Below are 144179 nucleotides of genomic sequence, written 5' to 3' on the forward strand. Positions count from 1 at the left end.
ATGATTTATTTTGATTTACTTTAAAATGTAATTCATCATATAATGAGAACATGTAGAAAATGAAATAAATGGTCAAAAATTCAAACAAGAGATCGTGCTCCGTTTGATGATAGGCCATACACGACTGATATACGGACTGTCCCGCTTGTAGAGTTTTCTCAGTGTTTCTCACATAGTAGAGGAGTGCAAGACATTGTCTCTTAAAGGTAGCTAGTAGCCATGGAATCCGATATAAATGCAGTCCTTGGGCATGAGTGTATGTTATGGGTCCCCTGTCCCGATTGTTAAGGAAAATGTGTTTCCCAACTTTAGTGTGTAAATATTGTAAATAATGTATTGTATGTAATGTGAATGTGTATGTAGTGTGTGAATGAGAAAGTCAGTATTTAAAAACAAAATATTAATTTTTTATAAATAAAAATACTTAAAAACAAAATTAAATAATAATAAATTAATGTTTGTTCTCTTGGGACCTTTTAAGAAAGATATTTTATGAATTGTATGGTTAAGCAATGTTGAAATACATGTTTTATAATGGAAGAAAACTCTCGCTTTATTCGCCTCAAATAAAACATGTCATTTGCATAAAAGTCTTACATGAATATTTATTTATTTTTTTAAAACATCGGGAACCTTTATTTAAATAAAATTTTTAAGTCTCTTCGTAATTATTCAGCATTGTTATTGCCCTTTTGCCCAAAGTGAAACACTATTAGTATAGCAAAATGTAAATCGATATGAAAGATTAAAAAAAAAATGCAAGAAACATATTAAATAATACATATGTTAGAAATTATTAGGGTTATAAAAAGTTAAGAAAAGGCGTTTTTTAGACAAATCGTTCCTTCTCGTTCATTCAAACTGTCATCCTGCTATATAAATTCTTCCTCTTTATGGTCCGCTTCTGTTGGAACCATCACCTGGTTTCTATGCGGTTGAACATTATACACGCCACATTGTCTTTTTATGTCACATACTGAATATATGACAAAAGTCTTTTATAACAATGTAAATGCACACTCTGTGTTGGTTTTTTTTGTTGAGAAATTTGATTTTTTTTTCATTTTTATGTTAGCTAAGAGGACGTTGTGGGCGTTTTGGGCAGAATTTGTTTCTATTTTCTTCATATGTTGTCTCCTTAATTTTATTTTTTAAGTTTACTGACAGCTTTCAGTATATCCTTTTAAAATTACAATTATTTTAAGTAAGTAGGTTAATTTAAGTTTTAAAAATGACAACGATTGTTATGATGAATGATTGTAGCAAATATGTCGTGCTGTTGATGGTCCTTGATTTTTTTTACATTTCTCGAAGGGCCTCGTAGCACTGAATTAAGGGAAAACCGGAAAATTTTTGTTTTAAGGTAAGAAAAGTTTTTAATCCTTGATTCAGTGAAGTTTCTTCTTAGACTGACTTATAAGAAGATATTATATTAACAAGGTATCACCTGAGTTTTCTTTAAAAGTTTTCAACAAGAAATCACGAGAGCGTTCAAGCCAAATGCTTCCACATTAGCACGTTTTCTTGTAAAAAAGAGTGATTCAGTTTTAGGATTCTGTTTGGATTCCGTTGGTAGATTAAGAAAAAAAATCTCGTCGTGGATGAACAGATTTTGGAGTGTTCTTCTACCAGTGACACTAAGTGTTGTATATTGAGATAGCTAAGTGTATATTTTTTAATAAGTCTTGAAGGATTCGGAACCATTGGTATACAAATTGTAACAAAACTACTCATTTTAGAGGATCAACTTTTTTTCTCAAGATTACACCAGAATATTTTAGGATTACCCTGATATTATATCAAAGATAAGGAAGGGAAAGTTTCCTTGTTAATTAGTAAAGACAAAGAAATAGCAGAGACCGAAAGTCTTTTGCAGTCAAAAATTCTGGATAATATATTTTGTAATGTCACCAGAAAATAATAAAATACGGATTAAACTAAAACAAAAGGGTCTTTTCATTTGAGGATGAGCGAATCTTAAATTTTTTGTAAAAGCATCCTTTTACTTTACCCCGTAGTCGTACTTAAAGAGAGGACTACATATGTCACATATTTTCATCTGAGGATTGTCTCTAAGGGGTTCTCTTAGTTGAATGAGCAAAGAAACCTCTTCAACGGGAGGAAATCGATTCAGAAATGTGTCAAATCTCATCAGTACATGTCTGAAAATGCGAGCCCTTGCTGATGCTGGAGGTCTTCCAGCGAGGTGACCGTCTCTGTCACGATGAGCGGCGCCTGCGGACAACCGGCATTGCCGCCTCCTTCTTGGCGCATCAGGTTCCTCCTCCACTTCGCCCTCGCGTTCTGGAACCAGACCTGGAACAGGGAAAAATTCTTAAGGGACGTAATAATTCGGTTATTCGCCCTGAACCCTTACCATTCGTTAATACCACCCCCGTGGATGGTCGAGAGCGATATTACCTGAACCCATATCAACACAATAAATACCCAACATTACAAAGTTTTTTTTTTTTTTTGCCTTATGATCTATGCATATTAACCATGGTGACAAATTCTTGTATGCGTATTCATATTGGGGGGGGGGGTTTCGTGAAGGGCCAGAGGCGACGGTGGGAATCGAACCCACGACCGCGGCGTCTATGAGCCGAGAGTCTCTCACGTTAACCACTCGGCTACCGCGGTCCCCCATTACAAAGTTCTAATTTCGAATAAACGACAGGAAATAATTTCTCTGTATGAGAGATAAACTTCGCCCTTTCTGTCTTTATTAGTAACAATTATAAGAATAAAACTTTACAAAACTTAATACTCAAGAAAAATTTTAAGCAATTCGGAAATTGGAAAAAATACTCCCGCTTTCTTCCACCCTTTTTTATATTTGCTCCAATTCTTTGCACTTTGCATTCATTAAACAATACAGAGCTTTTTTAATTAAAAAAAATCTAGTTTACCTCCTACTGCAGTCGAAGCTAATGCATTGGTTTGAACCTCCGGGCCGGATCGAAACATTAGCCAGACATTTTTTCCAATAAACAATCAGCACAGTATAATTAAATACATTTAGCTGTATAAAAAGCTTACATAAATATCTGCATACGATAACAAATCTTCAGTTCATTATATTATCCTGTACAGGATAAAAAAAATCGATTTCAAAGTTGATTGAATAAAAATAACTTCAATATAGGTCAAATTTATAAAAGTGATTTCATAATATTCGTTTTCAGTTTGAAGGATTTCTTGATTTAGATAATCATTTTGTTAAACGGATGTTTAGCATACACAGGAAAGGTTACTTATACGAGTTGGTCGTTTCACGACTTGTAGGTGCTCAAGATTTAGAAAAAAAAATGAAAAAATGAAAAAAAAAGTAATTATGCGTTTATATATTTACATTAGACTCCATTGAATAATGGCTACGGGCTGGTTTCATAATAATTGAAATGATATTTCAGATTAACGCGTCAGCCCTTCGATTCGGTACGATTTAATTTGATTCGAAATGAATAATGGATTAGTTGTCGTTGTTTGTTCAAAGTCTGTCATACGGATTTATGCGTGTTCGAAGGGCTTTGTGAAATTTACGAATCATTAGATGCTTTTCAAAATAGGGAGAATGGAAAACAAGAATTGGTAAGGATATTTTTAAACTATCCAAAGAAATGATCAGGGACAAAATCTATATATNGTTGGCAATTGAGCACTGCCTGAGAAATCATAAAGTTGTTTATTACCTTCAAAAACAGATGCCATGCCAAAAATAACAGCCAGGCAGAACTAAAGCCAATCCGATAGGCAGTAAAGACCATAGTTGTTTGGGATTGCATAAAGGCCCTGTCAGACATTGAGGAAAATACGAAAAAAATTGGGTATAATTGAGGGGCGACGAATTGCGGGACAAATTGGTCGAAAGCAGTTCAATAAAAAGAAACCTATCGGCCCTGATAATTTCGCATACTAAATTTCCAAAAAAGGTGTATTCATCATCCAATGGATTAAAAATACGACCCGGTTCAATAGGAATGTATTCCAGCCTAGAGGTATGTACAAAAGTCAATTGAAGGACCATCGCAAAAATTAACGTCAAAATTGCTAAAGCATGTAGAAATAATTGGCAGACTCTAGAGGCATATGTGTTATATATATATATATATATATATATATATATATACGAAGTTGATGTACTTCAACTTACTACAAAGTGACAAAATTCAGCATACGTCTGGTAGTTATTAGACATGGAGTATTTTAGTGGTTGATTTCAAGCTCAAAACAAAATTAGTACACTCAAATCTTATTCATGGTACGGGTTCATCCCGGCAAAAACATTCATCGTTTGAAATATCTGTTCAAACTGGAACGAGCAGTGAAGGAGCTGAGCTTTTAATGAACCACCTCAGTTTATTGAACAAGAAAGACAAGGCATCCGTACAATTGGAATCGCCTGAATAATTCATGCTTTTGGAAACGAGGAGGCCGATGGAAATTAGAATTACATACGCAATTAAGAGGCTTGGCTTATTAAGAGACGCGATTCTCTCGACTACACGCGACAAATAACGCCATCTGATAAAGGCATGAAGACTTTTATCGCTCGATGAAATTCCTCAGAGAGCCAAGACGCTCTAATTGAATTTTTGTCTTTAATTGCCGAAGAATTCGACGTCTTCATCGGGCCAAATTCTATCCCCATTCTCATCCGTGAAACATTGATGAAATATATTTACAATTGTTAAATGAAGGGCGTAAAGGGGTGTAATGCTTCCTACCTCTGGAATTTAAATTCCTATAAATAATCAACATTCAACGGTGATGTTGGGATATATCCGAAATGAGGTTATTTTGGTCAATTTTTGGCTTCCTTTTGTATATATATATGTTTATAGTAATTGGCTACCTACTCTGCTACTTTCCATTAACGGAGGCTTAAATAGGTTGAAAAGACGTCTTCTTCTTATTATATGATGTAAATATTAAACATGCCAATAATGAAAATTAGCCTTCTTGCTGTTAAACGGTTTTTTTCTTCAATGGTGTGTAGCGTAATTTATAACAGGTCGAGCTACAAGTTCTACCCTAATTTGGGATGCTGTAAATATCCGGCCATGATTCTAAACCATTTCCGGTCGTATGACATATTCTTTAAAAATAATTAAAGTATGTATTCCTTCATTTTAAACTGTGACTCCTTTTTTGCTCTGTTTTCAGCAGGACGAGTTAAGCCAATGAAATTTCATGTATCCCGTCTTGATGAATAATTCAATTTTACGAAAAAATTTGATTTATTCATATTAAATTTTAATTACAATAACAACATATTAAAAACATACTGACCTGAAGAACTCTTTTTGAAAGGCCGGTTTTCTGAGCTAGTTGTTTGAGGTCTTTGGCGTCGGGATTTTGGTTGATTGCGAAGTAGGACTTCATCGTACGGAGCTGGTGGTGTTTAAAAGAGGTCCTCATTCTCTTCGTCCTTTGCTGCGGGATGCTGGGCGAAGTCGCAGAACTGTCGTAAGAGAGTGATTCCATCGAAGATGACAGATCCCCGGCGTGGATTACTTCTGGAATATTACACAAATTTTTAAAAAATAAAGATATGGAGTAAATCGATATTCAATAAAATTAAGCTAATATGATAAACACAACCTGATAATTAAGACGATAAACATTTATTTTAATCATTTTTAATTTTCAAATATCTCTTAATCAAATGAGTAGCGACCGTTTTTCGAACAAATTTAAAATTTATAACATTATTAACAAATTTAAAAAAATTTTATTTGTTAAAATACAAACTTTTTTTGTACAAAATAAAAATAGTTCCATGAGATTCTGAGGTTTAAACGTAATTCAAACAATTTTTGAAGTTTGCAAATCAGTCATTTTCTTGTATCTTGTTTTGATGAATTTGGCGTGTACAGTTTTTTACAATGTGTACAGTTTTTATGACGTGAATTGGGCGGTAAGAGGAAAAATTCAAGCTCGATCCGAAAATCGTGTCTCCTGAAAACTTGTATTTTTCACATCTCAGTACTTTTTTCTCTAAAACTATACGTAACATTAAGATAATTAAATTTTTCGTTATTGAACTTTAAAGTGTTTACAATCGTAGCTAGTTTTTAAAATCATCCTTAACCAGATAAATAATTCTTCATACAGCAAAAAAGTTGTACTATTTTGCCTAAAGTGTAGGTTGTTGTCAAAAATTAGCGATTCAATTTTTCGTAAATTCTCCATCTATGTATGCGTAGTATATTATGAAAAATAAAATAAAAATATCAGTTTTAATAGACCAAATAATTTTTTTTAACACTACTGAAAAATGGATACTTTTTCATTTAATTGAACAGCTAAATAACCGTGAAAATTTGCTTACAAATTGTAAAATTCTTTCTTCAAGTTCTTTCAAATGGTGTAATTGAATTTGTTGTAGTCTCAACATTTTGGAAGTTGTAAGCGTTTTTATATGGTAAGGTAGTGAAAAGTTGAAAAATTGACGAATGTCTTCAAAATAGAGAACTTTCCGAAAATTTTGTCCTGAGCATTTTTTGCTCCAAACGAAGAGTAGAATCAATTACCTGAGTTTCGTTAGAACGAACTGGGACACCCTGTATATATATATTCTGTTTTCTAGAACGGATTGTTCTTAATTTGAAAAAAAAAAACTTAGAAAAATGATAGATCTTTGACAAGAGTTTAGATAATTTTAACATAAATAAATTGTGAGAAAAATACAACAGCGGATGTCAGCGGACTTTAAAAGCGCTAGCTTTCTCATGGATAACTAACGATATGTATAATAGTTACTAGAGTGAACAATTAAACCCATTATTTCATAAGGAAATATTCGAATTTGATTCATACTATAATTAGAATCAGAGATCTGTTGGTACATCCAATTTTTTAAAAGTTATTATTTATTATAATTTCGAGTTTTTAATTGCTTTATCTAAACTAAATTTAAATCAACTTAAAATATAGAAAATAAGGGATCAGGAAAGAAAGAAGTAGGAAAGATGAAAGAAGAAAGAATCAAGAAATATGTGATCAGGAAACTCATTGATCAAAAACATCATTGAAGAAAGGATTGAACATTAGTTTTTCTTTATAGTTTTCCAACAGTAACAAATCGATGGCCTAGAGATGAGATTTATTGAAAGATTGATAATTGATTTTGGTCACTGCATGAATTTACATATTTAATTGTATTTAGGGGGGGGTTGGCAATTGAGCACTGCCTGAGAAATCATAAAGTTGTTTATTACCTTCAAAAACAGATGCCATGCCAAAAATTGGGTAGAATTGAGGGGCGACGAATTGCGGGACAAATTGGTCGAAAGCAGTTCAATAAAAAGAAACCTATCGGCCCTGACAATTTCGCATACTAAATTTCCAAAAAAGGTGTATTCATCATCCAATGGATTAAAAATACGACCCGGTTCAATAGGAATGTATTCCAGCATAGAGGTATGTACAAAAGTCCATTGAAGGACCATCGCAAAAATTAACGTCAAAATTGCTAAAGCATGTAGAAATAATTGGCAGACTCTAGAGGCATATGTACAGACTCGGAGGAGCAGAAACAAGCCTGTCCAGGGAAAAGAAGATACAGGGGGACATGATTGATATTGATGCAGGATGAGATTCTTACTCCAAAGCGAGAAGTAAACACTCAGGGGTCTTTCAGCTCTAGACGGTGATGGAAATTGCAAAAAAGGTGAATGGTCGCGATACACAATATCATACAGACGCAGTTTACCTTTAAGGTGTTCATATTAATCAATGAATAGGTTGGTCCCCTGTTGAAATTCTGGTAGTACTGTCGTAAATCTCGTTCCAGGCTTTATAGTCAAAATAGAGTATTTTTATTAGGTCCAAGACACAAGTTGTTCAACAGATCTTGATTATATTGATTGAATCATTTATTATAGGCTATTTGAGAAAAAAATATAATTATTAAAATTAATTAAGGTTTTCAGTTGAGATAAAAAAGTCAATGGCACGAGCGGGATTCGAACCCACGATCTTCGGCTTGATACGCCGCTGCTCTATCACTTGAGCTATCGTGACTTCGATCTACTCGGGCACCAACTCCCCATCCCAACCTACAACCTTTCCAATTTTCCCTTCTTTTAGCCATTTTCAAATGTCGAGTAATCAGGAAAGGTTGTAGGTTGAGATGGGGAGTTGGTGTGCGAGTGGATCGAAGTCACGATAGGTCAAGTGGTACAGCAGCGGCTTATTTAGCCGAAGGTCGTTGGTTCGAATCCCGGTCGTGACACTGACTGTTTCATTACAACCAAAACCTTATATAAAAAGATTAATTAATTTAAAAAAGTAATTTGGTCAATAGACCACTAAATATAATGGAATTAATATTATTTTTACGGGCGTTTTACGGCTAAAGTCTTTTCACCTCGTAATATTTAAACCTTCTATCTTAGATTAGCACCTTCCCTTTTGGGTTCTATAAAGCTCTGACTCAAAACATTCATTCATAAACTAATTTATCCTATTTCCATCAAAAGCATTAATTTATCCTTTTAAAATACTTGATTTGGAATGCCTAATGTATGCAAAAAGCCCATTTTAAATTATAAAATGTATTCCTATTCTTTAATTGTAATTTTCAAATTTTGTTCCATAATTTAATCATTTCGCATAGGCTTGTATGGCAAATAATAATAATAATAATGGAGTCAGACAACAAGAGCCTCAACATGAGGCTCAACGTTATCCTTTTATTCTTCCTTTCAAATACTGTAAATAAACTAATGCTGTTTAACAATAATAAAAACCAAAACACAACACTTTTTGGACGGAGCTATCTTTTCTTATTTAAATTGAAATTTTGGGCATTGTCGTTTATTACCCTGCAATTTGTATTTTCTTTTATTTCATTTTTCGCTCCGGCATGCTCAAAAATAATTGAAAAAATAAAGAAATCTTGCTCGCAGAACTGTCATCAACACTAGCAGACAAACATTCAAAGGTATTTTGGGAAAAGGCTTAAATCTCATTATAAATTCCAATAAATTTAACAAAGGTGAAAATGCTCTTTGAAATAAATACTGAGGACTTAGTAACTCCTTTAAATACTCGAAAGGTTGAGCCTTTGCCTAAAGGGTTGCAAAGTTGAACAGTCGACAAAAATAAGTTTTACATCAAAATGATACGTTTTCCACTTTGCATATTTCGAGGACAAGTTGGAAAGTTGTTGCCTATCAAAAGCCTTTTATGGATTAGTCTGATGTGACCTATTCGCAATCGAGAGAAAACCACAAGTTCTTTTCTCTCAAGTTCCTCAGTTGGCCATTGATGGACAACTGGCTTAATTTGTTTGATTCAATCTCTGTAGACTTTCCATCTTGCCGCCCAATTTCGTTCGATAATTATTTAAACATAAACGATTACATCGATTGGGCAGAGAGGAAAGTTATTATTATTTTTATTAAGGCTGAAAACCTAGATTACGATATAATACTGGGCTCTATTTGCAGCACGGGGACCGCGGTGGTTAGGCTGCCCGACTCTTATTTGCTACGCTGCGGTCCTGGGTTCGAATCCCAGCGTAGCCCATGGTTTTTTAAACGAAAATAGTATGAAAGATGTATTGCAAATTTGTTTGACGTCTCGTCCGTGACACGCAAAGGGTAGTTACACAAAACAGGAATTGCTTTACTTTACTAGTTGCAACATTCTGATTGATCGTCATATCAGGAAGTGTGATTTGGAATCGATGGTCAAATTTGAATTTGAAAATCGGAACGTTTCTTCATAAAAAAGACGAACAACGGCTAAATTAGGAACGCCCAAGAGGTAAGATTAAAAATTCCAAAAATCAGCTACTGCCTTCTCGATCTTCCGGTTTTCTTTATTTGTTCTTATTCGTGACGGTCGCCCTCAGTAAATCATCCGACGAAGGCAATTTATCAGCAGGGCGTGGACATTTTTCACAGTGGAAGGCCTTCCCTCGACGTGCCCCCGGGGTCCCAGGCGCATTGACCTTTCGTTTCTACCACTGGCAACTTCATTCATCCATCCCTAAGATCCCGAGCATCTATTTTCATTTCCACGGATAAGCGCTGGCCTCTCAATTAATCTCGGATCGTGAGCCGGGCGTGAATTCTGGATTAAGCCGCTTTACGTGACTTCACGGAGCCGTAAATTGTTGTTGGGAAGCGTTCGCCTCCTTTCGCAAAACCTGCTGGGCAAATAATTCGAAAAGAAATTATACTAACAGTTGGGTGTATTTCTTTTATACTTTCAAGCTCGTAAAAATATTAAACATAGTATTTTTCATGTGAATTCCAAATTCTTTTTATTTCAGTTATTTTGTCTAGTTAAGTTTATCGTTCCGTGCAATCTTTAGTGCCCTGCGTGTGGATGTAACGATTTTTAAAAAGTAACTTAAATAAGGAAAAACTCTATAAATCATAAAACCTATTACAATTTACTGATTGTATCTAAAGTAAGTAAAATTATTAAGACGAAAGTCAAAAATAGAAGAAATGGCATTAATCCATAGAACAAATTGCCAACAAAATAAACGAATTGTACCTTGAGGACATTAAAATAACAAGCTTCCATTTAAATGGGAAAAAATGTATTTAATTAAATTGACCACTACAATTTTATTTTCTATAAAGTCTTAACTCAGGACAACTTTAAACGCACAACGTTGAAGAAAATTTAAATCCAAATCTAAATTTTATCTCTTTCTACCAACTTAAAAACAGCGAAAATAAAGCGGAAACGATAACCAATAAACTAATAAAAGTTAACTTAACTTTTAAATTTAAACACATGAACTTATGTAGCATTGATTTGGTTTTGCGGTTGTGAATTTTTTTTGTTGATATTTTTCTTGTTCATAACCTAAAGTATACAGAATTCATTTAATTCTCGCTATCAAGAGCACAATCAGTAGGTGTCACCCCCAGTGAGGCTAAACCAGATAAGAACGATCATCGTAACCAGAAATGAGAATTGGCCATACGTGGTTGACTTAACCTTATTTTTGGGCGGATGTGTCCGACATGCAGCCAAATGCCCACGTAATTGAAGCGTATCATTCCTCTGCTCCCTATAGAGAGCGAGTTGGAATACGACAATTGGGGTCGAGTACGGCAGTACGAATCTTTGGATATTTTCTACATCAAGCATTTGTTTTGCAGTTAATCAGATTATTATATAAATAGTTTGACGATAAATGTATTCTGTTTTCAATCTTTCGTAAGAATGCATTTATTAGCGTGAATGTCGGGTTGTATACAAGAGCGTCGATGGGGGATATAAGGGGTATTCACGAAGTTTGTAAAATGTAAATTCGTGTTAACTCGAATAGAGTTAGTCCAGTAAGATCGTGAACGCCCTCTTCTTTTCTTAGCACGTAAACGTTAATTTTTCCGCAATGCTGCAGAACCAAAAATAAACCTACAACAGTCCTTGAAGGCTTGTTGTTGTTTGTTCTGGTTTTCTTTTGTGTTAAGTTGTATGATGCCAGAAGTTAATAAAAAAAAATTAATCAATTCTTTCATACAAAATGCTATGAACTCGAAAAGTATTAACAAATGATACGCTTCAATTCGTGCCGACATACCTAACTTGTAACCTAACGTCTAACAGCCAACAACTTTATAGGATAGGGGATGTACCTTTTATGAATGACCGGTTATATAAGGACAGGTCAGAAATTAACAAAAGAAGTGTTTTTGACATTAGTTCTGACTTAATTAATCCGTATTTGAGAATAAAAATACGCGTAAACAAAAAACAGCTGTTAAATTTATGGCTGCCATGTTAGTTACATACGCCCTAACGGATAGCAATGAGACTACATTTTCGACTTAACATCTAACATTGGCCCTGGCCTGTTAGATCGAAGAAATACAAGTCTACCTCATAATTTTTCTCGATCTAACTGGACCTAACCGAGTTAACAGGGTTAGCACAAAGACCGTTAATACCTCTATACCCGGGTAAATGTATTTGTTACTTTTCAATAATCAAAAAATCTTTGAATGATAACTATCAACAATTATAATATTTTAATGAAAGGTCATAACATAATTATGTATATTGTAATTAGTGTAGTTGACGAAACCTAAGCGGTAATCCTTCCTCTTTCTTAAAATTTTGTTTTTTTAAATAACCCTTTTAAAACGTGGTTTACAGTGTTTTTGTATGGATCGATGGACTTAAACTTGTGGTAGCCATGTTGAAGCCATTGTGTTCTACATTCCAGGGAGGATCGGGTCTCCAATCCAAGGGGTCTTATCGACCCCCTCTACAAACTGGATTTATTACATCCTGCTCGGATGAGCCACCGAAACCTTTAATTGAGGGCCACCCAGCCTCGGCGTCAGTAAATAAAATAGAAAATGTCTTTTTTTGGGGAGCGCTTCTTCTTGGCTCGGGGTTTTTTCCGTTTTTGAATTGGTTCACAGGTGTCCCGCGCTCGGTGATTCGGTCGATTGATAAGGATCGGAATGAAATCCAATTCACAGTTTTGACGTTAACACGCCGAAAAGTAGCCCTCGGGAAGGAAGAAATAGGGCGTCCTTAAGTGGGTTCAGTCTTTGACTGTTATTGTCGCATCAGCATATCTAATCGGCCCAACTCCAACTCGTATGGATTTTACGATGAGGGATAAATCGGAAAATTATGAAAATTTCACATTACATCAAGAACTATTTGCTCGTTTTCATAAAAACGGTAGTTCTAGATTAACCTCCCCCCGATTATCTTTTATCTCAACCAACACTTAATCGTTATATCAATCTATGAAACTTATACCTAAGTTCCTTCCACTTGAGGTTATCGTTAATAGTCAAACCGCTTTAATTATCTTAAAATAAGAAATACGCTAGATTAATATGATTTTCTAGCCAGCTAACTCGAATTAAATGCTGAACAAGTACTACCGGAATTACCTAGATGAAATTACGGTACTGATTTTACAGTTACTGACACATACATTTTTTAAAGAAAGCACATAGATTGGACAAAAACAAAATCTCTTCACAAGAAAAAAAAAATTTTCCAACACTTTATACATTTACTCACAAAATGCTGGGACAGTTAATGATAGTTTGGTAGATACAACATTAGCGGGTAGAGATAGGATAATTCAGAACCTTGAGATTATAGGAAGGGTGAGAGAGTAATTGAGAAAGACATAGACTGAAAGGAAGATAGATAGACAAACACAAAGAAAGAAAGCAAGATAGATATATAATAGATAGATAAATAAGAAAGAGAGAAAGAGAGAGAGAGAGAGTGTGAGAGAGTGAAAGTGAGAAAGAGTGATGAGATACTGAAATAGAAATTTAGTGAAATTGACTCTTATGAATAACCATGGTGTACAAAGTAGTTAAATAGTAAGACAGTTAGTGATAGTCAGAAAGAGCGATGGAAACATAGAGAGAGTTAAAAGAAAGAAAGAGAGCAAGAAAGAGAGAAAGAGAGAGAGAGAGATAGAAGGAAAGAGAGAGAGATAAAAGGAAAGAGAGAGAGAGTGAGAGAGAGAGAGAGCGAAGGAAAGGGAGAGAGAGAGAGAGAGAGAGAGCGAAGGAGAGAGAAATAGAAATATATTGGTAGGAAGGAAGATATAGAAGCGGGCAAGAGAAGAAACAGATTAGTGTTTGTCAGAAAGAGCGATAGAAACATAGAGAGAGTAGAAAATAAAGAGAGAGTGAAGGTGAAAGAAAGTGGGAGAAAGAAAGAGAGAGAAAAAATGAGAAAGAGAAATAAGGAGTATGATTATCTTTCAAATTTATTTTATTGTGTATTTTGCTTTGAGTGAGAGAGAAAGAGGAGAGAGAGGGAGAGAGAGAGAGAGAGAGAGAGAGAGAGAGAGAGAAAGAGAGAGAGAGACAGACAGACAGACAGACAGACAGAAGTAGGAGATTGAGTTGAGTGAGCGAGAGACATAGAGACAAGCAGAAAACCAAGCAAAGATAAATATTAAATTAAAATATAAATGTTTATCATTCGAGGGAAAGATTGATTGGTTGTGTGAGTGAGAGAAAAGTTTTGCAAACATATGTTTATAAGAATCCGATTTAAAATATCAAATTAAAAATATTTTAATTTTCCTATTTAGGTCCAGGTTGGGTCATATAACTTTTTTTTTAAATCCTGAACAGCTTGTTTTCTCTCTCAAAACCTATGATGGTTGTTTTCTAAATTGCATAACGTTTTTCTGGAACCCATCCGCCTCGAAATATTTCAGCTCGGATATTCTACAGATTAACAACGAGGTCGTCCTTGAGAAAAGTGAAGAATTTTGAGTACAAGACAAGGAAAGATGCTTTAATCAATTCTTTTCAAGAAAAATTTTCAAAATTACCATTCGATTATGGGTTAATTTTTAATTGACAAAAAGAAGTCCTTCCGTCTGACAGACTAAATTATCGGAAACGAAGAAACTAAACTTTATTTAATGCTTATATTGTCGTAATCAGTATTCTTAAAATTACAGATAATTTATAAACTATTTACTTTTTAACAACAATTTTTTAAATAATATTCAATTAGTAATTAAAATTAGATTATTTATATTTCATAGCGATTTGATTGATATTTTCTATGTACTTAAAATTTACATGTTAGTTATTTGGAAAAATTTAATGGATATAAGTCAGACAAATAATAAATTGTTACGTAAGTAGCCAGCAGTCAAAAAATAAATTGTCAATTTCTGAAATAGTTTTAAACTTTGGACTTGCTAATGAAATGCTTAATCGAAGGACTTTGTTTTACTATTTTAAATGCAGTGTGTTTCTGTTTTATTTCAAGCTGAGGAGGCGAAAGAGGAGGCCCGTTGGATTTAGTACGAAATGACGGAAGGAGAGGAGTGAATGGAGATCCTGCGAGACCCGCCACGCCCACGCACACGCACAATGGCTACCCTTCACGACAAACTCGCGTTGAAAGTTGTACTCGCCCAAAATACATTTTCTAATTGTTAAAGATATTATTTTTATGTATTTAATTTTATATATATATTTCTTTATTTGTTTAATTAATTTTCTTGTTCTTCCTAGAAATGCCTTGAAAGTGTCCTTTGAACAAATAAACCAGAACCAAACGTCTATGAGAGAAACTAACAAGTTCCAAAAATAAACATATATTATAATTGTTTTTCTTATAACATATTATTGTAAGATAATCAATGGATGATTGTCTAAGATATAATTAAAAATATTGGCCACTTTTGCCTCTCAGTGTATAAATGCTAAAAGAAAGTTATAGAAGATGATCTCAATAAAGATCGAAACGTTGGCACGATAAAGAAAATGTTTTTCTGAAACCTAGATCACACCAGACCGCATCTCACGATTTTTGAATAGTTATATTTATTGAGAAAGTAAAAGATTTGCCTAATCTCTGACAGTTTCTTAATATGAAATTATAGCATTGACTGCTTATCAATAATTGTTACTACTACTATTTGAATGTCGGGTCTGCCGCTGAATTCGAACCCTGTGCCTATATCTTTAGCTTCTTTATTAAAAGGTTATAGGTTGGGTAGATAAATAGAAAAATTACCGGGGAGAGGGATAAAAACACAGAACATTGAGATTATAGAAAGTGGGATGATGATGATAAACGCTTTATTGATCAATCACACAAGATTTGGTCTCAAGGACCATTTTTACTGTGAAATACAATGGTTACTAATTTTACTGTACTTCTAATTTATTACACATTAATTACTTCGAATAACCTTATTTTTGTGGTCAATATGTTGCATCTATTCCTTTTACATTGAACTACGTATGTATTGACTTCAAATTTCCTATTGAAATAAATATTCTAATGTACAGTATAACTGAGTAATTAAAAAGAAAATTACTAAATAAATTAAGCGAACAAAAATTCTTTTTTAATACAATTCAGTATAAATTATGAGTTCTAAATTTCTAATATAAATCTAGAAATAAAACTTCGAGTCACTTATTAGTAATATAAAAAACTAAAAAAACAACAACAAAAGTTAAATATATGGCAGTGAATTTTTAGCGTCAATCATAATTTGATAAGAGGTGATTTTTAAGACCATTCTGGAGATTTTTGATATTTTTACATAGTTTTATGCGTATAGGGATTCTCGAAAAAGAGTTATAGAGAAGAGAGTGAGAAAAGAAAAGAGAAAGAGAGAGGGATAGAGAAAGGGAGAGAAAGAGAAAGAGAGAATAAGAGAGGGAGAGAGAGAGAGAGAGAGAGCGAGAGAGAGAGAGAGAGCGAGAGAGAGATTTATTGATTGAGGGTTTACAGAATTTTGACAATTTTGAGAATTCTTACACACAACAACTGAACAGAAAGAGCAAGCTTACGAGAGACACAGAGAGAGAGAGAGAGAGAGAGAGAGAGAGAGAGAGAGAGATAGATAGATAGATAGAGAGAGAGAGAGAGAGAGAGAGAGAGAGAGAGAGAGTGAGAGAAGGAGACAGACAGACAGGGAGAAAGAGAGAGAAATTTATTGATTGAGGTTTTGCAGAATTTAAACAATTTTGAGAACTCTTACACACATCAACTGAACAGAAAACGCGAGCTTACGAGAGAGAGAGGGGGGGAAGAGAGCTAGATAGAAAGTGAGAGAGATAGAAAGAGAAATATATAGGTAGGGAGGATGAAAGAGACAGTTGGTTGATAAATAAATAGAGTTAGAGAGTGGTAAATAGAAAAAGAGAAAAAGAAGATGAGAGAGAGTTAGATAGATAAAGAGAAATAGAAAGAGCTAGTGGGAGAGAGTGAAAGAGAGAGAGAGAGAGAGAGAGAGAGAGAGATAAACAGAAATAGAAAGAGCTAGAGTGAGGAAGGGAGAGATGGAGAGGAAGAGCGAGTAAATTACTAAATAAATTAAGTGAACAAAAATACTTTTTTAATACAATTCAGTACAAATCATGAATAATAAATTCTCAATACAAATCGAGAAATACAACTTCAAGTCCCTAAATAGTGGTATAAAAAAACTAAAACACTGAAAGAACTTTAAAGCATTGAATTTTTAGCATAAATCATAACTTGATAAGAAGTGATTTTTAAGACTATTCTGGAAATCTCTGATATTTTTACATCGTTTTATTTGTGTAGAGATTCACCAAAATGTTATTGCATCGTTTACTGAGTATGACCTATTAAAAGTGTTGATTTTATCCTTAACGACTCGCAGACGGTAGTAGCTCTTTCATGAATCTAAGGTATGTACTTAAATTTCACAAATAGATATTTTGGTTTTTGAACTTTGAAAATTTTAAAAACTTTACATGAGAGATTGAAATCACGTTCAGAATATATCTGATAAACCTGACTTATAATTTTTTTATTTGTGTACGGTTTAAATCACAAAGTACTCCTAGACCATAAGTAATGTGTTGAAAGAGTAGAGTTTATACGAGTTTTTTTTTAAATATTTACATAGCATTTTGCAAAACATAATAATTTATTAAATCTATGTAAGGTTTGATTGTTAATTTTTAACATATGTATATCCCATGATAGATTCTTGGTAAGCGTTAAACGCAAACATTTTTACATTTTTCTCATGTTTTCAAAATATGTTATCAATTTTTATTTTATTTACTCCGTCAAGGTTCAATTTTTTAAATAATTTACTTTGGCCAAAAATTATTGCTTTGTATTTAGTCCGGTTTAACGCTAACATATGGTATTACTCCAGTCTGCCAGTCTTACAAGGTCTGCATTTATTTTGTCAATTTGGTCGATAATATTATTAACTTTTGCATCGATATAATCACTTAGATCATCTGCACGTAACTTAACTTTACAACAATGGAAAGCTTGATATATTCTATTAATATGTCGAGAACAACAACGCTGACAAAGTAGACCCTTGTGGAGGAGACCTGTGAGTAAAGAATATTTCTTCAGAAACTTTTCCAACCTGTGTTTTTTATCATCTGACTTACGTTTGTTAAATAAGTGTGAAACCAGTTAATTACATTATCGGATAAATTTATTGATTTCAGGATTGCTATTAAAATTTTGTGATTTATACTGTTAAAATCATGTCTACAGTCAACTCGAGTCATGATGATCATTTTACTGTTATCTGTGTTTTCTCTTATTTCATCAGACATCACAATAAAATCAGTTTTCTTGCTATGTGCTGATCTATAGATATGGATTGATATGGATAAATTATATATTTAGATTCAAGATATTAAGTTGTAAAAACACTATTTTGTCTATAATTTTTCCTAACGTACAGATAATATTTATGGATCTGTAAGAGGCACAATTACAAGAGAGAGGGAGAGGGAGAGAGCGAGAGAGAGAGAAAAAAAGGGAGAGAGATAGAGAGAGTGAGCGGGAGAAAGTGAGAAAGAGTGATAAGTGATACAGAACTATAAATACATCCGTGATTTTAATTTAAAAGACATTATATTCTAATTCTACATTGCATAAAAATGTTAAATATATTATTGTACATGTTTATTAAAAATCAAGTTTTATGCTCGTTTTTCCCATCATATTTTTTTAAATAATAATTAATCGCAGAATGCCATATTCCCAATCCCAACAATTGTATAAATTAAATTCTACGGTTCCATTACATTATGTTGCAGGAATTTACTTTTAAACAGTGGTGAATCGATAAAAACGTTATAAAAATAAAATAAATGGTTCATAGCTTTATTCCTGTTTTTGGTACCAATTATTTTTGTTAATCCTTGGATTTCTAATTTTTATCGATAAACCGTAAAAATTTTTTATGACTTTCTTTACTTTTTATGGCTCAAGTCCCATTAATTCATTAGGGAGGCGTTCTATCTAGCCCTTTTCGAAAAGCCGCTTTGGGGAGTCGGTCAGGCCAAATGAAGATATTTTTCAGGTGATAACTCCAAAATTTACATTAGCGCCCCTAGCAATCGGACCAATCCGGCTTTTACGACCCCCTTTTTTCTCTCTCTCGAAATTTTATTACCCGTTTGACATCCGAATTTGCCGGTTGGCTTCCACACATAGTTAATAATTACGACAATTAAGTTTGATGAGCGTAAATGGAACGTTGGACAGCTGTTTCTCAGTCTCGTATGCGTTTAACGGCTCGGAATTAATTTCAAGATGGAACCCTGTCATAATTTGTGATAAGACTATCTCAGACAAATTATTGGCCGATTTTGTTCACTAATAATACTTTACTTACGAGAATTTGATCAGGGAAGAGGTTTCTAACTAATGTTTGCCTCGTATCCCTTTTTATCGCTAAAATCTCATATAATAAAATATTTCATTTAAACTTTATTGAAATTCATTTTATTTCATTGAAAAATTTTCATAAGCTACCTCATTTTAGAATTCTATGTACTAGATTGTTTCTTCCTAACCTCAACCTCGAAGATCCATTCTCTCTTATTTGGTGTTCCTCAAGGGAAGATCCTAGGTCCCTTACTTTCGGGCATGTTCACAGGACTTCCCTCAACACTCGTTCATACTCATCCAAGCATACCTTGGCTAACGATACAGCTATTCTCTCTGCAAAACTCGATCTTATCGTAGCAGTTCAATCTCTCTCTCTCTCTCTCTCTCTCTCACTCTCTCTCTCTCTCTCTGTCTGTCCTCTTTCTCTCACCCTTTCTCTCAATCTCAATCTCATTTAATATGCAAATAATCAAAGTCATGTCAGAATCAAAATAAAAGTTCCGTCACACAAGTTTCAATGGCTTTTTCTTTTCGCCAACTTTTATGACCAACGGTTTGAGCTGGTTTAGTATTTCTTAGCGCCTTGATTTCATTTGAAATATAATTATCGGGCACGTATCGCCTCCACACGATATTACTATTCCATACGTGCAATTTGGTGAATTTATTTCTTTGGACTATATATATATATTACACAGGGCGGGCGACCAGGACCCGAGGGGTTAAAAGCCTGAGTAGGCCCGTACCCCATCCCTAAAAGGTCCGGGACCTGTTCGGCTCACGAGTCCTGCATAAACCTATTGGACCTATTCACAAACCCCAGGATTGTGGACCATTTTATCCTGGGGAGTGTTTTGGTTATGTCCTCTCCTTCGAAAGTATTAAATCTTTCCCTAGCATACCTATCGCATTCTGCGAGGTAGTGTCGGGCCGTTTCTTCTTTTGTTTCGCAGAAGCGGCAGAAGGGGTCTGGTAGAGTACCCGTTATGAAGAGGTGTCTTCTCAAGGGGCAATGGCCCGTTAGGGTACCTATCAGCCTCCTTATTCCCCTCCTAGAGTTAGAGAATGGCCATTTCGATTCTTTAGGTTTGATTTCCTTCAGAAACTCCTTCGATTGCCTGCATCCTGGGGACATATTCCATTCCTTAAGGAATTGTTTCATGCCCCAGCTACCTATACTCTCTTTTGCTGTGCTTAAAGAGTGGGGTAATACAGGTTGTGGTCCGACGAACTCAGTATTTGATCCTTCCTTGGCCAGGCTGTCCGCCTCCTCATTGCCATAGTGCCCCTTATGAGCAGGTATCCATATGAGGGTTACCCTATTCTCATACCTGGTGATAGTCCTATTAATGAGTTCAACGGTTTCCTCTACCAGTCTAGATGTTGATAGTTCCTTTTGTAATGATTTTAGACTGGCCTGACTGTCGGAAAAAATTTTAATATCTTTTCCCTTAATCTTGTTATCCATCAGTGTTCTACAGCAAACATTAATGGCCCAGACCTCAGCCTGAAAGACCGAGGTGTTATTACCAAGAGGATAGGAGATGCTGATCCCTAATTTAGGTATGTGTATTCCAGCACCACTTCCCTTATCCTTAATGAGTGAGCCATCGGTGAAGCAATCTAGACTACGATGGTCATCATCAGACCTATAGTTATAGTCACAGGGAGTAACTACCTGAAAGTACTTTTTCCCTAAAGGTGTTTTCACCTTTTTATCGCTTACACCCAGTAGTTGGTTGTTGACCTTACTCAATAAATGTAAAATTTTCGAGTGTCCTATATTATTTCCCTTATGGTTCCAGCTGCCTTCACTAATTAATCTATAGCAGCTGGTTAGTGCTTTAACCTTGACCTCAATGTGTAGAGGTGTAGTGTTTGTTATCACTTCCAAAGCTAGGGTTGGTGTAGTGGGAAAAGCTCCCGTCATCATCATACAACCTAGTCTTTGGAATGACCTTAGCTTGTTAATAGCCCCTTTGTTTTCTAGCCCATTCCACCAAACTAGGGCTGCAAATAGAAATCTTGGTAGTATGATCGCGGTGTATATCCATTTGGCCACCCATGGTTTAATACCCCATGTTCTACCAACGATTCTCCTACACTGCACCATGGATATAGTGCCTTTCCTATGTATATTTTTAATGTGGCCTTTCCAATCAAGTTTCCTATCTAGCGTTATCCCTAGGAACTTGATTGTATCCTTTAATTTTAATTCAATACCCTGACATTTTGGGTTTTTAAAATTACCTATTGATCTTCTCCTGCTGAACATTATCAGTTCCAGAGTTTTGGACTATAATCGTTGTGATACTTGATATACATAAGGTAGAGTGAAAATTAACAAAAGCTTGTGACGAAACGATTCAGAAATTCATCTTTTCGGAACAAAATAATACGGCGAACCGATAAACACCGCTTCATTACAATACGTCAATATATAGTTGAGTACAGTATCGGCCTTCATGATAAATATTGAAATAAAGTGATCGTGGATGAAGCCAAGTAGGTAACATCTGTCCTGAACTAACTGTTTGGTATGTCCATAATATACCCTACCAAAGTCCTTGCAAGGCAATTTGCGGACATTACCATAGTTCAGTAGGTACTGGAGACTTCAGCGTTGATAAATCTTTGTAACCAAAGAAAATTACTTTAGGACAATTTGGAAGCCATTGACATCACTGTTGTTTGAGATGGATAGCATGTTGTTGTCTCTCCTGGTGGACTGGGTTGAGTTATTCGGTCCCTTCTATTTGGACCACATATCCGAACTGAATGTTATGTTTTTTAAATAATTTTTCAAGTAAGTTGTTGATTTATCATTATAATTTTATATATGTTCTCTGTAACGAAACACTGATTTAATTAGAGTCCTGAGGAAGGCGTCAAATACAGCCGAAAGCTCGACAGTAGAAAAACAAGTTGGTTTTTCTTCACCTACATGGTTACATGGCTACGGCTTCATACCCGATCACTTTACTTCAATACGTCTTTATTTTCAATTAAAAATCCACGGGTTTTTCCGGGATTCGAACCCAGGACCGCTAGGACCGCGTGACAAATACGAGTCGTTCGCTCTAACCTTCTCGGCCTCCGCGGTCCCCTTACACATATCTCACACCCACCAGAAAAGTGTCACAATTCGAAAAATTATAAAAAACGGATAATTTAGTTTTTAAAGTATTCGAGTACAGCTATAGGTAGCTTAGCTGCCAAGTAGCACTATTTGTCACTTTTGAATTAACTGGGACTTACTGTCACTATTCACGAAAAGTGTCGTATCTTGGTTCGGTGTCGAACTTTAAAGCATTGGTGTGACTATTTATCAGAGCAGTGGCACATTTCGAGTAACGTCAGTTTTTTCGGGTTTAGTGAAGGATTTTATGCTCCACCGTAAACACATTTTCACATTATGAAAACAGTTGTTAAATCAATTGTACAAATACGTTTTTCGAAATGTGAAATTAATATATGATGATGACCTAAAAATAGGTTAAAAGCTTGGCACTAATATCTGAATTTGATTTTATCTTCACGATTATATCTGGTTGTTGAGTGTTCGTGAATCATTTTAGATTCATTTCTTTTATTTTAATAACATTCTTAATTATAGTATTGTTTTTATAATTTTTTAGCAATGTTTCTTTTAATTTTTACATTACCTTATAGTTTCAACGATTTTTTAAAGTTTTAATTATAATATTTTTAATAATCAATAAAACCTTTATTTCAATACTTATGCTGAATTTTAAAGAACTAACGATTAAACTTGACACCAGGAGGAAAGCATATTTCGCTCAAAAATGATCTTAGTAAAACTTAACTACGTGGATAATTATGCTCATTTGTTAAGTTTGTATGCTGTCTGTTATTATCACAAAAACATCCTTACAGCCATTCATTGACCACCATTATCGTTAGAGCAAACAAGCTAACTTAAATGACTGTGAGCCCATATATGCAAGAAAATTGTCACAATCAAAAAGGGGTAGTTTTTTAGGGGTTCAGTTGGATTTTTTAAATTTTGTGTTTTCGCTTGTCATGGAGAAACGATGATAATATTGATTGATCATTAGAGTATTTTATTTCCAACAACCGTAATGTTGTCAAAAATAGAAAGTCAAAAAATAGAAAACTTCCATTTGTCTCTCCTGTATAATTTTTTTCTGTTAAGTTGAATCACTTTTCTTATGGGTGTGAGATATTATCACACTAATAAGTACATTCAATCTCAATATGCACAGAATAAGAAACACAAAAAGAGATTTTAATACATAAACAACATGTAATATATAAACAAAACATCCCTGCTTCCTTCACAAATAGAAAAATAATCGCTGCCTTTTTGAGCCATCTAATATATGGCAGCATTTCTACATGCTCTCCATATAGAGCCAAGAAAAGACACTCTTCGATTATGTAGGATACATACGTGGGATTTGAAAGTAAATGTTTTTTTTTGTCATCCTAGCATATATATACTGTAGTATGATCCTTCCTTTACCCAAACAACCCCTAATTTTTCGAGTCGATCAAATTCCGAATATCCCTCTAACAAGAGCCCGAATAGAGTGTACACGGAATACCTATCAACCTTTAAACCTGTTCGAAAATAAAATCAAACATTGTTTTTGTTTATTGCCGAGTCCTTAACAATTTGGATTGCGTTCTGATGCCTCGTCATTGTATTATTAAAAACGTCTTAAAAAACATACCTTGGTCCACAGAGTTCATGTGTGAAATGTGGTCGAATCTTCAAATAATGAAAATTATTCACAGGGCAGAAAAAAGCTGAGTTGAAAGGACTCAAATAAACTAAAAACCTCTAGCAATCTTGGTTTTGATTATTCCTAGTGTAATTTTTCATGTCAGGACTTTTCTGGGTAACATTGAAAATTATATCCATTAGATTTCGCAGTCTGATTGAACAAATAACTTCTTTCAATTAATTAATCTTTATGTAAGGCATTGATTGAGATAAAAAAAGTCAGTGTCACGATTGGGATTCGACCAATACCTTACCCAAAGATAAATTAATTGATTGAAAATTATGTTGTATCAGCGAAATTAAATTTCTACAAAAATAACTCATGTTAATTTAAAGTGCGATCTTACGCTATTCCTAAGTTTTGAGCCATGATGGAAGGTTTTAATGAATAAAATTTGACTTTCTAGACGTTGTAATGAGTATTCACTCATGATAATTAGAACCTGCATCGTGTGCAGAAGCTTGTACCCCGGCCAGAATTACCATGTAAATGGTCGATTACACCATCGGAAATCGATAAACAAATCGTGATCGATCCATTCTGGCCATTAAAGCCCGGACATGTACGTTTTGTCCATTAGGCGTTAACTCTAAATCGGACAGGACGAAACCTCCAGTCATTTCCTCCCGAATTACACCTGCTCCTGTACATCTGTAATTCTCTCGCGGGGGGTCATTTATGGGTAGCGGCCGTTGTGTTTTTGTTTACCTTCCAAGTGTCCGGATTGGAAGTGGGCGTATGCTGATTGACGTGGCCACTGCACAGATGTTGCCGACCTACAAAACAGCTCTCGATAAACACGAGTGGCCCATTCAGAGCTTGTTTCTGTTTTTTTAAAAGGGTCCTTTTTTTACGGTTTCATTGTTTTATTGCCGACAACAATGCTGGATTTGCACGTTGGAGCTTTTGTCTCTCTGGCCCTGCAACCGACTGAATACGGACTGAACTGAATAAAAGCCCCCTTAGCTTCTGCTACTATAAGGTAGATTATTCTTTCTTTCTTTTCCATTGAAACATGCCAAAGTCTGGAATGCGTTCTGATGTTTTCGTTATCGTACAATTAAGTTGTAGCAAAGGTCATTTGGCCACGTTGTTCCCAATTTTGCTAACCTGCCATTTATCAACATAATTCTGAATTAAATTAATTAAGGTTTTAAGTTGAGATAAAAAAAGTCAGTGTCACGAGCGGGATTTGAAGTCACGATAGGTCAAGTGGTAGAGTAGCGGCGTATCAAGCCGAAGGTCGTGGGTTCGAATCCGCTCGTGACACTAACTTTTCTTCTCAACTTAAAACCTTAATTAATTGAATGATATTAATTGGTCAAGCGGACCACGAAAAATAGTGAATTTAATAATTTTGACTAATCATGATGAATTCTCCGTTTATGAACATGTATGTTTATACACTATGATTTGTCCAAGTAATACTTTAAGTTTTTTAAAGTAATATATTCCATAGATAAGAATAGAACCGAATCCGTTTATCTGAGCCATCATAATATCTTTCAACTTAAAGACTTAAAACAAAATATTCCATATGTTTTGAATTAGAACATGATAAGGTAAAGTTCCAAAATAGTCGGAGAAAAACGACCCAAACCTGGGAAAAGACACTAATTGGGTGCCAGGGTGCAAAGGAATTTTTGGCAGTCTGTCTAGAGGAGGAAGTGCAACATAAATTATTAGCGGAGAATCAACAATTGGAATAAAAAGTTCAAGCAAACCTCCTCCAACTAAGTATGGGTTCACAAAAAACAATGAAAACTAAATAAAATCTAGAGGTGTCAGAAAGTAAACTCAATGGTAAAGAACTCGCTACTGGCAACCACATTGATACAGTTACATAAATAGGTAAAATTCAAGTAGGTAGATGATAAATCGATTTGATTTAATAAACGATTTATTTTTACAAATCTCTCAGTTTGAGCAACTCAACGAGAGACGAACATATTACAATTTGAACTTACATACATGCGCTNAAAATCTAGAGGTGTCAGAAAGTAAACTCAATGGTAAAGAACTCGCTACTGGCAACCACATTGATACAGTTACATAAATAGGTAAAATTCAAGTATGTAGATGATAAATCGATTTGATTTGATAAACGATTTATTTTTACAAATCTCGCAGTGTTAGGTCAATTTGAGCAACTCAACGAGAGACGAACATATTACAATTTGAACTTACATACATGCGCTTCAAGATGATCATAATAATAATAATAATATATAAAAAAAATAAAATGAAAAATTTAAGCTGAATGATGAAAAGTAATAATAACTAAACAAAAATTTACATTAATTTAACTGTAACAAATCAATAAAGAAAGAGAATTATATAATTACTCAGAAATCGTGAGTCTGGTTTGATGTAGGTTTCAGAAAAAAAAAACCATTTTCTTTATCGTGCCAACGGATGTGGAAAAAAGTTAATTTATACAATGCAAAATATATTTTTTATATTCAATCAAAGTATTTCTACTCAGAGAGAAAGTGAGGGTGAGGGAGAGTGGGATTGGGAGAAAGAAAGACAGAGAGAAAAAAAGAGAAAGAGAAATAAAGAGAATGAATATCATTTTATTTGGCGAATCGTGTAAATTTAATTCATTTTTTATTTTAATTTGAGATATATANTTATCTTTTTATTTGACAAATCTTGCAAATTTATTTTATTTTAATTTGACAGAAAGAGAGTGTGAGTGAGAGAGAGTGAGAAAGGGTAAGACGCTGAATGTGTGTTTTAGTAATAGAGATACTGGGAACTGGACTACAAAGGAAGATTTTCTTTTTGCCCAGTTATTATTTTTCAAATCTACAGAAAAATTATTACTACCACAAAAAATATTCTCCCAAGAACAATGTTCGGTTCAAACTGGAACGTGCAGTTCTGAGTAAGCTGAGCTTTTATTGAACGACCTCAATTTATTGAACAACAAAGACGAGGCATCGTAAAATTAGAATCTAGAGGAAAGGTATGATACATTTTACATTTACTTATGTATCTAGATATACATGTGAATAACTATTCATAGGCACGAATTTGAAATATAATATTAAAACAAAATTAGTAAATCTTGATGTTTAAATTTGTATCATTTTCCTATATCGTTTATGTTTCCAAAACATATAAAATTATTGATACGTTCATTATAAGTTATTTTTCGACATTTAATAATAGTCAATGGGCAAAGATTAAAATTCGTTTTCAACTATCAACGTTTTGTTTATAATGTGGATGTATGAAAACATAAAAATTAAAATGCACACATAAAGCATTTTTTTTATAACAGGATACAGCCGAATTTTTCTTAAGAGAATAATTTTCAGGATAATAAACAAGTCAAGGTAGAGAACAAAATCCTGCCAATCTGTCCATTTTTCCTCTTCCGGTTATAATGTTCTACGTCTGACGAAATAACGACATCCGCAATTAGATTTACGATCCGAATAAACCATGCGTAGAAGATATTCAAAAAATTTCGTTCAGTATTTGTTCAATAATAATTATACCACGATTTTAGCCCTAAAAACATCATTAAAAAGAATCCTTACGCATTTAAATCTCTTGTGAAACACAAAAACGTTCAAAATCCATGGTAAAAAAAGGTACATGAATATAACAAAAATAAATTATACGTCATAAGAATCATCTTGAGATATAAAATTTCCTTATAAGTACATTATTTGCAGAAATAAACGATTCTTTAAATTGCTATGTTTGTGTTCTCCAAACCAAACAAAACTGACAAAACATGACTGTAGGTAACCAAATATTTAAAATAATTCCAATCAATTATTATTTTTATCTAAGGTTTTTGGAACGAAATGAAAACTTAGTGTCACGAGCATGATTCGAACTCACGTCCTTTGGGTCAATTCTCTTGCTCGCTGTAACCAAACTTATAGAGTTCAACAGTGACTTCAAAAAGAATAATTATTTGAAATAATTAATATTTTTAATTATGATAATTAAGAAAATATGGATTAATTCAAAATAATATAACTATTCTAAACATTCACTTGTGGTTAATAAGATTAACATGACTTTTACATCGATTGAAGTCTTACTTGCACCTTGCATTCGAATTGAAAGAAAATAACTGAGCAGACGTATAAACTTCAAGTAGACGTATAAAGTTTAAATTGGGTCTTTCGCAAGGCAGTATCCTTGGTACCATTATGGTCCACCGTACAGTGAACTCCTGACATACGTACATGTAGGATTGGCCTCCAGAAACCTTCAGAACCACATCTCCTGTTTGGAAGAATGATTCAAGAAATAGCGAATTCGTCTCAACGAAACAAAATCCAAGAATAAAACCTTCACCTTCCGCCTTATAACCTTCCTTCCCGTTTAATATAAGTATGTTTGTCTCCCAGACGTCCAATATTCGAGCTTTAGTTCCATTACTTTGAACCTCCATATTTTGTCTTCTAAAATAACAGATCTAAACAGAAGATATAGTGCGATGTCGACTCGACAATAGATCCAAGTTCTTATTTCAAGACAAACACCACATTTATACTACAAATAATCCGGACGTACGGATTTGATCGAATAGTTCCAACCTCCGAAGAATCCAGTCACTCTAGTCCAAACCATTCGATGCGTAATTTCCCTACATCGGCAATCTGTCTATCAACCATCCACACAGACATTCAGATCCCTTTTGTAATCGAAGAGCAAGAAGTCGACAAAGACGCACATAAAAGCTGGACCGTCATCCCCAACTTCTAGCACAACCCCTTTCATAACGAACCCTTCCAGGAATCTAAGACGCCTGAAAAAGCAATGGCATCGCAATTTCCTCCCTGGTAAAAAATTTAAGTGATGTAAGAGATAGATAGATAGATAGAGAAAGAGAGAGAGAGAGAGAGAGAGAGAGAGAGAGAGAGAGAGAGAGAGAGAGAGACCTGAATTTGATTTGATTATCAATCATGATATCAATGATTGCCAACTTCCAAAACATGTACAGTTTTTACCATCAAAGCAGATGTGAAATGCCTCCACGCTAATAAAATCTGTGAACACCTGTGGATGCTGAGTAATCTTGGGCAGGTGCCGGGGTGAATTTCTGGCGAGGGTGGTTCTCGGCCCATCACTTATCCGGGATCATCCAAGTCAGTAAGCAGTAGCCAATTGGTACATTCTCAGGTGGCCGTTTGCGATAATCCTTCTCGATCCTTTGGGCAAATACCGCGCACCCCCGGTTAATACGGGCTTTGAATTTTTAATTTTCTCCCCCGTTGACATACACAACCGTTTACACACGAGTGTTGGGCGGGAGGAGAGAAAGTTTGCCCTCTGGTACAAATATTTCGCTCGGTTGGCATTGGTTTTATTGAGATACATTTATTTGTATTTATTCAGAAATCGTGAGATGCGGTCTGGTGTGATGTAGGTTTCAGGAAAACATTTTCTTTATCGTGCCAACGTTTCAATCTTTATTGAGATCATCTTCAGGGCCTGGGATTTACAAACATTGTTTAAATTTAACAAATACATGTAAGATGTGGAATAAAGTGAATTTATACAATGAAAAACATTATATTTTTTATATTCAATCAAAGTATTTCTACTAACTCAAAGTGTTTGTTTTCTGCGATACACATCTCACGATTTCCGAATAATTATCGACTAACGGTCACTAATCACCACACATTTATTTGTACTATTCAGAAGGATTCATACAAAAATAATATATCTATCTATGTTTTAAATATCTTAATTTAACTCTCTTTTGGCTGGGTCCAATGGCACAAAGGACAAAAGTTTAAGGAAGAGGCTGATACGCTGTCCAGGAAAGATTCCCCATCAGCAACAGAGGGACCAGGAATCTTTTCTAAAGTTCGAACTGCCATATAAATAAAAAAACCATACTTGGAGGAGCAATATAGCTCCCCTGAAATGGTTTCATTCTTAGTTACCCAAAACTATTTTTTCCTCTGTCGAGTTCTTGGTCCATTTTTTGATTTTGCTTTTTATAAAAGATATTATCTCTTTTTTGCATCATATTCATTTTCCACTCATTGCTAAAGATTTCAAAAACCTTCTAGTCCATTATTTACCAAATATTATACAGAAAGAAGCCTAGAAAAGTTCTATGATGACACCAATCTGCTTGAACCCTTTTGCGGCATTCCAAATTGCCAAAAAGTAGATCTCTTAAATAATGGGTTAAGAAAAAGTACAACAACATCGAAAAAACAAACGGCAGAACTACTAATTCTCTGATGTATTCGCATTTAAATGATAGTAGAACATTGCATACTCCAGAGGAAAACGTAGCTCGAAGGAGGATAAACAAGCAAGTGCAGATATCGGAAGGAAGAAGCAGCGGAACATGTCCTCTGTTGGTGCGAAAGCTTATAATGTGAGTTTCCTACACCTGGAACAAGAAAAGCCTTTGTATCTGGTAAAAACCTTATGGAAGTGAAGACTCCGATATTGGCTGCGGTGCGATTGCAAAGAGGCCGACACTTTTATTCTTAACCGTAATCAAGTTGTCGATAGATTTGTTACCACCTAATGCAAACCTTTCTTAATTAACCATTTGGAGCTATTAAGTAATTTTATTCATAAAGCAACTCTTGGTCACTCCTCCGAGTTGGGCGAGTGATTAGGGCGTCCGACTGGGATGCTTTATTTTATGTAGTACATGTTAAACGTCTCGTTTTGTGTTTCCTTTTTTTGTGTATATTGAGATTGAATGTATTTATTAATGTGAGTGTATGGTGTGAGAGGGCCTATTGCAGGACTATTAAGTACTCCTCAAGTAGATTAGTTCAATAATATGTGTGACGGGACCGCGGAGGCACGGCGATTATGGCGTACTCGTCGTATCTGCCATCGTAGCGGTCCTGGGTCCAAACCCGGTAGAGACTATGTCTTTGTAATTCGTAATAATTTGGAAAAAAAATTGTAAAATGGTTTGAAGAGTTGATCAGCGAAACACAACGGAAAGTTGGACGTTAAGCTCTCCTGTAAGACAGGAATTTCTCTTCGTCAGAGAAATATTTCGTTCCCTATGTCGCAAGTTTGTCTCCTTCAACATTGCCTTCAATACATTTAAATCCAGGGTTAATCAATGTTAGTTTGTTACTTTATCCCTACAAGAATATGGTGTTGAAATAGGACCAAACATGTTTAGATCGTATTTCATAAAAGGCAATGACCTTTAATGTCGCCTGGCTATCAGACAAAATCTTGGCACTATTTAAGGATTTCAGATTGAAAAATAGTATCTGTTTGCTATCCCAGGTCTATTGATATAGAGTTTGGTGTTTTTACAGTAAGATTTGTTTTTTCTAAAAATTATTGTTGGGAGAGAAGTAGAATACCAAGGGGAAGTGGAACTTTACATATCTGAAGTTGGGAACCTGTAATTTTGCTATTTCCATACATTTTAATCTGCCTATTTAGGCTGTTTAGGTTTAGTGACATGCGATACCAGAAAATATTCGATACTACTCAAGTATCAACAGAAATTATTCGATACTAACGAGTACATACTCATATGTGTTCTTTGTCGTTTATTTAAAAATTATGCAATTGGAGAGGGCCAAACTCGAGGAGTGGTAGGACTACTAACCGTCACTGGCATCTGAGAAACCATTTACACAACATGGGTATATAGAACGATGATCCCATTTTGCAGATTATGTGATGAGGAGGAGGAAACAGCCGCTCATATCATGTTAGAATGCGAAGCAACAGCTCAATGGAGATTTAACCTAACGTACGAAAAAACTTACGGAATCAAATTGCAGCAGCGACAGTCAATGAGCTGAAACTTCTAAGGAGAAGGATTGAGTCTATTGCACTGAACTAAGGTACTAGGAAGGTACAATAAGCCAGAAGGCTGCAGTGCCTGGGGAATACAAACCCCGCTTCCTAGTATCCTTTTCCACCATACCCTACCATACCATCGACAGAAATTATTCGATACTAACGAGTACATAATTGTGTTCTTTGTCGTTTATTTAAAAATGATCAATTTACTCACTAACGATTTGTGGGAAAATACGTTAAAATAAACATATGTGCATGCGTTAAAATAAACAAAAATCTGCAGTTTGTTCATATTTTAAGAATTTTTTCTTATAGTTGATACGTAGGTAAGAACAAGGCAAAGCTGTCAACGCATTTCAAGAAAATTGATATTTCAGTTTTATCGTTATGAGTTTTGAGAAAAATTATCAACGGGTGTTTTCTTTTCAAATGTTTGAAAAATTAGACGTATTCCCGCACAGTTTACTAGATGCCGACGATTCATTGTTTTTAGTAAAATAACCTCATGCTTTATTTTTAGGAAGAGACATCATTAGGTATCTACCTATGAGAAGGAAAAAGAACACATTTTAGGTACTTGAAGAGAAAAACATTTCATAAAAAATAACAGAAATTAAAAATCCGAGGTGCGACGCGGAAAAAAATTGAGTTATTAGAATTATTAGCAGATTTACCAACCACCAATTCGAAATCTCGATTAACTTTGCTGACACACTGCGCTCCTACAGTAACTAGTCAATTCTCAGCTTGATGAAAGGTGAGTTGCGAACGGAAAATAACAATTCAATATTACTTGAACAATCGATGAAAAAATCTATTTTAATATTTTTACGGATACTTGAAACAGTACTCGACAGTACTTGTATCGAATGACAATATTCGATGCCAAAAGCAGTCGATATCAAAAGAAAATATTCGATACTTTACTCATATCGATTGGTATCGAACGTCACTATTTAGGTTTGGCAGATGTATTTCAGCATTTAGTCATTTTCTGTGTTTGATTTATTTGTCAAACTAAAATGATAGGAAACGACCTAGCTACAAAAAAGTGATTGTTGTTAATAGCTCACTTACCTAGGGATGGATGTGTTAGTCTGAGTTGGTCCTGTGGCTCGGGCGAAGACAGCTTTCTTTTCCTCGGCCTGCCCTTGGACGCCCATGCCGGCGAAAGAGGAGCCTCGACGTCCTGAGAGCACGGTAGCAGCTCGTAGTGCGGACGGCAGTACACGGAACCCTCTCTCATTCCGAATGTGTCACCTTTTGTCAGCAAGACGCCGCAGCTGGAGCAGGCGAAGCAGTGGACGTGGAAAACCTCACCCTTCGCCCGCATAACAAGTTCGGAAGAGGAGATTCCAGCCCCGCAGCGGCTGCAACGCCTAACGCCGAACAACCTAGATAAAAATGATGTTCACTAATTGTTCTTCCTTAGCAAAATGCACTATTCACCAAGGTATAATGTTCGTTGATCGACCTGCAGATAATCTACGTAGGGTTGCAATCTTAGTACGGGGTTATTTTCACCCGTCTAATGACCTCTACGAAGATCGGAACCCTACGTGTATTCACCAAGAATTTGTCATTTTGAGTTGTCAAACGTGTATGGTACCTACTGATCAGTCGATCAATATAAACCAGAACATTATTATGAAACATTTACGACACGAGTGAATCGATTCGGCCTATTTTAAGAGAACGCCGGTTCGGATTATCGAGAGAAAGACAAACATTGACTCAACAAGCTGACACCTGTAGTTACACACAGGTTGATTGTACATAAATGAAAAAAGGGCGGCGTGTTGACGACTTACTTAATGGCTGTTTGAATGTTTGCTTTTCCGGCTTCACGAGGGCTGTGTCAATAGCGGCGAACCACCTTTGGCTAACGGCTTGATATATTTACCCCACACCCTGTGGCACAATGCGCCCTTTCCCCACAAACCAAATACAGAACTAAATGATCCGTAACGTTAGCCCTCTGGCCTTGGTTACGATCACGGTAGAAGCAAAGGTCCCAAATGCATTGAAATGTTTAACTGATAGCCTTATATTTGGATATTCTTACCATAGAACACGAATTAAGCTATTTCTCTCTCTTGTTATATAACATTCTCTCCTTCTTCTCACTTTCCATCTATTTAGAATAGATCAATACACATTACTTTATAGTAATGTATGGTGTTTAGTGAGCGTTAATCAAGATTATTCGGATATCGTGAGATGCAGTCTGATATGATGTAGGTTTTAGAAAAACATTAGAAAAACACACACAGTCTTATGTTTTATCATAAAACATCATTATCTCACTGGAACTCTCATCACGACACACAAGAATGACACGTCTACACGGAAAACAAACACATTGAGCCCTGAAGATGATCTCAATGAAGATCGAAACGTTGGCACGACAAATAAAATGTTTCTTTAAAACCTACGCCACACCAGACCGCATCTCACGATCTCCGATTAATTAATTACTTTATAGTTTTATCCGAAAGTTAAATATACACCAATTATCTAACAATGTATGCTAGGAAGGTGAGATCACAGAATGTAGTGAAACTTTAATGCAAACAATTAATGTATATAATCCAAAGTGTAAACACCAAACGGTTCTAAATCTTTCCAACCACTGGATTGTGCTAGCTTTAAGCTTGTTGTTATTTTCACCGAGGTTTGTAGCGATTTGCGGTGAACCGAAGTATATTTACGCCGAAAGGATTGTTTCCTTACTCAATGCTGTTTACGAAAAGTCGACTTGAATCTTCCACAAGAAAATTCGCCAAGATTGTAGAAATTCGCTGTCTCATAAACAAAAGAGCTTAAGGCACAATGTTTTGAGGACTGTTTTGAATGTAGATTAAAAATTCAAGAAGTCCAGATTGACTTATTAATAACCAGCAACTAAGTTTTGTTTTTGTTATCAATGCACATAAATATTATATATGTATATTTTTTTTTAAATATTTTGTTTATTATTGGACGGTAACCACTGAGTCGATCAAAATTAAAAAAAAAGTTTAATAAATTCATTCGAAATTTCCTTAAGTTTTATATTTTTGTATTATTATTAATCGTTCCACTTTACCAATCTGTCAACCACGGTTTTTTCCGTTCCCTCAAAAAATTCCTCAAAATTTAAAAAAAAAAATAAAACAACGAAAAAGAAAATCAAAGGAAGAACGTTTCCGAAAATTAACGGGCCCCAAGGTTGGAAAAAAGAAGTTAAAAACAACAAAAGAAAGTTTTCAAACTAAAATTTTTTTCAAAGTTCTCGCTACTAAAAACGTTTATTTCACAAACGTTTACAAGTTTAGTATTGATGACATATTATTTATCTTTAAACCTTTTAATTTTGGAATTATCATTGTTTATTTGAAGCAAGGCCGTGAAATTTTAAAAAATCAGAAAAAGTGAAATAACTCCGAAACTGTTGAGATTAGGACCATAGCTAATTAGGAGTTTTTGGTTCCTTTTTGAATGTAGAATCTACTGGCAAAGTTTGTTACCCGAGCCGAACACCCTGTATATGACCGCTTGGATGGATTTGTCAAAGTTGAGTTTTTCTCACATTTTGTCAGGTACCGTTATAGCCATCTCATTTATTTTAATTCTACACTAAAATTGGTATATATTATTATCACTAAGTTTTAGTTCGCTTGAATCATTTATGACACTCAAGGCTTTATTCTTGCATAAACATCTTAACAACAAGATGGATAGTTCACCCCTGAGTTAGTTCAAGTAATAAATTCACTCTTCTCCACTCCTTCATAGAAATAGATAGATAGGTCTGAAAAGAGATTTTATAGTATGAATATATAAAAAATGAGAGAATAAGAAGGAGGCAGAGAGAGATAGAAAGGGAGCAAGGCAAAGAGGTGAGAAGGAGAGGGTGAGAGAGAAAAGGAGAAAGAGAGAGTGAGAGCGTGTGAGGGGCAGAAATAAAGAAGGAGTCTGAAAATGAAGAAGAGAGAGACGGTGAGGACTACTTTTTACTAGAATTCATTCACTAAATTTAATTGGTTTCGGCGACGTGTCGATGCATCTGTAATTCAGTTAAAGGACTGTCTCCTGTCCACAAGAAGCAAGCTTTTACCTCCTTCAATTGTCCTCATTATAAAGATTGCTCGGCACAGATAGAACCTGAATATGTAGATATTCAGATACCAAAAGGAAATATTCACCGTTTCTTCTTTTATTCAAAAAGACTTACAGACACAATTACAGTACATTAACGCATTCAGTTAATTGTTTCGGTGTAGCATAGCTTACTTAATTCATCCCGGCGTTCTACTTTTATTCTATAATAATAATAATAATACGCTGTATATTAAGCCGTATAATATAACAGCAGGGTTTCTACTGAAATTGCGTCAGTTTTTAAAGGTAAGTCTTACTACAAAGGTTGTACCAATTTTCAGCTCATAAATAAACATTGCAGTACACGGATATAGCGGTGGGATGTTGTGGCTCAGCTTTAATACTCTGTTTAGGAGGTTGATGTTGATCAATTTAATGTGGCCTGATATCATCAACCTCCTAAACAGAGACAGTTCCTACTCACAGTAAGTATATATAGAAAAAAATGTATGTATAGAAAACCCACAACTACAGACACTATGATACTAGCGGATTCTTCTCACCCATGGACCCAAAAGGCTGGTGGTTTCATTTGACTCATGATCGTATGTTAAAACCTCCATTAACATCTGTTAACTATAAAAAAAATTATAAACTATTAAAAGCCTAGCAAAAAACAATGGATATCTAGAAATATTTATTGATAGGTTGCTAGTTAAAAGAATAAAAAACTTACTTTAAAAGAAGGAACAATAGGACTCAGCCACCCCACCATAAATAAATCATTAGGTTTCCGTTGGTTGCCATACATTGGTGAACTATCAGAAAAAGTTAGTAAAATTCATAAACAAGAAGGTTTTAAAATAGCTTTTGGAAGTACGTGTTCACGCTTCATTGTACATCAAAACAAAGATATACCAGTTTCTACTCAAGTCAAATACTTGGGACATATCTCGACAGCAGACTGACGTGTAAACTTAAGTCCAACTTAACTTGTTAAGTAACTTAACAAGACTTTAAAAATAAAAACAAATTAATACAAGACTTGGACTACTACGAAGACTTCTAAGACAGAAATCGACCTTGACAATTAAAACAAAGCTAATATGGACATAGGGAGTGAAACTGTGGGGTAGTGCCAAACCTTACAATATCCAGCGCATCCAGTCCTTCCAATCGACAATTAGACAAATTATCAAAGCACCTTATTTCACTAACCTCACTATCCAAAAAGACCTCAACATTCCTTTTGTCAACGAACTAACTAATCCGGTCCAGATTCCAAATCTTCCACACCAGCCACATCCTAACCATGCGAGCAATTGCTGGCTTCTCAAAGCATGTGTTCAACCGGTGCAGTGCTGGCATTAGTGCTAGTGTTGTGCTGTGTGATATATTAATCATGTATACATATTTGTATAGAATACTATCATGTAAAGGTAACAAATAAATAAAATAAAAAATATTCGGTAGGATTCTGTGTTCTACGAGCTGGAAGGTCAGTAAATGAACTTGCACTCGTTACGAAAATGTCCATTAGTATTGTATTTTATGATCAGTCATGAGTAATCCAGGTTATTCACCCAATCGCTAATCATGTAAAGTTGGCTAAAGTTTAATCTTTGTGATCCAAGTGTTCTATGTTGGTAATAATAGCACTAGAAAACACCTAGATCTGCTAATCAAAACTGATATTGTGCCATTCCGTCAGTTCTTTTCAAGTTAGGCTTTGGTTTACTTTCACTTATTTTTATAATGGTTATTCAGTTAGAAGATGACGATGACAAATTACATAACCTTTTTATACATAAAGTGTCAATTAATATTGCATAATAATTCTTTTTTTCTTCTTCTAGAGATACACAGTTATTCAATAGAAAGAGCTTATTGTTTTGATAATTAAAAATATATATTTTTACATTTTCATGGCAATTTTTTTGTAATTTTAATTGTGCTTATATAAGATGTAATGTCATTAATTTGTGAAAAATACTTTTTAGTACCCACGATCTTCGGCTTCATCAAATTGATTACACGACATTTGAAAAATGCCAAAAAGGAGGGAAAATTCAAAAGGTGTGGTTGATATGGGAAGTTGGTGTCCGAGCGGATCGAGGTCACGATAGCTCAAGTGGTAGAGCAGCGGCGTATCAAGCCGATGATCGTGGGTTCGAATCCCGCTCGTGCCATTGACTTATTTATCTCAACTAAAAACCTTAATTAATTGTAGTGTATTATATCAAATGTGCACAATGTCCCACTGTATATTACGGCCAAACGAAACAGTATTTATCTGAACACGTGCGGCACCATAAGTATGATTGCAGTAATGAAGAAAGGCCGGGAATAGCACTATCCAAGCATAAACATGCTACGAAACATAATTTTGACTTCGACGGAGTCAAAATTATGCCTTCAGAACAAAATAGAATTGTACATTTTTAAAAGAAAAAAAAAATAGACATGTATTCATCAAAATAACATGGTATGTAATTTAAAAACGGATTTGAATAATTTGAGTGTGATATATAGTGGAGTTTAGAAACAGACAAGCCCCCCCCCCTCTGAGAATCGTAGCAATACATACATATTTATTTATTATAACAGGCTGTGATAACATTAATTATACACTAGAAATTAAGTTCTTGTTGCTTTCTAAAAATTGTATAAATGTTTATTATCAATAGGTGACAGTGTTGGAGAACCTCACCTGATAACGTGATAAGCACACATTTTCTTGTCAAACACCTATGATACATATGTACCTGAACAGTTTATTAATTTTAAGAAATGTTATTGTTATGGATTATATAGAAAAAAGCTAGTGAAAACGAGGTTTTTATGTATATATATGACGAATTTGTATAATATGTTTAAGTGTCTGTAAGTAGCAACAAATTGACAAAATAATTTATAACTACCCACCTAACTATGTTCCTACGTCTATGCAGATCCCCTGAAGAAGACAATAAAACTTGTCGAAAGCTTGGGCATTGATATAATAACATTGTATGTTTAAAAACCACAACCCGAATCCTAATCAACTCTTTCATTCAAAATGCTATGCATGCACTCAAAAGTACTAACGAATGACACGCCTCAATTCGTGCCGACATACCTAACTTGTATCCTAAGGTCTAACAGACTACACTTTATAGGATAGGGGATGGATCTACTACGAATGAGAATTTAAGGACAGGTCAGAAATTAACAAAATAAAGTTATTGGTCTGATTTAATTAATGCGTATTTTAAAAATATGTGTAAACAAAGAACAGCTGTTGAATTCATAGCTACCATGTTGGTTACCTACGCCCTAACGGATAGCAATGTGACTACATTTTCGACGTAACAACTAACGTTGGCTCTGACCTGTTAGATCGAGCCATGTTAACTAGCCTATTCCTACAAGTATAGGTCATCATTTTTTTCGATCTAACACCACCTAACAGCGTTAACAATGTTAACACAAAGATCGTGAATACCCAAATAAAATGAAGCCTAAGAACTATTTTTCGCTTAGAATTTCAAGAAAGAAAAAACCTTATTTCTTTCAACCTAAACTACTGAAAAATGAATTGGGATATTGCCAATTTTGTAGTATTTGCTTTCCCTAGCATTTTTAATTTATTTTTATTATAAATTACATTAAAGTTTATTAGAAGTTATTAGGTTTTTATTGAAGGAAGGACACTACCAACCGAACAAAATGATAAATACAATTTTTTGCTATTAAAACCGGATAAAGATACCCCAATACTTTTGTAGCCTAAAATCCACAGTGATTTTTAGGGTGTTAGATGATTTTGATGAAGATATTTCAAATTCCGGTCGCTATTTTGATATATTGAAAAATCGTATGAGAATAAAATATAAGAGTACTTTTTTAATTACTAAACTAAAACAAAAATAATTGTTGGCAGAACCTGTTTATAAGGGTGTATTTGGAGGAAGGCAACCGCATAAATGACCGCGATCAAATCCCGGATAACATTCGCCGTCTCATCCCTTCATTCTCCGCATTCACCGAGCCGAACGTGGAAACTGGGGTCGGCCTAGATCCGATCCCCGATCCAGTTATGAATAGGTGCGTTGGCCCGTGGATCAGGTAGAGGAGTACACCTGATAGGGATCGTGAGACACCCGAGTTATCAGAGCTTAAGCCCATTGACCAGGCCCTCGTTAGCCTAATCAGCGACACGTGGCCCCACCCCACGTGAACCGTGCACAGTTCGACCCCCCTTTTACATCCTCATTCAGGCCTTATTTGCGAACATCCCCCGGATCTGGTGACTCCCTGGACGTCATCCGCCGGTTCAAGGACTCTTTCATAACCAATTTCACGCCCCGGGGATCCCCCAAATTAATTACCCCCTTTTTATTAATGATCCGAGTCTGGAACCAAACGTTTATGCTGTCATTTAGGGTGGAAATGGTTTTTAAATTTAAAGTGTAAAGTGTAAAAAGTGGAACTTTTTCAATATATATAATTAGTTAATGTGGAAATATTAAACAACCGCAGATGACAAAATTGTACAAACATTTATGTGAGTATTAACAAAATGAAAGAGTACGACGCAATTACACATTCTTAAGCAGTCTGTTTCACATTGATCCTTTTATTCTCGTATGTCAGACGCCGCTTTTGACCGACATAAAAGGATTCATTAACCTCATTTCTTAATAGCAAAATAAATTATCGAAATAGTGAAATGAAGTGATCAGGGATGAAGCCATGTAGGTGAAAAAAATCACTTCTTTTTCAACTGTCGAGCTTTCGGCTGTATTTAACGCCTTCCTCAGGGCACTATTTCATAAATCAACAACTTACTTGAAAAATTATTTAAAAAACTTAACAATGAATTCGGACATAAAGTCCAAATAGAAAAATAAATTATCGTTTCTTAAATTAACATCCTCGCTGGTTTTGCCATCCTCATTGTTTATTCTGCCCCAAAATGATCAGAATTACAGGTCTATCACCACTCAGACTACATTTGAGTATTTAAGATTTAACAAAATATTTTGTAGTTATTAATAAATATTATATTTAAATTTAATTATATGTAATACGTATATTTTATAAATTTATTATTACAATTACTGATTTTCTTTAGTTTAAATTTTTAATTTTTTTAAAAATAAGTTATATTTTTTGTAAATAAAACCCCATTATATATTTTTTTTTTTGTTTTAATCTTTCTCTTTCTCTTTTTCCTTTTTTTCATTTTCCTTTTATCAACTTTTCAACCTGCTATGATTATATAGTACACGAACGAATGTCCGTGTTGAATGTTTAAAAAAAATTAAGTTATATTTTTTCTGTAAATAAAACCGTGTTATATATTTACTTTATTTTTTCGTTTTCATTTTTCTCTTTTTCCTTTTTTTTCATTTTCCTTTTATCCGCCTATCAACCTGCTATCATTATACAGAAGACGAACGAATGTCCGTGTTGAATGTTTAAAAAAAATTAAGTTATATTTTTTCTATAAATAAAACCATGTTATATATTTACTTTATTTTTTCGTTTTCATTTTTCTCTTTTTCCTTTTCCTTTTATCCGCCTATCAACCTGCTATGATTATGTATTTAGAAGACGAACGAATGTCCGTGTTGAATGTTTAAAAAAAATTAAGTTATATTTTTTCTNGTCTCTCTCTCTCTCTCTCTCTCTCTCTCTCTCTCTCTCTCTCTCTCATCTATATTACAGGATTGTGAATTGCTGTAGAATTGTTGTATACTTCTGTTTTATTTAGTATTGCCGAAATAAGACATAACATGTATCTAATTAAACAAAACAGCCAAACAAGCAAAACAACGATTAAAGAACCATTAGAAAGTTTGCCAAGCTCCAATTCCAAACAACTGGGCTTTTTTTTTCTGCACTCCACATTACCGTTTACTTCGAACGTGGTTTGAATTCGAGGACGCCAAGTGTAAATAATTCATCGGCGCCGTCTTGACATTTGGTTAAAAAGGTTAGTGTGCAACTTAGACCAAAATGCCAGCCGACAGGGCAGAAGTGTTGTGTAATTGTGTGACACACGTCAAAAATAAGGGCCGGAATAATCTCCCAATAATTATACCCTCCAGGTCGACCGACAGCCTTTTTACTCTCTCCATGGGTTCTGAACAAGACAGCTGGAATTTGGAAATATTGGGCATTTAACTGTTACAAACGGGGACGCCCTGATTTTCGCGACCACACTACATTCCAGTATAGTGCATTTATATATTTGAGCATTAAGTAGCTAAGTGCCGAAAGCTCCATGGTGTCACAGTTATCATAAAATAATATGAGACACACACGTCATAGGTCTTAGATGGGAAAAAGGTTATTTCATTTTCTACGGGACTGTTGTAAAACAGAAAAAAAAATTAATAATTGGACTCGTTAATTTAGATATGTTTAATGGGCGTTTCTTTTATTATTTTTTTATTTATAACGTATTTTGAGTTGTGACTCGGAACTCGTAAAACCATGGTACTGGCCGCATATATAAATATTATTCAAATATTCTCTAGAACGCGTTTTGAATTTCCTAACATGGCTAATTATTTTTTATTAGAAAAACGTACGGTACTATTTTTATTTTAAACGAGGTGAACTTTCAACATAAATGTTTACTTTAATTAACCATTCTTTTTATGTAAGATCTTGTTTGGGATGAACAAGTTAGTGTCACTTTCGGGATTCGAACCCACGTCCTTCGGAGGACTTGTTCGAATCCCGCTCATGACACTACTTTTTCATCTAAACTAAGACCTTACGTACAAAAATAATTAATTTAAATAAGTAATTCGATCAATTAGATCTCTAAAAATAAATGGATTGTTAATCAAGTTTACGTTAACATGGATATCTTGCTGCCACTTTTTTAAAAATGTTTTTGTTAATATTAGGGGTTTGCTTATGCTAATGCACTTTTTTCAATGGGTAGTGAGTTAATTTCCGAGTTTCTCTCTATAATTGTACACATTTAGAAAAATATTTTTCTTGTCGTGCCGACGTTTCGATCTTTGTTGAGATCATCTTCAGGGTTTGGGATTTATTATTATTTGTATAATTTAAACACTGTTTATAAATGTGACCATTAGGTAATTTAGTTAGTTTGGAGATCGTGAGATGCGGTCTGGTGTGACGTAGGTTTTAGAAAAACATTTTCTTCATCGTGGCAACGTTTCGATCTTTATTGAGATCATCTTCAGGACCTGGCATTTATAAACACTTCAATAAATTAAATATACACTTTTTCACATCCTACATGTATTTGTATAATTTAAACAATGTTTATAAATTCCAGGCCCTGAAGATGATCTTAATAAAGATCGAAACATTGACACGATAAAGAAAATGTTTTTCTAAACCTACGTCATACCAGACTGCATCTCACAATCTCGAAATAATCACTGTCTATAAATCCCAGGCCATGAAGATGATCTCAATGAAGATCGAAACGTTAGCACGATAAAGAAAATGTTTTTCTAAACCTACATCATATCAGATGGCATCTCAGGATTTCCAAATAATCGTTACATAATTATCAGTAAATATACACATTATAAAATTGATTTTAACCCTTTTCTTTTTCGTTTTTAAAAAACGCGTGCATAGCCAAAAACTCCCCTGTTGAAAGTACCTGTAGTAGTCGTGCTTGCAGTAAATGTTGCCGTGCCTCGAATAGCAGGTGACTTCCGTGTCGAGGCTTAGCTTGCATTCGGAACACTGGAGGCAGCCTAGGTGCCACTGCCGATCTACCGCGAGCAGGTAGAAACGGTCGGTTATCCGGGTACGGCAGCCTGCGCAGCACGATTCCTCATCCAACACTTCCTTCAGCATGCCGCAACTGCATCTCTCAACGCATCTGCAACAGCGGACGGGACGCTTTAAACACAGATGACAAAAAAATCGCGTGTCTGAAAACAGTAATGGGACAGAGCATCCCTTTCGTGACGGACCCACCGCGGCCAACCTTACCTGAATAGGTGGCAAGGGTGGAATTAGCATAGTAATGCAGGGTTACACACAGCTGCTGGAGGTTATAAAAAGGTGTTGTCATTTCCTCTCTTTCGAGTCAACCGAGAAGACCTGATACAGTAACCAAAAGTCCCTACAATTGACATTATTTATTTATGTACAATTTAATACAATTCGCTCGTTCGTCGGCATCTTTAAAATTACGTTGTAATTGAATTTTTCTTACGACTGAGACTTAAATCTTTGTCACTTAAATAAACTAATTCATATACAACTTAATATAAACTAGATAATAACTAAGTATAAATATAAATATAAACTGTGAAATTATATTTTGCAACAAACTTGTCTTGTGATTTGAGAGAAAGAGAGAGCTAGAGATATAGATAGAGATAGATACATAGCTAGATAGATAGAGAAAGAGAGAGAGAGAGAAAGAAAGAGAGAGAGAGTGAGAGAGAGAGAGGGAGTGAGAAAGTGAGGGTTATGGGAGAGTGGGAGTGGGAGAAAGAAAGAGAAAGAGAAAAAGAGAAAGGGAAACAAGGAGAATTAGTATCTTTTTATTTGGCGAATCGTGTAAATTTAGTTCATTTTTTATTTTAATTTGAGAGAGAGAGGGTGAGAGAGAGAGTGAGCGAGCGGGAGAGAGAGAGAGAGTGGAAGGAAGAAAAAGAGAGAAAATAAGGAAAATGAATATCTTTTTATTTGACAAATCTTGCAAATTTATTTTATTTTAATTTGACAGAGAGAGAGAGAGAGAGAGAGAGAGAGAGAGAGTGAGAGAGTGAGAGAGAGAGAGTGAGCGAGCGAGAGAGAGAGTGGAAGGAAGAAAAAGAGAGAAAATAAGGAAAATGAATATTTTTTTATTTGACAAATCTTGCAAATTTATTTTATTTTAATTTGACAGAGAGAGAGAGAGAGAGAGTGAGAGAGTGAGAGAGAGAGAGAGTGAGTGAGAGAGAGTGAGAAAGGGTAAGACGCTGAATGTGTGTTTTAGTAATAGAGATACTGGGAACTGGACTACGATGGAAGATTTTCTGTTTGCCCAGTTATTATTTTTCAAATCTACAGAAAAATTATTACTGCCACAAAAAATATTCTCCCAAGAACAATCTTCGGTTCAAACTGGAACGTGCAGTTCTGAGTAAGCTGAGCTTTTATTGAACGACCTCAATTTATTGAACAACAAAGACGAGGCATCGTAAAATTAGAATCTCGCAAGCAGAGGAAAGGTGTGATATATTTTACATTTACTTATGTATCTAGATATACATGTAAATAAGTATTCATAGGCACGAAATTGAAATATAATATTAAAACAAAATTAGTATAATTATATTTTGCAACAAACTTGTTTTTTTTATATCTAGAGATAGAAATAGATCGATAGATAGATAGATAGATAGATAGATAGATAGATAGATAGATAGATATAGATGGATAGATAGATAGATTAGATAGATATATAGATAGATAAATAGATAGAGATAGATAGATAGAGAGAGAGAGAGCGAGAGAGCGAGAGAGAGAGAACGAGAAGGAGAGAGACAGAGACAGACAGACAGACAGAAAGAGAGAGAGAGAGAAAGAGAGAGAGAGAGTGAAAGAGAGAGAGATTGATTGATTGATTGATTAAACGTTTTATTACAATGCAAGGTTGGACCTTTCTTTCACTTAACTTGAAATATGTTGTACATTATACATACAATTTATGTAGACTCCTTTGGTCTTTGCCCTCCCTATTTCTATCTATCTTTCTACTTCCTCTATTTCTGTCAATTTTTACAAATAGAATACAAGAAAAAAGTTTAACTAATTTTTTATTAAACACTTCACGTTACAATTTTTTAATTTATTTATGTAAAAAATGAATAAAAATAAAAAAATTAAAAAAGATAAACAATAAAAACTTTAACTAGAATGTTTGATAGTTAGTCATGTCTTTAAATTAACTAATTAGTTTTTACTATTCTTTATTATTATAATTATTTAAATGTTAAAAAACAACATAATATGTACATAATATTAATTAATTTATGTTTCACGATTTTATGAAGTTAATTATTTTCCATGTGATGTTAGATTATCCATTAGAGTGTATAATGCCTATTAACGGGTGACAGTAAAGTCGACAAAGTAATGTCGGAGAAATTTTTCAATAAAAATTATTCTACATGAAGAAATATAATATATTTTTATTTTATAGTTATCAATTTAAAATTCGTATAAATTTTCGTGAATCCTGACTTCAAAAAATGTATGTATGTAAATATTTAGCTGTTTTATTTACATACATGCAGGAATGACTGCTAGAAATACAGTAACTGTATCTTTCCTCCAATACAGCTACATTGTGTAAAACAAACGCTTTGGCCGAACCACCTAAATACAATGACAAGGTTTATTCTGTGGCCATGACGTCTATGTATATGGTTAGCTAATTGCCCTGTAATATTTTAGTTTTTCCTAAAATTGCCCAGCTAACCTAAAATCAATCGTGTATCATTTAAAGTCAACCTGCCCCTAATCGCCCTGGATTTAATGTTTACTTTGTGCGTTAGAGCTTATACAACTATCAAGTCCTCACCAACCAAACCATCGTCAGAAATCAAGAGAAAATCCTTAACGTCAAAGTTCCCTCGTTTATAACAGTTTCTACGAGAAAATAGGAAAAAATTGATATGGGTAAACCGCTTGTAGCTGGCACGAAAACGATATTTTAATGATGACTGGAAAACTACTTCTTTGTAATAAAAGCTAAATACCAAATTTCACAAACTTGCCATAGAACATGTACAACATACAAATAGCACTTAACATAGCATTCACTGTAAAAACTGAGCAGGATAGCATAACCTTGACCTTATCAACAGCAAATCCGTAGACATGTACCACGGTTTCTTCTTGATTCAACAAATCGGGCCCAACTTGGAATCCTTTTTATTAGCAACAGAGCCCAAGAGGTCTCCATCGAACCTGAATATAAACCGATCAGGAGCCTTTGTATAATAAAATTTAATTCAAGTTTCAAACGAATTTAATAATCACACAAGATAATAACAATTAACACAAGATAAATTTACTTTTTAGATTTTAAACAAACAATAAATTTTTTTTTGTGGTGATTAGTGACCGTTAGTCGATGATTATTCGGAAATCGTGAGAAGCGGTCTGGTGTGATGTAGGTTTCAGAAAAACTATAAATATAATTTAAAAAAAATTTTTTGCATTGTATAAATTCACTTTTTTCCACATACTGCAGGTATATGTTAAATTTAAACTATGTTTCTAAATCCCAGGTCCTGAAGATGATCTCAATAAAGATCGAACCGTTGGCACGATAAAGAAACTATATCAACTAAAAACTACATCACAACAGACCGCATCTCACGATTTCCGAATAATCAATAATTTTTTTAAAATTTACATAAACAATAATTTTATGCATACCATTTGACAGACCATTTCAATCAAGAGTGGAAGGGTACTCACTATTTACAGACAATCTGCTGTAAATGTGCCTTTGTTTTTAAAATTTCTTTTAAACCATAATTTGGAATATAATGTTAACTTAGCCAAGACTTTGTTGCTTTTGAATTCAACTTGAGATTGGTTAAATAAGTACACCGAAAAACGTACATAGGCGTTTATATGTTTTTATTCGTAGGGCAACTAGACCATAAAACTAGCTGAAGCAGAGGGAATAAGATATAATCGTAATTCCACCTTATAAAACGGTTCCGGTGAAAGACTGTAGAATTTTTATTGTTATAAATTAAAAGCCATTTCTAGGCGATTCCGGGCAGTAAAAAGCCTTAGGAGCTGCATGCGTTACATGACGACACATGGCTCTTTCCAAGTGGTAATCGTAATAAAATCGAGAATCTGTTAATAAAATGTCTTTTTACTTTTGCACTGTTACCGTTTGATCCTTGGCCAACTACACCCACGGAATGCAAAGGAAAAAATTTAAATACATACGTAAATAGTTACCGGTGCCACTGTCTTTATTTCTCTATAAACCAGTTGTTTCATATAAACGAGTCGAAAGAAAATAAAAATTTTAACTCGAAGACAAAAAACCTCTGACATTCGTATTTTGTTATTTATTTCAAACCATATCTATTTTTATCGTTACATTAACGACAACATGCTTATTTTAATTTAAATGTAATAAAAATTACTTATTTATTCAAAATAAAAAAAGAAAAAAAATTCATCAAAACACCGGAAAATCATTTCGTGATAGATTAAACTGTAAGTAACAATTTATTACCTAGTTTTCCTCTTAACAACGCTTCTTCTGGCCTTGCGCAGGGCTCCTCTTTCTGTGTGTGTGTCTCTCACTCTTTTCCAGTGAGAGAGTGAGTGACTGAGAAAGAGATAGCGGGAGATAGGGAGGAAAATAAATAGAAGAAAAGAGAAAGAGAGAGAGAGAGTGAGTGGGAAGCAATGTGTGTGTGTGTGTGTGTGTGTGTGTGTGAGAGAGAGAGAGAGAGAGAGAGAGAGAGAGAGAGAGAGAGAGAGAGTGAGAGAGTGTGTGTGAGCTTGAGCAAAAAGAAGAGGGAAAAACCTAGGCTGGGAAAAACGTAAAGAACAGTAATCATTATAGATAAATAAGAAAAAATAAATAAATAGTGGTTATAAACAAACCCTTCTCAAAACAAAATGAAGAAAAACGGAGAATGAGAGAGGAAGATAAAAAGAGGGAAAGAGAGATAGAAAAAAGAGAGAAAGAGAGAGAGTGATGGAGAGAGAGAGAGTGAGTGAGAGAGATGTAGTGAGAGAAAGAGAAAGATAAATAGAGAAAGGGAAATAGAAAGAGAGAGTGAGTGTGAGAGAACGTGTGAGAAAAAAAGAGAGAGAGAGGGAGTGTGTCAGCGGGAGAAAAATGAAGACAGAAAAACACAGGCAGATCAAAATGTAAAGAATATAAAGGTAAATATTATAGATAAAAATAAAACTGAATAACTACTATTTATAGACACACTCTCTTCTCACAACAAAAATTAAATAAAACAGAGAATGAGAGAGAAAGATAGAAAGATAGAAAGAGAGTAAGAGAAATAGAGATAGAGAGAAAGAAAGTGAGAGGGAGAGAGGATGAGAAAGAGGGTAAGAGAAATAGAAATAGAGAGAGAGAGAGAGTGAGAGAATGTGTGAGAAAGAGGGGGAGTGAGGCAGTATGTCAGCGGGAGGAAAAGGAAGACAGAAAAACACAGGCAGTTAAAAATGAAAATTAAATAAAGGGAAATAGGTAACTAAGAAAAATAAATAAATACTAGTTACAGAAAAATCTTCCCCTCACAACAGAAAAAACAAAAAGACAGATTGAAAGAGAGAGTGAGAGGGAGAGAGAGAGATTTCCCAAGAAAATGGAAGTGCGAGGAAATGAGAGACTGAGCCAAAAAGAAGGTATGGATATTACGGAAACAAACATAATTAAACTTTTCGTATAGAAAATTAGAAAAAGTGTGATAAAAATATAAGTGAATGGCAAGATTTGTAATAAAAGAACTGATTTATGTATGAGAAAATTTCTACAATAGAAAAAATATTTGTAGAAAAATAGGAATAATACAAAAATCTCAATTAATTATTGAAAACGTTTTTTTCCTCGTTTTAATATTATCTTACAAAGCTATGAATATATTTTCTATTGCTTCACTGCTTGTATTTTAAAATTAAACTGGTATATAAAAGGATTCGACATTTGAATAGCTGTCGGGCTTTATCCGAACCACTTTGAAAAAAGGGTGAAAGGGGAAGGACGATTTGCCAGATACACCCAGTTTACTAATTGCAGCTCATTTTTATTCTTGACTAAAAGGGAGGATGATGAGCTTCCCTTGACGGTTCCAATTAGTAGGCAGGTGGAAGGAACACCTTCGTGCTTCCAAGGGGTAGGCGTCGCGGACATGTTCTGTCCTACAAGGGCTGACTTCGACACGATAACACTGTGAAGACTGCTAGTTTTTTATTAGAAGAAATAGACATCCACTTAGTCAAGATGTAAGATCTGTTTACACTCCAACAGCCGTAATCAAATATTGATCGGAAATATCTAAGAGGTAGTAAAAGTGTCAACCGAGCAGTCTAGGTTTAAATTTATAGGAAGACATTAAACTGGGTGTTCTCGATTTTGAAACTTTGTGTTTTGAAATATTTATATTACCCCATTACCATTTTTTCCTTTTTTCTCTCATATTTCGCTGTCACGCTGTCTCTCTGACTATCTCCCTCTCTCTCTCTCTCTCTCTCTCTCTCTCTCTCTCTCTCTCTCCCTCTCACTCTCTCTCTCACTCTCTGTCGCACACCACTTCAATTATTTTATATTTTACTTTCTGACGCTATATCTTTTTTTTATATGAAGGACTATGTGGTTTATATGTATGACTATCAATCTAATTTTTTATGTATAAAGTATCATACATATTATTTTTATTTTTGCTTTTAAGTCGTACGTTTCTCTCTCTCTCTCTCTCTCTCTCTCTCTCTCTCTCTCTCTCTCTCTCTCTCACTCTCTGTCGCACACCACTTCAATTATCTTACATTTTACTTTTTGATGCTATATTTTATATAAGTACAATTATGTATTTTATATGTATGACTATCAATCTAATTTTTATATATGAACTATTATACATATTATTTCTATTTTTGTTTTTAAGTGGTTCTTTTGTCTCTCTCTCTCACACACACTCTCTCTCTCTCTCTCTCTCTCTCTCTCTCTCTCTTTCACTCACTCACTCACACACTGTATAATAAAACAATAATACAATAATCCTATAATCAAATTTGCAGTCGTGTTGGCAAATAAGGAAACAATTGTACTATTTCGATTTCAAATCCAAATTAAAAGAAGTTTAATAAATTGATTCAAAATTTCCTTAAGTTGTTTATTTATTTACTTTTTAATCTTTCTACCTTAACAATCCGTCAACTACGGTTTTTTCCTTTCCTTCATCAATTTCATCATCTTTGAAAAAAGTAATTAAAAAAGCAATTACACCACTAAAAAGAATATTAAATGGAGTACGTGTTTTGAAATTTGCTGGCCACTAGGACAGGAAATAGTAGTTTAGAATCACCATAGTAAATTTTTCATCTTTGAAATAAAAATTATTTTACGTAGTCCTGGCTACTAAAACGCTTATTTCACCAACGTTTACAAGTTCAGTGTTGATCACATCTTACTGGAAATTTACGTAGTTTTCAATGGTATCAACGGATTTGTCCAAAACATTTTAGTTTTGGAGTTAACATTGTTTATTTGAAGAAAGGTCGTGAAATCTTAAAAAAAATGAGAAAAAGTGAAATAACTCCGAAACTGCTGAGATTCGACCATAGTTAATTAGGACATTTTGGTTCCATTTTGAATGTAGAATCTACTGGAAAAGCTTGTAAAACGAGGAGCCGAATACCCTGTATAAACTCGAATTTTGGGATGAAGACGAAATTCTAGTTCACTACAGATTGTAAATTGAATGTATATTTTCATTTAAATAAGTATTTATATTCTTTAAGGATTATATAATATTTTTATGAAGCTTTATTTGGAAAATGGAGAATATTTTTTCTACATTTTTTCTAGAAATCATAGACTAAATAATTTTTTTTTTTTAAGTTAAAGTTAAACATTGTTGTCTGCAGTTACACCATCACGATTCTCCGTTTAACGGGTAGAAAGTCGGTGGCATGACGCCCCGATGGGAAGCGCGATCCGGCCCGGCCGTACGAGGATTATTTCGACTACACGTTCTGGCACTCCCAGAAACTCGTCAATCGGTCGTATGTATTCACACGAGGTAAAATTAAATTCCGAATCCAGTTTTTCAGCCGGTCATTTCCGCGGCTCACAACGATTCCACCAATTACGTCCTACTGCGGCCAATCCGGGCGGTTGTTTGGAAATTCCGCCCGAAGTAGCCCTTCTTCCATACACCAGTCGTCATCCGGAAGATTTCGGGCTCATTAGTGAATGCATTTCGAGAGAATATAAGTGGAAAATCTTACTGGGATATACAGATAAAAAGAGTAAAAACCTAAGAAAAAAAATTAACAAAGAAAATGGAATTGTGTGAGAAGTAGAGAAAGCTAATGACAATAAAAAATGCAGACAGATAGATAAGGAAATAGAAACTTAGTTAGACATAGATACTGTAAGTGATAATCTGCATGTGGTGAATGACCGCCGCAGGAGCACAGATGATGACAGTGAATCGCTTCAGATCAGCAGCGAACTTTCCATTTTTGTACAAAATTTTCGTAAATTTAAAGGATAACCTTAATGATTTTTTTTTCTATTTGGTATATACCAATTTCGGTTTAAATTTTCTGCTGACAGTTTCCAGTTTGTAAATTAGATAGAAGCCCGGTACAAACGAAGATTTGTAAAAAAAAATTGTTTTCTTTTTTCTTGAATAATGAATATGGAAGAAAGCCTTGTTTGCAGAGCAGTCAAACATTGCTGGCATAACCACGTAATTATGAAATGAGCATTCAATTATGGTGTGAACTAAACGAACATCAACATTTTCATAGTCCTCCCACCGAAAATTTACGAATAATCACACACACATATGTAAGAATATTACTTTTTTTAATGTAACAATAAAGCTGTTAAGCTTTTTAGATTGGGCTAATAGGCACTGGTTGAAGTGTTTAATTATGGCTATAGTTTGTAAGTAGTAAATTTTATATACTATTTTTTCCTAGTTAAGCTGAGAGTTTTATTCATTGAACAATTGTTGTTCCGTTTTTATTTATTTATATTCGGACTTTCACCCCAAAGGGTTCTCACACCTTTGCTGACCTTAGAATCTATACATCAGGGAGTTCAAGCACCTCATGTGGCTGGGTCGCTAGTATCCCCCTTAGACCAAATGCCGAGGAGATCATCGCTTTACCTGGGGCGACACCTAGGTCATTTCAGCTCCAAATGCATGCTATCTATTATGTAGAACGTCCTACTTAAATTGGTCAGTCACACAAATAAATACATTCATACATTGCACTCAAGCTGATTAGTCGGTAGAGTACTGGATATTCCTCCATCGACCTATACAAGATATTAATAATCTAACCTAAATTAGGGTCAGTGTGGTACTTTTATAAATATTCCGCCCCACACCCCTGGAGGGGCGTTGATGCCTATATTTCACAATCAACCCTCACTTCTAATAAATACTCGCATTCAAACAAAGCACATAACAACAAAACACATACAACATATAATTATATACAGTCCTTTAAAAACGGAACAGGGGGTAAAACGTGCTCGAGAACAATTTTGAAACCAGGCGGCATGCCTACACGCTCTCTATATAGAGGCAAGGCCTGTATTTTGTGGGATCCATCAAGCAATCCTTGCATAAAGACACCTGCGCGGGCTTTGGCCAAATAACAAATGCAAGGTCAACCACGTATGGCCAATCCCCAATCGGGTCAGGACGATACTTCGTCTCCAACTCAGGTTCTCTAAGGGCCATCTACCGGTCATGTGTTTATTTTATTGTTGATATTTTTATGCTTATAAGTAATAATACAAAAAATTAAACACAATATCTAAAGTATATTTCCCACGTAAAAATGAAGGAAATAAACTACCCAATAAAGTTCTATCCTCTACAGTTAACTTGATTAAAAGAAAAACTCTTTTCAGCGTCCGAAATAGCAGTTAAGGGTTCGAATCCCGGCACAACCCTTGGAATTTTATTTGAGATTAATTTAGAAATGATATTATAAATACGTTCAGCCCCTTTATCCGTGAAACTCAATGGTTAATTGAACATCAAGGCCTAGCAGAATTTTCTGTAATTTCCCTATTTTAAGCTCCTCGTAAAACCTTAAATGAATTTAATAGGTCTTGTTGTGTCTTTTGTTTTATTTATTATTTCAATAGGAGGGTTCGGTGGAAAGCGTTCAACAGGTCAGATTGTTTTCGTAGTGGCGTGACTTATTAATTCCTTAAATACACGACAAAACAAATAAAAAAAAGCTGTTTTATCACACTTGATTCAAGACAGTGTAATTTCAGCACACCTCGATATTTCTGTTGTTTATATTTTATATTGATTACTTCCTCAACTTTCCCAATCAAAATAGTCGAAATTTTACAAAACTTGCCGACTCTCTACGTCCATATTTGGTATATTGAAGAAAAAAAAGAAGTAGGTCTTGCAATAAACTGAATCGGATGATTAGAAGACCGGGCAGTATAAAGGAGTCAATTAATGCCACCTGAATGCTTCTCGGCATGCTTCAAATTTTACTCATAACCGATGGTTCAACTGCCTATTTGGAATCTTCAAGACTTGTTAAAATCGTCTATATAAGGATGAAATATAAACTCCAGACCATCATTTCGATCACTGGCAATTCATTCTTCCTTGGATAATGAAAACAATTTCGAATTGAAATAGTTCTTCCGGTTTTTGCAAAAAATTTCATTAAAACTTTTTTTTCAATTAAATTTGACTTTTGGCTCATTAATCACTTTGAATTAACGTTAGTTATACGTGCTGATTAAAACTGAGTAAAAACACTTATTCGTCTGGACCCAGGCTTCCTGAAACCACCAGAGCCATCTTTCCTGTTTGAAAGAATGGAGAATTCAATGGTGCTGGCTCGACAAAACCAAATCCCAGCAAATAAGCCCCATTTCTCCTCCAATTTACATCAATTCAATTTATCTCTTTTTTCTTAGCAACCAATTTCGATTAAGGACTTTAGAAAACACACGATGTAAACTACTGAAAAGGCCACTTCACTATAAAACAAACCACATTTACACATTATTACAACCAATCTGGACTTTCGGAATTGTACTGTGGAGTTCTTCGAAGCGTTCCTTAAAAAAATCAAGTCGCCTCAGTCCAAAATTCTCCGGCAATGGTTCGCTCTTTATTTCGTATCCAACATATCCACAAGAACCTACAAATTCTAATTGTCTTTAAAATTGCAAGAAGGTCGAATACACCTACAAAAAACCTGGACCCCTCATTCCAATCTCTAGCCTAGCATGTTTTATCACGAACCCTTCCAAGACGCCAAGTAACTCGCGATTTCCTCTAGAAAGTTTTTTTTACGAGGGTTCGCATCTCGCAACAGCGGAGGTTCAAAAAGCCCATTTGTAAGTATGTCGGTTTCGGATGCAGGGCCGCTGGATTCGAACTCGGGGACCTTACAGTGATGAGCGCCTTGTCAACGATTAAACAGTTGCTCCTCCAGAACGTTTCGTGTTGTTTACCACTATTTCAAACTAAAATTCAATAAATACAAGGAAGTTTTTTCTAGCGCTCTAGGTGTTGTAACATAATACAGATATTCTTTATATGTAAGGTCTTGTTTGTGATAAAAAAGTCAGTGTCACGAGCGGGATTCGAACCCACGACCTTCGGCTAAATACGCCGCTCCTCTACCACTAGCTAACGCAAAAAAATACTGCGAAAGATTGCATGTGATTTTGGCGATATCCCAACTAATGGAAGGATGTCATGCATATATAGAGATTGTAAGTACATGATATGAGAACAGACTTGAGAACTGAGTTCCTGTACAGAAAAGAAGTGCTTGTAATTGTAATTATTTGTTCATTACTTATTATTTTGGTCTGCCTATACGCGATGTGTTCGTCTGCCAGGCGTGCTTCGGCATTTCGTCTATCAGTGTTGAGTCTATGTCCCAACGACTAACAATCTGACTCCACATAAACAGATCTTCGTCGAAATTAAAATATGCTAATTACTTTTTTCTATTGATTAACCTTTTTGTACGGTATTGGTTGATATAAAAAAGTCAGAGTCAAGAGCGGGATTCGAACCCACCACCCTCCGCTAAATACGCCCCTGCTCTACCACTTGAGCTATCGTGACTTCGATCCTCTCGGACATCAATTCTCCATCTCAACCTACAACAAAAGAGTTCGAATTTTCACCTCTTTTTAAAATTTTCGAATTCAATATTGTAGGTTGAGATGGAGAGTTGGTTGATCGAAGTCACGATAACTCGAGTGGTAGAGCAGCGACGTGTTTAGCCGAAGGTCCTGTGTTCGAATCCCGCTCGTGACTTTTTATCTCAACCAAGACCTTATATAAAAAGCATAATTAATTGAAAGAAGTAACTTGGTCAATTGACCACTAAAACGTAAATGGAATAATACAGATATTTCCATTAATTATCCAGATAGCCATTTATAGAAAAAAAGAACCTCATACCAAGCCATCAAGTTGGCATAATAACGAAAACCTAACAATACATCAAGGTACCATAATTACTGGTATAACAGAGAGAGTTTTAGAAGAGAAAAAATATGTTCTGCCGTGCTTCTGGATATATCTCAAGTTTATGATAGTATACGGCATAACGGCTTAATATATAAACTTAATCCTCAATAAAATCTCTTTTCTAACTTCTCAGAAAGACTATTTTCATAAAGAGAATAGCAAGAGGACGAATATTCCGAGCCAATGGAACTGAAGGCTGGTGTTCCCAGGGAAACCTCAAAGGACCAATCATTTTTTAGCTTTGCAACAGTGACCCGTCACCAACAAAAATCACATCTTTTGCAACATCCGCGGTCGACAGGGAATGCATTCCGAACTTTTTCAATGAAAAATAGAATTGAAGTATCTCTATGAAAACAGCTAAATATACGTAAAATTGTAAAATTAAAATAAATGGACGTAATTGCTTATCATCTAGTTGGTCAGAACCGTTTCGACGATGGCGAAATGTCAAAACTCGTTTGACTGACAAAAATCAGCGAGGATAGGCAGACTAAAATGATAGGTAATTATCAAACTATAGGTTTGTCAAGCCGCATACTACAGGAGGATGTCTCACAAGTAATATTCTAAATTTAATTACTTTTGCATATAATAATAACGATTTTTATTATTTTTAGTGAATATGAGTTGAATTCACAAGAGGTTCAAAGGAGTATTTATGAGTAACCATCCCGCCTACAAAAAGAGAATCGGGTATTGACAACCTGGCATTTTTGTATTCTCGCTTTGTGTCACACACAATGCGCTAAAGATATCCAACTTATTTCCACCAGAGAGAAAAGCACAAGGAAAATATTTGTTTAGCTTTTCAAACAAGACATGCTCTTATATCGAACCCGCGACATATTTTTTGTCTGGCCCTCTGTAATTGGGAGTGACACGTGTCCGGCACAATGGATCTCTCAGTTTCCATTGTAAGAAGAGCAAACGAGAAGAAGGGCTCTCCCAATTAGAACGAATAACAAAACATGACGGAACACGATACGGTCTATCCTCAGAAGGCCCTTTTGTGATTCGAGTTGGCTTTTGTACCACTCGAAAGACGGCTGCCCTTCAGACGCCAAAATTTCACCCTTCATGATTAAAGCTCAGAGGTGATCGATCTTTTTAAAAAAGCGAAATTTCTGTCTGGAAAAGTTCCGACCTCCACTCTATCATAGTCTGCTCCTTGGGGTGGAAACGACGACTACCATCGGCAGATTATATGGAAAAAATTGAAATAAATATTCAACTCATTTTAATCAAGCCGAAACACATCTATCTTCCTTCTTCCACTTTTTAACATTGTTTTATAATAATTACTGTTTTTAATATCAAATATTTTACAAGAGAACTAATCAGGCTGGGCGTTGCATTTCAACCCTTACTCCACGATTCCATTAGTTCTTTTGAGAGCCCACCGATCAATCTTACATTTCATAAAAAATAATAAAAATATTAGGTCGTACTCTCAAAGTCAATGTCAAATTGAGAATACAACCAGGATTTGAGGCAAAATTTTCCTCGAGATCGCAACTAATTGACATTGGGTGTGACGCATTTTAGGGACATGCAGAAATTCTAAAAACAACGGTTTACGTCAACCTTTAGTCTTTATTTATATTAGACATGTCATCACTTTGATATTAGCATAGATGAGTTTTCCCGAGCTAGTCCTCACTGAAGATGGTGCAAAGCCGAAACGTGTTTGAGTAACATCGAAACCAGTGAGTGTAGAAGAAATAAGAGTCGAAGTGGTTCAAGATGTGTTCACCTACTCGTAAACCAACACCCACCATATGCTATACATATTGCATGAAATCTATTCAATCTTGTCTCATAGAACCACTTTATAAAAAATGATGCAATTTTCAAGAATTTAATAAAGACGGATCCAACCAGGAGTATCACAACGGAGCATGGTTAGTCCTATCCTATATACTATATCCTATACTCTAAAATCTACATGGATTTACGAACTGGGTTGGTGATATATTTCACATGGTTTAAAGCCACATGGCCTCTCTTACAGTTGTTTCAACCAAAGTTCATATCAATTTTTTCATTGCTTATGTAAAAGTATATGCTGAAACACTGATAAATAAAATAAAGCAAACATGAGTCTAGACGGAAATAAAGCTGATAAACTTGCCAAGGTGGTAGCATGTTTCACGACCATACCGATCAAGTACAACAGAGTGCCTCTTTCCTTAAGTGACTCTTCAGACTCATGTTCTATGCACAGTGGAATGAAGAGTGGCAGAATTGTGAAAAGAGCAGCACAACAAAACCTTTCTTTCCTACGGTTGGAACACGACAGCGAGTCATTTTCAAATTGATTTAACATATTGGACAGTTCGTCTTGTATTAGCTGGTCAGGATACTGATACTTCCAAGAGTGCGGTGGCGTCCTAGCCAACCTCAAGTTGTCATGTCATCGGTACTATTTTGTCGCTATTGTTAAGATTTTTATGACTAATTTTCGTATTTCACTTAATAAATACATATGTATCAACAATAAATTATGGACTTGAAAACCTGGTGGAACAATACCACAATACCGTAGCATAAGGCGGCAAAGCGACGGGGGCGTTGATGAACAGCTTTTGCGTTGGCTCTGTGCATAAGGCGCTCAAAGAGATTCATAGAAGGGCCATCCGCAAAACTTACAAAGGAATACAGGAAGACAACCCAACCGGATTCTGGGCAATGCCGCCTAAGCAAGCACAACCACCGGATATGAGTACAAACAGAAGAAACTCTGTGCAGATATTGCCATGAAGAGGAGGAGACCGCAGAACAAATTTTATGGTTTTGTGAAGGTTTGTAGGTGCAGATTCTTGCAACTAGGACAGGAAAAGCCATAAGCAAGATCCTACACTAAGGAGCCACTGGCTAGGCTTTGGAGGTTGATAACCTGAAGATTGACCTGAAGCTGGCCAGTGAGTTATAACAAACTGGGGATCACGATAGATTTCTTCTTCATTTCTTTCATTAAAGATTTGAAATTTCTTCCAACGTTCCAATTGCTTCCTATCGTCACGCTATCCTTCCTAAGAATCTTCCATATCGCCTCAAACGTCAATGGCTTCTCATCACACGTGTCCCCCGAGTGCAGTGCTGGCCGTAGTATGATTGTTATACATAAAGGGCAATTTGTAATGCTATTTTTTTAACTTTATTTCCCTATGTACTTTAATGTGGTTCATTTAGTGTCGTTTGGTTTACTAAGTTGTTGATCTTGTTTGTGTTATAGCGTTGTGTGCATGATTTTACTGGTTCGTTTTCGTTTTCCTCCCTGGTTTGTTGCAATGTTTGTAGCCTTGTCATATACTTTAGTGCTGGCATTTTGCACCGATGAGGATAGATGTGTAGACTGGTATTAGGTTATCAGCATTTGTGATTGGTAAGTCTAGAAAGGTAAGGTTGTAGTTTACATGAGAAAATAAGCGCTTCCATTGTAAGACAAATTACTTGCAGGCGTACGAATCACAATAATTTTATTTGTAAACACTGATAAACAAAACTAAGTACTTAATTACTAGTCACAATTAAGGAACGATCTAAAATTCGGGTGGTTCTTCCCATCAAACTCTTTCGACGTTGGTGGTCGCTTAAATGACTGCTTTTTCGGTCAAAGAGGCAGCAGAGAGTTCGTTATTTCGGCATATTATTCGGAAGACGTCTCGTGTTAACGGCTGCGACGAGGCCAGTTCACGGCAATCCAGTGGATCCAATTTATTCAGGAGAGTTTAAAAAACCGCACTCGTTTAAAAATTCTTGAATCGAATTCTGTGTTTTTAATTGATCGAATTCAAACGGTTTTAGAATGCAAGTGCATCACCTTAATAATTCATTAAAGGGTAAAAAAATATTCTCCATACAAATCACTCCATAAGTTAAACCTCCAGATAACGATATTCTTGCACCTGCACCAGCAAAATAACTTTCAATTCTATGCAACAATTTACAAACCGAACAAAAATCAGCTCCTTTTCAGGTAATAACTCATTTATAGGCAAATTATCTTGTTCTCGGTTAAATAGTAATATAATTCTTAATATAAATTTTAGAAACCATTCAAAATAATTATAAAAATGTTCTCGAATAAATGAAAGTCGCACGGCCCAGTAGTGAAGATGACATAAAATGACATGGTAAGCCTAAACGAAGGGGGATGCATCAAAATTCCAAACCGAATTACAGACTTCATTCTAATGGCAAAGTTAAATTAAGTCCATATCTAATCATAGATCATACCTGTTTACCCCCCTTGTGAATCTAAAGCTTCCATTAGGTGGGAGTTTTCACGCCGAACACACATGGGCATGGCCGTATTGTCCAAGAGTAATTAGCATAATTCATTAGAGTTCGCGGTCCAATTGACCGAATAACTTTTTTTCAATTAATTAATCTTTTGTAGGGTTGAGGTGGTTATTGTCCGAGAGGATCGAAGTCACGATCGCTCAAGTGGTAGACCAGCGGCGTATTTAGCCAAAGGTCGTGGGTTCGAATCCCGCTCTGACACTGACTTTTTTATCTCAACCATTACCGTATAAAGATTAATTACTTGAAAAAAGTAATTAGCATATTTTAATTTCGACGAAGACGTCTTTATGTGGAGTCAGATTGTGAGACATTGGGCCACAGACTCAACACTGATAGACGAAACGCCGAAACACGCCTGGCAGACGAACACAGCACGCATCGGCAGACCAAAATAATAAGTAATGAACAAAGTGAAACAAGTACTTACAATTAGAAGCACTTTTTTTCTGAACAGGCACTCAGTTCTCAAGTCTGTTCTCATATCATGTACTAACAACCTCTATATATCCATAACATCTTTCCATTAGCTGGGATATCGCCAACATCACATGCAATCTTTGCCAGTTTTTTTTTTCTTTACAAAACAACAAAAATATCAGTTCATCTTCATGGAATAACTCATTTATAAGCAAATTATCTTGTTCTCAGTTAAATAGTTATATAATTCTATTCTAAATGTAAATTTAGAAACGATTCAAAATAATCATAAAATTATAAGAATAAATGAATTTATTAGTGTTTTTATATAACTATTAATCCATTGTTGTATACATTTCTATACCATTTTTACATGAATGCTATTTATTGTTTACTTACTTCGCGATAATCTCTATTGAGTAATTTCAACCGTCTTTAATGTTCTTTTATTAACTTGTTATAAAACACTGCCAAAGGTTTCATATGATTTCGGCAATGTTCCAACTGATGGAAGGATGTCATGGTTTTTTATAGAGATTTTAAGTAGACATGATTGAAAACTGAGTTCCTAGTTTCACTGTTCAGAAACGAAATGCTTCTAATTGTATGTAGATGTTTCAATTTGGTCGTTACCTATTATTTCGGTCTGCTTATCTTCACTGTGTTCGTCTGTCAGAAGTGTTTCGGCATTTAGTCTATCAGCGTTAAGTCTGTGTCCCAAATACTCAACCATTTATCATTTCTGTCTTTGGCAGTGTGTCACTCCACTCCTTTATCGATTCATTTTGTTCATCATTGTCATATTGGTTTTAGAGAATGATGTGAACGATCAACTATTGGTTTTTAATGAGTTCTACAACTATAAATGAGGACAATAAATATAACAAATTATTAAAAGAACATTAAAGACGGCTGAACTTATTCAACAGGGATTATCGCGAAGTAGTAAACAATGTACTCGGACAGGCAAAAAATTCCACCCAATTGATTTTTTCATTTTTTCGATAAAAGAAAATTCTGAGCTTAATTTGTCTCATTGTTTTGATCAATAAATATTTACTTATGCTATGTTTTAAAATGGGAGAGAGGAATGTAATTAGAGGTAAGCACCCTTATTCCCTAATCCAAAACAAAGATCAAGGATTTTTCAATGTTTACTTTTTACGGAATTTAAAATGCTTATTCAGTTTCATTTGAATTCTGAAGCAATAAATTGTTTAGTTTTCAGCTTTGTTTCCTTAATTTCAATTTTTATACTTAAATATGCCACTTAGTGCTGAGGATGTTGCGCGTGGTGTGGCTCTTATTGATGATGGATATTCAGGTATGCGGCTATTGCCATCGGAGTTCCCTGCGAAACGCTGCGAGACGCCGTTAGACGTTTTCGAGAAACTGGGTCCTACCACGGAAGGCCCGGTTCAGGATGCCCTAGGGTAGCAGAGCCACAGGATAACCGTTTTTTGACTTTGGGAATTTTGTGAAACCGGCACTTTACTGTTGTTCAAGAGATTCATCATGTCCAGGAAGTTCGAGGTGTCCAAATTTCTGAACGCAGTGCTGGAAGAAGATTAAATCGGTATGGTCCGATGGCTTTTGGCACGTAAGATGACCTGAATTGACCAGAACGCACAGAGTTGCACGGATCGCATTTGCTCGAGAACACAGCCATTGGTCTTTGGACGATTGGTCTTCTGCACTTTTCACAGATGAATGTAGATTTATTCTACGATCTCTAGAGGGGCGTGAAAGAGTTTGGAGAAGGTTAAATCAAGGAAGCTTCTAATTTTTCCTAGACTCAACCTTTTCATCGTAGCTCAGTGATGGTGTGTGCAGGAATGGAGAGAAGCACAGATTTGGTTGTTGTTCTTAGAGGGTCTTTGACGGTCACTCGCTGTGTGAATGAAATTTTGGACCTTGATGCGTTGCCTATCCTCGATGAAATCAGCGACAGTCCTAACAGCATAACACCAGGGTCTTAGCCTGGCCAGCCCGTTCTCCAAACTTGAACAACCTCGAACATTTCTGGGATAATCTCAAAAAATGAATAAGAGCACGTCCATCATTTCCTGATTCACTCCACGATTTGGAAGGACTCTTAGTAAAGAACGGGCTAACCTCCAGCAAAGAAACATTTCCAAACTGGTAGAAAGTATGCCGAGGCGTCTTCAAGATGTAATTAAGGCAAGAGGAGGAAATATACGATATTAAAATGTTAATTAAACATGTAAAACAAAATTAAAACAAATTTTATCAGTACGTCTTTTTTTAAATTTTTATTTTTAATTTTCCTTAACAATTTACATTTTTTTTAAACTTTTTTAGACAATCAATTATTAGACGTTAAAAATTGTGAAACTTTTATTAATATATGAAAATATATATAAATCGAGTTATATTACAAGTGGGTGGAAGTTTTTGCCTGCCAATATAATATCGTTCATGTAAATAAGGTATAGAAATATGTATACGTATGTATGTAACAATGCATTACTAGTTAGATAAAAACTGTAATAAAATCTGTAAGGAAATGACAAAATATTAAATATCATGTATAGCCGTTTAGTTTCAAAACAAAAACAAACCTGTCATTATAGAAGCGTGATCAATTGGGCGAAGTAGGGGCGGTTGTAGCATTGTTCATATAGACGGTTTATACATAAAATCGACCTGAAACTGACATTCCGGCTCCTGATCGAAAAAAAAAAAATCGTGCCATGGCTGAAACTCACCTATACGCAGCAGAATTTCCGGCTCTTCATCCCTCGGGGTTCCGGCTATGAATAATACAGGGTGCCGCCGGGTGGCGAAAGGGGCGCAGGCGTTTGGGAAGTCGCGCCGCCCCCGGCATTGGCGCAGCCGCCGCCATCACTATCGGAAAACCGCCCCCACTCGGCTCTGTTATCCCGTTTCGCCCTTTTCTTTCGACGATTCCCTCCTCCGGGGACGTCTGCCTTCCCATGGGAAATAACTGAGGGATGGGCTGTGGGATTAAGGCTTTATTTAGTTCCCCGATTGGATGGAAGAGCCTCCCTTAAAATAAATATTTTCCTCTCAAGAGATGGTTTATTAATGGGAAGGAAGAGTGTTAATCTAATGCCCATTGGGTTTCCCGTTTCAACTGATTTTTCCCAATTTAACAAAAAATTCTTTTTTTAAATAATTTCCACCGTATTTTATCATAACTTAATTGGGTTATACTTTCTTGTCAGACCTTGTACATATTCATGCCACTCTTCTTGTTCCATCCACCAAAAAATACCTGACATTTTCAGTTAAATTTAGCAATTATTAAATTACTTTTTGGATAGTAATAAGTTGAAAATATAACAAATACTGTATCATTCTGTGATGCCATGAATAGCTGTATGCCTAGTTCGTCATATTTCCTTGTTTTTTCGGTTTTCTTTACTTAACACGTGTAAAGGTTTTTAAATTTTGATTACGCACCTGTAAGTTATCAAAGAATCTGTGATAAGTATATGTGAATGTAAAATTAATTAAAAATGTAAGAAATATTATATAATATAATAGAAGAAATATATCGTCGAAAGCTCGGCTTTGGTATAAAAGCGTTATCTGTTCTTACCTCGATAATAAATTCCCGAGACTCTAATGAACTACCCAAAAATGAATAAGGATTTTACCAATTTTGTAGTATTTACTTTCCCCAGCATTTTATTTTTATTTCAATTAATTAATCTTTATGTAATGTTGAAATGAAAAAGTTAGTGACACGAGCGGGATTCGAACCCATGACCTTCGGCTAAATACGCCCCTGCTCTACCCTTGAGCTATCATGACTTCGATCCACTCAGACACCAACTTCCCATCTCAACCCTCCCTTTCGAATTTTCCTCCGTTTTGCCATTTTTCGAATGTCGTGTAGTCAGGATTCCATTTTCGGCGATAAATGACACGGCCACGGAGAGCTTTTAGTGAAGATACTTCCTTTTATTTATTAATTCCATTATATTTCGTGGACCGATTAACCAATATCTTCTTTTCATTAATTAATCTTTATGTAAAGTATTGGTTGAAATGAAAAGGTTTGTGTCACGAGCGAGTGGCTCGAAGACACGATAGCTCCAATGGTAGAGAAGCGGCGTATTTAGCGGAAGGTCGTGAGTTCGAATCCCGCTCGTGTCTTACTGTTAATAAGACTGTCACTAATTTCATAAAAAATTTCACTGGATAGATATTGCAACGCAAGCCTTGAAAAGCCTTCCATGCAACGCATCCCATGTGCTGAATGGGATTGATGTCTGGAGAAAATGGGGGAAGGGGCAGATGGTAAAAACGAAAATTCCTGCCAACGAGATCCCTGGTTTGAGGGATGTATTCCTCGATAATTTCTTGGACATAACGGACTGCGGTGAGGTCGTCTTCAACAATATAGGGTCCAGTTCCTCCTCCAGTGTAAATCCCAGCCCAGACCATTACACCCCCTCCTCCAAACTGAACTGAAGAGAGCACGAACCGGGGTATGGTACGCATCCCCTATTCTTGGTAAACTCTTCGGCGCCTGCTGTCACTATACAGACAGAAACGCGACTCATCAGTATACAAAACAGCATTCCAATTAGTGTTCTCTTTTACGAGTTAGCTGCACCATATTCTCCTATGTTGCAGGTGGCCGGCTGTTGCTGCAGATCGTCTCAAAGGACTTCATTTAGGATCTGGCGGGCACTATGGAATTGGTTCCTCTTGCAGCAATGACAATATTTATGTCCTCCCATAGCGTCGATATGCATTGAGATCCACTACAGTCCACACGTCTCCTATGGGCATTTCCAGTCTCTAGGAATCGGGCTAAAGCACGGGAGACACGTTCTGAGGAACGCCAACTCCCTCTGCGATATCCATTTGCCGGTAACCTCGATGACCCATTCTTACAATAATATTACAAACTTCTGGTTGAAGATGATGTCTTTCCATGGTTAAAGAGAATACGGCTTGATTTAAATGGCGAAATGTCGTGTTGTTTACAAAATGAATAATCTTCATGTTTACTATTCTTAAGTAATTGCGTTATTAAAAATGAGGATTAACATTTGGTTTTGGTTTGCATTTTCTATTTTTATCCAACTGACATTTATTTTTTAGCAGTTTAAATAGTCAACTTCACGAACGCAGTATCTGCAGCGGTACAGAATATACTACAAAAATTGCCTACCGATTTAGAATGCTTCCAGCAGGTATAAGTAAAATAATGAAAGGAAAAAAGAAAACTCGTTACTTATATCAGAAAAATAAGACGGACCAAACAAGTTAAATAAAATGCAAAATATAGTCCAGAAACACTAGTTGACTGGAAAAACAAAAATTGGACCAATTACGTCAGTTCTGATAAATCCAATAACAGTTCCATCTGCCACATAGTAAAACACATTAGATCGAAGAACAAGTGGCCCCATTTACCACTAATCTCTATATGGTATTGAGAAATGTTTCAGATGAAGGTAAAGCAAACACTATTGGCTACTAATAAACACTACAGATTGGTACTAATCTGTGGACAAAATTATCAAAAAAATCCATCAAAGACCTAACACGTTCATAGAACAGTTAAAAAATATGCCACCGAAACCCTGGTTAATGCAGATTGTAAGTTGATTACCACAAAAGAGATTTTGGATGTGATTAAATCAAGGCAAAACAAGAAAGCTTCAGGCCTAGACTTCCTAACTTGTTACTCCAAAAATCCCGAGAAAAGCCATAATATTCTTAACGTAACTTTACTTAACCCCAATATTGCGATTGTTAACAAAGAAGAAAATATCTGCAAGTAAATGTTCATAAAAAAAATGGGCAAACCATGATCTAACTAAACCATGATAAACATGGCTAGAGACATATAAACCTACTCAGTAAAATCGTTGAGCGCTGAATACTGAGCAGAATTGAGAAACGTATAACATCAACAGACGTCATGAGGGAGGTGCAGTTCGGATGTAATAGTTGTACTGGCTGATAGGGTATAAAATCCTTCTGAGTGAGCCTAAACGAGTGTTCTACTTTTAGCACAGCATTAGATATCCCAGTCGGATACATCTGGGACCCTTTCTTTTGACAAACCTCCTCAAGGATATACGCTGTTTTGGAGAGTTCTATAATATCGGGATACTCTTATACAATGTAATCGTTTTAAATGAATAAAAGAATTTTCTAATATTAACTTTTTAACAGGAAATGTAGGCAATTGTTCCAATATTAATGTGTTTATTTCGAATGGGTATGAACTTGCTACAGCTGTTTTGAGAACCAGATTGATTTACACTAGTCAAAGGCTTTGTTGTTTCAAAATGCTTCATTCCTCTTGATGGATATTTTGGAAGTTAAAACCCCTCTGTTCCTGAAAGGTTGAAAAGCCAGTGGTTATAGTTTAACATTTGCAACAAACTCAATTTGCAAAGACTTTCCTACACAATGAGCTAACCTGTCACTTAATTGATAGACAAACTTTCTGCTGTTTTTATTTTATTTTTTCACTTCCCTAGGGCCAAATGGTCGAGGGTCTTCGCTACCGGGCCAAAGTTACGCTCCAGGAATTGTTAACAGAAATAATAATCTAGCCTTCTCACAGAAGACAATCGCAAAAATAAGTACATTCACATCAATGTACATTGTATTCATTCTGGTTGTAAGTGGTTTCCTCGATATTTCTCCTCCGAACTACACACACTTGTAATAAACTAACCTAAGTTAGGGTCAACATTTTCATAAATATTCCCCCTCAGCACGCGAGAACGCACGCACACTCACACACAAACACACACACACACACACACACTGTATTAGATGGGCGGTGATGACTCTATATTTCTCCATTAGCCCCTCACCATTAACACCAATAAAGACACGCGCTCAAACAAAACACAAAACCACAAAATACACAAAACAAGAACGAACTATAAAATAGCGGGCGATATCTCTATATGTAGCCATGACAAGTTGTACTAAGTGGGTCACATGGAGCAAACTTTCTCTGCATAAAGGGCACCTGCGCGTGCAGCCAAAAGCAGGTGCCCGTGTGTCAACCACGCTTGACCCATTCTTAGTCTTGCCAGAACGATACTTTTCCAGCTCAGGTTCTCGGCGGGCCTCCTGCAGGTCTTACCATTGGCCCGAAATAGCCTCTCGGACGAAGAGGCATTGTCATAGAGTACAACGTGTTCTCCGGAATCATCTATTTTAAGAATTTTCTAGTCAATTTATATTGCAATTTTGAAAGCAAGCATTGAACGACTGATTTGATATCGGGGTGATCATTGAATTTTGGGAAATTTTAATTGATATTATTTGTTGTAAATATTTTACATGCTTAAACTTTCATTTATTGTCAGAGTTGGAAATAAAGGGTAATCTGAATATTCCGAAAGAGCAGTTTTCAATGAAATTCCCGTCTAGCCCAGATGCCTGATGAGGTCACTTGTAGATATGCCGTAAACTGTCCTTTGAAGAGCCTCTAACTAACAGCAGGCCGGTATTTTTCTCTTTACAAAAATAAACAGCAATTAGCAGCTGAAATAGACTTTATTTTGTTTCATCTTGCCAACAGGCAGAAGGAGTTGACGCTGATTGGCCGGGGGGTGACGACAAATAAATAACAATTAAAATAGTCCCAATCCAAATAAATAATTAAATAATTTAAATAATAATTATGTTGTTTTTCTTCTTTTATATAGAATTTAAGATTTATTTAAATTAATGTTTTTATTGCGACCAGCGCAGTTAAATATTGCGTAGATATTCCGAGACGTCAAATCCTCAATTAGAAGCTGGTTAGAAGATATGATTATTTTTTTTCGATGGCAATTTTCTTCTGTAAGTAGGCTATAATGTATCTTTTGTAATTAACCGTTAATAAAGTTACTTCTAACTATTTAACAAAGACGTTCTATATTAGCACCCAACAGAAATGAACAATGAAAGATATAACAAATTCATAGGTTTGGGAAGTAATAAAGAATCATTAAGTAAACATATTGATAATATATATTTGATGATCCTAAACTGCCTCATCTGGTATTAATTTAATTCAACATTTTATTTCAAATATAGCAGTAAAATGAATTAAGAAGTTAGTCCGTTTAAGATCATTTTGGTCTGCCTTGGCCGCCGTTTTGGTTTACCAAAATCTTTTCAAAATTTTCCCTTATTTTCATACTGTCGAGTCCCTTTTCATGATGATTTCCCGTCGTTTCTGATTTATTTCTGCCAGACTATTTTAACCAGTTTTTTCTCTTGTGTTTTGGTTTTGAAAGAAGTAGCAGAAAGTTTCAATTGAGTTCAATAGGACGAAAGCCTTCATTAGGGAGCGAAAGGTGTGATATATATTTAGTTATTTTGTAGGCAATATACAAAAGATAGAAGACAAAAAAGAGTAAATCTCTCTATCAAGATTGGCTAATTGCTATTGACAACTTCGAATCATAGTAAAAAAAATATTGTTCTACATATATATTACACAGGGCGGGCGACCAGGACCCGAGGGGTTTAATTCTTTTTGTTTACTTTGTTAATTGTTCTACATACTATCTCTATATTGTTATTCGGGTAAAAATATGTCAATTAAAAGTCAACAATGACAAATGGTCAGCATAATATGTAAATATGAGTATAACATTAATAATATACATGGCATAATTGTAATTTGGTTGCACCTATTATTTTTGCCTAGTTTGTCAGTCTGTTCTCGTTATGTTGGTTTCGGACACAGGATTTCGCCTTCTTTATTGTTGAATATATTTGATTTTTATGAAGAAGCTTTTTTTTATAATGATTTTGAATTTTTCCTAAGCATTTCGGTCTGACTATCCTAGCCAGTTTCATCTGACAGAGGAGTACCGAAAGGGGTATGAGAAAGGTAAAGTGTCGTATACTAGTCGGTGCCACGACCGGCTTATTACCCTGATTAAAATGGACCGCGATAGCTTCCAAATTAGTGAGGATAGGACCAAAATTATCAGAAAGAACAAGGTATGATTAACAAGGTATTAATTAATATAGGTTCATCACTTCACATAACTCATAAAGAAAATATACATATATCAAATCGCTCGATTCATTTAAGTCTTTATATCCTCGATGATTTGCACTGTTAAATTTCGACTTTTCGACATATTAGGGGTATTCACGATGTTCGTGTTAACTCGAATAGAGAAATGTCCAGTAGGATCATGAACGGCCCCTTCTTTGCTTAGCAAGTTAAACGTTAATTTTTCCGCAATGCTGCGCGTGGCGATTGGTAGTGCCAAAAATAAAGCTATAACTATCCTTGAATGCTTGTTATTATTTGTTATGGTTATGTTTTGTGTTAAATTGTAAGAAGCCAAAAGTTACTAAAAAAGGATAATTAATCAACTCTTTCATTCAAAATGCTACCTATGCACTCGAAACGTACTAACAAATGACACGCTTCAATTGGTGCCGACATACCTAACTAGTATCCTAACGTTTAACACCATACAACTTTATAGAGTAGAGGATGTTTCTTTTATGAATGAGAGAATAAAGACAGTCATAAATTATCAAAAGAAATGTATTGGTCTCATTTAATTAATGCATAGAATAAAAATACGTGTAAACAAAAAACAACTGTTAAATTCATGGCTGCCTTGTTGGTTACCTACGCTTTAACGGATAGCAATGTTACTACATTTTCGACGTAACAACTAACATTGGCCCTGGCCTGTTAGATCGAGCAATGTTAACTTGCCGATTCTTACAAGTCTACGTCATTATTTTTCTCGATCTAACAGGACCTAACAGAGTTAACAGGCTTAACACAAAGATCGTTCAATCACATTTGTTTTTTTATTGGCGACAATTGGGAATTATATTAGACTTAAAACAAAGATCATGAATACCCCTATTTTCTTCTGAGCATGTGTAATATAACTTTCTAGTTCCTTTTACAATGATTTTTCTTTGTCCTCGATCTTTTTTGGTCTGCCTATCCTCGCCGGTTTCCTGTGGAGAGGATCTATTTCAAAAGCTGTACCGGAAAGTTGAAAGGTGTAGTTTGAGTCATAAAATAGCCGATGCCGACATAACACAAGAAGAAGAAAAATAATCAAAAAGCAGCATAGTTCTAAAAATTTATGATTATTATGTCTGTTAAAGACAATCGATAAGAGCACCTACCGATTTGCCTTTTGGGTCTACCACGTCCCTTTTTGCTCCTCCCTTCCAGAAGCTTCTCATAACTGTTAGACTAGTGCATAAAAACGTGAGCGTGAGCTGAGACCTGTGTATGACTTTAAGTCAATTCCATTAAGTTATTCATGAATTTATAAAACGCAAATAAAATATTTTCTTTGGTTAACAAATGTATCAGTTTTCACTGCCATCTTTTACGAAGTATAAAATCTATAATCTTGAATAGGTGTTATTAAAACATATTTACATTTAGAGCAGGACTTTTTTGGAATTTTTATTGCAGGCTTATTAGCTATATCATTTTATTGGAAAACAAAATCCGCCGGATCAAAGGTTTTTTGTGTGAAGAAAATTTTCAATAATAAATTAATGGGGTTATAATAACCGTCTTTCCATGACTTGCGTTTCCCGAGGAAATGCATTCTTTAATGTTTCATAAGGTAAAAATGCAATGCAAAAAACGCAGTGAATAACGCTTAACGACGAAGAAAAAAGGCTATGGGTCAATTATAAATTATAATAGTTTAATAAAGAAAACCAACAAACGTCCTTCCCCTTCACCCTTTTAATTAAGAACGAAACGCTCCAACCACAGGTGATGCGCTTAAATTAACTATTCCACGAACAGAAATTATACAATTTCGTAATAAAATACAATTTGTGGGAGCCGGTGCGCCATCATTAGGTTCACCGTGTCATCTGCACTGTTAGATTAATTACAGGCCGCCCTAGTGGGTTTTTTTGGGGGTATAAACATAGTTTTTCGGCTCCACCAATCTCGACCCGACCGTCATTTAGTAGAAAGCAGCTTTGGAGTGTCCGATGTACTACTCCGACGTCATGAATAGTGTAAAAGTCTTATTACCAATAAGGAAATATAATGGAAAAATAATTTTTCGAGATATCCACACATCCATTAAATAAAACATTTATATAATTACGAATATTGAATGAATTCTTTTGTTCTCTCATTATAACTATCACTCACCTTTCACGCGTCTGTCTTTTCTGTCTGTCTGTCGGTCTCTCTCTCTCTCTCACTCTCTCTCTCTCTCTCTCTCTCTCTCTCTCTCTCTCACTCTCATATCTTTTGTAGTGGATCCAAACACCAAAGATAAAAACAAAAAAGATATGAAGTACCTTTTAAAAGTTCAAAAAACAAGCATAAGGTTAGAGAGAAAAAGTGAACATATATAACTCCATATTACAGACAATTATAAATTTTGAAACTCAACGAACGGCGGAGGTTAAAATTAACTATGGCTACAATAAATATTTCAAAAACAAAAGTACCCACCTATTTATAAACTGCTCAAAAATAAATAGGGATATTTATAATTTTTTCTTAATCTCTTAATTTTAATTAAATTAACCGATATATTCTGGTTAGTAGGATAAAAAAAATAGAAAATAATCCAAAACAAACCAATCTTAATCGTATAACAACAAACTATGGCCAAGTTCTCCCATCCATGGTAGAGGCAGGAAAGCGAGGATGGATAGTCCAGTCTAGCCTAGGCATTGGAAAAAAGCCTAAAAGAAAAAAATCCAGCTGAAACCAGCTAAATCAGATTTGTATCTACTTTAGTTTTTATCGATATAAATCATTTGTGTTGTTTGGCCCATTTTCATTTATGGTTTTATTTTTTGGTATTTTTTCCTTTTGACTATCAAAATCAATTTTTGTAATTTCCCCTTCAGGCCCATATTATTAATACTTATATTATCTAATTATTATTATATTGTTTGCTTGTAAGCAGAAGTTCATGCTTTATTTTTTTGTATAACTTGTCTAGATTTTTTAAGGAAATACATTTTTTTATTTTTAAAGAAGCAATATAGAGGTGTCCCTCTGCATTTGTGTTTGTGATTTATTTCCCAAAAAAGATTCCTTTGACTTTGAGGTACATAACCGACAAAAGGGGCATTATCAAACCTTCTAAATCGGAACAATCATTCCCTTAAAGGACCCCTTAATAATCGTCATTTTTACTAACAGATTTACATTCATCATAATTTAATAATGGAATAGTAAATATGAAGATTACTAATAGTGTAAACAAACACCTTTTCTCCATTTTAGCCCAGTTGTATTCTCGTTAACGATGGAAAATCATCAGAACCCTTTTCATAGTGCCCACCAGATCTTAAATGAATTTCAACATAATTTGGCAAGTCTTTTATCAATGTTGGCCCCATCGTGTGCCGTTCACTCTGTCTGTCTATCNACCTTTCTTTCCTCTCTCCCATGCTCTTACTTTCTCTCTCCTACATCCTTTCATCTCTGTATCTGTCGCTATTTCTGCCTATATTTGTACCTCTTTGTATATACCAATAATCTCAATGGTTAAAATAATACATTATATATAAAATGACATTGACCATATTATGTTTTATGTTTTAGTTTAACTATATGACACTCATTTATGCTTACGTACATTCAATACAATACATAAACACACCATTTAAACATTTTTAAAAATTATCCTTCGTTTTAAGAACTCTGAAACTGCGGAGGTCGAGAGGTTAGGGCGTCCGACTCGTATTTGCCACGCTAGGGATTGAGGGTTCGAATCCCGGCACAGCCAGTAGAATTTCAATTGGGGATAATTTGGAAAAAATATTTTAATGCGGTTGTGACTCCTCGTCTCCGACTCCGAACGGGTTTGTTAGGACGTTGAGACCTCCTTTATAACAGAAATTACTATAATTTACTTTTTTTATTTTAACAATCCAAGGACTATTCTGAGATTCGAAAAAAACACGACAATTTTAGGTTTCAATCCTGAATTTTTGTACTACAAGCAAACAATCGATTCAATGAAAAAGAAAATATATTTTGTATGAAATAATTTGTTAGAATATTTCTGATAATCTGATTGTTCGTGCTTTCATTTCGAAAAAATTACATTTTCTATGATTGTCATGCTTTATTAAAGAAAACGTTTCACTTTTATCATTGTTTATGAATTTTTTTATAAATTAGATATAAATGCAAAATATTTTTTTAAAATTGTATCCGGAATTAAATGAAGAAGATTAATTTGTAGTTTAATTGCCATGAGGGGGTGTGAAACTGCGTTGACCCCCCCCCCCTTATGGAGGGTCGTTTTTCGCATGAGAGGAAGGCGGATGACGGCCGGGGGTGAATAATGATTTTGCTCATGTCGACTGCCAATGCTCAACCACCGCTCCGTGTATCCATGGTGACAGGAAGTTCATGTTGTAACTTGGGCCTCTGTTGATGGGAGGGCGGTGACATTTTCAGTTTATACTCTCCCCAGACATTGTTGTGAAATAGAATTTCACGATAAATTCCGACCATTCCAACTTTCATGATAAATAACGATGAAAAACAATTGGACTTGTAACTTATGTTATTTCCGGATGCTCTGGTACTTTTAGTTAAGTAACTAGGTCATTTTTTTAAAATAAATAGGGATTATTGATTTTTAAAATTTCTTATATTAAATTGTTATGAACATATTGACTAATATCGTGAAATTTAAAAGATTCGATTTTTCATTGTTCTTGTTAAGAATAATTATTTTTTAGATAAATACAAATAATTTGAAAACAGCATTATATACTTATAGTGTAGAGAGGCGTAAAGAGCACAGAGGCATAGAGCAAATTTCATTGTAAAATTTTGTAATAAGTTGTTGTTTCGTTCTAGTTTTGAGTTTGTTTTCGTTCTATAATACAAAAAAAACCCGACCACCTGAATTTTACAAGAAAAATTGTCAACTTTGGAAATGCATATGTTCGCTGTCTTTTAATTCACAGATCTGCTCTGGGGCTCATTTTTTCGAAAACTTTACGCTGGGCGAGATAGCTTTTCTAAATGTTTTCCTAGCTTCTGTCATTCATGGGAAAATTCAAAAATTCGCGTTAAAAACTTCATTTTTTCACTTTTTACGAAAACTTCAAATTGAGCTTTTGAAGCAGGAAATCATCCTGGAGCGGCCACCTATAGCAATCGATGGGAATTTTTTTAATAAACTTTGGTCTAAAATTGGTCAATTTCCACTTTGCCCGTTTTCCCAACCCTTTTGGTTTTTGGGCAAAAAATTGTGGTTTCTCAACAAATTTCAAAAACCGATCTCTCTCTCTCTCTCTCTCTCTCTCTCTCTCTCTCTCTCTCGATTTTCAAGAATGCATGAGATGGTGTTAACATTGAGATAATTTTTTAAAGTTATTAGTATATTAATATTAAATAAGTGCAAGTTAAATAATTTAAACAAAATAGATGTATCATTTAGGTTTAATTAATTGGTAGATTCCTCCGACTTTAATTTTAAAAACGTATTTATGTATATTGTATAATATAAATTAAATATAGACATACCTCCTTCATCTCTATTTATCGTTATCTGTCATTTACATGAATTTTGAAATAATTTTTTTTAAAAGATTTGTACACCCTAAACTGGGTTCCGAAAAGTGGACCACGTGCATTATTTGTATTTCACTCTCTCGGACAAGTCCCAATAGAATAAATAGGAAACGAGGAGAGCTAATTGTTTTTTTTAAGGGTTTTCAGTGTTTTTAATGGTTGGATTTGACCGGAAATCAACGGTTGAACAAAAATTTGAGTGTTTGAAATTGGGTCATTCATTATTTTCATTTCGTTTGTCCATCAAGCTACCATTACAAAATATCCTCGTTCGGCAACGTTAAAAAAATAATAATAAATAATCATTACATTTGCGTACAACGTTCTAGCATGTATGTATTGGGTTGTCCGGAAAATAATGCAGGATTTTANAATGAGAGATAGGGAGAAACAGCGAGCAAGAGGCACCACGATCATCTTAAACCACTTTCGTCATTTTAGACAAAGTGCAATAAACCTGAACGAATTGAACAAAAAAAAGTTGAAGAACTGTTATTAGCTCAGGGTTTCCTTTTTATTATCAAGATATCAATCATAATAACCTGGAGTCCATAACGGTCATAAAATTCCCGAATTACATCTAATGGGTCAAGATAAGAAGCTATTTATAGTTTAAATCTTCGCCAGTATATAATTAAACCGACGATTAATTTCATTACTCTCAGTACCCAATTTGAATTAATTCATATTAGGCACTTTGTACTTGTAATTGTCCAACATCTGCCTGTTATTAAACGAAATTATGTTGGAATTATATTCAGCGCTGACCATACAAGAGGTAAGAAGTACTACTGTAATTTCCGGATAATCGGTTGATCTTTTTTCCTTTACATACTCATACTTTCTTGTCACGAAATTTTCGGCGTAAATTACCCAATTTTCTGTAAAGAACTGAAGTTCATCGAGTAGTGTACAGTCGACATTATTATTCATTAAAGTGAGTTGATAATCAAACTGAAAAAACAGGAGTATGATGAGATTATTAGATGCATTATTATTAAAGATAAGCTGCGTGTGATTGTTATTATAAAACATTATTGTGTAATAGCATGATTCTCCTTGCTCATTTAAGTAGGTCTATTTTCGTTTTTTGTAACAACTTCATTGAGTCTGCTGTATCGGGGCCAGAATGCCCAAGCTCCTTAGTTTGTATCCTTTATTATCACCCAGACCTTCAAATCCCATTTCCATCCCAGTCCCAGAAACCGCAAGAAGTCAAGACCCTGAACCTCCACCAAAGCCTCCCAGTCAAACTCGTCCCGAACCGCACAATTCTCTACGAACTTTGTCTGCCTGAAGTTCTTCTCGAAATTTTAATTGCTCTGCTTTATGGTCGTAGACTGTTGGAGACTGTCACATTATGAGAATTGTGGCTCTAGCATTTCCTATGAATATTTGTACATTTGCCGTTAGATTCTTCTACCTAACGGGTTACATCTCTTCACTTGTAATCTGAAATTTACTAAATACAACAGAGTTGTATGTAGAGCTCTATCACTGATGTAACTTGGTATGTAGTAAATTTGGTTTTATCTTCCTTTTTTAAGTCTCGTATTGAATGCAAGCAATCAGAAAATCACCAAAATCATCCTTGAGATTTGATTTTTATTCTGACCAACGCAATTCACCCTTTGAAGGAGATACCACTTCAGTGCTCTTAAAAGCTAGAATCATACTACAATATTATCAAATTTGATTGACCAAAGTTATTTTATTATTTTCTGACGTGTATTATTTAAAAAATTTATTTGCGAGTGTTACAGTGTTCGTGGGTACTAGAACACGTGGGAATATTGGGTAACGGTAATGCCAAGACAATGGTCCAACAAGGATCTTCAAGAAATACGCCTGAATGTTTCTTGAGATAGAAAAACAAGTACAGAATGGATTGAAAATTGAAAAGAAGGCAAAGTGAATCAACTTTAGCGTTGATGGACACAGTAGGGGTATTCACGATCTTTGTTTTAAGTCTAATATAATTCCCAATTGTCGCCAATAAAAAACAAATGTGATTGAACGATCTTTGTGTTAAGCCTGTTAAATCTGTTAAGTCCTGTTAGATCGAGAAAAATGATTAGACTTGTAAGAATCGGCAAGTTAACATTGCTCGATATAACAAGCGAGGGCCAATGTTAGATGTTCAATACATTTCTTTTGTTATTTTCTGACTTGTCCTTATAATCTCATTTATAATAGATATATCCCATAGCCTATAAAGTTATAGGCTGTTAGACGTTACGATACAAGTTAGGTATGTCGGCTCGAATTGAAGCCTGTCATTTGTTAGCACTTTTCGAGTGCATAGATAGCATTTTGAATAAAAGAGTTGATTAATTTTCCTTTTTTATTAACTTCTGGCATCTTACAATTTAATACAAAACAAAACCACCGCAAACAACAACAAGCCTTCAAAGACTGTTATAGCTTTATTTTTGGTTCTACCAATCGCCACACGCAGCATTGCCGAAAAATTAACGTTAAACATGCTAAGAAAAGAAAGATGCGTTCACGATCTTACTGGACATTTCTCTATTCGAGTTAACACGAGTTAACATCTTACAAACATCGTGAAAACCCCTATTAAGCTTATGCTAATACAACCCTCCAGACTGGCAAAATTGTTGCTAAAATTAAAGACGATCAGAGCAATGATAGTACTATAAACCACTGATATCTGAGAAAATATCTACGTAAGATGAGTATATTCAATGCGATTACCCTATTTGTAGGTTATGCAATGAACCACAGCCACACATATCATCTTCATATATGAAGCAACCGCTCAATTTAGAAATAAATTCGTATGAAAAGCAAACCTCTGGAAAGAAATTGTTCGATCAGTGACAGTCAATGGCAGAGTACTTCTTAAAAGGAGGATCGAGTCGATCGTACTGAACTAAGGAAATAGGAAAATACAATAAGCCATAAGGCTGCACTGCTTGGGGACATAATGCCCCCACTTCGTAGTACTCATCCTCAGATCGGAAGATCATCGTTCGTCATTAGCAGGAATATCTCCAGGAAATATTTGCTCGGATAAGAAGATGAAGTATCTTATCATAAATACTTATCATAAATATTTTTAAAGTTATATTATGACTTAGTAAAATAGATAGATAGATATACTCTATTTACAAAATGAAAGAAATTTAGAGTTTAAAATAAAAACACAGTATTATTATGGCATGGTATTAAGACCGTCAGCCAAAGTTCGGAGTGCATTACTATTCCAAGAATATGCATAATTATATAACTATAAGTAAAGGAGAATTTACAATATCAACTTCAGAGGTTACAATTATTTCAGGATTTTCAAATTGCAAGATTGAAATGCGATAAACTTTGAAAATAATAGAAATGACACTTCAAAGAACAAAAGCAAGGATTCCAACTCACAAAGGGTCCCCCACCGGTAAACAGAATTCGCATTTAGAAGCCCACAAAGTATAAGTTATATGTATTACCTGCGAGAGCAAAAAAAGGAAACAAAATAAGACGAACANAAACGTGGCCAGGCGTCGGGTAGCATCGGGTAGCGTCGCATGGCGTAGCATCGGGTAAGTGTGTTCCTGGCTCTACCCACATACAGATTCCTCAATTCGTTCAGGACCGAGCATCTAGCGAGAAAATGAAATGTATCCTCAGAGTTGCATAGAGAGCACACTGCAGTGGCAGGAGTACCCCAAACCCAAGGCCTAAAATTCAGGAACAACAACTCCCCTCGAATTTTAAACCACCAGCGGAAAAAAGAGAACGGAGCATCATTTGCTGCAGCAGAAAAAACATTGCAAGGAGTTAGGGAATGATTCAACTCCTCGTAGAGTCGGAATCTATTTGAATCCACGGCACGAGAAATACAACTTTCCCGATGACGAGCCCCCATAATATGAAGAAGATTGGTAAACATTTCAGGCCACGCTGCAGATTTATCCAAAGAGAACCGAGCCACATTATACCTCTCCGCAAGAGAATTCCAGGATATGAACCAGGATATGTTACCCTTAATAACTTCAAGTGATGAAACTTTTGCCAGGCGAGAATCAGGAGCTTGAAGCGATTTCAAAATAAATTTAAAATATAACCTTAAAGAATAAACAAACAACTCTCGAGAAGGTCCGAAGTATTCGTGAGTCGCATCTATTAGTACATTTCACTTGTTTTCTAAAGTCCAGTACATAAGGCAAAACGATCTTAGTAAAATATATTTAGCTTTTTAAATAAAACTTGTTTGTATACATAATCTCAGTGTTTTTGTATTTCTTGAACGTTTACGTATCACCTCCTCGGAGAAATAAGGAGAAATGAACCACAATGGAGTATTTTAGTTAATCGCAGCAGTTTCCTTCTCCCCTTGCAAGCCGACCTGTGATGTGTTTGAGTTTGAAACTTCTAATTGGACGACTTGTCCTCAACTGAAATAGGGTCTAATTATTTGACCGTAGCCGTTTCTCGACACAAGCCGTTCGGAATCGCTTTCTTCCATAAACGGAACCGTTAATAACCAATATGAACGGTTTACTTTTCAAAGAACCGTTAATAAAATAATAAAAAGTAGTTCTTTAATAAACGTTCTCTGTTGTTCTATCAATAGCCTGAAATTGTCTGAGAGAAGGTTTATTACTTTTTCGTTGATTTCCACTTAGCATTCGATGCCCCAGATAAGCGATGTCAACCGAAATTGTGCTTATATGAAGCACGAAGTCAGCATGGTGCATCAGGAAACTATCTGAGCTTTTCGAAACAAAAACATGAGTTAAGCACGGAGGTATTCTGAGCCCGACATTGTACTCACTCTTCTCGAATGACATGGATGGGGCACACTTAGCATTGAGTTCAGTATGAGTTATTTTCTTATTATTGTTAACGATGATTGACAAAATATGATGATGATGATGCAAGCACCCATACACCTTGATTTTCTATAAATGGACATTCAACTAAAAAATAACACAAGGAAAATTAGGCAAACTGTACCTGGTCATATTACTTCTTAAATGAGATACCAATCGTGGACATGTTTAAAGTTTTCGATGCTGTGTACAGATGTTGGGTTTTAAGGACTATAAAAAATTAGAAAAAGTACAACTTTTATTTTAAAAACGTTCGAGTACATATGATACTAAAATATCGTTAACCTTTATTTGAACAATGTTACGAATGAGAGGGGATTTCTATGGCTTAAATTGTAAATCCAGGCACTTTTTTTCTATTAAGCACACCCATGGCTGACAGCAGGGGAACCGTCTCCACACTGTTCATCGGCCTCATTGGTCAGCAATTTCAAAACAAGCTCGCCGAGCTTTTTGCATTTTTATAAATCGGCGGTCTTCCCATTCCGGAGATGCTTATCATTACTATGACTTGTTATTCGAGCGAATGCGCAAAACAAGTGTTTTGATTTTTTATTCAAACATCGTAGTCATTTCAATTAATTAATCTTATTATCTTAATTAATCTCTTATCTTAATTAATCTAAAACTTACGTCACCTAGACCACATCTCACGATCTCCAAATAATCATAACAAATTTTATTTAAATATTATAAAGTTTTTGTTGATTTCTTTCTCATTTCACTTGTAATGGCAATAAATCTAAAAATTGTCGCCCGATTGACCAATTAATATTTTTCAATTAATTAATCTTTGTGTAAGGTATTGGTTGAAATGAAAAAGTTAGTGTCACGAGGGGGATTTGAACCCACGACCTTCGGCTAAATACGCCGCTGCTCTACCACTTGAGCAATCGTGATTTTAATACACTCGGACACCTACTTCCCACCGCAACCTACCTTTCGATTTTCCCTCCTTTTTGCCATTTTTCAACCAATACCTTATATAAAGATTAATTAATTAAAAGAAGTTATTTGGTCAATTGGACCACGAAATATAATGGACTTTGTAAAATAATCAAACATTTTAGAGACATTACGTGCTGATCTTTTAAAGTGTTTTATCTTCTTCAGCGTTCGCCTATGAAAGAAATTGTACCTCCTAATCTTCTTGGAGTTTTGTTATTTCAAATAATTTTGTTGTGTTATGGGGTATAGCGGAAACACATGATGGTGTTGATTAACTCAGAACTTTAAGATTATTACAGCCCTGTAAATCGTTCCTTCTCACGGCAGGAGTTTTTTATTGTCTGTAATATACATACATTTTTCCTAACAATACAGACCTTGAGTCAAATAGGCTCAGTGTCGGCGATGATTTCCGTTTTCTTACCTTTTTTGATTATACATTTCCTGAACGTTTGTTGAATAGCGTTTGGTTATGAATGAAAAACCTTCTAACCGGTGTAAAATGAAAACTGTAGAGACGACTGTGGCATTTTATTAATGAAATATTTTAAGCAATGTTAGTGAAAAATGTAAATACTCCCTGGGAAAAACAAGTAAGCTTGATGAGAAAAATTATCCTGCACCATTGTTCAGATTAATTCGATAATTCGACCGTCAATGGGGCTTAGACGGCTCTTGAGATAAAATCTTATTTTCTACCAGCTATTAAACCAAACGAAAGCCGTTGCAAAGATTGAGCATTATTAATGCGATTCGTAGATTCACTCTCGATAGAGACTAATTGTTGGGCTTTTATGTTTACCGTTCATCCATATGCAGCAGGGAAAGTCGTCCAAAGACTATCGTTGTGTTTTAATCCATTATATTTAGTGGTCTATAGACCAAAAGACTTCTTTCTATTAATTAAGCTTTTTCGTAAGGTTTTGGTTGAAATGAAAAAGCTAGTGCCTCGAGCAGGATTCGAACCCACGACCTTCGGCTAAATACGCCGCTACTCTACCACTTGAGCTATCGTGACTCCACTCGGACACCATCTCACGCCGAGAATCAAATCCTGATTACACTACATTTTAAATATGGCAAAAGGAGGGAAAATTCGAAAGGTTGTAGGTTGAGTGGGAGTTGGTGTCCGAGTAGGTCGAAATCACGATAGTTCCAGTGGTTAGGGCAAAGGAGTATTGAGCCGAAGGTCGTGGGTTCGAATCCCATTCGTGGCACTAGGTTTTTCGTTTCAACCAAAACCTTAAAAAAAACATTAATTAGTTGTGTTTTAAATTTGATTGAAGGATTGAACTGAAAATAACAAGCGATTAATGGTGAATTAGTTCATATTGAGGCTTGCAGTCCTGATCAAGAAAATTAGGCTTCTCGCCTGATTCAACTCCTGGATAGGTCCAGCTGGCACGTGTTTCCCACACCAACTATCTTTTTAAATCTGACCATAAATAAACTATTTTTTGAAAACAAAGACAGAAGAAATTAAGCACTTTTTTTCTCTCTTTTTACGAGGGTTCGCAACAGCAGAGTCATATAAACCCTCAGGGTGCCGGTGTTTTTGAAAAAAACAACCATTTGTAAGTATGTCGGGTTCGAATGCAGGGCCGCTGGATTCGAACCCGGGACCTTTACCTTACAGTGATGAGCGTCGTGTCAAAAACTAAAACTTGCGGCCACCGACGCCCCCAAAATTAAGCACTTTAAAAGTATGCTTATGTAAAGTACGAAAAAAAATGACCAGTCGATGCTCTAGTTATATTTGTTTAATGTTTCATTTCATTTCTAGAGAAATTATGCAAACGTTTTCTTTAAAAAAATAAATAAATAAAACAAAGCAGTCTCAATATGATAAATCAAATTTTATTACCCACGCCCACCGGTTGTTTCTATTCGAAACTTTATCGACTCCTGTTAATATTTTACCCTGTTGTGGACGATAAATTTCGCCGGTTCTCCCAAAAAACCGACGACGAACCCCCACGCAAAAGAGCCTTTGTTGTGCCGCAGTAATTAATAGCAAATGCGGACCAGGGCGGGTCTTCGGCCGAAGCGGTGGGGCGAAGATGGGCAAAAAACGACATTAAAAATTATATTCCAACCGAATGATATAAGGTAACCGTTTAGGGTTTTAGGTAGGTGTCGACGGCTGTGGAATGTAATAAATATTGATCCAGCATCTCAAAGCCCCCGAGCGACCGAAAGGTATTTCTAAGTCCCACTAATAATATTCATAGAATACATTTGTAAACAAATGGAGCCGAGTATAAACACAACTGGGTGTTTTGTCGGGCTAATAAACAGCCTTCGATAAATAATCTTAATAAATAAAATGTTAGGGGTATAGAAATGCCTCCGGGTTACGAGGATGGACCAGCTATCGCTCCATTTACAAACCGATTAATAAATATTCCCAATTGGCGTTTTTTTTCTTATTTTATGCTTATGAAATAGAACGTGTTAGTGCTTATTCACTGCCTAAATCAATTCCTTTATGCGTTGCGATCTGAACACAATTAAAACATACATGATTAAAATGCTTATAAAAATCTCATATAAAAAGACTATTTCTGTAAGCACTGTTGCGTACAGTTGTTCTAAAATCATGAAAACATTAAAAATAAACGAGGGTAATTTCTGGATACTAACCGTTGATCACTCCCTATCAGATAAAATGGCCGATTATCACTTATTTCTAGTATATAGCGCCTTATGTAGACGTAAGCGGATCCAGGCGAGAATTCTTCAAGCACTTAAGCTTTTAGTTTTGTTGCACTTTTCCTAGTTCCTTAATTCAGTGCCTTATCTTGAATAGAAGACTGACTCTTTTTTTGGGAATATACACGGAAAGGCTAAAAAGTTACCACCTATACAATTTTTAATTATATTTTAGTCGATCCTCCATTGATTATCATACAACGATATCTGGTCCGTTTTAAAGGTTAGAGATAATTAAAAGAGATAAAATCGCCCTCTTGTGTTTATAATTGGATTTTGTAAATAAATCTTTCAATAGTCAATCTCTTCTTTGTTGATTTTTCCGTCAATTAATTGTAATTCAACGGATAATCCAGGAACTATATCGTTTTTCTTATCATCGGCATTTGGAGAAAGAACAGAAAAAAATATGGTCATGGATCTAATCCAAGCATTTATTCTATCAAAGTAGGTAGGGGGTATTCACGATTTTTGTGTTAACCCTGTTAACTGTATTAAGTCCTGTTAGATCGAGAAAATTATGACGTAAACTTGTAAGAGCTAGTTAACACTGCTCGATCTAACAGGCCAGAGCCAATGTTAGTTGTTAAGTCGAAAATGTAGTCACATTGCTAGCCTTTAGGGCGTAGGTAACCCACATGGCAGCCATGAATTGAACCGCTGTTTTTTGTGTACACGTAATTTTTATTCTCAAATACGCATTAATTAGACGAATATTTTTGTTTTGCTAAGTTCTGACCTGTCCTTATACTCTCATTCGTAGTAGATCCATCCCCTATCCCCTTTTTTTTTAATTCTACATGCTTCATACAAAATATTATATGTAATTCAATAACCATAATATAAAATATGTAAAATGTATATATATGAACTGTAATTAGGCTTTTAATTTATTCAACCGGAAGAATGGTCGTTATTTCACATTTTCAAAATGGTGGTTGAAAACTTTTTGTNATAATTTAAATTAAATAAACAAATAACATAACATTTAACTAAATTACATTAAAATGTATTGCTTTAGTGAATGTTTCAAAATGTTCATAATATTCTCTCTTCATGAGCTCCTTCTCATCAGGTGGCCACTTCTTGTCTTGCAGTAGGCACTTTCGTATCCAAACACTACGCAGTGGTTCTATTAGTGGGCACTCATATATTATTAGGTGTTTAATGCTTTGTTCTACAAGGAAATTAGGCAGGCATGAGCATGATGAAGATTCTTTTAGATGAAAGCGGAAAAAATAGCTGTTGTTTGGGCCGTGTTCGGTTAAGATGTGGGTTAGTGGTGCGGATAGTTGGATGTGCGGCTGGAATCTATCGGCAACTTTGGGAAAGAACTTTCTTGTCTGTCTTCCAAGCGTTTTCCCATTTTTCCAGACTCTCTTCGAAAAGTTTATTTATAATTGATGATTTTGGAAGTTTGGTGTATGCCAAATTCAAACTCTCGTTAGTAGATGCTAATTTGGCCAGCCCGTCAGCTTCTTCATCTCCCTCAATTCCTCAATGAGCCTTAACCCAGCCTAGTTGTACATTAAAATTCTGTGTGACTAGAGTTTGAATAATTTTCCTTATTTGCTCAGGCAAAAAGCCATGATTGTCATAATTAATAATTATTCAGATATCGTGAGATGCGGTCGGGTGTGATGTAGGTTTCAGAAAAACAATTTATTTATCGTGCCAACGTTTCGATCTTTTATTGAGCCCTGAAAATGAACCCAATAAAAGATCGAAACGTTGGCACGATAAAGAAAATGTTTTTCTGAAACTTACATCACATCCGACCGCATCTCACGATATCTGAATAACTATCGATTAACGGTCACTAATCTCTATACATAATTAATAATTGATTCTAAGGACACTTGACTGTCCTTAAAATGATAAATTTGGCAATATTCCCTTCTGATTTTTTATTCATAGCCCATTACAAGCTCTTCAGAATGTTGGATCTTAGTTAGGTATGTCGTCACGAACTGAAGCGTGTCATTTGTTAGTACTTTTCGAGTGCATAGATAGCATTTTGAATAAAAGGGTTGATTAATTTTCCTGTTTTTGTAACTTCTGGCATCTTACAATTTAACACAAAACAAACAACAACAAGCCTTCAAGGACTGTTTTAACTTTTTTTGGTTCTACCAATCGCCACGAGCAGAATTGAGGAAAAATTAACGTTTGACATACTAAGAAAAGAAGGGGGCGTTCACGATCTTACTGGACATTTCTCTATTCGAGTTAACATGAGTTAACATCTTACAAACATTGTGAATACCCCTATTCCCTTGAAAAAACTGTAACAGTTTGATATGCAGTGGGCTTCTCTCTAGTTTCTGAGATGATTTCGAGACTTTAGAAATTCTTTGAAACGAAGGGGTGCGACAAGGCTCATTTCTAAGACTCCATATTATTTTTTATGTGTAAATGATTGAAAGTATCCTGCTGCTAAGATTACGGTTTTTTGACTGACTGCGACATGCTACTACTAAACCATGTTACCCTGCGATAAAGGATTATTTCTATGCAAATGTTTTAGCCTTTAATGCTACAAAATTCCATATTTTTCGCCCTCATGTTCTAAGTATGGAACGTAACGTAAGGTAGAGAAAGAAGTAGACTCTGTGATCACTTGCCAAGCTTTCGGCCTTTATAAGAACATCATCAGGGCAGCATCCTATTTCTCATATTAACAATACATAATTATAATATGAGAAATACGATGCTGCCTGATGATGGTCTTACAAAGGCCGAAAGCTTGGCAAGTGATCACAGAGCCTTCCTCTTTCTCTACCAGACCAGAAGCCAGATCCCAAACATATTAATCGTCATGATCGATTTCTTCTTCATCAATATAAAAGTAAACTTGTTGTTGATTGTCCAAAGTATGCTTTTCCCATACACGTTGTATATACCATGAACATGCACCACATTACGCCTGGTGTACTTTAGTCATTCCAGGGCAAATTAGAGTTTTCAATTTTTTTGCAAAGACGGTTAATAAGGAAAATTCGTGCCACGAGCTTAGGTAGAGTACCTCAGATTTAGGTTTTTACATAAAAATTGGAAACGCCCAACCTTGTCCACAACTTCATTATTACAACTTTTTATGTTTATAATATATAAAAATTCACATGGCTTTTTTTGAGGTCTAGACGCGAATGTATTCAAGCGCAGCGGGTTCGGACCATAAGTTTTTACCTCCCATAAAATGAAAAAACGTAATAATTGGCGGGAACGTGACCACTGTAATGGGGTTCGGATATGTAAAACCGGGATCACGTTGTTCATCGACTTCTTTCCATCCACGTTTCACGTTTTCATTATAATGATATTATTATGCCTCAAGCGGACCATGAAGAGCCTTTGCCCAAGCGCCTGAAAATAAAAATGGACGAACCGTTAATCAAATCAAAGCGTGACGGGCTTGGTGATATCATCCACGAAACCCTCCCTTTACTTTAGTTCTCATTGAATGTTCTATCATGACCAAGCATAGACCCGTGAACATGATTTCTAAAAATATTTTTTCTTCCTTTTTCTTCCCTAGATGGTGTTCTGCGAGCTTTGGTAATCTCAGAATAAATATTCGATCTACTGTCCCTGACCATATTAAGGAATTGGAAAAATGAAAAAGCTAGCAAAGCTCGCATTAAACCGCCAAAAAAATCATCGTTATGAAATTTGTGCAACACTCCTTTGGAGAAACTGAAACAAACCTGGATAGAACTGTTACTTGCGATGATAAGTGGATTCTCGACGATAACAGCAGACAATCTGAATCCACTGATCGATAAAGGAGAAACATCCATTATATTTTCCAAACCCCACAACTCATGAAAAAGGATGATGGTGACTCTTTGGTGGGCCGATTTACTACAGCTTCTTTAATGGCGAATCAATCAACGTTGAAATTGAACATTGGTCTCAATTTGAAGCAATCCACTAGAAATTGGCATTATTGAAGTCATCTTTGGCGAATCGGAAACGGCCTATTAAGTTACACGACAACCCCATGTCTCACATATTACAACACTAAAACTGCTGGATCTTGAGACACTAGAGACCAGATTTCTATGCAGATGCATATTTTTATGTAGGGTTCCAATCTTCGTAGAGGTCATTAGACAGGTGAAAAAAAGAATCCTGGGTTCACCGAGCTTTCGGCAACTTATAGTGCCATCATCAGGGCTTTCCCAAGAATGAAGAAAACAATTAATATGGAAAAACTATTGTAAACGCGTTTTAGTTTAAGGTTATAGACCACATGGCCAGCATACTACATTTATGACGGTGAAAATAAACATCTCGCTAAAAATCCATATGACTATAGGTCCAACTATTTTTAGGTCTGACTAGCATTTCTTACAGGTACATTTGTGATCACAGAGAATATATTAAAAATTAAAATTACAGCTATTTACAGAAACTATGAACAAAGGATTAATGAGAGAAAGCGACGAACCCCGTCGCCTCCGGTTGGACTGCTATCGTAGCAGTTGTTTTCTTCATTCTTGGGAAAGCCCCGATGATGGTAGTATAAGTTGCCGAAAGCTCGGTGAACCTAGCATTTAGTATTCTTTCATTCACCTGTCTTATGACCTCTGACGAAGGTTGGAACGCTACATAGATTATCGTGCAAGAACAAACAACATAGATGCATATGTTGTTTGCCACCACATGCGAGCGAGGAAATTATCTATCCAAATCATGTATCTATGAAGCTATGGTTAAACATATTTTTGCATATTTGATGAATATCACAAAAAATTGCGTATTTGAACATTATCGCATATTTGAAGGATTTTTACATAAAATCGCGTTTATACCGCAAAATATTTACTAAAAGTTGGTTTAATTCGAAGAAAATTGAAACAAGCCGCAAAGACGGGAAGGGAAAATTCTATAAATACCGACAAAAGAATATAAAACCCCTTCTTAGGTCTTATTTCAATATTCTCACAAATTTTAAGTGACCGTAGGCACTATTTCACGGAAGAAAATTTAGAAAAGTACTTACTTGTTCATTAACATTAATAATACTGAGCATAAAATGTATAATTTAATTATGTTATAACGTTGATTTCATAAAGCCCGCTATTTCTCCCCACCATGGGGACGAATAGAAAAGATAGACCTAGTGTAAGAGGAGATAGGGCTGACCGGCCCATTCTNAAAAAAGTTAATGGCACGAGAGGGATTATTCGAACGATAGCTGAGGTGGTAGAGCAGCGGCGTATCTAGCCGAAGGTCGTGGGTTCGAATCCCTCTCGTGCCAGTAACTTTTTTTCATCTCAACAAAAAACCTTAATTATTTGTAAAGTATTAATTGGTAGGCTCAGTTTTACTTTTGCTTTTCATTTTACTTTTCTTTATTTTAATTTCCCCCACGCTTTCATCACAGCGCACTCTGAGGATTTCGCTGTACGTGGGCTTTGGAACTGCGAGCCATTTCCCGGACTTAAGGTAAGTTTAGGTAACCGAAGTCTGTCGCAGGATAGAGCAAAGCTGACAATATATATATGTTACGTACTCGCTAGACCCTTATCTGTTGCAACCCTACACATTCCTCCCTTATCACATCTGCACGTGTTCACTTCCAAGAAACCCCTCCTTCATTACATCCCCAAGCCTTTGCTAATATTAATATTTTTAATAGAATCCGTCTCGGGCTTTCATCGAGTATAGACCGAAGATTCCCTAATTGGAAGTGGTTATTCCAGTTTTGTATTTGCTTGCTGTGTAATAAATAGTATTCTTTTTAAAAACTAGTTTACTACACGCAAAACCATAATTTATATATATATCCAAACTAAACTAAACGAATAAACAGAACGAAATCCAAACAAAACTTATCATCAGAGATACGATAACAATTCCTTTAACAACAATAGATTAAACAATCAATACTACAATCAACCATATAACAAACCAGGAGGTTTAATCATAACAACAGAGATCAAAACAGAAATTATAATAGAAATAGAAATTATAAGAATTATAATCACTTTAGAGGCAACAATTACAACAATAGTTCTAATTTTGCGTATGTTAGGACAAAGAACACAGGATTTGGAAACCCGAACAGAAATAGACAAATTGGGAAAAATGTGGATTATCAAAAGAACAAAAACAAAACATTAAAGACTTCGCATGACAACGCATTTGCTCTTTTAGATAAAAACATAGAAATCATCTTAAAATTGAGACAGCTCTTTTACCTCAACGAACTCTACCTTCAACGAACCAATCTTCATCTCAGAAAAAAACAAATACGAAACAGCCAAAAAACTAGACAAAGAAGCTTCCCTACAATCAGAAAACCTACAACCTGAAATGACAAACAAATTACCCTTTATCAAAGTTAAAATTGGAAGTAAAGAAGTACCAGCATTACTGGACTCTGGCAGTACAATTAACGCAATCTCGCAAAAATGTTTTGAATATTTACACAAAAAATACTTACTTACTTTATACAAAAAGATATTAACTCAAAGTTAAACATTCCCGTTGTTTCTGTTGCAGGAGAAATTGTTAATCTAGTACGGCAAGCTTCCATTAAAATAAAATTCAATAATTTATCATGGCCATTAGTGGTTCGTATTTAAAAAAATATGCCAATTCCTTTATTGCTAGGCTTTAACTTCATGAAACAATCAGGACTTATAGTAGATTCAGGAAATAAACAACTCTTCTTTGAACATAACCCATTGAAAACTTATAAGTTACTTACTGAACAAGATGTTGGTAATCTTTTAAATCCTACACAAACATCAAACACACACACACCTTTCATAGACATGTTAATGGGCAATATTTTTACGCACAGCACTTTTAATTTCCCTCGGACAAAGTTAGAGGACAAGAGTAAAACAAAAACTAAGATAAACTTTACCATGACGAAAATGACGCCGTTGAACCAATAGCATTTTTCTTGAAAGAACTCGCCAAATCCGAAAAAACTACACGACATACAAAGAGGAACTGTACTTTATCATACTAAGCTTGCGACATTTTAGACGATTTTTGATTCACAAACCATTTGTATTATTCACTAATTGACGTGTCTATGGGACTAGTTTATTTTCTGAAGGGCGATCGCTCAAAAATTTTGAACAATCCTGCGGTGAAATGGATTTCGGAATTGGATTCTTTCAATTTTGAAATCACATACGTCAAGGGACTAAACAATTCGGTTGCGGATTACTTATCCAGGTTCTCAGTTCTAGCAGATCTAAATACTTTATCTAGAACGGAATTAGAACATCTCATATCAAAAACCTACGAAAACCTGGAAAATGCGCATAAAAAAAGAAAACAAAGCTACCAAAAAGACAACAACAGTTCTTTGCCAGAAATAGGAGATATTGTTTACATATTATATAAGGGTTGTTCTGTCGAACAAGGCAAAAAACATACAAGCTTCACTTACAACGAAGTTTATAGGGCCATGCAAGGTTGTTAAAATATTTAATAAAGTCTCATACCTGATACAAGCCATAGACGCCGGAAGTTTTAATACACGCTCACTTGACGCAACTCAAAAAGGCAAGCGAGACTGCAGTGTAGATTGTTAATTCATTTAATCTCCTACGTGCAATTTTCTACTTACTCACTTGTCTTTTAATAAATTAAAGAAAGTAGTTTGATTTCTTTATTCGATTTCTGTCATGATTAAATTTAATTTAATTTACAAAGGTATCAATATTATTACACACGCGTATTTCTTTCGATATAGATTTTAATTTGTACATTTTGTCCTTTACACAATCTCATTTAATCATCACATCACGAGTAACATTCAAAACAGTTTTTTATTTCTTTCATAACAATTAATGTGCGAATTACCTTCTTTTCTTCCTTGTTTCACACATCCTTCAAATTATTACAACGTATTAAATAATAAAAAAATAAATAAATAAATAAAAAAGTAAATGTTAAAATTTTCCATTTTTTTATAAAAATTAATGCTTGAAACATATAAATTAATTTAAAAAAAACATAATTAATATTTGAAATAAATATTAAATAATTGATTAAATAACATATTAATTCAATAAATTAAATTAATTAAGTCAATAAAGATTAAATAATAATTGTGAATTTAATTAATTAATTATTTAGAAAATCTATAAAATGCACAAGATTAATGCTTACAACTTCAAGTTTCCAAGTTTATAATTAGAATTATTCTCAGGAATATCCTTTTTTTTATAATTTGAGCATGCATAAACAAACCTAAGGCAATCAAGACCACACTCTCAAACTCATAACCATACTTCAATGACATCTCTATGGGAAATTCTCCTCGATCCTACGCATCAACCTCTGGAAATCTTGGACATGATTGGCTCGTTCTTCTTGAAGAGGGCTACATCTAGGAGATCTTCATCTATCATCCACACCATTCATCAATCTTCATGTAGAAATCATCCACACTGTCACCACCACAACAGTACCAGTATTATGACCAATTTGTTGGGCGCTGGTCCAGAAGCAGTACCACAATCTCAGGTGGCAGCCAAATGCTTTGGCACCGCACCCTGCGCCTGCATCGAACATCCAGGATCACCATCACCATCATCATCATCGCCTAGAATGCATTTACGCCATTTTCATTCTTTCTCTGGAGCCTTGAAGCACTAAAAAACATCTTCAATTTCCACTCGCCAAGAAGCTCATCCGTCGAATTAGGATCGCTGCTGACAATCATCAATCATCGATTTCATCGGAGAAAGACCAAATCTATCCATGGGAAGTGACCTGCCCACTCTCACTCTTCTTCCGGATCATCATTTTCCTGAGACTTCTGATACCTTGATAAGAATTCTTGACACACCTGAATTGAACTTAATATTGTATATGTGTAGTTAGTGTTATACCTTAGTTAACGATTTTCTTTTTTTTCCTTTTTTTCTTTGTATGCCTTGGGAGTATTTATAACGTTGATTTCATAAAGCCCGCTATTTCTCCCCACCATGGGGACGAATAGAAAAGATAGACCTAGTGTAAGAGGAGATAGGGCTGACCGGCAGAAATACGATGCTGCCTGATGATGGTCTTATAAAGGCCGAAAGCTTGGCAAGTGATCACAGAGCCTTCCTCTTTCTCTACCAGACCAGAAGCCAGATCCCAAACATATTAATCGTCGTGATCGATTTCTTCTTCATCAATATAAAAGTAAACTTGTTGTTGATTGTCCAAAGTATGCTTTTCCCATACACGTTGTATATACCATGAACATGCACCACATTACGCCTGGTGTACTTTAGACATTCCAGGGCAAATTAGAGTTTTCAATTTTTTTGCAAAGACGGTTAATAAGGAAAATTCGTGCCACGAGCTTAGGTAGAGTACCTCAGATTTAGGTTTTTACATAAAAATTGGAAACGCCCAACCTTGTCCACAACTTCATTATTACAACTTTTTATGTTTATAATATATAAAAATTCACATGGCTTTTTTTGAGGTCTAGACGCGAATGTATTCAAGCGCAGCGGGTTCGGACCATAAGTTTTTACCTCCCATAAAATGAAAAAACGTAATAATTGGCGGGAACGTGACCACTGTAATGGGGTTCGGATATGTAAAACCGGGATCACGTTGTTCATCGACTTCTTTCCATCCACGTTTCACGTTTTCATTATAATGATATTATTATGCCTCAAGCGGACCATGAAGAGCCTTTGCCCAAGCGCCTGAAAATAAAAATGGACGAACCGTTAATCAAATCAAAGCGTGACGGGCTTGGTGATATCATCCACGAAACCCTCCCTTTACTTTAGTTCTCATTGAATGTTCTATCATGACCAAGCATAGACCCGTGAACATGATTTCTAAAAATATTTTTTCTTCCTTTTTCTTCCCTAGATGGTGTTCTGCGAGCTTTGGTAATCTCAGAATAAATATTCGATCTACTGTCCCTGACCATATTAAGGAATTGGAAAAATGAAAAAGCTAGCAAAGCTCGCATTAAACCGCCAAAAAAATCATCGTTATGAAATTTGTGCAACACTCCTTTGGAGAAACTGAAACAAACCTGGATAGAACTGTTACTTGCGATGATAAGTGGATTCTCGACGATAACAGCAGACAATCTGAATCCACTGATCGATAAAGGAGAAACATCCATTATATTTTCCAAACCCCACAACTCATGAAAAAGGATGATGGTGACTCTTTGGTGGGCCGATTTACTACAGCTTCTTTAATGGCGAATCAATCAACGTTGAAATTGAACATTGGTCTCAATTTGAAGCAATCCACTAGAAATTGGCATTATTGAAGTCATCTTTGGAGAATCGGAAACGGCCGATTCGGTTACACGACAACCCCATGTCTCACATATGACAACACTAAAACTGCTGGATCTTGAGACACTAGAGACCAGATTTCTATGCAGATGCATATTTTTTTTGTAGGGTTCCAATCTTCGTAGAGGTCATTAGACAGGTGAAAAAAGAATCCTGGGTTCACCGAGCTTTCGGCAACTTATAGTGCCATCATCAGGGCTTTCCCAAGAATGAAGAAAACAATTAATATGGAAAAACTATTGTAAACGCGTTTTGGTTTAAGGTTATAGACCACATGGCCAGCATACTACATTTATGATGGTGAAAATAAACATCTCGCTAAAAATCCATATGACTAGAGGTCCAACTATATTTAGGTCTGACTAGCATTTCTTACAGGTACATTTGTGATCGCAGAGAATATATTAAAAATTTAAATTACAGCTATTTACAGAAACTATGTACAAAGGATTAATGAGAGAAAGCGACGAACCTCGTCGCCTCCGGTTGGACTTCTATCGTAGCAGTTGTTTTCTTCATTCTTGGGAAAGCCCTGATGATGGTAGTATAAGTTGCCGAAAGCTCGGTGAACCTAGCATTTAGTATTCTTTCATTCACCTGTCTTATGACCTCTGACGAAGGTTGGAACGCTACATAGATTATCGTGCAAGAGCAAACAACATAGATGCATATGTTGTTTGCCACCACATGCGAGCGAGGAAATTATCTATCTTAAATTATCTATCCAAATCATGTATTTAGGAAGCTATGGTTAAATTTTATTGAACATATTTTTGCATATTTGATAAATATCGCATAAAATTGCGTATTTGAACATTATCCACATTTGAAGGATTTTTACGTAAAATCGCATTTATACCGCAAAATATTTACTAAAAGTTGGTTTAATTCGAAGAAAATTGAAACAAGCCGCAAAGACGGGAAGAAAAAATTCTAGAAATACCGACAAAAGAATATAAAACCCCTTCTTAGGTCTTATTTCAATATTCAATATTCTCACAAATTTTAAGTGACCGTAGGCACTATTTCTCGGAAGACAATTTAAAAAAGTACTTGTTCATTAATATAAATTATACTGAGTATAAAATATATAATTTAATTATGTAAATGAAAAAATATTTTTATTAAATGCACGTCGGTGGTCGCAACGGTTTAGGCGTTGACACGGCGCACATCACTGTACAGTAATGGTCCTGGGTTCGAATCCAGCGGCCCTGCATTCGCACCCGATATACAAATGGTCTTTTTTTCAAAAACCTTGGCACCCTAAAGATTCAAGTAACCTCGTAGTTAAAATACCCTTGTTAAAAAAGAGAAACAACATACTAAATACTTGTGAATTTTAATTATTTTTAGTCTTAAAAATTTAATTATCTATATTTCTGTTTAAAGTTACTATGATAGAAAAAAAATGTTTTACTGCATGCCATTGCATATCTTAACGTATTAATACTGTATATTATTATATATTGCAGGGCTTTCAACTGCACATTTTATGCATATTTTGGTTATTTTTACTGCATAAATATCCGCTCTCTGGTTATGACTTATGAAGTTCTGCTTCACCCTCCCTAATCTCTAGACTTATAATAAAGACTGAAAAATTCTTATCAGAAGGTTGCCATATCGTCGGGAGAAGTGTATTGAAAGCGATGGAGGATATGTTAATTAATAAAAAATTGAGATCTTTTTGAAATTTATGTTATATTATCTAAATAATGAGTTATGTATAGAACACTTTCAGTACATTCAAACCAGTAAAATGTAAAGACAAGATGAGATTAGAAAAATTTTAAAATTTCACAACCGTACGTCAAATCCTCCAAGAGATTGGTAAATAACGTTATTCTTTACCATTAGGAAAAATTTTGAAGTCCAACTACAGACTGACTCGATAAAGAAAAACAAGAAACAAGCCGTTGTCTTCACAACACTTGCCCGGTTTTTCTTCGCTTATGTAATTTTTTATTGAAATTGAAAGAGTTTATTGAAATGTTAGTATTTCATTACGAATTAAATATTTCTCTTCGCTTAAAATTTCAATTATCGCATGAAACACGTTTTTATGGGTGTTATACTAGATATCTAAAAAAAAGCATGTACCGCTCCCACCAAGTATAATTTGCATGAAGCAGTTTTTGTGAAATTTCCCAATCATTTTAGCTTTTTTTGTGGTAGGTTTTGATACGTCTTATTTTTTAATTTTTTTTAATTTTTATTTTTTTTTAGAATATTTTTTTATTCTTCATTTTTTTAAATTCTATATTTTCAAATTCTTCAAAGATACCAATGTTTAAATTTATAAGTTTGTGCCAGCGAAAAGGCCATCAGTTGGGCTCAAAGAGTTCAATACATGAAGCAATATTTAAAAAATTTAACTTTAATTTGATAAACGACAACAATTTTGACGAAAAATTCATTTGCATTCCACTATTGCTCATTTTTAGTTTTTTGCACCTCCTAGCACTCTTCCTTTTGTATTAGAAGAACCTTGAAAACTTACTAAACATTGCAGTATAATAATTAATAAAAAAATACTTAATTTTTATTGTCGCCTTTTTTGCAATTAAAATTTTTTGCTATCCTGTAGGCAGTTGGTTCGTCAAACCCGAACAAATTCTGAACTTTTGAGAATGGAATTTAGAAATGAAAACTAACTGTATTTCGTGTTTAGGATTATTACATTATTCATATTCAGATAAGGCTGATGAGGGATATACTCTCGTATTATTTACATATATTTATACATTAGTAACAAAAACAGGTGAGAAATACAAGACCGGGCACTTAATTTATAAAATAATTAAAAAATGTATAAGCTACAAAATGCACTAACAAGAGGAGGCTACGGACGAGGGATCACCGATTATAATGAAATTTTTGTTTGGTGATCATGTATACAAGATTTCTTGCTAATGGTGATGAGAATAAAACATTTAAAGTTTTTTTTTCTCGATTTCTCACCATTTTCAGCTTTTGTGCGTATATTTTAAGGTAATTATATACCACTCGATTTGTTTTTTTTTATGTACAGGAAGAATATAACATGTAAAATCATAAGTCCATTACAGTTCGTCGCCCGATTGACCAATTAATATTTTTCAATTAATTAATCTTTGTGTAAGATATTGGTTGAGATAAAAAAGTCAGTGTCACGAGCGGGATTCGAACCCACGATTTTGGACCAAATACGCCGCTGCTCTACCACTTGAAGTCACGATTGCTCAAATGGTAGAACAGCGGCGTATTTAGCCGAAGGTCGTGAGTTCAAATCCCGCTGGTAACACTAGCTTTTTTTAATTCAACCAATACTATTCATAAAGATTAATTAATTGTAAAATCGTATAACTAATTTGCTAATCGGTAGGTCGGAAATTGTTTATTTCACAATCCACGCTCAAATCTTCTGAATACAATATTTTACGAAAATCAAAAAATAATTTTTTCTTCCAAACCGTCTGACTTCCAATACCTCCGGTTTTTTTAACAATCATAAAAATGGTGACCAATTTTTATCGATTCTACCGATCCTTAAGAAACTTTTCAAGGGTTTATCATGTTTTAAAATACAAATAAGGAAACGAATTATGCCTCTGTATATACATAGGAACTGGATAAATAAAATAAAGCAATAAACAAATTTTATGTGTGGTGTTTAGTCACCGTTGACCGTTTAGTGAAACATTTTCTTTATCGTGCCAACGTTTCGATCTTTATTGAGATCATCTTCAGGGCCTGGGATTGATAACATCTACACGGAAAATAAACACTTTGAGTGAGTATAAATACTTTGATTGTATCTAAAATTTCTAGCATTGTATAAATTCATTTTTTTCACATCCTACATATATTCGTATAATTTAAACAATATTTATAAATCCCAGGCTCTGAAGATGATCTCAATAAAGATCGAAACGCTGACACTATAAAGAAAATGTTTTTCTAAAACTTACGTCACCCAGACCACATCTCACGATCTCCAAATAATCATAACAAATTTTATTTAAATATTATAAAGTTTTTGTTGATTTCTTGCTCATTTCACTTGTAAGGGCAATAAATCTAAAAATTGTCGCCCGATTGACCAATTAATATTTTTCAATTAATTAATCTTTGTGTAAGATATTGGTTGAGATAAAAAAGTCAGTGTCACGAACGGGATTCGAACCCACGACCTTCGGCTAAATACGCCGTTGCTCTACCACTTGAGCTATCGTGACTTCGATCCTCTCGGACACCAACTAGCAGAAGGTCGTGGGTTCTAATCCCGCTCGTGACACTGACTTTTTTATCTCAACCAATACTTTACATAAAGATTTCCTTATAATTATATATTCCACGTCCGTAGCCCTTGAATAAATTATTAATAAAAATATGTGCAATTTGAGATTGAATATATTCTTGGGTTATTTGTTTATAGCTAAATTCGCTCATGAAAATGAGAGATAGACCATATGTAAAGCTCCTGTCATACAGGAAGTTTTCACGTCTAAGGTTTTACCATTTTTTGAAGGTGTCCATCCTGATTTTGTGGAGTCCAGAATACGATGATACGTAGGAAATCAATTGTCTTTTCCACAGTGAGGATTTATTATATCAGATGCGTTTCGTTCTAATATAGACCATCTTCACTGATTTTTTTATGTAAAGTGGTTTGACGTTTTTTACATTATTATAAGTTCAAAAATGGGTGTCTGGACGACTACAGACTTGGCGATCCATCTCTGAACTTATAATAATGTAAAAAAACCGTCAAACCACTTTATATAAAAAAGCCACCGAAGATGGTTGGTAATAGACCGAAACGCGTCTGACCTAATAAATGCCTTTGTGGAAGAGAGAATTGATTTCCTACCAATCATCAAGCTTTTACCAGTTGAGTGTTGCTTGCGATGAATCACTTTATTATTATTTTTTGGGGGGGGGGATTGCTCTCAAATAAAACGCGATGGGCGTTGCTGGGAATCGAACCCACAAACGAGAATAACTCGGCCACTGCGATCCCCCATATGACAATATGCAAATTTAAAAACAATTTATACGGAATAATTAACACAATTATAATAAGTAAAACTGTAGGTTATAATTAAATTTAAAAATAATTTAATTATATATGCTCTAGCAAAATATTACTGCAATAAAAGTTTCTCTGCAACACCGTTAAGTAAAAAATGCTTTATGAACTTCATTAAAAAATAAAAGAAACACTCCACAAATTGAACTTGTAACATTCATACTTTAACGATGTAACAAATAGCAATATACCTCGCGTCGTTTGGAATGTTGGAACCGCCGAAGGGCTGGGTGCTCATTGGGATGCCGGAAGGTCGGGGGAGGACGAGCTAAAGGCCTTTATTTACAGAACCAATCCATAAAGAAGATTTTGAATTCATGGTCGACTGTTCCGCCAGCCACGCCCACGAATAAAGTAAAGGTGTTTCATTACCATGAGGCCTCGTATGATTGATATATAAGTAGTTTTTACGAGCCTGTCTGCGGATGCTTAAGCCGTCTGGAGGTACGGCCCTCCATAACATTAACGACTCTTTTGGCTCGTTTGAGTTCTTCAAATATTAAATGCTTGAGTTTTGCGGAAACTTGATGAATATTAGTCAAGAAGACAATTCATCCGACAATAAATAATAAATAAGGAAATTAAGTTACAGTCCAAAAATATTCTCCATTTTCATTTTTATTGATTTAACTCAAGAAATTATGTTAAAATACTATTTCAATTTAGTAATGTTTTTATGTAAGGTGTTGGTTGAAATGAAAAAGCTAGTGTTACCAGCAGGATTCGAACCCACGACCTTCGGCTCAATACGCTGCTCTAACCTCTTGAGCTATCGTTACTTGGTTCCACTTTGACACCACCTCCCTATTTCCCCATTTTTTCAATTTTCTAGCTTTTTCATTTCAACCAAAACCTTACATAAAAAGATTAATTAATTGAAAGAAGTTATTGGTCAATCAGACCATTAAATATAATGGATTAAATTACACTTTTCATTTCACGAATCCATGACATTTTCAGCATTAATAATTTTTTTCGAAATCTTTCGTTACAAAACGATACACTTATCCTGTTTGCAGATACAGAACTTTTATTTATTTCCCTAGTCACTGAACCACACCACTTGATGTTGAAAATTCAGAATTCAACGAAAAACCCAGAAATTCTTTGTGGGTTTGTAGTTTGCTCGATTAATTCACGTTAAATTTTATTTCAATCAGATCCGTATCATAAATGATCCATTATTAATCATCTATCATTAAAATTATTTGATAATAAATGATAAAAAGATTAGTACAAGAAACAATTGAATACAGGGTGACGCTTAAAAAATTAAGTGCTTTATATTTTTTAGCCTAGTTTCAAATGTTTAACTTTTTTTGGAGACAAATTATGAAGGTTATCTCAGGTCCAGTTCAACTTCAAAACTTCAAATACGTTTCCTATACATCCTGACACATCATTTTAACGGATTTTTACGCTGAAAACAAATGGATTCTCGATCGGTCAAAAAATGACGGTTTTGGCAAAAAGTTTGAAAAAACGTATTCCGTTGTTAATTCATATAATTTGCTTCTTCACTATTTTATATCTATTTTTTACATTTTTATTGTTAAAAATCTCAGTACATAGAGGGAAAATTTCAAAAATGCACTGGTACCAAAATAATCAAAACTATAAATATGGAAATATAGACAGACAAATAGACAAGGAAATCGAAATACATGAAACACAAATTCGTCTGTAAATATAGAATTATTAATCAATAAATAACGATGGATTGATGGATATAGAGACGAACATATTGACGGACAATTGGGTACATAACAAAAAAGAAAATACACAAAAAAGATAAGTAGATGGATGGACAGAAGGATATACTTTTAGACAAACAGATTCATATTTAGGAAAAATAATAATCAAAAAATAATATATTGACAAATAAAATCAGAAAATCTTACATTGATAATACACCAATAGATAAACGCTTAGTAAGGGAGTTTATTTGGACTGAACACTATTGGATAAATAGCCTCATGGATAATTATAGATGATGGATTTATAAAATGATAGATTATTAGGATTATTTAATTGATAGAAAAGTAGGATGCAAAGTGCATTTTCGTGTAACATTGTCAAAACTGGTCATATGCGACCATCCGTTAATTTCATACTTTTAATTTTTAATCTGAAATGGCACTACTTTAAACGCGATTGGTTTATTTGCTAAAATTCTATGTGGAGTTATCAAGGCAGGTGAAAAAGTTAACTGCAGGTTAACTGGAAATGTTGTGACGGTTGTATTCTCACTTAGGTCACTTGTACATCAAGTAGTACGGGCCCTATGGTGCTACCTTGTGCTACGCCAGTTTTGATGGCGAACAATATATACTGTTCGTTTTGTCTAATTTAGAGCAATATTTCCGGTTCCAAAACCATAACGGTGGAGAACATACAGTTACATATAGATTGATGATAGGTTGATAAAAAAATTGGATATATAAAGTGCTGCTAAATGAAAACCAAATAGACTGACGTGATTAAATCAAATATTGGATAATTTTTAATGTGATTAATTTTTTTGAGAATAGTCACATTCTGCTGGGAATAATATTTTAAATATCATTATAAATTTATTTTTTCTATTAATAATAGTTTCTCCTCCGATATTTTCTTCTTTTACTCAAAAAGTATTTAATCGTTTGTTTTTTTTTAGAAATCGTGAGATGCGGTCTGGTGTGATGTAGGTTTCAGAAAAACATTTTCTATATCGTGCCAACGTTTCGATCTTTATTGAGATCATCTTCAGGGCCTGGGATTTATAAACATTGATTACATAACATATTGGATATGGAAAAGTGAATTTATACAATGCAAAATATATTTTTTTATATATTCAATCAAAGTATTTCTACAAACACTTTGAGTGAGTAAAGAATGAAGATTAAGTAAATCTTAATAAATAAGTCATTATATTTCGTTGCCCGATTGACCAAATAACTTCTTTCAATTAATTATTCTTTATATGAGGTATTGGTTGAAATAAAAAAGCTAGTGTCACGAACGGAATTCGAAGCCACGACATTAGGGGCGTCGGTGGCCGCAACGGTTTAGGCGTTGACACGGCGCTCATCACTGTAAAGGTCCCTGGTTCGAATCCAGCGGCCCTGCATTCGAAACCGACATACTTACAAATAGGATTTTTTTCAAAAACGCCGGCACCCCGATGGTTTTTAATATCAAATAACTTATTTCAATTAACTAATTTCAATTAATTGACAAATGGCTTCTCGCGGACACCAACTCACGTCGAGAATCGAATCCTGATTACACGACCTTTGAAAAATGGCGAAAAGAGGGAAACATCGAAAGGCTGTAGGTTGAGCTGGGGAGTTGGTGACCGAGGGGATCGAAATCACGATAGCTTAAGGGTAGAGCCGCGTCGTATATAGTCGAAAGTCTTGGGTTCGAATCCCGCTCGTGACACTAGCTTTTTGGTTTCAACCAATAACTTTAATAAAGATTAATTAATTAATAAATAATGTTTTTACTTTATTATTTAAAAAACAACATGGAAATTTTGTCTACGATTAAGAATCAAATTTTAATAAGACTATTTCCTCTGAATAATTCCATGTTGTAAATAAAACTATTTTAAATCAATTTTGTTTGATAAGTCTATAAGTTTGATAATTACACTTTTAAATTTAACTAATTAATTTTTTTATTTTTATGTAATTTCATTATGAGAGGGAATATAATTTTTGAAAAACATGAGCATATGTATAAATGTATTTTATGGTTTTGGTTAAACAAACTTCAGATGACATCGATTCATTTTGCCTCGGTTTTAACGCCCTCATTCATAACTGTCTTGGCCCTTTTGCGGTTGGCAGAAATCCGAGATACTTTAAAACGGCTCACCCCCCGTCGTAAAACTCCTGCCTCCGGTCTTAGGATTTGGAAAAAGTCGTCGCGTGTCTATAAATCAGGCCGTTCTATTCCTGGGCGTCGGCGGCTCTTTGCCCTTTGCCCTTTGCTCCGGCCCTTCCTGGGTAATGAGGACCCGGCTGGGACAGAGGACAGGGCCGCTGGCGCCCTTTGGCACGTGTGGTGCAAACCGCCGAACCCATGTGGCCACAAGTCATCACTCACCTCCTTCCTCCTTCTACATCTTAATCCTCGATGGTAAACAAACTCCCTCTTCACTGCATTCGTTTACATCGCTTCTGCCACCTTTAGCTTACAAGGGCTGATTTAGGAAGAGGACTGATGTTTAGTAAATATTGTCTCAATATCTCCCCTTTTCCTTGTTTGTTTATTTTTTACAAGACTCAAACAAACATCTTAAACAAAAAAAAACTTTTTTACATGTAGATTCTTACAGAGAAAAATTCGCCAGAAATTTATTAATTGGATTTATACTTGATAAAGATGATCAGGCTTCGATAATTAAAAATTGTTTATTTTAATTGAGTATGAGGCTATGAAGGAAAAAGAAAACAAGCTTCCTCTGACAAGGTTCCGGCCTTCTATGTCGCCTTCATCAGGACTCTATTTCAATAAAATCGATCCAATAACATTGATAAAACTTAGAAAATAAAACTTACTTCGAAGCAAAATTCACAAAATTATTAAATCGAAAATATGACCTACGAAGAACTCGATACCCCGTTTACCGGTCTCTGAGAGAGAACAAAATTATTGCACTTATCACAGTGATACCAAGGGCTCAAAAATAATTATTCAATGTCAGCAGCTTACAAGACAGTCAATAAAAATAAAATAAATTAGACGATAAACAACAAAATCTATCGTACAACAAACGTAAAACAATGATTAAACAAAAATGACCCCATCTTAGAAGAATATAACTATGTATATATAAAAATGATTATTTGGAGGTCGTGAGTTACGGTGTGGTGTGACGTAGGTTTTTAGAAAAACATTTTCTTTATCATGCCAACGTTTCGATCTTTATTGAGATCATCTTCAGGGCTCAAAGTGTTTATTTTCCGTGTAGATATGTCATTCTTGTCTGTCGTGTTGACAGTTTTGGGAGTCGATTAGATCAGCAACTAATGAAAAACATAATAAGGAAATTTTAATGGAATTATTTTCTGATTCTGATGGCTGTATAACTGATAATTTTAAAATCGGAAATGAATTTTATAAATCTTTTCATTGTATTGGTAATAATGTTAAAGAGGAAATTCAAAATGGTGCATTTGAAATCTTAAACTTTGATCATAATGGTACTTTTTGAGAGAACAAACTACTACAACCCTTTTACTTTAAAGCCAATAACCTGTTCGGAACATGAACCCCTTTTTAAACGCTTTAAACATAATAATGCTTGTCATGATAACTTTTTAAATAATTTTGTTCTTAAAAAGATTTCTAAATTTATAATTCCATGTTTGCTACACATACTTTAGCTTATTCACTCACTTGATTGTAAAAAAATCCTTAGTGATACCATTATTTAAATCTGGTTCAAAACTAGAGGTTAGCAATAACTATAGGCCTATCTCATTAAATTTATCCATATTCAAAATTCTAGAAAAACCAAATAAAAATAGATTATTGGACTTCTTTATTGAAAATAGAATAATTTCTCCAAAACAATATAGCTTTCTTCCTGTCAGATCCATTGAGCAGGCGTTTTTGATGTGACAAATTTGATTTCACAAGAAATTTATAAAGATAATTACGTTATTGGATTGTTTCTGGACATTAAAAAGGTTTTCGACTATGCTGATCATAAATTGATGCTAAAAAAAACCTGAGTGTATTGGTATCTCTAATATTCCCCATAAACTTGTTGAATCATATTTATCGGACAGAACGCTAGTCGCAAAGGTTGGGACAGTTTATAGTTCTTCTTTACGCGTTGAATCGGGAGTACCACAAGGTACAGTCTTAGGCCCAATTTTGTTTCTTTTATATATTAATGATTTTATTGAAAATTAAATTCTTTGAAAAAATAATTAGTTATGCAGGTGATAATGGTATCAATTTCTCAAGTGTTAATTTAATTAATTTAACTAAAACTATAATTAATGATATGAAAATGATTAATTTTTTGTTAAACTCAAACTTTCTACTTTTAAACACAAAAAAATGCAATGTATTTCACTTTTCAATAAAATAAAATAAAATACTAAAAATTTAAAATTTGCTTTTCATACTTTTGATGATAATGATGTGTGTCCTTGCTTGCCTATCCCTTTTGATTACAGCGTTAGATATCTTGGCGTGATATTGGACTCAAATTTGAGATTTCATTTACATATCGATTCTTGGTTTCTCGTCTAAGAAAGCTCTTTTATATATTTTTCTTTATATATAATATATTTTGCTCTTGCACAATCAATAATAGCCTATGGTTTTTACGGGTACCTGGGGAAGTACTAATAAATGCTACATTAAGACTCTGGATGTAACTAAATCTCTGGATATAAATTATTTTACGTAAAGCGTACAGATATAATACGAAAAAATTATACAGTGAATTTAAAGTAATGACTCTTTACCAAATCTTTCTTAAATGTTCATGTTTGTACATATATAAAAATAATCTTATAACTAACTGTAAAAAAATATCAATAATAACACAAGGCAGAATTCACTGGCTAACTCACGTGTTTACAGCGTAAAAACTACGCAATATAATTTTTCATTAAATATGGTTCTTCTTATNAGAAGATTATTATTAAAAATTTCAAAAACCACAAAGAAGGCAAAAAATTTATAATTTCAAAAATTTTAAATTTTAGTTAAGATATTTTAAAGCCAAGATTTAATGTGGTTGTTTTTCCAAGCTACAAGTTTATTCTGTATTATGTTTGTTTATTTGTTTGTTTTTCATTTTGTAAAAATATATTCTGTTTATTTCTGATGATCTACAAAATTCTTGCTGTCGAGAACAAGCTTTGCTTCTTGACTGCAAGCAGGGATGTATCAAAATGTTATTTTTTGTTATAAATTTATATGTAATGTACATTCTTGCATATAAAGATTTATTATTATTATATATACAACTCACATTTGAAATAAATTACACGCTTTATTATCTGCATTACTGTGAAGCATTTCTTTAATAAGTCTTAGCCCGGGGTTATTGTCTTTAACTACAATTTTTACCTGGATTAAAGTTAGGTTTGTAGCATTGTTCAGAGTGAGCTGTACTCAATTTGTCAGTCATTGCAATCATACTCATGGTGGCTTTATGGGTTCCTCCATAACTGTTTTGTTGTTCATACTAGATTGCATAACAATGTTCAAGCGATAATTTGCAGACAACATCACTCGAAAGTTCAATGGGCACTGGAGACTTAATTTTGAAAAGAGATTGCCTAAACTGTTAAAAGCAAACTTTGGATTGATAAAAAATAAAACATAAATCTTAGATTTTATTGCTCAACTATTTATTTTCTCTTACCCCAATGCACAGTTCCAAAAAATTAATGAGTGAAATAAAAAGTTTTCTTTTTCGATGTTGATGGATACTTGGAACTGAAGTCTTTTGTTCACCAAGCACATTCTGGCTTATTGAACTTCCCTGGTTCTTCAGTTCAGTCAATCGATTCGCTCCTTTTCTTAAGAACTAGTAGATTGTTAACTGTCATTGCTACAATTCCTCTCCTCGGGTTCACTTCGCATCCGTGGTTATGTATCCCTTGAGGGTTGTTTCACATTATAAGATGATATAGATGGCTATTTTTTCTACCTCATTGCATAACACACAAAAGATGTTTTTTTCAGATAACAGTGACCGGTTGATAGTCTTATCACTCTTTTGAATCTGGACCTCTCCAACTGCAGCGATGAGAACAACCCCCACGGCTGCCCCGGATGTCCTTCTGAATCTACCACCACTACACATGTTTATCCAGGGTTAGGCCAGAGCCACAATTCATAGGCTAATGCAGGGACAAGCTCCAGTAGCCTATTCACAGGAGCACCTAAAACTAAAACTTTGGGGATGCCAATGATGCCATGACCCCTAATTCAGTTTTGATAAAACATTCCTAATCACAGTACCTTTTAGAGCAGACTGGGAGAAAGGAAGTTAATACATATCTGGTTTAAAGATGGCTCCAAAACCGAATATTTTGTGTTTCCCCACGTTTTAGAGATTTTTGATGTATTCATGGCTTGTTTTTATGTTATTTTTTTACATGCTATTGCTTTAATAGTTGTTTGACTATCCGAACTTAGGAGGATTTTTTGTCCGTGTAACCTGTTCTTTATTAGTTTATTATGCGTTATTTCTTCGTTCTTTAAAAGGCGCACTAGGGTTCACATAATGTTTATCCATATTGTTTTTGCTTTCGTTTTAATGATGGTGTGCTACTATTGTAACTACCGTTGTATGTAATACTGTTTTAAAAGAAATCTTTTGTAATAGTTTTTAGATTCCTTCAGTTCGAAATAAATTATAAACATAATTGTTGCGCTATCTTTGCAAGGAAACAATCATTATAATTGCTACTGTAGATTGCTTATTTGCGTTAGACACTAATAATTCATAAAGTAATTACTAGCTCGTCATTAACAAGATGCTGAACAAACAAATACGGCTACTGTGACGGTGTGATTACCCTTGGATGCGAGCTGCCAATTTCGTACGAGACGTTCGTATAATTTAGTCAATTATTTTGAGCTAGGAGCACGAGCTTTATCCTCCTTTATTTGTTATTCAAATATTCTCCCTTGTGATATATATTTAAGAAAAGGGCACGTCGTCTAACGACGCTAAAATAATGAAAATTGCTCAATATGCCTTCCTCTTTCTTCCAATTTATTTCGAAACAAAATATTTTTTTTTTTTAATAACGCTATTATTCTACAATTAAACAGCACCATTTTTATGTTCAAAACAGCAACCTTTCACAGATGGACGGACAAGATTGTCGGTATATAATTATTTGCTTTCTGGGGAGAGGGGCTTCTTACCCTCCATTTTACTCCTGCTGCAAATAACAATTAAATCGTTAAAGATAAAGATTAATTATGAGAATTAATTTTATTGTCGGTGTTTCGACAATGTAATTTTTTTTCTATCAGTGTTAATTAATTAATTTTAATTCCACTAATTTTAAACAAAACCAATTAAATAAAAATAAATGATTATATATAAAATAATACTAAATCATTGTCATATAAGTTTAGAAATTCCAGAAAAAAATGAATTTATACAATGCTAGAAAATTTTAGATTAAAAAAATGAATTTGTACAGTGCTAGAAAATTTTAGATTCAATCAAAGTATTTACACCCTCAAAGTGTTTGTTTTCCGTGTACATGTGTCATTCTTGTCTGTCGTGTTGATAGTGCCAGTGAGATATTGATGTTTTATGTTTATGTTTTATGTGTTGTTTTCACATCCTACATTAAAGTATTTGTAAAATTTAAGTAATATTTATCAATCCCAGGCTCTGAAGATGTTCTCAAGAATGATCGAAACGTTGGCACGATAAAGAAAATGTTTTTCTAAACCCTACGTCACACCAGACCGCATCGCACGACCTCCAAATAATCATAAAGAAAGGGTCACTAAACAGCACACATTAATTATTAAGTATTGTAACATCAAATGTAAATTGTTTTTCAAATGTGTTCCTACATTATAGCCCAAACTGGATACATCCCAACATAGAGCAACCATTCATGGCAAGCAAATACTTGTCATAAATAAATATATAGTAAACTATACATATATTTAAACGAGGGTTCGAACGATAGAGGTCATATCCGCTCTCGGAGTGTCGGTGTTTTAAAAAAATGCCCATTTGTAAGTATGTCTTGAATTTGAACCCGGGACGTGACAACCTTACAGTCATGAGCACTGCATCAAAGCCTAAACCGTTGCGGCCACCTACGCTCCCTATATTCTATTCGTTAATATTTATTTATCAATTTGCTGGAGTATTAAAAATGAAGACTTGAAAACGTCCAGAAACTCGGAATCAATATCAGTCATAGAAGACACCATATTAAGAAGGAAACGTAATCGACTTGAAATACAGTCGTCCGATGGTAGTAAACGTGAAAGAGCTCAGTGCGGCAAATTTAGTTAGGCCATAGCTAATAATTCAGGGGAGGATGTAGCATTACTCAAAAATTTTGGTATATTGAAGGTACCTAGAGTTCAGTAACTGCAGCCCATAGCGGTGCTAGACATAGTAAACTTATGATGAAACAGCCCTCACCGAGACTGGCAAAACCACTGCTGCAATTGGAGAGGGCCAAACTCAGACGAGTAGTAGGACTACTAACCGGTAATTGGTATCTGAGAAAACATCTACACAACATGGGTATATACAGCGATGATCCCATTTGCAATTATTTAATGAGGAGGAGGAACAGTCACTCATATCATCTTCGAATGCGAAGCAACAGCTCAATGGAGGTTTAACCTAACGTACGGAAAAGACTTAGGGAATCAAATTGCAGCAGCAACAGTCAATGATAAACTTTAAATAAACCTGATACTTCTAAGAAAAAGGATTGAGTCTATTGACTGAACTAAGGAACTAGGAAGGTACAATAAGCCAGAAGGCTGCAGTGCCTGGGGAATATAAACCCCGCTTCCTAGTATCCTTTTCCACCATACCATACCATTCCAACTGCAGCCAAACAAGAAGTCATCTTTCCTCTTGGGAGGTCTTTTTTGACAATCATTCCAGGAACCTTATGTACAAATAGTTGACAGCTCTGATACCGATTATATTCTCCATGTTTCTGCCCCGCTACTCGGAACCAATACTAATGAAGCAGGTGCGACCTTACAAGAAATTGGTTAAATATTCGTCCATGAAGAATATCGACTATTTTTGGTTGATTGTGTGCGTCTGAATATTAAAGGTAAGATCTTAATGAGAATGGTGTGTATTCAACCCAGCGCATAGTAATATCGAGTACTCTTGGTGAATGTGACCAGACTTCTATGTTTGTAGCGGGTGTTGTGTTTATGCTAATTTATGTAATTTATTAATGTAATTTATTAGCGTGAAAAGAAGGGGGTTGTTGAAAGGAACGTACACACAAGTGGGTGAATAAATTTCCAACAATGGGACAGATAACAGTTTTTTCCTGGGTTGGGTTAACTTAAAGCCAACGATCTGGGCATGGAAGGAATGAAGAATCTCCACGATCTTTTCTGCAATATAATAGCAGGTTTCTTGCCTATCTAAAAGTGCCTTGGTACTAGTGAAATATAAAATTGGACCTGGACAAATTTTAATAAATAAAATTGATTGTTGGCCTATTGAAAATTTGGGTTGGGGCTTCTCTCTAACCTCGAAAATATTGTCAACCATAGCTATAATATATCGTCACAACGAATAATATTATTGTGAGATTTTCTTGTGGTTTTTTGTGGAGTGATGAACCTGAAATGAGATCGTTACCGATCATTTTGTTCCGCCTGTCTTTTCTGCATCTTTTAGTTCTTCAACGTTTTTAATTATGACATTTAATACATTTAATTTGTAGGCTCTACTTATTGGGACTGATATAATGATTTAATAGCGGAGGTATTTATTATTTTTGGACTTTTTTCTTAAAATCTATTTTAAAAATAAATGGCACAATTAAAGATAGTTTACTATGGCTATAATGTGTGCTCACGGAGTATTGGGTGTTCATTATGAATCTATAGGGCTTGAGTGAACGTGTTCTATGTTATAAACTACCATAGAGTATCTATTGAGCGATAAATTTCAAAAGAGCCAATATACACATCTACAATAAAGAGAAAGTCGACTTGATGGAATACAAATTACGATGAGCTTGACCCGGGATTAAGACTTAAATCATGTTTGTGAACTCTAACGAGTCGGATCTTCGTTTATAGAAACCCATCTTCGAATGTATTATGGATGGCACGACGGACGGGCATAGATCGATCCGAAAGGAGTCGGAGGCCTGGAGGCCGGAATGGCAATGAGTCGCCATTACAGGCGGCAGCATACATAAAGCATAAAGCGGAGCCTGGATAACGGTCCCGAGGGACAAACTTCTCAACCGGTCGAAAGCCACGCCTCGCTTTCCTATCTTTGCATTATTTAAACACCGTCACCGACATCTTTTGACTTGAGAAACCCAACTCTTTCATGATAGAAAAGACCGGTCATTGTTCAATTCTAATTACATTTTATGTGACAATATTAAAAACCCGTCTTTCCTCGTACCATTATATCGACATTTTGTTCTATGTAAATATCTTAGAATAAAATATCCTCAGACAATTACACCCCTGAAGATGGCAAAATATCTCTGGCAGACCAGCTTATAAGCAAAACCCAAGGAAAAAAATGTATCGACGTTGATCCAAGTGAATAAAATGTTTAAATATGGAGACCGTATCACAAGACAACCAATAAAATGTACTTACGTATTAGAATAAAATTTAACGGAATGAAGAAACTTGGTTAAACCACATGTGAGAATGGTTTACGTTTTACGCCCAATTAATTGGCACAAATAGTACTTGCTATTCTATTAAATTAATTTGTACATCATTATACAATAATTAATTTGCCTCTGTTCCTGTTTTTGGATTTGTAGTTGGATTTGTATAGGCTCAAATCCGCACATATATGTATATACAGACATGTGCCGAGTTGAGCTTATTCGTTTTACATAGTCCGGTAATTACAGCTTTTCTATCTTACAGTAAACCCAAGGCAGACCAGGGAATTGCCCATGCCGGGTGTTAGCAGTCCGGGATCAGAACTTAGTCTATCCGTCCATTCACCGAGGTTGGGCCCCGGGGGTTGTTGTCTGCTGACAGGTCAATTCAGCACGCCACGCGTGCATTTCCAAACCCATTCATACTCAGTTCATTCGTAAATACATTCACTCCCTATGTACAAACCATTCATTCAATTAGATTGATAGAGTACTCGGTATTCCTCAATCAACCTTTTTACATTTTATACAGCTACCCTAACTGACAGTCGATGGGGTACTCGATATTCCGTCATCGACCCTCTCACATCGCGCATTCACACACAACTTTTTCACTTATTATACACCTAACCTAATTGAGGATCGATGGGGTACTGGCTATTCCGCCATCGACCCTCTCACATCGCACATTCACGCTAATATATGCATTCACTCTCAACACAACTTTTTTACATATTATACAACTAACCATATTGAGGGTCAATAGGGTACTCGATATTCCGCAATCGACTCTGCTATGCACCAGCTTTGCTGGTCTGATCACGTGAAATATTCACTAGGAATGTAAACCTAATTCAAATTAACGTAACTTTTGGAATGTAAAGCCGTTTTACAATGTATATTCAAAAGACACTGAAAAACCCATCTCGATCCGCAGATAAACTCGCTAATATATACATTCACTCTCAACACAACTTTTTCACATATTATACAACTAACCTATTGAGGATCGATGTGGTACTCGATATTCCGTCATTTAACACCATGTAAAAAACAAAATAGTTTTTACCAAATATTAATCACTCACCAGTTTAGTTGTATGTGGAATGAGCAAATTAAAAATTGAAGTTAATTACACAATTAGTGTAAAATTATTTTGTAAAAATTATTACAGGATAATTATGAATATCTTGTAGGTTACTTTTTGTGAAGAGCAATTCTTAGTTGTATATATTTCAAAGCAGCCCTGCTTCCTCTTCCGAATTAAACAATCTACTTAATAATTTAATGAGTACTTCTGTAGTGTTAATAAATGTTTGTTAAAAATCGTAAGAAAATATGTGCAATTTAAAGGAATTCTCACCTAAACGAGAAATAGGTACATCAAAGTGTGTGTGTTAAAGATGCACCAGAAAAAAGAAGATGGGAACGGCCGAGACAGCTATATGCCGACTCAATCAAGAGAAAAAGAGGCGTCGGTACTTTTGTACGACGGTGAATGTGAAAGAAAATGTATACAGTATTTCCATTCGAAAGGCGATTCTCACAGGATCAAAATTGCGAGAAGCACAGAAAACGTTCACTCTTAATCATACGGGTTCTACAGAAGACCTTTATAGGCCGCAGTCAAGTGAAGGTTTGAGTCTTTTTGACCTTTTCACAAAAATTCTCATTGTTCGTAATTTGAACGTTACCTATCGTTGTTGATCTGCCAATATTTGCTGTTTTTGTTCGCCATCTTCAGTCTGCACAAAAAGACAGGGTAAGTACAAAATGAATAGTGAATCGTACATTTTACAGATCGAATACCAACAATCCAATATACTAATTAATTTCTTTCAATTAATTAATCTTTATGTAAGTTATTGGTTGAAATAAAAAAGTCAGTGTCACGAGCGGGATTCGAACCCACGATCTTCGGCTAAATTCGCCGCTGCTCTATAGCTTGAGCTATCCGTTCCACTCGGACACCAACTTCCCATCTCAACCCACCTTTCGAATTTTCCCTCCTATTTGCAATTTTTCATCATTGTTGTGTCCTCGAAGTATTTATTTACCATGCAATTTGAATGTTTTCGCCTAAATGAACTTTCCCTCGCTTCTTGTATAACCTTTTCCGGGGAGGTTTAGCAGTGTATCTAGTGAAATTGAGGGGGTGGTTTTCACGTAGGTTTGCCGGTCATTGCAATGCTGTGTAATGTTTGGATAGTTTGTTTTTGCTGAGATTTGGTCCACGAAATAAGTGAGCCATAGGATAATTTGGATCTTATCGGAGTATGGGCCATTTTCGGTTTTAGCACCCAAGATTTGCCTAAAATAATTCTTACGGTCATTAGCTAAATTTTGTTTTATGTTATGATGTACTGCAGGTAGGCTAGTTTCTTTTTTTCCCCTAGGTATTTAACCTCGTTTTTTGAACTGCAGAATTTCATTATAGAAGCATAGGCCTTGTATTTCTATGTCGCTTTTCTTGGTAAATGCAAACCATTGACAAGCATCAAGTGAAATATGTACTGTAATTTTAAGACCAGCCGGTATTATGTAGACTCCGACGATCTCGACATAAAAAGTGCGAAATGGCGCAATAAAAACCCAGCAGGCAGCACGATAGTATCATGATTCTCTTTACTCTGACAACAGCTTTGAAATATTTCTATATATTTATCACCATAGAAAACTACTGTTTTTTCGAAACATAACACATTGGTTTCTAGATATGATGACGAAATATAATTTTAAAAACTGTATAAATTACCATCAGTGTCTGGAGGAGCTTAGATTAAGCCACCATTAAACGTACATTACGTAATCCCCTAATTTCCAGAAAAGTATTAATAAATCCAAAGTACTCCTAAATCATTAGAAGGACACGCTTAATTAAGTAGATTTTTTCAGTTAGTAAATGCCTCAAAAGGACCATCCTGAGGGGATGATCAAAGGGAGAATTTTTCAATGAGCCAGATTAAGAGATTACACGCCCATTAAAATCCGAACGATTTATTGAATAAAAGAAAGCTTTGGGAGAGAGAGAGAATAAAATAGAAGGATGGAAAAGACTTCGACCAACAAAGCAAACATGAATTTTATTCCAGGCCATTTTCACGGCGCCAGTTAAACGAGCAGTACATAATTTCAAGCTGTTCGTTATTGATGGTTTTCTTAGGGCAAAGAGGTAATTAGCTATTAACGCAAATATACAAGACCTCGGGTCATAAAACGGTAGCGAAGTGCCACCCATCCCGTTTTCTTGCAATAAACAAAAGGTTTAACTTGGTTTTTATCTCCGTCAGATTGAGAAGTAGTTAGTATGAGATTTTCCTACGTGCAACCTAACGCCACGAAAACACAATTTGCAAAAAAATCCAAATTAGTTTCTTTTAGGGAGGTTGATGCTCTCTAATTTACGTCAAGTCATGCAGGGGAATAAAAGTGAACAATTAAATCCCGTGGTTTATTAAGAGTAAGATAATATGCAAAATGCCTTTATTTTCGATACCGACGCTCACAGTTATTCTTAAATTATTCACAGGAAAAATTTTTTTGGTCTAATTTATTTTCATCTGTCAAAACTTGACCGGTGCCGCCTGGGAATAATAAAGACGCCGAGTTATTAAAATTTTAATTTTATACTCGTCTCGTGTGGTGCTTTTCCAATCAAGATCTAGAACTCTTTTAAGATATGCTGAAATTCCATAACATTATTTTATACATGCGCATGATCCGAACGATAAAGCGTGGATAATGAACGCGGTTCAACGAGCCACGGAACAACCTCATCGCTTTAAGATAATACTAAACGTGAAAAAATATCTTAGTTCATGTTATCTGAGCTGGTGACACTCAAATTTCAATGATAATAATGCTTATTGTCAATAAAAAAATGTTTTAAATAAAATTATTGGATGATTAGTCTATTATTTACCGCTTACGGGTTTATATAAGCTCAAATCTGCAATACATGTATATACGTACACTCATGTGCAGAATTTAGTAAATCACTTCTCCCAGTTCACCGATAATTCCAGCTTTTGTAATTTACAGTAAATTACTGGCAGGCTTCGAGTGTTGGCATCACGGGGTCAGATGTCGGCTTTACCCGTCCAGCCGTCTAGCTTGCGCTCCAGGGGCCTAGGTCATTTCAGCATCCAATGCAATCAGTTCCTAAATCCATTCACACTCTTCTAAATACATCCGGGACGATGGGGTCTTTCTCATTCCGTCATCGAAGTTCTCACTCTTCACATTCACACTTATACATTTACATATATATACATTTACTCTCAACATAGAACAGTGGATCCAGATACTAGCTGCTATGCTCAGGCATAAATCTCATATCGGGTGTCCTTCCTACGTGCTTCCTACATGGAGCCAAGGACACATATTCGGGCTATCGTCCAAAAGTAAGAGTCCGGGTGTCAACAAGCCTATCCTTAATCGAGTTAGAATGATTTTCTTCTACTAATCTGTTTCTCCTAGGACCACCTAAGGGCTCTTACATGAGAGCTTCTCTGCCGATCCAAGCCATCGACGCTGCTACTTTCTTTAATCATGTTTTTTATTGAATTTTCCGTCAGAGGGCTGAATTACGGTGGTTAAATTTGGAGGATGGGACGTCTCGGCTATAGCCAGAGTCATTCGCTTTTCGTTACCATTCAGATATCCGGGTACCCAGACAACAACACCGTTTTGCCGAAACTCTCTATTTCATGGTATCTCACCAACTGGAGCACAACGAGAGGGTCGACGGATGATCGGTCGCGGTCTGAAGAAAGTGTTCAACAGTAATAATAAAATCCTTTAATGCATAAGTCAAATTAAATATTCAAATTCTCAAGCAAGAAACTCCCCGGTCAAAATTTCACTCAAATCCATAACTTCGTTAATAATCCACAAAATCCACCCAGAATACTGTACAATTTTTTTCTTCTAAAATATACAGCTGAACTCTCACTACTCACTTCCTTCTTATATGGAAATACTCTATTATTATTCTCGTGAACCACACAAACCCAGTCACATATCATTTCAAAGAACCATCCACATTCTACCGGCGATTTCCAAAATGCTCGAAAGTTAAAGTTTTATATAAAAATAATTCCTTCTCAGCAATTGGGCTTACGACCTTGTAACTCCATAAAAGGCCGATGAAGTTATGAGTTATCGCTGATAAAACCGATCCAAGCCGGTGTCCCAATAGACTTTTCTTCTTCATTCTTGGTTCCATCCTCGTTATACTCCTGACTAATCCATTCCACCAACACCCTGCACACACCGCAATATTATGAACACAACCCAATCCAGTACATAATCACCGTTAACATTCTGGAACACCGAGCTCATCGTGGAAAAATTGAATGATTTAATATAACGTGGACAGATAGATTCAAATCACGTGCCCACGTATGTTCGACAAAGAAATAATTATCACTGAACATAGACAGCACTTCTTTGGAATCCCGGCACGACACTAAGCGACAAGGACTCAGCAGAAGACATAGACATGTAAGATGGACGCTAGGATCAAAAGAAGACAGAGCTGTAATTAACAAATTCTCTACAAAATAATCATTTGATATTCGGAGCAGAATGGTGGGGTACGCCGAATCCACCCAATATCCAACACAGCCAAGCATTCCAATTAAATGCCCTCAGAAGAACTCTCCATTTCCAACTTCCTTACCTACCTAAAACCAGTTTGTAACTAGTTCTACTCGCTGACACAATTTTTTCTCACCCCAGTGCCCTTCATCCTTCTCCACTGATCGCGTAACAACTTGGATTAGGGTGGCTATATCCCCTTTTAGCCTGCCTCGATGCGCTGCCATTCGGACGGGACATAGAGGCAGCGAAAATGTTGATATTTGACCAAAAAGGGGGCCAACATGGACTTTCTGAGTCCTGAACCCTACTGGATTAACAGCTAGCGACAAACGAGGATACATCTTAAAAATGGATCCTTAATGAGACGAAAACCTAGTGGAATAATACCACAGGTAAGAGGAACGCAAAGAGATTCATAGAAGGACCGCAAAACTTACAACAGAATTACTGGAAGGCAACCGCAACCGAACCAATATTCTGGTTGAACTCCTAACAGGGCACTGCCACTTAAGAAAGCACATGCACCGGTAGGAGTGACAGAAGAAACACTGTGCAGATACTGCCAGGAAGAGGAGAAGACAGCAGAACACATTTTATATTTCTGTGAAGGTCTGTGTTGGTGCAGGTTCTTGCAACCAGGATAAGAAAAACCGCAAGCAAAATCCTCAGTAAGGAGCCACTGGCAAGGCTATGAAGGTTGATTGTCAACCTGAACCTGGCCAGTGGGTTATAAAAAACAGGGGAGCACAATAGATCTATTCAGGTCGAGGTGCCTTGTGGCCTCCTCTTTTAACCCTATCCCTATCCCTAAGTGATCTAAAGATTATTAATTAGATTGTTAACAGTCAAAATGATAGCCACGGTAAAATTAGTTCTAATAAAAAAATATTGTTCATGAGTAATAAGAGTGTAAATAAAAAAACGGTCATTATTAATTTATATTAAGTGATTAAATAAAAAGCAACTATCCCACGAATTAATTTTATGACAAAAAACCGTCACAGGTCTTGTAAGAATAAGCAGTGAAGAGACATTGCAGTAAGCCTTGTGGCCGCCTCTTTTATCCCTATCCCTATCCTTATTCCTCTACTCGCTGAATCGACTGACGGAAAATCTCAAATTTTGAACTGCCTCGCGCTACTTCTATCTGGTTATGTATGTGGCAAACAATCTTTCGAAGATTCGAGGCTGCAGGAGACCAAAGGGTAGTGACACAAAAAATTGGTTCATTAAAACTATATCGTTCTTTTTGCCAAAGAGCCAACTTAGCCTGTTAAAACACAAATTGGTTGTCTGGTGTTAAAGAAATTGGAAACGGATTCAAGAAAAGCATGTGAACTGAAATATATTTTGGTCATTAATTATGATTTTGGTGTGCCCATTCCCCAAGGAATGGTCGGTCAGTCGCGTTTTGCTATTTCTCCATCAGTGTTCAGGCAATGCAAGCAACACGAAGAATCTCACAGTACACGACAAATTGTGTCAGAGGTTGGATTCGAACCCACGGCCTTCAAAACGGCGTTCGAAAACCACTGAGCTTCCGTCCATCTATCTCCCTTGTCCCGCGTTGCCACAAGTCGAATGCTAACATGTTCTTACATAAATTCGCACTTTTGAGTTTTAATCAAACATTACGATAGCAAACATTTGACTTTTGTGCGTAACTTATAAAACGATCTGTTTAAACCAAAAAGTTTGCACAGACATGTTAACGAGGTAAAAACAATGGGGCAGTTGTTATAAATCTGAACAACAGAAGCCGTTGACAAAGGGTCGATATAAATTGTAAATAAAATTCGATTAAGTACGTGAAAGAGGGGAGGCGTGTGAGAGGGCAATGCTGGTTTTATTTTATGTGACTCGGAACGCCTTTTCACCGCTGATTATACGAGGTTAACTCACTAGAGTGGATCCAACGTTGACGATAACTCACTCCGCTACCTGTTACTTGCATTTAAACTGAATGGATCTCTGGAAATAGAGCCAGTTTGTCCATTACTGTGCATTAAAAAAAGGGGGAAAAAAGTGGCCCTAAGTGGTGTACGTTACACCTCCGGGGCTTTTAAAACAAAGCCGGATAAACGAGGAGGGACGTCGGTATTCTTCCGAGTACTAATGGCATTCAACGCCCCGGGGGTAATGAAAACAAACAACGAGCTAATACGTCATAAAATTTTTGAATTCAATTGTAATACTTTTTTAGGCTTGTGCTTACACAATTCTTCACTATTCACGATCATTTCCTAACAGAAACTTTAAAATGTCCATTGTACCAGAAAAAATACAATTCAGCGTGTTTTTTAAAAAAAATAAAATAGATTAATTTGACGAATCCCCATCCAAATGAGTTTCAACTGTCATCAAAGGGTTATCTGAAAAGCAAATTCTTTTTTTATCCGCGAAATGTTCCTGATACCGTCTCACCACAGAGATAGGCATACGTGTCGGCATGGTTCTATGACCCTATAAGATCTTAGGAAGCTAGGTTTATAACAATAAAAGAACAATGAGAAAAACTGCTGAGAACAATTTAAAGAACGTGAATCTACGTACTACACAGATTCACATGTAAAAATATTTAACTTGAGCGGTCAAGAATGCAGTATTTTATTTGAGAAGAACACATTTTTTAATTTTTTTGGGGACGTTTTGACTTTTGTTCGGGTCATCTTCAAGGCCTGACAAACATATGTTGATTGGGGAAATACAGATGTAAATATAAATTTTCAACCAAGTATTTATTTGAGTATGAATTACTCGGTTCAAAATTTATATGTACATCTGTATTGTATTTTTCTAATCAACATATCGATATGTGTTTTGTCATCCACCCACGCCCTAAAGATGACTCGAATAAAGATCGAAACGTCTGCAAAAAAAATGAAAACGGTTAATTTTTGATAGTCCACTTTGATTTTGTGGAACTCGATAATAAGATGATGGGTAGGAAATAAATTGTCTTTTTCGAAATGGTCGTTCATTAAGTCAGACGCGTTTCGGTCTAATACAAACCATCTTCAATGACTAAATGACAAAAGTGGTACAAATTAAATATTAATTGTATACAGGCTAATAATAAAGAATATACCAAAATGTAATAGTGATAATTAAGACGACATGAAATTTACATCCCTTCTTTTAATATAAAACGGTTTGACGGTTTTTTACGTTCTGATACGTTCAGAAGTGGATTTCTGGACGAGTATGTATTTGGCGAGTAGTCTGTCAATGTCAAAAAGTCCGTTCTTGACAGTTTGCTTGTCCATACTCATCCAGACATCCACTTCTGAACTTATAAGAATGAAAAAATCCGTCAAACCATTTTATGTAAATTTAATGTCGTTTTAATTATCACTATTACATGGTATATTCTTTATTATTAGCCTGTATACAATTAATATTTAATTTGTACCACTTTTGTCATTTTGTCATTGAAGATGGTTTGTATTAGACCGAAACGCGTCTGACTTAATGAACGACCATTTCGAAAAAGACAATTTATTTCCTACCCATCATCTTATTATCGAGTTCCACAAAATCAAAGTGAACTATCAAAAATTAACCTTTTTCATTTCTTTTGCAGACGTTTCGATCTTTATTCGAGTCATCTTTAGGGCGTGGGTGGATGACAAAACACATATCGATATGTTGATTAGAAAAATACAATACAGATGTACATATAAATTTTGAACCGAGTAATTCATACTCAAATAAATACTTGGTTGAAAATTTATATTTATATCTGTATTTCCCCAATCAACATATGTTTGTCAGGCCTTGAAGATGACCCGAACAAAAGTCAAAACGTCCCCAAAAAAATTATACCATTATATGTAAAAAAAAGATGTGTAAATTTAAAGCCGTTCTGAATATCCCTATTACATTTGGGTAAATTCTTTATTATTAGCCTGTATATAATTTGTACTTTTGCTATTTAGTCCACTGAAGATTATCTACATTAAACCGAAACGCTTCTGACTTAATAAATGATTATTGTGGAAAAATCAATTTATTTTCTGCCCATCTTAATGAAAAAGGTGTTTTACTTCATTCCTGACCGCTCCTCACTACTTACAAAATACCATATAAAATTTATCTGGTTTACATTTAATAAAAATCTTTTCGAAAAAATCATATTTAAAATTTAGGGTATTTCGCAGTGAGGTGTGTTTTTCTGTTTAGGGAGCGGCGTAGTATAAATATGCATAAATTCTTTTTTTTCCCTTCCAGTTTTAACTTTATCGACATTGGCCGAAAACGTTGGAATGTTTTCAGTAGGACTCGTGAATGTAAATCGGAATTGGGAGGATGGGCATGGTCGCGGAGTGGCGGCCAGAACCGGGCCGAGCACCATCGGATAAGGACCCATCGGGCGCAGTTTATGCCCAGGGCCTTGTTTCCTTTTTGTCGCCACCTCGACCAAATTCCGTAGAAAGGGATCGATTGTAAATAACTCACGACGCCCCACCACGGTTTCATGGCTTCCAGTTTTAATGTAAAAGTCTTCAGGAGGTGGATCATTAAGCCGCCGTCCCCCCTCTCCATTCAGAAATAAACTTGAATTAATTATCGTTTCCTTCAATTAATTGACGACTGGTGGACCGGCGACACTGGAATTTATCTCGGACAAGTGACAAATGAGTGATTGGATAAACAAGCAATTTGCTCCTTCCGTACGCGTGCGTCTTTTTCCCTTCCACTAACAACAATCAGGACGGTTTTGGGATTTACAAAAAGATTTTTGCTTATGTATGAAAAATTTATGTAAATTTTGTAGTTAAATAAATAATGAATTGAGGATATTAGATTATTTTTTATTTTAGGATAACTAGGATACCTCGTTAGCCACTACACAACTAATTAAACTTTTATTGCTACATCTTCCGTTTGCGAGAAATTTATTCTGTTTATATCTTTGGCGTACATGGTTCACAGTTTCTGTTATCTATTTTAGCGCGATCGTTAGAACTAAGCTATTTTTTTTGTACACTAAACACATTAGTTACATACATACAACAAATGTACGTTTTATTCACACGGTCCCAGTACTAATACCAGCGCTGCCCCCAATGGACACATGCCATAAGAAACTAACCAATGCCGGCACTTATTGTGAGGGATTCAGGGGTAATGCGGTCTCGAGGTAATTGTTAATTAAGGCGACGTGGCGGGTTCTTGGGATGGGAATGTATAGCCAGCCTCAAGCAGTAGGTTGATAAGTGGATCGAGAAATTAGTGTGAAACTTTTGGAGCAGTTCCTCGATAAAAGGAATTTTGAGGCCGATGTGAATAGCGACATAGTTGGTTTGACGATTTATCTGAGGTCATTTGATGAGAAGGATTGGATCAAGATGTAGGACGGTACGCTAGAACCTCAAAAGGCCACTCCGTCCAAAATAAGTCGCAGTAAAGTGTTGTACAAGGTTGACGGTCAAGACGGATTTCGGGGGTAGAAGACTTCGTGCTTGGCCACGTCTCTAGTTAAGGTGTTTTCTCGTAAGTCTTGTGTGGGGATTTCACGTGTCTGCTGTCTAGGTATATTCCTTCTTACTTGACTTGAATGGAAGTCTGTATCTCTTTGTTCTTGATGTACAGTGGTGAGCAAGACTTTTTCTTCTATATGCATTTGCACTGTGTATATTTTTCTTTATTTAGTTCTTCATTGCACCAGTCTTTGAGAAACTCGAAGTGTTCTTGGACGTTGGAGGTACAGGAATAGGATTCGAAGTGGGAGTAAAATTGCGTTATCGTACGCGAAAGTGGTAATGGTGGTATTGGGGTGCGCAGGTAGGTCAGCTGTATAGATAATAGAAAGGGTGGGACTAAGAATACTCCCCTGTGAGACGCCGGCTTGTGTCGGTGTGATTACCGAGAACTCGTACCGCACCTCACCCTGAAATATCATTTGTTTGGGTTGGGTTTCAGGAATTCTTTAAAGTTATCTTTTCTCTCTATTTACATTTAAAAAAATCTAAATCGGAGGTGATGATTTTTAATCTTTTTTTAGTTTAAGTGAGAGTTAATACTGTAACTTAATAGGAAATTAATAAATAATAATTTAATTATATATGCTTATATAATTATCTATTTTTCATAATTAATAATATTATGTATAATCAATAATTATAAAAATTAAATATTATGAACTAAAGCTAAATGATCTAATGATACCAAAACGGGAAGAATGGATTAAAGATCACCGCTAAAGGAAAACTCCTAGTAGTACACTGACTGCTCCAAAACCGAAGAGGACACGAGATGTGGAGTCTTCGGGATGAACCCAAAGAGCGAACTGACGGTAAACCTAGGTAAAAATGCTCCAGTTTTCCAGTCTGAAATCTAGCGATTGCACAGTGCGCAGAGAAATAAAAAAGCTAGGAATACATTCCCGGAAGATAGCCACCTATCACCTACCACTAAAAGCCCTAGGCCTCATGCAAGGTAAAGGCAAAGAGTGTTTGGACCCTGCATGGAGGCCCTGACGGAAGTCAGCGACACTAATGACCCGACCCTGGCAAGGGTCTCTGAGCACTCGGGACCTAGAGACAACGAAAAGTTTGACATGTAAGCCAACATCGACTCTCTGGGGACTGAACCCTACTATGGCTTAGGATTACCACGAAAGAGAATACATCTTAAAACGGATCCTTAATGAGGTCAAAACCAGGTGGAACACTGGCATGAGGCACGCGAAGTCATTCAAGATTTCAGACCATCCCCAAAACTTACAAAACATTTAAGGTAAACATCGAAGGCAACAGCAACCGAGCCAGGTTTCGACAGACATTGCCTCTTAAGAAAGCACAAGCACCGGATAGGATACAGACAGAAGAAACATTCTGCAGATACTGCCAGGAAGAGGAGGAGACCGCAGAAGATATTTTATGTTTCTGTGAAGGGCTATGTAAGAGTAGGTTCTTGCAACTAGGACAGGAAAAATTGCTAGTAAGATCCTATATAAAGGAGCCGCTTGCAAGGCTATTGAGGTTGATTAACAAACTAAAGCTGTCGAGTTATAAAAAAAAAGGAGACCACAATAGATATATTCAGGTCGAGGTGCAGAAGGCCTTGTGGCCGCCTCTTTTAACCATATCCCTATCCCTAAGTAATCTAAAGATTATTAATTAGATGGTTAACAGTCAGAACGAGATTGATAGCCACGGTACAATTAGTTCTAATAAAAAATTATTGTTCATGAGTAATAAGATTGTAAATAATGACCGGCAACGGTCATAAGTAATCTATATTAGGTGATTAAATAAAAAGCAACTATCTCAAGAATTAATTTTATGACAAGAAACCGTCACATGCCTTCTATGAATAAGCAGTGAAGAGTAAACGACTGCTGGTTAGGGCATTGCACCCTTACTTCACTCAAACTTATATTAAATAAATAATTAATTGGCCATGAGCGACATAAAACATATGATTCGAAATATATTAAAGTATGAATATTTACATAACTAACGCGCATAAACAATATCAATTAAAATTAACACATAAAAAGCAATGATTTTACGTAATTATGAGTAATATCATGGCCAGTATCTATAAATAATATAAATTTAAGTAAATAAAATTCTTCCTGGTTTGACTAATTTCCAAAAACTTAAGAAACTTCATTCTCTTCCAAATTTTTACCTTCTATTATCAGTTTATTGACAATGTTTTGGAAAAATCATAGAAAAAGTTCATTTCAAACAGTTAACAAATTAAAAAATGAAGTTTTTCGGAGGATCTACGGAAGAGGTCAACACAGAGAAAAAACTTCCTTTCAGTTTTCGCCGAGCTTTCGACAGTTTTTATAATGTCATCTTCAGGGCCTGTTTTATTATCATACAAAAACAACAATTAAAAACACGAAAGAACAATTGCACAAAAATTGAAAATTTTATATATCTTAGTTTAACCTTAATGGGGAAATACAAAGAAACATGGTGTCGTGGGCACCGAAGTACATCACGTTTTTTGGTGCTCAGCATCTAAGCATTATTTACAATTTAATAAGTTAATAATTAAAAAATTACAAATATAAGTACAAGTGAAAACGTGGTCGAGAAAAGGGTACCTCGTAAAAGTCTAAAGAACTAGTAAACCTTCCCTAGATCCTCCGAAAAACTTCATGTTTCCAGCAGGTCGATAACCCAGCTCAAAGTTAAAAAATTTCAGACTCTCATGCGGTTTAACAATTTGAAATAAATTTAGCAAATCGCTTCGCATTTTTTCCGCAAAACAAGAATAGGAGTTTTCAAGAGGTTTCTAATGTTGATAAATCTATTAGGTTTCGTGTTCCGATTGACCAAATAAATTCTTTTCAATCAATTAATCTTTATTTAAGGTTTCCGTTGAGATAAAAAAATCAGTGTCACGAGCGGGATTCGAATTGAAAAAATGGCAAAAAGGAGGGAAAATTAAAAAAAGTGGGGTTGAGATGCGAAGTTGGTGTCCTAATGGATCGAAGTCACGATAGCTCAAGTGGTAGAGCTGCGGCGTATTTAGACGAAGGCCGTGGTTTCGAATCCCGCTCGTGACACTGGCTTTTTTATCTCAACCAAAACCTTAATTAATGTTTATAAAGTTGTTTTAATGTCAAGAAGGTGTGTTGAAATTTGAATTATATATAAAATCTACAAAACACGAGTTACTAAAACACTTATCCCTTTATCCCTAGGGTCGGTTTTTCGGACCATCAGCATTTTTTTCATATTTGTTGTTTAATTTCAACTTCTGCTCGATGGATTTTAATTTTGATAAACATTTATTTTTCAGAATATTTCTTACTTTTTCTTGATGCATCAAATGATGAGATTTGACCTATTTCAGCAATGTTTGTCCACAAAGAGGCCAAAAATTAAGGGTTTTGGATACCATTTTCTATACCAAAACCTATTTTGCCATAATCTACGTTTTTTTGGCATTAGCCTTATTAGCCACAGCAAACATACCATTTTGTAGTTGTTGTTTTAGTTTATTATTTTCTTATGACTTCATTACTTAACCAACACGTATCGCAATGCAATTTTTTTAAAATCTCATTCACGTGACCCGTTTGAGCCCAAAATAGTTTTGTAGTTAAATAGAAGATCCATGAAATGGATTATGGAGTTGAAATTTTTTTCTCTATCTTATATTTGGGACACATCATAATAAGGTGTTCGCCTGCGTCATTATTTGAACAATGGAATGAATTTTACATGGTTAACACTAGAATTGGCCATATTTATTACCTTGATGTACATTCAATCTTAGATAACTAAAATTTTAAGAAAAGACAAATTTTTTGTTATATTGAAACACCTTTATCGCTGAAACCTTTATAACCTGAAAATTTTTGATAATACATATTCTTTTTTAGGGTAAAAGTGTTAATTGATTTGACATTTTACTTTCCAAATTATTATCAACGCATTTGCATAAACGAGTTGGGGAGTCTACGCAGATTGTGGCTGTTTTCGGTATTTCCGCAGGGGTTGTGGAAAGATCCCTCCTTCTTCGATAAAGTTAATTGGAATGGATAGGTTCGAACCAAGGTACACCATTGATCGCCGGTTGCACCCTGCGCCACTCGCCAGGTTCACATTCCTGTCTCATTAATGAAACAGCTTTCTCCTATCGAATCGTTTTCAGATGGAGAAAAACCCCGAAGTCGACGGGACAGGTAAAACGCAATTTTTTTCTCCACCGAGGGTCATAAATCTTTCGGAAATTACCTCGGGGGGACCTATGTGTATTTAAAAAGGCATGGACTCTCAATTTCTATAATTTGTTTTCAACGAGGCAGACAGGCTGTAAAAAAAGCCATTATAATATTGATTCCGGTTTACTGTTGCCTTCTTTGTTTTAAACTCCAGGCCAAGACGGGCACACTCTTCGATTAATGTTAATTAATATTCCTTGATTGAGTTTAACCTACATGGTATGCTCAACTGAAGAACATTTTTTTCGTACGCATTGTAATGTTAATCCATTTACCAGCAACCTCTAATAATGCGTCTGGTATGTATAAAACATTCAACAAAACATTCACATATATTATACGACATAGACAAATAATCCAAGTAAGTTTGAACAAGATTCCTGACTTCAACCATTAGGTACTCTACGACGACTTATAGTCTACTTTTGTATCTCCTTGATTAAGAACATACTTTGGAAATAGGGCTTTTATCCTACAAAACTAAGCACTTTCCTCGCTGCTTTATTGACATGAGAATTGTCTTACTACAGTGGTTGTGTACGGGCAGTACCTCACATTCACAAAGAAAATGTGCCAATGTCTCTGGTTTCTCTTGACAGAACCGGAATTTTTTATTTCTGCTTTTCCCATCTTCTGGTGATGGTAGTTAAGCAGTGACCGTTATAAAGGCCAATAATTTTCTTCAAATCTACTGAGAGAAGTTCTGAAGTTCCTACACCATCCTTTTTGAGAAATTTGGTCTCATTTAATTTCTCACTTATTTAATCTCTTACCTTGCTTGTTATGTCTACGATGACGATCGTAACATAGACTGCTACACAGATGGTTCACTTATCAAAGGTACAGAGAGTGGTGCAGGAATCTACATACCAAAATTAGGAATCAGCATTTCCTCCCCTCTTGGCAATATCACCTCCGTTTTTCAGGCGGAAATCTGGGCCATTAATGTGTGTTGTAGAACAATTATGGAAAATAAAATTAAGAGAAAAGATATTCGATTTTTTTCTGACAGTCAGAATAGTCTTAGGTCATTACAAAAAGATTTGTCAACCTCACGACTGGTGGAGGAAACTGTAGATCTTATCAATAGGATCTCTTCCAGGTTTGAGACAGTTCTCTATCAGCGGAATTAGGAGGCTGATAGGTATCTGACGGGCCACTGCCCACTGAGAAGACATCTCTCCGTAATGGATATTCTACCAGATCCCTTTTGCCGTTTTTGAGTGTGATAGGTATGCTAAGTCTAGATTTGAAATCTTTGAACGAGAAGACATCACCAAATCACTCCTCGAGATTAAATGGTCCAAAATCTTGGGGTTTGTGAACGGGTCCAAGAGATGTATGCAGGACACGTGAGCCGACCAAGTCCCGGACCTTTTAGGGATGGGGTACGAGTCTACCCAGGCATTTAACCCCTCGGGGTCTTGGTCGCCCACCCTGCATAATATATAAAATTACAGATGTACTCCGGACTTAAAATTTTAAGCCGTATCGCTATCATCTTGTCGAGGGACTTCGGGACTCGGATTGTGACAGGCGTCTAATGTTCCTTGTACAAACGTCGATTTGGGAGGCTAAAGGAAGAAAAAGTTGTTGCATACATCCTATCCCCAAACTGAATCCCCAAGTTCACCTCTAATTGAATACTAAACCGAAATTTTCGAACGGGGCCAGAGGAAAATCTGAGTATTTCATACACTGTCACCATCAGGTGGTTCACAGTGTCAACGTTTGGTGTGGACTTCTCGGAAATAAATTAATTGGGCCTTATTTATACGAACATAATTTAAATGGTGCTCAGTTCCTCAACCTTTTGAAGGAGATTTAACAACACTATAAGATAATGTTCCTCTGCAACCACGACAAAGAATGATTCTTCAGCATGATTCTCGCAAACAATTCTTTGCATGTGATCATAGGTATGGTATAGTATCGTATGGTAATAAGAAAACTAGGAAGCGGGGTTTGTGCTCCCCAGGAACTGCAGCCTTCTGGCTTATTATACCTTCCTAGTTCTTTAGTTCAGTGCATAGACTCAATCCTTCTTTTTAGAAGTATCAGGTCAATGGCTGTCGCTGCTACAATTTCATTATTAAGTTTTTTCGTGTGTTAGGTTAACTCTCCATTGAGCTCTTGCTTCGCATTCGAAGAGGTGATCATAGGACTTCACGGCCCGATCTTTGATCTCCTCGGTCACCCGATTTAGCTACACTTGACTATTTTCTGTGAGGCCATTTAAAAAACAGTGTCTACGCCAATCATAGCCCAACAACCTCAGTTGAAGGACTGCGACAAAGGATAGAAAATACTTTTCAATCCATCTCCCCAAACTCTATCGCTCTGAGCACCGCTGAAGAGTGGTTACAAAAGCAAATCTCTACATCTTTATACAGGGTAGGCAGTTCGAACATGAAATGTGATTAATAAATAGCAAACCAAATGACTAATTTTGTTTGATATTTTTTTCCATAACTTTGTCATTTTTCAACTTAAAATCCGATTTCACCATTGTTTTCGGCGTAAGATATCCTTTAATATGATGTTTCAGGATGTATAGGGTCCTTTATGAAAAGTTGAACTGGGACCCTGTATAATTTTTCTCCAAATAAAGGTAAAAATTTGAAACTAGACTAAAAACTATTAAACCCGTTTTTTTCATAGCGTCATTGGTTTAAGAGAAATTCCGACGGTCCATTTAAAAAGGACACCCTGTAGAGCCAAGGCACGGCATGTTCAATATTACGTGGCAACATGATTTTATTATGGTCAATTCTGTGTTGGTAATTCTTCTTTTTCGACTGAGATACTCTGATGATTCAGGCAAATAATACCATTTTGTGTTCTGAATGTTCTTTCAACACACGCGATGTCATCGAAGGAGAAAGTGTCCTTCACGTATGGTATGGTGGAAAAAGTTACTAGGAAGCGGGGTTTGTATTCCCCCGGCTCTGCAGCTTTCCGGCTTATTGTACCTTCCTAGTTCCTAAGTTCAGTCAATAGACTCAATCGTTCTTCTTAGAAGTGGCAGGTCATTGACTGTTGCTGCTGCAATTTGATTCCATAACTCTTTTCCGTAAGTTAGGTTAAACCTCCATTGAGCTGTTGCTTCGCATTCGAAGATGATATGAGTGGCTGTTTCCTCCTCCTCCTCATTACATAACCTGCAAATGGGATCATCGCTGTATATACCCATGTTGTGTTGATGTTTTCTCAGATGCCAGTGACCGGTTAGTAGTCTTACCACTCCTCTGAGTTAGGCCCTCTCCAATTGCAGCAATGCTTTTGCCAGTCTTGGTGAGGGTTGTTTCATCATAAGTTTACTACATATGTCTAGCACCGTTAGAGTTTATCCACTTCTCCTTTTGTTTTGCTTGGATCCATTCTGCGATGGAGAATTCTATATTTGTTTTTGTTATCCCAAGAATAGTTTCGGGGCAGATCCTCCTCTGGCCAGTCTGTCGTTTTCTCGTTACCCAAAATTCCCCTGTGCCCTGGCACCCAAGATATCATCAGGTTGTTGTGTTTCCCCATGTTTTGGAGATTTTGGATGCATTCACTGACTAATTTTGATGTGATTCTTTTACATGCTAATGCTTTAATAGCTGCTTGGTTATCTGTGATTATGAGGATTTTTTGTCAGTGTAACCTCTTTTAAGATTTTCCAGGGCACAAGCATTGATGGCATTTATTTCCGCTTGAAAGACTGAAGTGTACTTCCCTAATGAGTTCGATTGCTCATGTTTTGGGCTAGAACAGAAAACGCCCGATCCGGTTTCTTTGTTTGTTTTGGATCCATCGGTGTACCATATCTTTGTATCTAATGCTCTCCTGTGTTCTTCCTCTCCTCCTCCTCCTAGGCCGTTGAGACTTTATAGGAAGTTGTGAAGATTGTTTCCGGGACCATGTAGTCAGTCCCCATTTCTAGTAATGAGTGTCTGATTTTGTTGATTATGTATTATTATATTTGTTGATTAATATCCCCGAATTGTTTAGTTCCTATCCAATTCAATTGTTTCTGGAGCCTACGTGATCTTTTCCTAGCCTCTCCTTGTATGAATATTTCCAGTGAAGGTAGGTTTAGCAAAGTTTCTAATGCGTTTGTAGCGGTTGTTCTCATTGCCCCTGTGATACATAGGTTTGCTCGTCTTTGTATGCTGCCTAAGTTCTTCACGTACAGTGGCAAAAGTTCTTCGTATCGGTTGTATAAGAAAATAGTGTAGGGATTGATTAAAAGTTTTATATTTTCTATCTTTCACTTTTCAACAGGAACTCATAAAATGTGTATTTTTTATTCTTAGTGAGTCTCAATGCAAGTATGATGAAGAGCTTTCTGTTATGGATGTGAGATGGGTTTTTTCTAGTAAAACATGGAGCATAAATCATTAATTCTATAAGCCAAAGAAAAAATATGTGACACCTTCAGAAAGAACTGCTTACGCTTAGTTCTATTTAATTATTTGGTATTTAAACAAGGTTTGAGTAAGACTAATTCATACTTCTTTTTTATTTATATTTTCCTTCCATGTTTTAATCCAAACGTAATAAAACAAGAGTCCTATCTGAGATCGAACATATCTGCCAACATAACTCTCGGCCGATATCTTGGATTGGGCTTTGAAGGCAAACAAAGTCTGTGGTGCGAGTGTGGGCCGAATGCTCATTACCGAAATACCCGAAGGCCCTCCTAAACATGTCGATACTCAAAACGTACATGAATCATCCCCCTATTTGCATTCCCAGGCGTCTCCACGGCTTCGAACAGTCTCCTGCTTATAAATATTCAATCCTATTTCATTTTCAACATATATTAAATCATAAATTTCCTCCAGGGGGACAGGAGACGGACGATTTCGATTTGGGCCGGCTCTAAGTCAACAACGAGATAATTGTAATTTTTATTTTAAAAAAGTTCATAGTACTCATAAATTTGTCAAATGCGTACATTTTACTTTACATTACTTAATTATTTTTTAATTGCCCATTCTTAATTATAAAGGCGGACGAGCCAACTAAAGCCGGGATGTCCCAAACTCCAGCGCTTTGAGGCTAAAAAATTAATAAAAAATACGATTAAAAAAAATTGGCAGTATCATTGGGCCTTAGAGGCAGAGAAGCTTCTGTGTATCAATAGATCCACAACCGAGTAGTTTAATACATGGTCCTTATTTACCACAACCCTTATGTATCCAGCATGTACAGATATATTCCTCTTAGTTGAACTAAATCTCTCCTTCGATCCATAAAGAGGACGAATAGGTCAAAAGTGTTGAGAACTGTGCCTGAGCAGAATACCTTTGGGCCACTTGTTCCCATTTTTGTTAGAAATAGGGATGCATTATTGTATACAGTAATTAATAAATATCTCGTTTTGTGTTATATTGAGTTTAATGTATTTATTAGCATGAATGTGAATAAGAGTACATTCTTTCCAAATTAACAATGACACGTGCAGAAAAAAAAAGACACGGATACTTACTTTTTGGCCAAGGATTGTGTAGTGAAGGATTTCGGTGAGGGGCTTTGTATAGAGATCGAGTAGGTCACTCGATATGAGAAGAGTGCTTAAGTATTTTGGTCCAAGGATGTTTTAGTGTATACTATATTTCATAAATATCTGTTTTTCTGTGAACATGAGATTTGATGTATTTATTAGCATGAATATGTAGAAAGAAAATCGGACTATTTTATTCTTATAAGAGTTCATACTTTCCCCATTTATATAACACTTACAGAAAGAGAAAACACATGGATACTTACTTTGTGGCCAAGGATGGTGTAGTGAAGCGTTTTGGGGAGGGGCTCTGTATAGAGATCGAGTAGGTCACTCGATATGAGAAGAGTGCTTGAGTATTTTGTTGTGTTGAGTAGGTTGTTGTTTTGTATAAAATACTTGATAAATATCTGCTTTTCTGGGTACATGAGATTGGTGTATTTATTAGCATGAGTGTGTAGTGAAAGTCTGACTATTTTAAACTTATAAGAGTTTCTGCTTTCCCAATTAACAATGATACTTACAAAGGGAAAAGCACACCGATACATTGGGCCATGGTTTGCGTATAGAAAGGTTTCATTTATTGGCTCCGTATAGAGAGCGAGTAGGATACTGCCCGAAATGAGAATTGTGCTCGGCATAGCAGCTTGTGTTCTCGATTAAAAATGTAATCCACTGAAAAGAAAATACACTGACACTTCGGGCCAATTTCGAAGTGTTGAAGGTTGCCATTCCTTGACTTCATAAAGACAGCGGCCCGTATGAAAATTATCTTTTAGTCCGGGAGCGATTATTTTCATTTCCTGTCCTAACACCACTATGGTACCTTTTGGAGGAACCAAGGCTGTTTATTGTGCATTTACTTCTTTTTCAACTACTTCTGCCATGACATCTTCAAGGAAACTGTCGCTATGAACAACTGTTGACCCTCTTATTTCAAGAATAGTTGTTTATTTGTTGAAAAATTTTTATAACTGAGGATTTTTTAATATATGTTTAATATATACCAGCTAAAATCACAAACGGAAGAAAATCATTCATTCATTGGCTCCTTATAGAAAACGTATAGGACATAACCTGATATGAGGATTGTGTTTGGGTAAAGCAGTGATTATTTGGGTCCCTTCTACCAAGCCAACATTTGCTTCATGTTTATAGAAAATGGGACTGTTACGAGTGCATTTACTTCCTAGTTGACTACTTCCACCATGAAAACTCGGAACCTGTCGTTGGGCGCAGCTTAAGAAGTGAAGCGCTGCTTATTTTGAGAATAAATTTGTTAATGGAGGTTGATAAATATAAGCCAAAATCACCAACCGAAATAGTAACATTCATTCATTGGATCCATATAGAGAGCGAATAGGATACAGCCCCATTCGAGAATTGTGCTTAAGCACAGCCCCATCCGATTTTTCTAGGAAACAGGGTTGTTTTATTGTACATAGTACTTCTATGTACAAATATTTCGTTTTTGTATATTAAAATTGATTGTGTTGATTAGCGTGAGTGTATAGTATGAGAGGGTCGTTTGAAGAATATTGAGTACGGCCACGAGGCAAAATTAATATTGATGGTGTTGAAGAAATGGGTCCGTCTACACTCGTGGGTTTTCGATGTTGCTCTCGAACTTGGCACTATGTTCAGTATGGACCCTACCAGTACCAGTACTCCAGCTTTCTAACGGGATACTCCTGATTCCGAAGGCTTACGTATAGATGGAAGAAAAAGAAACAGCCTAACGTGTTCTCTGTTTGTTGAAGTCTGAGATACTTACTCTTCGAAGAAAAAAGCCCAAGCTCATGGGAATAATTCTAGATAAAAATGGATGGGCAAATCTCGATTGAATAAAAAAGGACGAAACTCGATGCACCAGGAACTATGGACAATTTTCAAATAAATTTAACCTGATAAGAGAAATAGGAAAAACATGAGGGTGAAGCTGTAGTAGTACTATACTTAATCGAAATTGGATTGAAAAGATTTTGTAAGTATGCACTCATATTTCATGTTCACGCTGAAATTTAGCAGTTAAGAAACATTAACAATAAATCATATTTTCTACGAAAAATATGTTTTTAAAGTTTTTGAGAGCGAAGAAATCTTCCGGCATAGTTGCAGTTATTGCTTTTCGAAGAAAAATACACCCAGGTTAAACACGTAGTCATTTTGAATTATTGCCGTTCGAGATTTCTCACCTGTAACGGTTCAATTCCGCGAGTTTCAATCTATTTGTAATTGCTAAAAAATAATATATTACCTACTAATTTTCGAATAACTGAACCTCGTAAGCTTACGATTGCAAGTTATCTACTCGGAGTATTTTAACTCTGAATTCAACCGGGTTAAAGTTCGAGACCTAGTTCAAAACGACTTCTAACGCCCTTGACGGGATCATTAGAAGTGCATAAATTACATTATTTACGTGGTAATTGCATTTTTCTTAATGACCACTAAGTCCGCTTCTTAGCCATAAAATATAACTAATTTTTGTTTGATTAGAAGCTATTAAAACTAATTAATCGGCTTAATAACTCGCTTTAATTGGGGTCAACAGGACGAGTCGTTTGAAATTTTTTGATTTTTACTCTGAAAAATTTCTGTATCAGTGGACGACATTGAAAGAAGGACTCTAAAATATAGCAGAAAAGGTCGTAAAGGCTAATTTATTTTTCCAGTTTCTTCTATCTCTTGCCCGGAAATGTAGACAACAGGCGGCTATTAAGACTATTATAATTTGCTCTGAGCAATTTTATTACCTATGTAATGGCTTTTCACCCCCAAAAATATTGGTTTTGTTTTATGTGCATCAACAGGTATAAAGCAACCCTATCTTTAGTAATTATAATAATAGGATATATAAAAATTAATCGTTTTATCCAGTGCACTGTAATTCAAAGCCAGTACCTATTATTGTTTATAATTACTTAATTAGTTATCTGTTTATTATTAATTATTGTTGGTGTCCGAGTGGATCGAAATTGCGATAGCCCAAGTGAAGCTAAAATTCAACTGATTTGATCGGGGTTTCGTTTTCTATGAACCGAATTTTTGCCCTTAACGTACCGATGCGTCAAAGGGTTAAACAAATATTGTTACATCTTTATGATATGTAGGACATAAAATAATGTACTGAACCGGGGAGATGATTTAAAATAATTAAATTTATTTAAATTTGTTAAATCGTACGACATCGTAATGTGCAAAACGATAGGCAACTTTATATGTCAATAGACTACATGTTTCTAATTTACCCAAAACATGCACAAACATAAAAACTCTAAAATTGTGTTTTTTACACAACCTTCAGATGTGCATCAATAAAATAATTCGCTAAATGCAAACAAACTTCTTTAAACTACGTCCTATTTGTGAGCATAGGCTCCCCATAGATTTTCATTCCAGGTTAATAAGTTCCTCCAGTTCTTTCCCCGTCATGAAATGTTAATAATAACTAGGAAACCAAACTTTTTGACATAACTTTGTCATATTTTGACCCATGGTTTTCAGCGTACAAAATCCTTTAAAATGATGTGTCAGGAAGTATAGGGTCGTATTTAAAATTTTGAAGTTGAACTTGGTGTACCCTGTATAATTTTTCCCAAAAAATTAGAAAAATTGAATCTAGACTAAAAAATATTAAAGATGTATTTTTTTTATAGCGTCATTGGTTCAAGAGAAACTGAGCCCGGCCATCTAAAAAGGACACCTTGTATACAAATATGTGTGTAAATATATTTAATTCTTTCAATTAATTGTGCTTTTCATGTAAGGTCTTGGTTGAAATGAAAAAGCTAGTGTCACGGATGGAATTCGAACCCACGACCTTTGGCTCAATACCGCTCGAGCTACCGTGACAAATGGTTAGAACAGTGGCGTATTGATCCGAAGGTTACTTTTTCTTCTCAACCAAGACCTTGCATAAAAAGAAAAACTAATTGAAACAATTAATTTGACCAATTAGACCACTAAACGTATTTATAATTATTTATTAGGGGGCGCCGGTGGCCGCAACGGTTTAGGCGTTGACACGGCGCTCATCACTGTAAGGTAAAGGTCCCGGGTTCGAATCCAGCAGCCCTGCATTCAAACCCGACATACTTCCTAATGGGCTTTTTTTCAAACAACACCGGCACTCTGAGGGTTTATATGACCTCTGCTGTTGCAAACCCTCGTAAAAAAAATAATAATAATAATTAATTATTGTTTTCAATTTTTATGGAAAGACGGTTGAGAAAAAAATTAGCGTCAACTTCGGCTGGTCGTAGGTTTGAGTCCCGAATATGCTTTTCCAACTTCTTTATTTTGGGTTGTAAAAGCTTACTATGTTTTTATATTCCAGGTCTCATCCTGATCCAATAAAAAGAGATGCAAAGATTATTGAGTAACTGGGGGGTATCAGTCGGTTCACGTGGTTGTAGAAATCCTTCAACTTGATGATGAGCAAAGGGCTCGAAATCCGGATCTTTGGAAAACAACTTACTGTGAATAGGAACTGTCTTTTTTAAAAAAGGATTACGTACATGTGTAAAATTGGACCTATAAATGAGTTTTCCATTTTCGCAATTTTCGAATCAAAAGTTCTCAGAAAAATTGTCAATTTTCTTAGTACATACTCAAACATTTCTTTTGTCAATGAACTGATACGGCTTCCAAAAGTCCATGTCGAGCTCTACACTTGCGGAATCACAAAACTGCCAGGTCGGACCCTAATCAACAGAATAATCAACAACTACAACTCAGCACTAACACCATCTGCTATTACCTGATCAAATCTATCAAGTACATACAAACCAAAATACATATCCAGTAACAAATAAGTCTGACGTTATTTACAAAATCAATGGTTTAAACTATCCGGCAACTTACATCGGAATTACATCCCAATATCTGGATAAGAAAGTAAAGCAACATATGACTTCAAAAAACCCAAACAAAATCCTTACTGGGTACCCACTATTTTGAACACCAACACAATTTCGATTTCTCGATTTCCTCGATTTCGACAATCCAAAAATAATACACATAACAAAACAAACATAAAAGTTAGTAACTTTTTAGAAATGGTTTATATCAAAAGAGATAAACACAGCATCAATTACAGAACGGACACATGTAAACTCTGTCGCAGCTACGCTACTATCATTAATCAACTTCAATATTGATAACATACATATATCATCATCACATCACACAAACCATATAATACAACATATAAAACTATCATTATATTTCAATCAAACACATCTACATAGTCTAATTCTTCAACAATTCCCTAATTATCACTGTCTATTTAATCCTGGAATAATCAGGCTGAACCATTACCCATTTTTCCCATTGTCGGCTCCTTTCACCTCAAAGAAGCCGACTCCTCATATGAAAATGTCTTTCTATGCCGACTTACTCCTATCAATATCTTATATAGACATAAAACATTAATATCCCACTGGCACTCTCAACACGACACACAAGAATGACACATCTACACAAAAAAACCAACACTTCGATTGAATCCAAAATTTCTAGCAATGTATAAATTCATTTTTTCACATCCTACATGTATTTGTACAATTTAAACAAGGTTTATAATTCCCAGGCCCTGAAGATGATCTCAATCAAGTTCGAAACGTTGGCACGATAAAGAAAATGTTTTTCTAAACCTAAGTCACACCAGACCGTATTTCACGTTTTCCAAATAATCTTACATGTAACATTAGTACATTATATTCTGCCTTCCTTTTTAAGATTTCTTTTTGTGTGTAAATATAGATGCAAATGGTGAATCAAATGTTTTCATATTTCTAATGCAATTACAACCAAAAATATTTTTGCTGATTTTATCCGTGTTCATGTTCAAAGGTTGTAAATCTTAGCACGTATAAAAGATCAACTTTTTTAAAGATATCATTTGCATTAACAACAGTGAACACACAACGGTTAGGCGTAGACTGTAATTACGACTTCCATGACGATTAACGCCGCTGATTAAGGTTATATTATTTTTTCTCTAGGGTTTTTCAGAAGTCTCCCACATTAATCCGCCGGAAGACAAAAGCCCGGTCTTAGAGAAAAATTTATAGAAAGGATAAATAATTTTCTTCTGGGAACAGGACGGCGAGATAGGTTGTGGGACCGTCTCCATTCAAGATTCCTGGCAAATCTAGTATAAAACCCGTCTTCATTCATAAAACTAACTCATTCATTTGATTTTCGTTCTCAGAAGGAAGGAAATCCCGTATGGGCTAGGTCTTCTTTTCCTCGAGATGATTTCCACGCCGGTTCTGGTCTTTAACGCCCTTCAGAATAATTGACTCGAAAATTTTCTAAAGGAGTCGGTTTTCCTCTTGGAAAGAAAAACATTGCTTTTTCTATAACTTCTGACAAAGTAAGTTTAAAACGAAGGAGAAGTTAACATTGACAAACATAGTTCTCATATATTATATTAAATTTATACATACATTTCTTTTAAATAAAGTTCCATTTTTCAACTATACATTATGCTCAAAAATTATGTTAAAATATTATAAATTATAATGGAATATATTTTTTAAACCTATGATCGTGATTGGATTTAAGAAATAGAACGTGACCGCGTGAATCATGACTCATGGTCCGGGTAGTGGATCATCTAAATCTATGTGGTGACACTATGAGAAAAACATCACGCTTCACCTCAGTATTCGATTCCGCACGTACTTCATATTGTCTAGCACGTAAAGATCAGATATCGCGGAATCGTGGGAAGTCCATGGAAAGAGTCTGGAAATTGTTCTGCATAATCTGCTATGTTGAAGATCTCAAGCTTTGAAATAGCAGTGGAATATGTCTTCTACAATCTCAATTTGTTGTTAAAATTCAGTCTAGAGTACTGTTTATATAGAAGGAAACATCTAAAATTGAGCATGATTTAAACTTAGAAGTTATTGATCGTAGTAAACAATGGCAACATTTTTTCACAAAAGGGGAATTCAAAACTTACTAATAGTTCACTGGTCCCAAAAGGAAGTAGTTTGTCTCAAAATGTTCTTATAGACAGGCATTGGCGAATATTTCTTCCTCTGGTTCCCAAAATCTTCACTGAATGCAAAAATCCAACGGCTCCAATTTGCGATCTGGAAAACCAAGCATAAATCATCAAGAGTAAATACATGAGTCAGGGTATCGCGTTAATCTAGCCCAAAGCAATTCTGAGCGGATAGTTACTAGATATTTCCAGATTATCTTCTGATCATTATAGAATGAGCTAAATTTTGGAATATTCTTCGAAAATACCATTTACAGAAATTCGGATGACTGACAGTCTGAGCCCAGTGCCACTACGAAATTTTAGTATGAATAATAGAGGTGGAATATAGAGAAATTTAACTGTATTATCGATATTTTATTTTAGAAACAATAAATAAAGAATAAAAAGAATTTTGGGATGGTATCAATTGCATAACGCTTTGGCTGTTGGAAGTGTATGCATCTCACTGGATGGACCATTTTATACGTCGAACCTAACTACATATACGGATTACGGACTATTCCCTTCGTTCAAGATGAAATCCGTTCCCGTTAACACAAAACCCTCCCAACCATATTAAACCAGCACTCAGAAACCTCGTTTCCCGACGAATTCCTTCGGACCATCCTCGCCTACTGAAGAATCTTCAAGGGCCGCGAAATCTCTTATAAAATGCTGGTGATAATGGTGAAAGTGATAACGACACATGTATTAATTCAACCGAGTAACACCAACGGGTATTTTCTCCATTCTTGTTTTTAGCTTTGTACATGTTTCCTTGCTCATCGTTACATGTTATCTAATTGAAAGTAGTTATAATGTACTACAAATATTTTCAAAAAATGAAAGAACTGAAAAAACTGCGTGAAAAGATTTTGTATGAATGAATTTATTAGCGTGAATGAGGATAAGGGAATATTGAGTACCTTGAGTACCACTTAATTTATACTAGCCATACCTACATTAGTATGACTGTGTATGTTTGGACTACCTTCAAGAATAGTGAAGTTTTAGTAATACATACTTTTAAAACCCTAGGGATACGGATAGGTATAAGTAAGGCGGTCGCAAGGCATTCCGCACCTCGACCTTTTGTCAATCAACCTCTATGACTTTCCAGCGATTCTTTAGTTTAGGAACTTGCTTGCGGTTTTTCCTATCATACTTCCAAGGATCGGCACATACATAGCTCTCACAACACCATAAAACGTGTTTTGAGGTCTCCTCTTCGTGACAGTATTTGCACAGTGTTTCTTCTACCTGTCCGGTGCATGTGCTTTCTTAAACAAAAGTGCCCTATTGTGAGTCGAACCGGAATCTTGGTTCTGTTGCGGTTACCATCGAGAAATTCCCTTGTAGGTTTTATAAATGAACCTAGTATTAATCTCTTCGCGGACATCCTGCCATGGGTGGTGTTCCACCAGGTTTAGGACTCATAAATGATCCATTTTCTTGTAATATTTTCTTGGCAAGATGCTAGGTCACAGTAGGTTTCGGGACCTCGAGATTCTTATTGTCTTCTTTTCTGGCCAACATTTTCCTTTTTTCTTTGACTCTTTGTCGAATTCCCTGGGATACATGTCAGGGTCAGATCATTAGGGGGTCACTGACTTTCGTCATTTTAATTTTTTGGCGCATTGTTCACTTGCTATTTCAGAATGAAAGACTATAGAGTGAATTTGAAATATGTTCAGACTTTGGATTCGTCCCCAGGACTCCTTCGCCTCTGTCCGTTTTTAAAACCTAGCTGAACTCCCTATTTGATCACATTTTTAGTTTGTTTTTTTGCCATAGATTTGTTCTTGTACGACATCAAATTTTTCACTTGATGCACTTGTTTTTTGTTTTTGAACTGTTTAATTCTAGATGAGGTACTGGTGAGACATCGTGTGTGACTTTCCAAGCAGGGTGTATCCGCTATCAGCAGAGCCGGTAGCACTGGGCGTCTGTGAAAAACACAGATGTTATCTCCATCTGGGTTCGGACTGAGGAGAGATCGTGATCCGGTCTCGTAAGCCGCCACCTAAGTTCTAACGAGGGTGAAGAATCCCGGGAAATATAAAAAGAAGAACGGCTCTCCCCGTAGAGCGAAAACGTGTTAATCCGAGGTATCGTGAGCCGTTCACCAAACAAATCAAGGAGATTTATTATCTATTTGCATGGGGGATGGGTAATGTATTCAGTTCCCATATCGCTCGATGGCATTGGGCATTCTACTTGTAGGGTGGGGAACGGCTCACCGAATATATTAAATATGGCCGGTCCCGGGCCCTTTTTACTTCCTTTTTATACTCGACTTTCCCAGACGTAACTGTGCAATCGATAAGTTGGCTTCTAACCGTTCTAAATGAACAAGATCACATAATTAACCTTCTATTTCGTACAATTGCTTAGCCTTTGAATTTATCGTTTTAATCGAATATCTAAAGAGAAGTCACAGGATTGCTGTAACAAAACATATTTCATATAAGGACGAAATTTACGTTCTTTAACAGCAATAATTAATGATAATATTTCAGTTTTATTATTTTTTATTAGTTTAAGGTCTTTTTTAAATAAATCTCGGTATAAATTATTGGAAGAAAATCAGAGCCCTTAGATCTTAGATCAAGAAGGACCGTGAAAGACATGTTCATCAAATACGATTTGCAATGGAACGCGGAAAACGAATCGTGGATTTTACAGGACAAAATAAAATAAAAATAACCAAAAGAGTGTCCTTTAAAACGAAGATTTGCAATGGGACAACAATCGTGGACCGTAGAAGAATCAAAAAATGTCCCAAAGAGTGTCCTTTATCAAATTTACGTAGTTCCAAAATCTCCAATCCGATAGAAGAATTTTTTTAATGCCAGCAACCTCGGATCAAAAAGGCCCGTGAAAGACCTCCTCACCCCAGAACACAGTAAATACTAAGATTTACGATAGAACACCAATCGTGGATTATAGAGGAATGAAAAAATCCAAAAGAGTGTCTCTTACCAAATTTATGTCATTCCAAAATCACCAATCTCATAGAAGAACGTATTTTAGTGCAAGCAGTGGAAAAACGTAGTTAAAAAAAGATTAGGAGAGTCAAACCTTAGATCAAAAAGACCCGTGAAAGACCTCCTCGCCAAAGAACACAATAGAGACTAAGATTTACAAAAGGACACCAATCGTGGACTATAGAGGAAAGAAAAAATATCCAAAAGAGTGTTCCATACCAAATTTACGTCGTTCCAAATTTTTCCTGCATACAATGGGAAATTGAAATTAGAAGAAGATTGTGAGAGTCAAACCTTAGATAAAAAAAAGACCAGTGAAAGACATCCTCATCCCAGAACACAGTAGAGATTATGATTTACAATAGAACACCAATCGTGGACTATAGAGGAATGAAAAAATGTTCAAAAGAGTGTCTCTTACCAAATTTATGTCATTCCAAAATCACCTATCCCATAGTAGAACGTATTGTAGTCCAAATAGTGAGAAAGCCCAGTTAGAAGAAGATTGGGACAGCCAAACCTTAAATCAAAAAGACCAGTGAAAGACCTCGTCGCCAAAGAACACAATAGAGCATAAGATTTAAAATAGAACACCTATCGTGGACTATAGAGGAATGAAAAAATGTCCAGAAGAGTGTCCCTTACCAAATTTATGTCGTTCCAAAACCATCATTCTCAAAAAAGAACGTTTTTTTAGTGCAAACAATAGGAAAGCGCAGCTAGAAGAAACTTGTGAGAATCAAACCAAAGTTGATCAAAAATACCTCCACACCAGAGCAATGCCTAAAATTCTAAATACCGGACTGTAGAGAAATGGAAAGATGTTCAAAAGTAGTAGTAGTGGTAGTGAAATCTAGATGTAAAGATAACGAAACAGTCAGACATGCACGGAGACGTATCAATTGGTGTTGTCAGTTGGTACAAATTCATGGATCTTTAATGCCTACAAGTTCATGAATATATGATCATACTGGATAAAAATTTATGATTACGTGTGATAATACACCACATCATCTTAAGTTCAATTCAAACCCTTTAGAGCTCAGTAAGAACTCCGGACCCTTAACGAATCGAACACGTTTCGGACAAAATATATATTCGACTAAAACTACCTATTTTAACATCGTTTAGTTTTGTATTTCTTTAATACCTATTTATATTTCGGCAGTTGAAAGAGTTAGTATAACTTAGACATTAGGGTTACGATCAGGAAAAAAAATTATACAAGGTGATCTGTAAACATAGGTTATTCTACTTGACAAATGGGTAAACATTAAGTAAACGTAAGTACTTTGTTCGTCCTTTTGTGTGGAATTTGGAGTGTATCGTTATACTTTCAAGCAAAGTTTGTCTTAGAGATGCAACAAAGCATTAAAGAGAAAGAGGGAGAGAAAACTGTTAGTTGAGTGACGACAGTGTTTAAATTGGCGGATAATTAATTCTACGGATCTCTAAAACCTCCACTGTTTTCCTCAACAAACATGTCTACTTGAGGGATTGGTGAAACACATGAGCCTGAGGAGGCCTGAGCGCTGCCAAGGTGACAACATGGAAATCACCCCTTGTTTATTGATAAAAAATGATTATCCATTAATAATGGTATGAGTTTATAGAATAAAATAAAAAATTTACTACAAATGTAAACCGAATGTTAAGATCAAAACTAAATTATTGTCTGATTATGCGGAGACGTAGGTCGAAGGGAAACGAAAGGGCAGACGAGGCGGCTAAGGTCGTGACGTCCCAACCTCCAGCTCAACCTCGAGAACCCTCTGACATTAAAAGCATTACTAAAAGAATGTGGAAGCGTCAATGTGG

The 144179-nt window shown here is 35.3% G+C and overlaps 1 protein-coding gene and 2 long non-coding RNA genes across 4 annotated transcripts; 2 read left to right on the forward strand and 1 right to left on the reverse strand.

Annotated features, from left to right (window-relative positions):
- Window positions 1-1730: 1730 nt before the first annotated feature.
- LOC106663547 (LIM/homeobox protein Lhx9-like) lies at window positions 1731-63544 on the reverse strand. 2 transcript variants are annotated; one of them, XM_024230278.1, is made up of 6 exons: window positions 63508-63544; window positions 63361-63445; window positions 43426-43650; window positions 32778-33094; window positions 5296-5522; window positions 1731-2316 (listed from the first exon to the last, which is right to left on the reverse strand). In XM_024230278.1, the coding sequence occupies exons 3-6, from the start codon at window positions 43623-43625 to the stop codon at window positions 2152-2154; spliced, it is 909 nt and encodes a 302-aa protein (XP_024086046.1). In that variant the 5' UTR covers window positions 43626-43650; window positions 63361-63445; window positions 63508-63544; the 3' UTR covers window positions 1731-2151. The 2 variants fall into 2 exon arrangements, with proteins under 2 accessions (XP_024086046.1, XP_014243931.2); XM_014388445.2 differs by lacking the exon at window positions 63361-63445.
- LOC106663549 lies at window positions 3927-15053 on the forward strand. The gene is made up of 4 exons (XR_001340044.1): window positions 3927-4001; window positions 7487-7678; window positions 14764-14931; window positions 15012-15053. It is a non-coding gene; the product is annotated as an uncharacterized LOC106663549 (long non-coding RNA).
- Window positions 31987-32846, forward strand: LOC106663550. The gene is made up of 3 exons (XR_001340045.1): window positions 31987-32026; window positions 32221-32457; window positions 32782-32846. It is a non-coding gene; the product is annotated as an uncharacterized LOC106663550 (long non-coding RNA).
- Window positions 63545-144179: the final 80635 nt, after the last annotated feature.

This window comes from Cimex lectularius, unplaced genomic scaffold, assembly GCF_000648675.2.
Source record: "Cimex lectularius strain Harlan isolate CLEC.00 unplaced genomic scaffold, Clec_2.1 scaffold2, whole genome shotgun sequence".
Lineage (NCBI taxonomy): Eukaryota > Metazoa > Arthropoda > Insecta > Hemiptera > Cimicidae > Cimex > Cimex lectularius.

Excerpts from the sequence above, each read along its gene's own strand:
- LOC106663547 (XM_014388445.2), bottom strand. The coding sequence starts at position 43,625 with ATGCTGAAGGAAGTGTTGGATGAGGAATCGTGCTGCGCAGGCTGCCGT. Across the intron at positions 33,095-43,425 it reads TGCAAGCACGACTACTACAG|GTTGTTCGGCGTTAGGCGTT; the intron begins GTACTTTCAACA and ends ATTTTTATCTAG. Across the intron at positions 5,523-32,777 it reads ACTAACACATCCATCCCTAG|AAGTAATCCACGCCGGGGAT; the intron begins GTAAGTGAGCTA and ends GTAATATTCCAG.